The sequence below is a fragment of the Chlorocebus sabaeus genome, chromosome 15 (genome assembly GCF_047675955.1).
Source record: "Chlorocebus sabaeus isolate Y175 chromosome 15, mChlSab1.0.hap1, whole genome shotgun sequence".
Classification (NCBI taxonomy): Eukaryota; Metazoa; Chordata; class Mammalia; order Primates; family Cercopithecidae; genus Chlorocebus; species Chlorocebus sabaeus.
In genome coordinates, this window is record NC_132918.1 from 58,173,886 (window position 1) to 58,298,855 (window position 124,970).

The following is a 124,970-nucleotide window of genomic DNA, read 5'->3' on the forward strand; positions in this document are numbered from 1 at the left end:
GGTGGCGGGCACCTGTAATCCCAGCTACTTGGGAGGCTGAGGCAGGAGAATCGCTTGAACCCAGGAGGTGGAGGTTGTGGTGAGCCGAGACTGCGCCACTGTACTCCAGCCTAGGCAACAGAGTGAGACTCTGTCTCAAAAAAAACAAAATATATATTCTTAACTGGCTATTAGGTTTTTTGTGTTGTTCAGTGTACGTATCCAGGGAGTATTTTTATGAGAAGAAACTAGTAATACTTATTTTCTGTACAACATTTAAGTAGAACCATAACTAACTTCCCATTAACAATGAGACAGGAATTAAAGTTGAGTATGTTGTTTTACTATCATCTAGAGTCTCTGTGGTAAGCAAATTTTGGGACTGCTTTTCCATCTTTCACATTAGAATCATTTAAATTTGATTCTCAGATTTGTAGTGTTTACAAATCTGGACAAATGCTATGAGTTTAGTAATACTAAATTCAATGATGATTAATTTTTCGTAATCTGCTGCCTTATGCAAGTTTTCATGGCCTGCAGACTGTCAAGAGTATTCTAGGATAGCAACATATCTATTACCAGATTATTTTTTTTCTGGTAAAATAATCCAGTCATTTTTAATGAAAGATATTAGACAAAAAAAGTTAGATCAGTTAGGTAAGATTTGGTGCAGTGTAAGACACAGGCAGTGATGCAGTGCCAACTTGAGAGCAGATAAAAGAAGACAGTGAATTCTAGATATGATACTTTATCAAATTGTAAAATTTTATAAAACCTTACTAAATTGATATGCAAGAATTTCCACAGGAAATTTACTTTTGAAAAACTGCATTTCATTTTTTAAAATCAAAACATCTCTCATACTAGAAATGCTATTTTACAGTTGCATAAGCTAAATTTTTAAAAAATGATAAAAGACTCACCAAGGCAACATAAATAAGTCTCAAGGCTAAAAAAACCTATACTCCTGCTTTCCAGACTTTACTATAAACATAAGAATCACAGTATAATCCTAGCATCTCAAAACTAGTGTATTGAACACATTTGGTATTTGAGACTTTCTGAAATCAGTTTTTTGAACTTTATTTTACAAATCAGGGATGCACTTTTAATTTTTTACATTTTCTCCCTAGAGATATAATTTAGATATTCCTATCTTCAACGTAAAAGTCAAAATAGGAAATAAGCATAGAAACAGCCTACTGGCAATGGTTACACCTGCATGGTATTTATGAGTCTCTAAATTATTGGAAATTTATTTCAACCAAGGATATCTTAAGTCTTCATTACTTGGATGTAACTCCAGAGAAAACTAATTTATATCAATTTACAGTTTAGTGGTCATGATCAGGGAAAGTGATACTCTACCACTGACTACAAGTCATTGGAGAGGCAGTTTAGAACTTTTCCTTTATGCCTAATATACAGGACAAACCTTGCCGACATCTCATTACCTCAAGAATCAAATTTAAATGAAGTATCCAGGAGCGGCCTAAAGAATGAGTGTAATCTGGGTGGATTTTAGTCTAAATTTATGCCTGGCTCTTCAGTAAAGTATAGTAACTCCAGATATATGTTCCACAGATGCAATAATTTCTATTCCTGGGTCGGTGCAGAATATAATGTATACTTCCTGAAATCAACTTTGTCTATTCATAAAGATAGCTGCTTTTTATTTGCCTTTGTCTCACTTTGAATATATATAATCCACAGGTTACAGACTTTTCCAATAACTACATTTCAACTTGTATTTCATCAGCAAACATTTGAGAGGATGTTATTTCATAGATTAACTATTTTGAATTCATTGTTGATCAAGTTAGAAGTAGTGGGAAATTTTCTTTTTTTTTTTTTTTTTTTTGAGACGGAGTCTTGCTCTGTCGCCCAGGCTGGAGTGCAGTGGCCGGATCTCAGCTCACTGCAAGCTCCGCCTCCCGGGTTTACGCCATTCTCCTGCCTCAGCCTCCCGAGTAGCTGGGACTACAGGCGCCCGCCATCTCGCCCGGCTAGTTTTTTTTGTATTTTTTAGTAGAGACGGGGTTTCACCGTGTTAGCCAGGATGGTCTCGATCTCCTGACCTCGTGATCCGCCCGTCTCGGCCTCCCAAAGTGCTGGGATTACAGGCTTGAGCCACCGCGCCCGGCCGGAAATTTTCTTATAGAAAGCAATTCCAAACATAATGAGCAGATGCTTGCCAGCTCTAATCAATAAGCTGTATGCCTTGTCCTTCTCCCTGTATCTGAGAATCATGTACTGCTTTATTGTCCATGTCCTCATGCAACAGACACAAGGGATTACTGGAAAGAAAAAGATTACAGGATCAGATTTGTCCTTTCCCCACTCCAAAAGGCCAAAACGTTTCAACAGCTGTGTTTTCAAGTAAGATTTATATCCTACAATATCCTTTGAGGTTTTCTTACTAGAATGAAACATACATTTTAGGAGAGTTAATGATTTCACTAGAGCGGGGAGAAATAGGCAAGTCACAGGATTTTCAAAAAGTATAACAATTCAGGTAAGAATATACATTAATAAATGTTGCCCTAAGTTTTATCAGTTAAATTTTTTTTTTTTTTAATTTCAAGGGAAGAGGCTTTAACATGAGAAATAAAATATATCCCAGTCCATTATCTACATATTCTTCATCTTGGCCATGAGGTCTTCCAAGCTTTCACCGGAATCTTCCACTGTTACCTCAGTGACAGAATCTTCTTGCTATTGACAAATAAGGGAAATACAGTGAAAAGAGAACCATATAGAATTCTTGATGCTTAGGAATATATAATCAGTAAGTTTTGACCGTGCTCAACAGGGTTATAAAGTAAATTTTCTTTAACAACTGTCTTCTAATTTTTAGAAGACAAAGTCTTTTACATTCCCCACCAGTCTTTTGATTTACAAGGCAGTAATTTCAATATTCTTGACAGCTCTAGTTTTTTTAAATGACATTGTAGCTAAAACTACCAATAAACAAAAATGAGATCTTCATTTAATCAAAATCTATTATACTTGGTTCATTAATGAGTGAACAAAATCATTTTATTCTGTTTTAAAAGTCTAAAATAAGCTATAAATATTTGCATATTAACACTGAATACCTCTGTCTCACATCTTAATGCCTATAGCATAAAATATCTTAAAACAGGAAATACTTCACTGGCATTACAAATTAGAATGAAGATGAAGAAAAATATTTTATATGATATTTACATATGGGTAAATCGTATTTTTGAAGTACCTTTTTTGGAATTGTGTATGCCACTGTAATTCCTTCAGGTAAGTCTGGAACTGGACCTGAAGAATTTTTCAGTTCCTCTTCTGAAACCTCAGATACCAGCTCAATACCTGTAAATTTAATCCTGTATCAGTTTTTAAGGAATTTAATAAGCAATAATGATTCAATTGGTATAATCTTATTAGATTGGCTACCATAAAAGGTTTTGTTTTATGCTGCCATTTCAATTTATAAAAGAACACCTACCCCATTCATTATCTTCATGGATTACCTCTTCCTCTTCTTGCATAACCTCTTGTTTAGGCAGTGCTGCTACCTTTTTCTGTAGAAATCAAACAGCATCAAAGTGTTCTTACTCATTCTCAATTCTCTAAAGCATTAATCAAGAATTTTCCTTTATGACTAATATATAGGACATTACAAGCCTTAATCAAGAATTCAGACAGGCTTTTTATCTTACCAAAAGCAAGAAAGAACATTCATTTTTGAAGTATGGTGAATAAATTAACCATTTATCTTGTATTCCAAATCTGTTTAAGTTATTTATATGTCCTATGCAATATGATCCCTCATGCATTCTAACAGAGTGCCATATACCTTATATTCTTCCTGCTGCTTCCTGCAATTTCTGTCATCACACTGGGGATTTGGCTTCATGGACATAGTAGGAAAAAAATCCTGCATTGCATTGTATCCAAGGTAAAAACTAACAGTACCAAAATTTAACAGAAACCTAGAAAAATCAAAGTAGACATAAAGATATTAAAACCATGAAAAATACTAGAACAGTTAAATTTTTTAAAAATAACTTTGAAATAGGTAAATGATACACTTTTTAAATCAGAAAACAGAAATCTGCATCCAGAAAACAGCAATTTTCTCTTATTTACAGTGCCTGGCTCATAGTAGATGCTTCAGTGTTTATTGAATGAAGGAAAGAAAAGATTACTCCATTTCATCAACTGTAGAACACACTATTTTTTTGAACCTCTAATAAAGATTAAATGCTGGCAGCTAAACTATTACATGTCAATAACTTCAAGAAGCATGCTGATTTCAGAGAAGCTAAAATGTGGGAGAAGTGTATTTTTTAAATCCCTAAGATATGGTATTAAAGCTACTTAACTTTTTTTTTAACATTTTTGTATGTAATTTACTATAAAATGCACAATCTTAAATGTATAGCTCAGTAAAATTTTGTATGAGTCTTTCATGGAACCTCACCAGATCAAGATATAGAACATTTTCAGCATCCCATGTGCCTCCAGCTCCCTCCTGTCCTCTTCCCAGTCAAATCTGATACTTTTTACTCTGCTGCCCATACTGGAGTACAGTGGTGAGATCATGGCTTTCTGTAGCCTCACCCTCCCAGGCTCAAGCAATCCCATCTCAGTCTCCCAAGTAGCTGTGATTACAGGCAAGCACCACTACGCTTGGCTAATTTTTGTATTATTTTTGTAAAGATGGGGCTTTGCCATGTTGCCCCAGGCTGGTCTCGAATTCCTGGGCTCAAGCGATCTGCCTGCCTTGGCCTCCCAAATTGTTGGGATTACAGGCGTGAGCCGCTGCACCCAGCCAATCTGATGTCTTTTATTAGGTTGGCGCAAAAGTAATTGCAGTTTTTGTTAAACGTAATGACAAAATCTGCAATTACCTTTGCACTAACCTAATAAAAGTTTTTATACAGAAAAAATCACATAAAAAAGATAAATGACAAAAGAAAAATATTTGCAAATACACATTCTTAATATACAACAAGACAAAAAGAGCAACAACTATTAGCAGACAATTCACAGATGAAGTGTTCAACTTTTTTCACAAATAAAAATAAAAATTAAATGCCTATTTTTCACCCACCAGAATGACAAAGGTTACAGAGTTTGATGATACCCAAAGTTGTCAAAGGTATGGGTCAACCAGGTACTCCTAAACTATGATACAAATGTATAATCTAAACTATAATACAAATGTATAATCCTTTTGCAGGAGAAATTTAGTAAATATTTTGTAAATTCAGAAATTCTACTTTAAAAAATGTGTACTATAGGCCGGGTGCAGTGGCTTATGCCTATAATTCCTAACACTTTGGGAGGCCGATATGGGCAGACTGCTTCAGCCCAGGAGTTCAAGACCAGCCTGGGGAACATAAGGAGACTCTGTTTCTACAAAAAATACATAAAAATTAGCTGGGCGTGGTGGTGGGTGCTTGTAGTCACAGCTACCTGGGAGGCTGAGGTAGGAGGACCACTTGAACCTGGAAGGTGGAGACTGCAATTAGCTGAGATTGTGCCTCTGCGCTCCAGCCTGGGTGACAGAGTGAAACCCTGTTTTTTTTTTTTTTAAAAAAAAAAAATACTATAGAAAACTCTAGGCTGGGCACGGTGGCCTGTAATCCCAACACTTTGGGAGGCTAAGGTGGGCAGATCACTTAAGCTCAGGAGTTCAAGACCAGCCTAAGCAACGTGATGAAACTTTGTCTCTACAAAAAATACAAAAATTAGCCAGGCATTGTGGCATACACCTGTACTTCCAACTACTTGGAAGGCTGAGGTGGGAGGATCACTTGAGGTCGGGAGGTTGAGGCTGCAGTGAGCCATGATTGTGCCACTGCACTCCAGCTTGGGCAACACAGTGAGACCTTGTCTCCAAAAAAAGGAAAAGAAGAGAGATCAATCTAGTATTCAGAGATATATACAAGATGTAGCCTGTAGCACTGTTAATAAAAAAAAAAAAAAGAATTAAGTAGCCTAAATGACCATCAACAGAGGGGCTAGCTAAATAGGACACATCCTTAAGAGAATACTTGGTTAGCCATGATTCTTTGCTTCTTTTTTGTATCATACTATAAAATGTTTTGTTTAGACAGGGCCTAATACTGTCTAAACAGGCTATTTGCTCATATGAAATAGCCCTAGACCATTACTTTGAGAGTTTATATGTATGCTTTTTTCAATTTCTTTGCTAGCAACTGACACTTCTTATTGATTGGTGCCTCCATGTGTCTTGTTGCAGTTTGTTCTTATTATATTGGAGGCTTAGGGTATACAACTAAGCTTATTAAAGTTGTGAAATGAGGGAAAAGAAATGGCCTGAATTAGAGAACACGTAAAGGGGATCTGCTTTTAATGAAGTATGAGTTGATTCATAAACTCTGACATAAATTTTAGCAGCAAAGAAATCTTTTCCCTTCTTTTTAGCTATAGTTTAGATAGTACAGTTGCTGGATGTTTGTTTTTGGATAGCAGAGGTATCCAAAAGCAGATTTTAAGAATCTGTTTTTTTTTTTTTAAGTATTGTTAATGCGTTTTATATTAACACTAATATAAATGTTAACATTTTATGTATATGTAAGTGTAAAATTTACAGTAACATTAATGTTTAATTACATTAACATTAATAATTACTGTTTAGTCACATTTGGGTTATTTTTGGTAAGACTTAAACCAAGATAGTAGAAACAAGTGTGTTTAAGTCTCCATCCACTGGTCAGACTTGGAAAGATTTAAATCATTTGGTTAATGCTTCATAAATAAATATGTCACTACCATTGTATCATTTCATAAAAGCTATTCCAAATGCAGGGAGTAACTGACATTCTATATATTCATGTATGAATATTAATATACATAATATTTAATATAGCAATATATATGAAAAGTAGACATACATATATAAAATAGAATGTACACATATGCATATATAAAACATTTAAAACTACATTTAAAAGTAACTATATACTTAGCTTATAATTTCAATTTCTGAAATGCTTTGTGAAATATATTTATTTTTATTGAAAGCATACAAGACTATTCAGAAAAATTAGCCCTGACTTACTTTAACACGTTTTGTACTAAGATCCCAGCAACCACACCCATAGTGGTAGGAAGACTGGCTGCACAAACACCTTCTCGTTTCAGAGTCTTTTCATCAATATTTGCAGCAACTACAAGTGGTGGAGCACACTACATGAAAAAGAATAAAAGAAAAGACATTTCAAAAAAAAAAGAGGAAAAGTATGAGATGTTCCAAATAGTATTCCATCCAAGTTTGTGTTTTCTTTGAATTGTAATACATTTTCAATGTCCCTAAGAACTCAAGTACCTAACAGTGAAGAATAATCCAAAAAGAGTAATGCATACCGCAAAACAAGCAGATTCTCCAGGAATTATGAGCTGTATATGCCCTGAAACTGCATTTTCACTGACCCCAGATTCCATCCATGTTTGTCCAAGTTCATTACAAGCCTTAGTAGAAATGGGTGAAAACACAAGGAAAAAAAATAAAAGAGCAAGGAGTAATTTACAATACATTCTTTGAACTGAATGGATTACCAAGGTCTTTTAAAATTAATTTTCAGAACAAATGAGGTAAGTTGTAAGATAATGGAATTCCTTGGTAATTACCATACTCTATTTAAGAGTAAAGTGACAGTATTCAAGATGCAATCAGTAAATATTATTAAATTGAATCAAAGTTTACTGGATTTCTTGTCAAATTGATGTGAAATTTCACTTTTCTAAAATAATTTCAAGAACAAAAAAAGGCAAAATATCATCTGAAAAGTTAAAAACAATATTCAAAAGGAAAATAATTATTTTTATTTTTGAGAAACCAGGTTTTTAGGCAATTTATACATATTTATACATTTATAAAATAAAGTAACAAAAGCTAAAACTAACGCTGACCAATAATTATTATAAGATACCAATTTAAGAATTATACATCAGAGGTATTTGCTGTTTCACAGTTTACCAGCAAAAAGAGTAGGATACTGTAACACATGTCACAGCAGCAAGGTTAGACAGGTATCACAGCTATTAGAATAGATTTTAAGAGTAGACTAAGAGAACAGTACAAATAAAACACAGAAAAGGGTTTACATTCAGAACTGTTTTTAGGATGGGGATTATATACAGGAAAACAGCTAAATCCATGAATATATCTTGCACAGCAGGAATACTCACTGTATTTATTGTCATTCGAGCTTCAAAATTGTCCACACAGCTAAGAACTAGATCAACAGGTTTTCCTTCTTCTAACCCACCATTACTAGTCAAAGAAAATAAGTTTGAAAAACATCAGGACACAAAATACACTCTAATACATTATACTTACTTGTTCAGTCCAACATTTATACTTTCATTAAATGTTTGACTATAATTATCACATAACTGTGTAATATTAAAGATATATATATATCAAGTATTGAGTAACATACAAATATAACATCAATGGTACTGTAGTATTACTTATTTTACAAGAACTACAAGGGTGAAGGAAGTATAAAGTATGTTCACAACAGTTCCTTTTTCACTACCGGCTTTCACATTTTTATTCATGCTTCATTACAAATGCAATAAAAGCTAATTGGATGCAATTCACTATTTCAGTGGTGGTCTGACAGTCTCTGAAGAAAACCATTTTCAGACAGAAATACAATCTAGAACACAGAACTTAAAACTGATACTCTCTTCTTATATTGTAACTTACAGGGGTTTTTTGCTTGTTTGCTTTTTAATTGTTTTTGGACAATATATACCTTTAAATGATATTCTAATACATAAAAATTACACAAAAATTACTGTTCTAAAAAAATGGAAAAATATATATCAATCTTCCATTCATTGGATTAATCCATAGATTTTTCTAATAATTTTCTAATACTTGAGCTGGACATTATACAAAATATTCATAAATTAAAATTTTACCTTATTCTATCCATGAAATGTTGAAAGTTTTCCACTGTGGTTATATTATAGTTGTGTACTTCAAAAAGAACATCAGGATTAATGTTCCTAAGAAGGAAAAAGGGAATGATTATAAGCCTGTAATCCTAGCATTTCAAGAGGCTGCGGTGGGAGGATTACTTGAGTCCAGGAGTTCAAGGCTACAGTGAGCTATCATCGCACCCACTCCACCCCAAACTGGGGGACACAGTGAGACTCTGTCTCTAAAAAAAAAAAAATGTTTTTAAAAAGACTACTACTAGTAGCTGTAGTAAGAAAAAGCTGTGAGGAAAAGAATTGAAAGAGCTAAAGGGCATTTAACATACCTTAGAGAAGCGAATTGAAGCTATTCAAAGAAAACCCAAAGTTCTTTTCTATCTCTTTTATCTCACACTTCAAGGACTAGGTTCATTTTTGTCATAAAGATTACAAAACTGTTCCCACCCCAATTAATCTAAGTGTTGGGAATTAAGACTTAACCATGTCCAGTAACTACCTATAGCTCAGCCTCACTTCCTTATTCCAGTTAAGAACAAATTTGGGGCCACAAAGAAAGTTCCTAAAGCAGGGATTGGTGAACTGTGGCCCATGGGCCAAATCTGGCCCACCACCTGTTTTTGTGCAGCCTTCAGGCTAAGAATTTTTTTCCATTTTTAAATGGTTGGGAAAAGAATCAAAAGAACATTTTATAACATATAAAAATTGTATCAGCCAGGCACAGTGACTCATGCCTGCAATCCTAGCACTTTGGGAGGGCTAGGTGGGCAGATGGCTTGAGTCTCAAGAGTTCGAGACCAACCTGGGCAATATGGCAAAACCCCATCTCTGCTAAAACTGCAAAACATTAGCCAGGCATGGTGACACGTGCCTGTAGTCCTAGCTACTCAGGAGGCTGAGATGCGAAGATAGCTTGAGCCTGGGAGGTGAAGGTGCAGTGAGCTGAGATTGTGTTGCTGCACTCCAATCTGGGTGACAGAGTGAGACTCTGTCTCAAAAAAAATTTGTTTTTTAATTAAAAAAATTAAAAATTGTATGAAATTCAAATTTTGGAGTGCAAAAATAGAATTTTATTGGAGCACAGACATGCTTATTCATGTTTATGTTGCCTACAGCTGCTATCACACTACAACTAACAGTTGCAACAGAGAACATCTGGCCCTCAAAGACTAAAATATTTATTATATAACCCTATACATAAAGTTTGCCAACCCCATGTCCAACAGGTAAGAGAATTCTTTGTACAAGTGAAATCTGCATTTTATAGAGAAAAATTAAGATCCATTTATATTAACTCATATCAAATACATAAAGTAAGATTTCACTGAATATGTTTCTTGATTGCTATTCCATTTACCTCAGAGTATGTTCTGCTGCTTGAACTTTACTTAATCCTGCTTGATGAGGTTGGAAGAAAAGTCTATTCATATTGGCTAGTTCCACCTTGTCATAATCAAAGAGTAGCAACTAAAATGAAAACAGTGGTATTCTGATGAAAAACATACCAAAAAACTAAAAATATCAAAGAATAAATTAGAGAGCTTTACATTTAATTAGTTTAACAGTTTGATAATAATATTAGCTAACTTTACAACACTGGGTGCCATATATTAATTCATTGAATGCTCATGTGAGGCATGTAGGTACTATTATCCTTATTTTAAAAATGAGGCAAGTACAACACTTGTCCAAAGGCCACTCATCTAATATGAGGTGAAAATGGCATTCAAACTCAAGCATTCTCAATCCAGCATCTGCACCTCAACCACAATGCTTTGTTGCCTCTCTAAATAATTCACTCAAAAATTAATTCCCTTTCATTCCATTTTTTAAAACTGTGGCAAAATCCTACTTCATTTCCATTTTTTTTGCTAAAAGTCAGGAATCTATTGGATAAATGAAATCTTTAAATAAGATAAAAACAAATGCTGTAACTTAAAATATAGTATAACATGACTCCTTTTGTGTATATGACAAAATATATACCAGTGACATGGCTAAAACATCATTCCAAATAGAATTACAAACCAGTTAATTGTTGTTTCCTGCTATATACTTAAGCCTGTTTCAAAAAGCATTTCACACACACACACACACTAAAATGGCAATTAGATCACATTTCTTATCGATAAGAACAGGCTAGAGACAAGGACTTCCTAAGTCCCTTCTTGATATGAAATTCTGTGACTCTGTAATACAATTCTCAGCATACTAAACAATAAACACAAAAATGGGATTTTCTTCTCAATAAAAAAAACTAAAAAGAAAAAAAATTAACCTAACCCATAACTCCTAGATAGCCCTTAATACCTTGCTAGAAAAGATCTCACTCTCCAAAATTTTCTAATCCTACTTAAGAGTCTCCAAAACATAGTTTATTTAAGCTCATCAATAAATATTTATTAGGTCAGGCTAAGTATTAAATGAGTTTCTGCCTCATAGCTTGTTTATACATAAGTTGCGGGAAACATTAAACTTGGGAACAGAAGGTCTGAGGTGTAACTCTGCCACTAATTAGTTCTGATTGTGGGTAAATCATTTTCACTTTTTAGGCCTGTATCTTCATCTCTAAAATAAAGCAGCGAGTATAGATCTGGTGATCCAAGGCATCCCAGATACTTTAAAGAGATCCCAGAGGCTTTCAGAGATAAGAAATGGACTCTGGGTTTCCTAACATCTTCTACTTTCCTGTTTAACCTCATTAATTCACTTCATATTTATCTGTTTTACAAATTAAAGAAAGACTTCTTGAAACTTACCTGTGTAGATTCTGTTTACAAACACACTGGAATCACTTGGAGAATTTTTTAAAATACAGATGTTTGTGCCTCATCCCCAGAGATTCTTATATGGGGTGCAGTCTGGACACCAGAATTTTTTAAAACTTCCCAGGTGATTCTAACTACAACAATATATAAATACTGTTCTACCTCTTTGCTACTCAAAATGTGGCCTGGTCTAGCTAATGCAGCTAGCATCTAGCTAATGGAGCTAGCATTAGCATCACCTGAAGCTTGTTAGATGCAAGAGCACTTCTCCAACTTTAATATGCAAATGAATCATTTGGGGATCGTGTTACAATACAGATTCTGATTCAGTATGTCTGGGGTAGGTATTGAGAGCTGATACTGATGTTACTACTTCAGGGACCAAACTTAGAGTAGCAAGGATCCAGTGGTTCTCACTAGTGTAATCCTAGGAACATCATCATCAGGATCACCTGGGAGCTTGTTAGCAAGTCAATTATTAAGTCCACCTGATAACTATAGAAATCAACACCACCAGAGTACGATCTGTTAATCTGTGCTTTAATAAGGCTTCCAACTAATTGTGATAACATATTCAAACTTGAGAGCCGCTAATCTCAATAATCTCTATTATCCCTGGTCAATAGAGGTCAGTGATCTCTAATATCCCTGGTCAGGGTAATTAAGTCAGCTATAAGCAATTTTTATCCAGATTTTGTAAATCTTTTGAAAGATATTAAAATTTCAGTGAACATTTTTAGTATTTTGGTGTTATTTCTATATTGATAAGTGAGAGCCAATTTTGAAATCACCTTCTTTTAAGAATTTGGGGTAGATCAACATATTAGAAAGCATTGGTAAACTGGGAGAATGCTTCCTTTACCAGAACAACAAATTAAAGGATACATAATTGTGGAAAGTTTATTTATTCAACCATTATGTATCTAACATCATAGACTTTGGCTTTATAAATCTAAGACTGGTAGACTGAATTCTGGTACAAGAAAGTTACTTCTTTCTACCCATAATCTAAATAAATTTTAGAAAAAAGTAAAAAAGTACCAATTTTTAAAAATTCATCCAGAGCATTCTCTAGTTCAAAATCAAGAGTAGGAAAGGTACATGTTTTCTATTCTGTCTGGTATGTTTAATAAAATAATTGTTAGATGTTTCAGTGTTTCACACACTTTATCAAATTAACAGCCTTCTTTCCTAAGCTTCTATATCTAAAACACTTAAGTCCAAATTGTTTACATATTACTTCAAACAAAAACATTTCTAAACACAATTAGACAATCTTTGTCTAATTAGAAATAATATCACCTTTTATTTGGGTGGGGATATGTCTCAACCCAAATAGAACAATCTAGATTAATACACTGCAAGTCAATAAGCCATTAGTAAAGAAAAAAAAATCCTAATTTGTACCTGATTTACTCCAGGAGTGAGTAGTTCCCTATACAAGAGGCAAAGAGAAATGTTTTTACCTTACCAATGCCACATCTTGTCAGCATTTCAGCAGTCACACTACCTACTCCACCAACACCTACTATTGCTACGGCAAAGGTACGGATTTTCTGTGAAATACAAAATAGTATGTGTTGGTTAATAGCTGTTCATCAAATATGTCACCAGAAGTTATTTTAATTCACTGAATTCATCTTACAAAAACTTGGAAAGGGTTTATCATACCTCATAGTCGCTTACAATTCCCATTCGTTTCAATGCCATCAAGCGGCTTAAAACAAAGAAAAATGTTTTAAAGCTTACAGTCTTTTAGGTAATAGTAATACAAATAGACATACATCACCACAGAAAATAAACACCAAAATATAATCATTACTAATCGTTTCAAAGAGGAGTATGCTTACAGGCTGGTTTTTACCAGATGAAACTAAATTACCCAGGTACCTTAAAAACTCCCAAGTGTAGTCCATGCAACAAGATTGGTTTTTAAAAGCTATGTATTCTGATTTGCAGCCAAGATTGTGACTACTACTTAAATGTTAAGGGTCAAAGTTAAATTTCAACATTTTTCTATGCTTTGGTGGAATACGTAAATATTTAATGTTTTAACACTCAGATCTCCATCATCAGAGTAAATTCATGGCTGGAATTCCATTCTCGTTGCCTCTGCCCACAATGGATGATGTCTACTTTTAGTAAGCACCTACTGTATGCCAAAGACTCTAAGAGGTGCTTTAACTAGTTACTGGTAATCTGCAGTTTAAGTCTATAATTAATTCCCATTCATCTTCACTTTAAGGAGTCAAATAGTTCCACCAGGCTTGTCAGGAAATTCAGCCTCCAGCCCCATTTTCCACTCCCTCACTTTTAACTCCGTTACCATCATATTCCTAAACAACATGCTAACATTGTATTTCTTTTCAGTTACAGTCAATTATCTGAATCAGATTTTGCTCTTAGCATTCATCCCTACTGCACACAGACATTTTCCATCCCACCAACCTCCCAATATTATTATATGGTCATCTTGGTTAGATGTTAACTCTTCACAACCGGGTCATGCAGTATATTAAAACTTACCCTTTCCTTTAACCCCCAACCCTGAAGTTAATAAGTGTGTTTCTCCTGATGCTTAATTTCCTATGTATTTTCACAAAATCAACTCCAACTTTTCACTAGTTGTCTAAAGTTCCTCTGGATACATTCATGTTCATGAGGTATTCTATCAATTTCATCTTCTTAAAGATGTATCTCCTAGAATCTGACATGATGTCTCTAGACTTACTGCACATACAGCTCCCTTCCTAGGCAATTCCTTCATCATTATACTACAAAGTCTCTTAATTTCTTTATTCTGTATTAATCCACTGCTTCCTGTATGCTGTAGCTCACTAGTTCTAAAATGTCTATGGATCAGCAACAGGACCACCTGAGAATTTAACAGAAATGAAATTTCTTAGGCCCTACCCTATAATCACCCTTTGAATCAGAAATCTTGAATATGGAGTCTAACAATTTGCTCTAACAAGCCCTCCAGTAATTCTGATGCACATGACAGTTTAAAAGACTGTCATCAATTATTTTTAAACTTACTCTCTTGCTGTGGTTAGAACATCTTCCAGTAGTTTTGCAAAGGGTACAGCAGAGGTAAATTTTGAGAACTTTCATGTCTGAAAATGTTCCTTATCAAAATTATGTTCTTCATAAAAATGACAAAGCAAAGGGTGTATAATTGTGGGAAGCTACACGTATACTCTTAATCGATAGTTTAACTTGGTAAAGAAGTCTAAAGTTAGAATTGTCTTTCAACATTTTAAGGTATTGCTCCAGTGTCTCCTAGCTTGTAAAATTTCACAGTGTCCCTAAATGTGAATCTGTTCTCATCCCTTGTGCTGAGTTTTTATTGAACCCTTTCAAAATGAAAACTCACATTTTCAGTTCTGGGAAATTTCCTTGAATAATTTGGTTACTTCCTTGTTTGGTTTGTTTCCTGGACTGTCTGGAACTATTATTTGGAAGTTGGACCATTTGGATTTGTCCTTTATCTTCTTTCTCCAATTATCTACCATTTTAGTTTTCTGCTCTATTCTCTGGATGATTTCTTTCGACTTTATTTTCCAACACTTCTATTAAGATTCTCATTTCTATTACCATCTCCATTTGCAAGAATTCTTGATCATCTAACTACTTTGCACCTTGTTCCTGTATCATTTGTACCATATCTTCTCTCATCTCAGGATACTAATGATAATTTAGGGGGATGTGTTTCTCTTACATAGTCTATCCAAGTTGCTATTTTTATTTCTTTCACGTTGGAAGTTTCTCTCATCCTTTGTTCTGTTCATATTTAAGAGTGGGACACAATAAAGGTAACAATATAGGCAATACTGTTTGACTTCACTGGCCTAACTATTTAGTTGAGAAACCCACAATGTCAGTGTCTTTCAGTCTTTCCTCTTGGCTCTATCAGATTCCCTAGAGAATAATCTTTCAAACTCCAACCTGAGTTGGAGTTCCAACCCCGCGATCAGCTGTTGGAAGTGAAGAAGCAAGGCTGGGAGTCTCAGCATTCAGTATGTAAGCATTTAGTTTACATTCAGTCACAACATTCAGCATGTAAACAATCACTTTACCCCTTCCTTCAGGTACAAAGACCTGCCCCAATTATTCTTGGAAATCTTCTATTTTAGTCTTTCTAATGAAGAAATCTCTACTCTCCTCTTCTGGTAGGGAATGAGTGTTTGCCCAGTTACCCACAGTGGAGTAGGGGATCTGGGGCTTTGTTTCTTCAACAGATTTTCAACTGAAAGTTTTGTTTTTTTTTAGCCCTCCCTGAAGTTCTCCAAGTACCTGTGTCTATTCCTGAGCCTTTGGGGATTCCTGCAATAAACTGGGTTGCAAGCTTAAGATTAAACTTCTCTGAATCTATTAAATCAGTTACCTTCACCCATCCCTTCTCTAATTTCCAAACTGTTACTATAATCAAGTACAGGGACGCACCCCTCCCCGTAAGTTATTAATACGAACCCTTTATATTTTCAATGGGAGTTTTCTTTTAAAAAATTCCTTTACTGTCATTTTAGTGAGGTTGGTTAGAAAGTGATGGCAGATCCATCACAGGAATTTGCTATCCTTACCTTGATGCTCCCTTCAATCTTTAAGTAACCTGAAAAGCATGGATGGCAACCCCCTTTTACAAATGAGGGAAACAGTTTGGGTTAATCAACTGCCCAAGATTAGCTAACAGGCAAACAGTATTCTGAGCTGGGTTTCTGGGTCAGGATTTGATACCAGGTTTTCTAATCTCAAAGCCTCTCCAGTTTTTCCACAAGCTTGTAACTATATTCCATAACACATAACTTTATGGTTACTTATGTTGTTTAATATCCCACATCCATATAGTCTCTCAAACTGAAGCAAAAGTCAGGGGTTTTATATTTCTTTTGTATCTCTTGAAGCAGTTAAAATGGTGTTGAACACATACATATCCCTTTCCTATAACCTTCTGTACTTCATCATAATTCAATAACCTGTACTTTATCAATAATAACACGGTACTTTATCATAATTCTTACCACCTGTACTGCAATGCACGTTTACTTTTCTATTTATCTCACACTCATCTGGTAAGCTCTACAGGAAAAAGACCATGTCTACTTTATATTCACAGTGTCTGCGCATAATAAGTACTCAATACAAAGTAAATAATGTTGTCAAGGAGGACTGGAGATGAAAAGGTACTCAGTAAATATTTGCTGTATGAACAATTCAAAAAATTAAAGCTGACTTTTATTAAAATTCCATATACCAGTGAAGAGCTTTGGGCATCAAACTGCCATCTCCTGTATAGCAATTTTAATAAAGTCAATGGTGCAAATCAGATAGGAAATACTAAATATTTAGACTTGAGTTCTGAAAGTCTTGTTTGTCATCATTACAATGTCAAGGGATCATCTCATATTAAAATAATGTCTGAAAGACAACTTAAGTTCATGACCCATATTCCTCTGCTTTTCATTCTGGAGGGAAAATTTCAAAGTCTTCATTTGTAAAATTTTAAAATGTTTAAAAAATGTCAAATAGTTTCCACTTACTCTGATTAGAGATGTCAGTTCATGCTTATTTAATCTCTAAAAATTTTGGACCATTAACCCTTCATATTTGGCAACACAGTTAAAACAGTGCACCCTAAGACTTCTACTGCGGCTTTATATATATCACAAACTAAAACCTGTTTTAAAAATCAAAACTCTTATGCTCTTTAAAGGAAAAAAGCAACAATAAAATCTTCCTTATCTACTTTATACAATTTTTAGCTACACGACTTAATTGTTTTTACTGGGGAGACGGTTCATGAGAATTTTACATTAAGACAAATCTAATGCAAGACAGGCCGTATTATTTACTACCAAGGCCTGAACCTGAGGTGGCTGTCTAAGCCTCAATTTTCTCACCTATATAACGGGGGTAAAATAGTAGCAATGCCATTGGGTTTTGGTGAGAGGAGACAATGCATGTAAAGTGCTTAGCACAGTGAAAGCTCAATAACTGCTTGCTATTAAATGCACCTAGCAATAAAATCTTGTATAAGGTTTACCATGTGCAAGCGCTACTCTAAGACCTTTATACATACTGATTTTTTTCAATCCCCACAACTATGACAGAGATAGATATTACTGTTATCTTCATTGTATAGGTGAGAAGCTGAAGCGGAGAGTTTCACAACTTGCCTAAGGTTAGACAGTTATTAAGAGAGTCGTTAGATTTGAATTGCAATCAGTCTCGCGGTAGAGCCCTTACCCTTAACCATTGCACTACATTCCATCTGCTGAACTGACAAGCTTTATTAGGAAAGAAGAAAAGAGAGGCCTGGGTAGTCTTGGTAATGTCGAATGGTTTGAGATGTTAAGGAGCACCCGAATATCTCAGATTAGAGCTAATCCCGCTCTCCCTCGCCCCGCCCCCATTTAAGATGCATTGATAAGCCTTTATGAACCTCAAAGTTTACCTTGGCAGGTTTTACATCTTCTAAAAGTTCTTACTATCAGTCTTATACACAGCGAGGTGGACTAAAGAGGCAAGGGCGATAGGAAACGACATACGTCCTCAGCAGGCACAGGAGCAGCACCATATGGCTGACTCACTGGACGTTTATTAAAAAGAGAAAGAATATCTTCCTATCAGTACTAAGATGTGGCCTTGCCCATTTGGGAACAGGATTCCCAGACCAAGAAAAGGGTGGAGGGAGTCCGCATGAGCGGGACGTGGGAAGCTCCTCACTTCCGACTTCACGGAGCCTGACCTCGTCTCCCGCGCCTGCCTCCGACCGGCGACGCAGGTTACCTGTAGGGATTCGAATCCACCACCTCTGAGCTCATCTTCTCGATGCGGACCCGTCCGCCCCCTCCTTCGCCGCTCCCCAGGACCCGCCGATTTCTCTCCTGGGCAAGTTCCCGCTCCAGCTCCTGGACTCGCTGCTGCAGCCGCTCCACAGACTCGGCCATGGCTGGGACTCCGGCCGCCAACGCTCCCAGCCCGGGCCTTCGCCGCCGCCTTCGCCCCACGCTGCTCGGCTGGGCCCGCAAAGGGTACTTGGAGAGGCACCTAGCCGCTGCCTTCCTAGCCCAGAGACCTGGGGAAGTGCACCCAGCGCCTCACAGACAGACACGTCTCCTTCACTCCTTCCTCGGAGCCGCTTCCGGTGCGTCGCAGACATCGCTCCCCCTTAGCAAAAACCTGGCTCTTTCGGCTTCCTTCCTCGCTGGGTAGGCTAAACCCGGCCGCAGCAGGACCGGGGTGATAAGTGTCCAGGGCAGCAGGCCTGCGATGCTGCCTTTCTAACCGGGTGTCTAGGAGAAACAGGGTCTTTTTATTCTTGGGCTCGAGGTCCTGACGGGCTTTTTTCTGAACCGGACCCTGCAGGTCTTCCGCCTGCTGATGCATTAAATTTGGGGATGGAAGAGGCTTCTGCCTTGTTCCTTTCGCGCAACGATGACCGTGGCTTTGCTTTCTTTAAAATTGAGGCCTCCAACTCTGACGCTGACTGGAGAACTGAAATCCGAACACACATTGGGCTCTTCTGGCACTTGGCTAGAGCTAAAACCTCCAGATACAGTGGGCAAGCGTTGCTCAGCAACGGCGCGTAGGGTGTACGCGGTTGGCTGGAACCAGACCCCGCCCCGGCCTCGGCCTGTGCTCTGGGGGCGTTTCCCAATCCTGAAGGACTTCTGCGCTCAGGACCTGTGGCTTCCGCTTTGCTGTGGCCTGCGGGGACGATCATGAAGCTAGGTGCTACTGGCGAGCCCAATGTGGCCGAAATGCTGCCCCAGCACAAGTTCGACAGCAAGTCCCTGGAGGCTTACCTAAACCAGCACTTGCCTGGCTTTGGGGCCGAACGTGAGGCTACGCTGACCATTGCCCAGTACAGGTATCGACGCCAGCCTTTGCCTCCAGCGGAAACAAATTTGTGCATTGCGTTTTCCTTCCTTTGGCCCTGGGTGGTTTCCGAAGTTTCTCCCACCCCGACTGCTTTTCTCCCAGTCGGTGGACGCACCCTGCAGGCATGAGCTGCTATTGCCGGCCTCCCGAATTCGATGCTGGGGTCTTCCCAATTGGAGGGCGGTAATGGAAGCGCAATAACGTTCACCATTCCACTGTCCAAAGGAATCTTTGTTAAAGGATGGATTTATGTCCCTCAAGGATTCACCAAGGCAATTAAGGCTAGAAATTCTGAGAAATAGATGCATTCTTTTGTAATACAACCATTAGATCTTTTTCTGAGAAGCTGGTGTAATTCCGTTTGATTGGCCGTATTCCGGAAGGCTGAGTTAATGACACCAGATGGAGGATCCGAATTCGAGTACTAGCTTTTCCACTTAGGAGGTCACAGCACCACTTTGGGCCTCAGGTTTTTTGAAGTGAGGTAATGCAACTGGGTGAGAGGATCCTGAGAATACCGTTCCCCACCGGGAATCTGGCTTTAGTCTGATGTTTTACAATAGATGATACATTCTTAAAACTTTATTCTAAAAATAACATTGTTACTAATACAGGGCTATAGAAAGAGTCCTATCATTCAGAAAACTGGATCTGTCACTTGCTGTCTGGGAGTTTAAATATGTTACATAAACACTCTTGAGAACCGGTTTCCTAAGTTGTAATACCTATTTTAATTAGTCTTATTAATGAAATGAAGTAATATAGGTGAAAGGGCGTAAAAATTGCAACAACACAGTATGCTAGTGGTATTTTATCACTGGCATTTATATTCTTTGACTACTGATTTTGGTGAAAATGAAAATAGTAATAAATGAGATTGATCAGGGAATATTTTAGGGTGTAGAATCAAAAGGTCCCATGTCCCAGTAGATATTGGAGGATGAAGGTAAAAGTGGAATAAAGAATAGCTGAGATTTCTGTGCCAGAAGCCTTGTGTTGTAACAAACTAAAACAGATCAAAGTTCAAATTTCAATTCCTGTGGAGTTTGGACAAGTTGCCCTTTGAGCATCTAGTCCTGCTTTGGCAAACAGGAGATAGTAACGTCCATATTGTAGGGGTGTTGAAGAGGTACATAACTGAAAGAGACTTAATTCTGAACCAAGCTGAATGTTAAACCATAATCGTGTTTAAAAAATGAAATTAGTTTCGTATAAAAATTGCTTCCAGAAATGTTGTATAAGCTTGGTTTGACAAATATATACAGAACTCTGGATCCCACAGAAAACACGCATTCATGTCTAGGACACGTGAAAAAGTTTATAAAAATTGAAAACACATAGGCCATGAAGGAAGTCTCAAAAATTCAAAAGAATCAATCTATATTTTGAAAATATGTGTTTTGGCCAGGTGCAGTGGCTCACACCTGTAATCCTAGCACTTTGGGAGGCTGAGGCACGTGAATCACTTGCGGTCAGGAGTTCAAGACCAGCCTGGCCAACACGGTGAAACCCCCATCTCTATTAAAGATACAAAAATTAGCCGGGCGTGGTGGCATGTGCCTGTAGTCCCAGCTACTTGGGAGGCTGAGAGAGGAGAATCGCTTGAATCAGGAGAGGGAGGTTGCAGTGAGCTGAGATTGCACCACCACACTCCAGCCTGGGTGGCACAGTGAGACTCAAAAAAAAAAAAAGAAAGAAAGAAAATGTGTTTTTTTAAATGCCAAAAGTTTAACAAAAGACAGCTAACAAATACATGTTTATAAATTAATTGATTCATGGATTAAAGAGCCAATAATCTACACAGACAGTAGAAAACTGTCAAAGTTCAGTGTACAGAAATCAACTACATTTCTCTACTTTAGCAACAGTTAAAATGTAATTTTCAAAAACTTATAAGAGTATCAAAAAGATAAATTACCTAAATAAAAGATGTGCAATACCTTTGTAGAGAAATGATAAAACTTTTATTAGGACCTTAAAAAGAATTTTAAAAAATGAGAGATGTCATGTTGTTGAATAGGAATGTACAGTATTGCAAACTTTTTTCTTCCAATCGATCTATTGATTCAAAACAATGACAATCAAAATCCTAATTTTTTTCTCTAATTTGAAAAAGTGCTCCTAAATTTTATATGTAAGAGCAAAGGGCTAAGGATAGAAGAAACATTTTTAAAGAACTACAAGGTGGGAAATTTGAATTAAGATGATATGATATTAGCACAGAGATAGACAAACCAATGAAATAGAATAGAGAGTTGACAGAAAGACCCACATATTTATAGAAGTTTGATATGTGACAGTGTTGGCACTGAGAGTCAGTGGGGGGGAAAGAAGAACTTTTCAAGAAGTTATACTGGAATAATTGTTATCTGTATTAAGAAATAGAAATTAGACTCTTTATCTCACACAGTTCCAGGTAGATAAAAGAATTGAATGTTAAAGGCAAAACTATAAATGTTTAGAAGATGTGTAAGTTATTTTTATGACTTAGAGAAGAAAATTTTTTAAAGACAAAAGCAGAAACCACAAAGGAAATGATAAATGTTCATTAAAAGACTTCTTAAAGTGAAAAGACAAAAGAAAATATTTTCAGTGCATATAATGGTTAAAATATTCAGAATATAACTGTAATAGCTCACCAGAAAAATAGGTGAAAACTTGAAGGTGCTCAACTTCATTATACTATAGTAATAAGGGAAATGCAAATTAAGAAAAAAAACAACACAATGAGAAACCGTTTCATACCACCAGATTGACTTCTTTTAAAAAATTTGACAATAGGCCGGGCACAGTGGCTCATGCCTATAATCCCAGCACTTTGGGAGGCCGAGGTGGGTGGATCACCTGAGGTCAGGAGTTCGAGATCAGCCTGGCCAACATGGTAAAACCCCATCTCTACTAAAAATATGAAATTAGCTAGATGTGGTGATGGGCACCTGTAATCCCAGCTACTCGAGAGGCTGAGGGAGGAGAATTGCTTGAACCCGGGAGGCAGAAGCTTTAGTGAGCTGAGATTGCGCCACTACCCTCCAGCCTGGGTGAGACAGAGGCAGACTCCATCTCAAAAAAAAAAAAAACTAACAATATCAAGCATTGGTCAGAAGATGGGGCAACAGGGACTCATATGGGGTGTGAATTAGTATAGCTACTATTGAAAAGCAACTTGATATGATCTTGTAAAAAATGAAGTTGGGAAGATACACATGCCATATGAACTAGCAGTTCTACTCATAGATGTATACTCCTGAGACTTTTCCTATACTAGAGTATAAGGGGACAATCTACAAAGATGTTCATTGTACTGTTTGTAATAGCAAAAATCCAGGAAACAACACGTCTATAGATAGAGAATGGATGAATAAATTGCAGTGTATTCACATAATGGAGTACCATACAATAGTGAAAATGATTCAGCTACAGCTATACATAACACAGAATAAAAAACATGAAGAAATGAACAGTATATTGTGTACAGAGATAAACTTCAAGGGAATGATAAATATAAAATTCAAAACAGTAGTTATTCAAGGGGAGGGACATACAGGGTTTCAAAGACAGTAATTTTCTCTGGGTAGTGAAAGTGGTGTTTGTGGCATTACTATTCCTCATGCCTTACCAATTTTGTAAATACTCTTTTTATCCGCAAGATTTACTTTTAAAATTTGCAAAAATTAAATCCTATTGGAAATATAAAATATTTAGAACTAATCAATAATGAAAGCATTATATGGCTTGATACAACAAAACTTGTGATTTGCAGCTGAGTGCCTAATATGTATCTGGCACTGTCTCAACCACTGAGGATATAACAATAATCTTGCCTCCCTGAAACTTCCATTGTATTTGTAGAAGACAGACAGGAAAATCAACTTCTGAACTGTACAATGTAGAAGTTGATATGTAACATGGAGGAAAAAAGAATAGGGAATATTTGGGTGTGGGGCAGGAAGGCTTCCTTGAGCACATGGCATTCAGCAAAGACTTGAAGAGGGATGAAAATGTGAGCCATGTAAATATCCAGGAAAAGTGGTTCCAGACAGAGGGGACTGCTAATGCAAAGGCCCTGAAAGGGGTGTGTGCCTAGTGTGTTGAGGAAACACAGCCCAAATGCCTGAAGTAGTGTAAGCAAGGGCAACAGGGACCCTGTCAGGCAATGTAGAGACTTCGGCTTTTACTTTGAATTGAGGTGGGGAGAGACTTAAAACAGGCTGGAGCAGAGGAGGGAAGTAATCTGCCTTTAAAAAAAAAAAAAAAAAAACAGAATCTCTGCTTCTTGTGTAGAGAGTTGACTGAAGGGGCCAAGGGCAGAAGCAAGGACACCAATGTATTACAGTGTTCCAGCAGGGAGACATTAGTGGCATGGATCAGAGTGGTAGTGTAGAATAGGTGAGAAGTGGTCATAGTGTAAGTATACAGTCACATGCTGCATAATGACGTTTTGGTCAATGATGGACTGCATGTATGGCAGTGGTCCCATTAGATTATAATACTGCGTTTTTACTGTACCTTTTCTATGTTTAAATATGTTTAGATACACAAATGCTTATCATTGTGTTACAACTAATTGCCTGTAGTATTCAGTACAGTCACATGCTGCACAGGTTATAACCTAGGAGCAGCAGGCTGTACCATAGAGCTCAGGTATGTCCTGTCGGGTTCGAATCAGCCTACTTATGCTAACTCCAACCAGCCGAGAAGTTTCACAGTGAATCAGTACCAATTAAAGGCATAAGAATTCACGGTTTATTGTGTGGCTTCCACACAACAATCATGTAACTCTATCCAACACACATAGGCAGTAATAGAGAGGGGAAACAGTAAGCAGCTTGGGAGACCAGCACTCTGACTGAGAAAACCAGGTTTGGTTTTCCTCAGAATGCCCACTGACCCGGGTGGTGGGTAGCTGCTCTTTTCCCAGAGGGCTTACCACAGCTAGAGGAAAGGAGGCCTCAGAGTTCTCATGGGCAGAGATTCTGCAGGCATCTCAGCCATGTTTTTGGCTTCTCTGAGGCTTTTACAGCTCCCCACAGAAGTGTCCATGGCCATTATCTTCAGCTAACTTTTAGCTTCACTTTCTTGTCAGGTGTCGGGGTTCCTGGCCACAGCAGATGCTATCTTATCACCTCAGTCCATATGCTTACTACTCTGAGGGGTCAGTGATTTCACTGTAAGCTGAGTCACCTGTCATAAGTGACTCAATTTTGAGACGTTTAGGATCACAAAACATAATTATGTATCAGTGCATAGTAGGCTATACCATCTAGGTTTGTGTAAGTGCACTCTAGGATGTTTATACGTGACAAAAATCACTTAACATATTTTCCAGAACATATCCCTGTCATTAAGCAATGCATAACTGTATTGTGAAGGATTTACTAACTGATTAGATGTGGGCTAGGAAAGGAAGAGATGAAGATTATTTCATTTCTTCCTTGGTAACAAAGTATAGGGTTATTATGAACTGAAATATAGATGACTATAGGAAAACAGATTTGGGGGGAATTTGAGGAACTCAGTTTTGGAGTCTTGAGTTTCAAGGTGCCTTTTGGACATCCAAGTAGATATGTATAGTAAGCAGTTGGTTATATCTTGAGGTTGGGGCAGCGATCTGGAAGACATATAAATTTGGGAGTCATCGACAAAAAGAAGATATTTAAAGACATGAGATCGAAGGTCTTAGAAAATAGTTCACATAGAGAGGAGGTTTGGAGACTGAGTCCAAGGTACCCCAATATTAAGAAGTTGGCAGATTCTGTAATCCCAGCACTTTGGGAGGCCGAGACGGGTGGATCACGAGGTCAGGAGATCAAGACCATCCTGGCTAACACGGTGAAACCCCGTCTCTACTAAAAAATACAAAAAACTGGCCGGGCGAGGTGGCGGGCGCCTGTAGTCCCAGCTACTCGGGAGGCTGAGGCAGGAGAATGGCGTGAACCCGGGAGGTGGAGCTTGCAGTGAGCTGAGATCCAGCCACTGCACTCCCGCCTGGGCGACAAAGCGAGACTCCATCTCAAAAAAAAACAAAAAAAAAAAAAACAAAAAAACAAAACAAAACAAAAAAACAAAAAAAAGAAGTTGGCAGATTAAGAGAAACCTACAAAGGAGTCTGAGAAGAAGTGGCCAAAGAGGTGGGGAAAAACCATGGTTTGTATTTGTGATCTTGAGAAAGTAGTATTAATGGAAAGAAGGGAATGAAAGCTTGATTGAAATGGGTTTAAGAAGATAGGAGGACTTGTAAACTCTTGAGGAGTTTTTCTACAAAAGGAAATAGAAATGTTTTAAGTAGAGGGGGAAGTGAGGTCAAGACAAATATGATGTTATTTTAAAAATATATTTTTAAAAAATAACATCATATTTGTATGCTGATGACAATAATCTAGAAGAGAAAATTTTGTGTAGGAGAGAGGCCTGGAAAGAAATCCTTAAGAAGGCAGGAATCTAATATGCAAGAGAAGGGGCTGCCCTTAGAAATGTGCACATCCTTCTGCAGACTCTGGAGGGAAGACAGAATATATGGGTACAGATTATTGTATGCAGTAGATACAGTAGTATAAGCTTGTGGAAGTTCTCATCTGATTGCTCCCATTTGCTCGTTGAAATAGGAAACTAGGTAATTAATTAGCTGAGAATGAAGATAGAGAAGAAAGTGTTTGAGGTTTGAGGAGAGAGAATTATGAAACAGCCATCCAAGAGAATGGGAGAATGAATGAGCTAAGGAAATATGATTGCCAGATGCGGTTCATTTTGAGGTTTGCTGAGGTCATGAATTTGAAGCAAGAATAGATATTTCAGTAGATATTATTAATGCTTTGTCCAGATCCTCTTGGATCCCTTCTTAGTGTTGCTGTACATGTCTTGCCTTTGTTGGTTTTTGCTTCCAATGAACATGGCTCTTTTTTTCGCAAACTGCCCTCAGGCTGCTGGAGCACACTTTGGTCTTACTGTTGTAGTACCTGAGATGGACCTTAGCCACTAGTGATTCAGAAGTATGAAATCTTCATTATCCTTGCTTCAGAGACATGTTTTGAACTTCGACACGGCAGAGTTCTCCCATTATCTTTACCCCCACCCACACACTGGTGAGATCAGGCTGAAGCTACCCTCTAAGGGACTTTGTCTTAGACCGCACCCTCGCTTGTCTTTCTCCCCTTTCTTGACCTGCTTCCCCACATTTCTTATTAGTTCCCCAAACATTTCCTTAATAAGTCACTTGTATATAATTTTTTTTCTCATGATCTGTTTATTGGGAACCTAACCTAAAACAGTAATTATGACTGTATGTGTCTTTCTTCAGCTATGGCCAGTTATATCAGTGTAAGCCAAAAAAAAAAAAAAAAAAAAAGGATTTAACATGGATGGAAGTTTTGCCAAGCAAACACCATGAAGTGAGGAAAGGGCAAGTGAAGTGTACTGAAGGTGTATTCAAGGTAGTGGTTATATAATTTACTATCAAATTTAACCTAGTTAAGAAAGAATGTATTAGTCTGTTCTTATGTTGCTAATAAAGACATACCCAAGCCTGGATAATTTATAAAGGAAAGAGGTTTAATGGACTCACAGTTTTACATGACTGGGGAGTCCTTGCAATCATGGCAGAAGACGAAGAGCAAAGGGATGTCTTACGTGGAGTCAGGCAAGAGAGAGTGTGTGCAGGGGAACTCTCCTTTATAAAACCATCAGATTTCATGAGACTTATTCACCATCATGAGAACAGCACAGGAAAGACCCACCCCCATCACCCCCATTATTCAATTACGTCCTTCCAGGTCTCTCCCATGACACATGGGAATTGGGAATTATGGGAGCTACAATTCAAGATAAGATTTGGGTGGGGACACAACCAAACCATATCATTCCACCCCGACCCCTCCCAAACCTCATGTCCTCGTATTTTAAAATGAATCATGCCTTCTGACAGTCCCCCAAAGTCTTATTTCAGCATTAACTCAAAAGTCCACAGTCCAAAGTCTCATCTGAGACAAGGCAAGACCCTTCTGCCTATGAGCCTGTAAAATCAAAAGCAAGTTAGTTACTTCCTAGATACAATGGGGGTACAGGCATTAGGTAAATACACCTGTTCCAAATCAGAGAAATTGTCTGAAACAAAAGGGGCTACAGGCCCGATGCAAGTCCAAAATCCAATGGGACAGTCTTAAAGTTCCAAAATGCTATCTCTTGACTCCATGTTCACATCCAGGTCACAGTGATGCAAGAGGTGGGCTCCCACAGTCTTGGGCAAAGGACATGGTCAGGGGATATGAGGTGAATGGCAGTATGATCAGTGGACGGTAGGTCTAGGATTGAAGGATTGTTGCAATTGAGGTACTAGCAGGAGTGAGTGGAAAGGCAGGAGGTCAGAGGTAGAAATGTTTAGAAACTAGGATTATTCAGTGCTTTTATTGTTGATATTGCTAAAATGTAGGGTGTAACTCAGAATTACTGGCTGAGATAGTGTCAAGGAAAATATCACTGGTGGAGAAAAATTCAAGGAATTTATTGGCCTAAATGTTAAAAGGGACATCTGTGTAGATTTTGAAATCAGGAATGAAGACAGGAGTAGTGTGAATTAGAGTAGTAGTGAATATGCCAAAGTCCTTAAGAAATGAGGGGAAATGATCTGAGAGTTAGTAGGTGACTGCAAGAAAAAGGGGTAGAGGGTGGCAGAGTCTCATGGCCTGAGATTCAAAGCTGAGGGAAGAATTTACACAGGAGGGAGAGCAAGGAGTCTGGAAGTGGCAGTGAGTTTCAGGAAGGATGTAGACTCCATCCAGGCTTACTAGAAGACTGATGTGGGAAAAACATCTACCACTTAAGAAGCCTACAAAGGAAACAGGATTCTCATGGAATATTCAGGTTTTAGTTAGAGCAAGGAGGTGAAGGGTCTATTCAGAGAAGATATTGAAGCTGTATGGAATTGTGAAAGACTGTGAGTTCCAGGGGCACAGTGGAAGGATATCAGGTGTTGAGGGGGTGGAGAAGATGTGGGAGAAAATAGGGAATGTGCAGAGTCTTATGGGAATCAAAATTCAGTAAACAAGTATAAACGGGAATTGGGGACTTCTGGTATTGATGATATAAAGAGGGGTAAAGAGCACAGTGAAACCAGTTCTGGTGGTCTCAAGGCAGCAGTGCTGTCAGTGATAGGAAATGGGAAGTGGTAGGTATGTATTGGGGCTGGGGAGGGACAGTCTTACACTAAGTTAAGTAGTCTGGACTCACTGTTTTTCTTTCTTTTTTTTTTAATGATGCCAATTTTAAAAACCTTTGTCCTCTATCATGAATTCTATTTATCATGTGGATAAAGTGCAACTGTATGTCCTTACCCTGTATATATTCAGGTATTCAGAAATGTCTAATAATATATGAAATAGCAGCTCAAGTATGATTTAAAAAAAAAAAAAAAAACTGTCACTAGACTGACTTCCTACAAATCAGAGTCCTTCAGATTTCATGACTGTGTGTTCATGTTCAAACTTCATGTTGAGTTTTGGTTGGCTTAGTCTGTTTCTGTAGTCATGGTTCCAGAAGACGCACCTCTAGAGGATGGGTAACCACTTCTAGGGAAGTCCCTAGCAAAGCACCTAGCATGGTGCTAGCTCTGGTACACTGCGATAATGGAAGTGTTTGGACACTCTCCAGCTCTTTTGGCTGATGTTAAATTCTTCCTTCTCAGTAATGAGATTCTTCACCCGTCATTGATGACTCCATTGCACTTGTCAGGAGTCTTCTGTTTGACTTTATCTTTGATTCTGCTTTGCCATCTCTCATTTTTTCACTGTGGCCTATTGAATACATAGGATCTGAGCAACTTCTTAAGAGAAACTCTGTTTCTTGTTTTCCAGCTTTGTACTTTTATGCCTCTTGGACCATATACTCAGTGTTTCCATGGGCAAACACTGGGTCATTTGTCTTTTAATCTTCTTTTTTCCTGATCTCTTATCAACAGCAAACACATTTGAGATGCTGTTGGCATCAATATAAAAAGTTTTTAAAATTTGTGGAAATCCAAAGGGTTCAGGAGGAATGCTTGTGAGTTCAAATTTGCCGGGATGGTTGTTATCCTTCATCATTGCTCACTCAATTTCGTAAACCTTAATGAGCAAACCAAAATGGTTGTCAGAGTAGATAGTTGGTGAAGGTCTGAGTCTGCTTAGTGGTTTTATTAAATGCGCTTGATCAGAATAGTCATAATTCCACCAGTCATGATTTCCACCAAAGGAAAAGGAGTAAAATTAAAAAGCAGCAAATCCTGAATATTTTCAAATCTCTGCACAAGGGATTAGATGGCTTCTTAGATATCCACAAACATAACAGATTCCCTTATCAGGGCCTGTGCTTTTCTTTTTTCATTCCTTTCTATTAAAAAAAATTCCTATAGGAATTTCTGAGTTTCTAAAGCTTAGAGATGCAGGTAGATGCACCCTCTAGGAGGATGCCATGAGTCTGAGACTTGTTAACCGTGACATAAATAAAGGGTTAAAAAACCTTCCTCCTGCTCTGTGGATAAATTTATCTAATTTTCTAGCTCTGTAGTTCTGAAAACTTGGTAAAGGTGGCATATCAGATGTGTTTCCAGGCAGCATTCCTTATGGTAAAAATAACATCTAATTAGTAAACTGCATCTGAACTGGAAAGTCTATAAATGAACTTTTAAGTATCTGGTGGAAAGGCATAGCTTTGGGCTTTCCTAAGTGTAGAGGATTATTTCAACTAGTCATATCTTTTGCTAGGGCCCTGGAAGCTGGTGCCAAAAGACTGCTACTACAGATAATGGCTTCTGTAGGGCATGAGGCTTTACTATGATCTAAATGTTTGTGTCCCTCAGAAATTCATATGTTGAAATCCTTACTCCCAAGGTAATGATATTAAGAAGTGGGGGGTCTTTGGGAGATGATTAGATCATGAGTACAGTGGCCTCAAGAATGGGATTAGTGTTATAAAAGAGACCCCAAAGAACTGCCTTGCTCCTATCACCATGTGAGGAAAGAGCAAGAACGTGCCGTCTATAAGAAAGCAGGTCCTCACCAGACACTGAATCTGCTGGCGCCTTGATTTTTGACTTCCCAGGCTCCAAAAATGTGAGAAATAAATTTCTGTTGTTTATAAGCTACCCAGTCTATGGTATTTCATAATAGCAGCCTGAATAGACTAGCAGCCTAAATAGACTAAGACTTCTAAATCAAGGTGGTACCCATACTCACCCATTTCCTGATCTCATTCCCTCTTACCTGAGCTGTCACCGAGGGGGAATGGGGGCATGGAGTAAACCCTGGACTGCTGCAAGGAGTCTGCTGAAGAAACTCATCTGATGACGCCATGACATCATGGCGTTTATGCTCCTAAGGGAACCAATGCTATGGCTGGCTTAGTAGGGTCTCGTGAGATTGTCTGTTTAAAGTCTTCTCTAACCAAGTAAGTGTCCATGGCTGCACACTTACATGCAAAGATTTTCTATTTGTTAATGGAGGTTGGACACATCAAAAGTACCATCTCTTAGGTTATAGATCAATGCATTTCTCTCAGCACCAAATATCTTGTCCAAGAGCTAATCAATAGTTATGACTATTGGCTCAATGGTGGTTCTTATATTGAGACCATCAGTGATTGCAGGCTATTTGGAGGCCTGATGCTTGGAGTGGTTAAATTTAGCGAGTACTGTATTGACAGTGTTGACAATGATCCTCCAATGCAAATGGGCTTCTGCAATTTTTTTTGTCTTTGTTATAACCATTTTAGATACTTCCTCAAAAGAGAAACTTTTGTTTTTGTTTGTTTTTGAGAAATTCATATAACATAACATTTAAAAATTTAACCGTTTTAAAGTGTATAAGTCAGTTGTTTTCCATATATTCACAATGTTGTACAATCATCACCACTATCTAGTTCTAGAACATTTCCATCACCCCCAAAGAAACCTCACACTTCCCAATTTTTTCCTCCCCCTATCCCTTGCTGCTACTAATCTACTTTCTGTCACTGTGGATTTGCCTATTCTGGACATTTCATAGACATAGAATCACATAATATGTAGTCTTTTGTGACTAGCTTCTTTCACTCAACATAATATTTTCAAGATTCATCCATGTTTATTCCAAACGAATAAAATGAATTAGCATTTTATTCCTTTGTATTGCCAAACAATAGTCCATTGTATAGATATACCACATTTTGTTTATCCTTTTGTCTGCAGATGGACATTTGAGCTGTTTCTAATTTTTGGCTGTTGTGAATTGTACTGCTGTGAACATTCATGTACAAGTTTTTGTGTTAATTTTATGTGTTCAGTTCTCTTGGATATATTTGTAGAAGCAGACTTGCTGGGTCACTCTATCTTCAACAAGAAACTTTTAGTTTTTTCTTTGTATTTCATTTGGGTCATTTACTAACATGAAAGACCAGTGCTTTATATAAGACTAGAGAACTGCCTCATCAAAAATGCATCCAATCAGATGTTTGGCATTTTAAAAAAAAAAATGTGTTTGTAATATTTGCTGTGGCTGGGCGCGCTGGCTCATGCCTGTAATCCCAGCACTTTGGGAAGCCGAGGCGGGTGGTTCACGAGGTCAGGAGATCGAGACCATCCTGGCTAACACGGTGAAACCCCGTCTCTACTAAAAAATACAAAAAACTAGCTGGGCGAGGTGGCGGGCGCCTGTAGTTCCAGCTAATGTAGTCCCAGCTACTACAGAGGCTGAGGCAGGAGAATGGTGTGAACCCGGGAGGCGGAGCTTACAGTGAGCTGAGATCCGGCCACTGCACTCCAGCCTGGGCGACAGAGCGAGACTCCGTCTCAACAACAACAAAAAACTTAGGTTTTGCAGTCAAGAAGTGGGGTCCTCTCTTCTACCTGTGTGAGTCACAGATTCTCCAGCTGCCAGTATGTTGCCATCTGCTTTAATCTAGAAATTCATGTTGTGAGCTGCTGATAACATCCCTCTTGATTTTCCAGCGTTGAGACAAATTTATTTTCATTTGTTTCTTCTGACGTTTCAGTAGGATTTGGGGATGAAGGAAAACATATCTTCGTAATTGACCTTTTTTTTTTTTTTTTTTTTTTACTTTTATCTAGAGCAGGACAGTCCAATCCAACCTTTTATCTCCAGAAGGGCTTTCAAACATATGTGCTCAGGAAAAAACCACCAGGTTCACTTCTTCCTAAAGCACATAAGGTATAGTATACAAATGTAATGATAAATTCTTTGGTGACAAATAAATGCTTTTAATACACACAAAGCTAATTTACTTTTAAAAGGCATCTTATGATTGCCAAATAATATAAAATGTATTTTATTTCTAATGAAAATTTCCCTTGAATTATATCTTTTTTTGTTTTAAAAAATGATTTGAGGTTGAAATGTAAGTCTATCTTTAGGCTATTAATCTTGAACAACACCCAGTTCTTTTGTGTATTTGGTTTTCCTCTACACTGTTGGCTAGAAGTAAAATCAACCAATGAATATTTTCATTGCTACTCATCTATAGGTGTTTTGTTTTGTTATATATTTATTATGTGTAATAGTACCTACTCAGAATTATTTTAATATATTTGCTATGACAACCCTCTAATCTTTTGGTGATAAAAAGAAAGATTTGAATAAGTATTTTATAGTACTTTCTAAATATTAGACAGTGAGAATTATAAAAGATTTTTGTTAAAAACTAGCTTTTTCTGCCTTCAGAAAACAGGTACTATCTGTGGATTTTCAGAGAACAAGAGGGGACAGAAATCAAAGCACTGGAGAACATTAAAAGCACTGTGCATATTTAGGATATGACTGTAATCATGTACAGCAGGTGCTTCCCAGGCCCAGCTCACTGGGGAAGAACAATTGTGGGGTAGGTTTAATACCACAGTAATAGAAAATGTAGATTCTATGGGACTTTCTTGGTCCCATATCATATTCCCAGAAACATGAAGTAAGTTGGATGCTTAAGGTAAAAAAAGTTGGGTAACTTTTATTAAATATCAATATAGTATGGCTGAAGGATAATCCCCACGCATGCCCCAATAAACAGCTTTATTTGTCTCTTTCCTTGATGGCATCCCACCTGAACACATCAGAACAGGGCATAATGCTCTCAGCCCTAGTACAGCTCCCAAGGATCTGGAGTACTCTGTTTCAACTCCCTTCAGTTTTCTCAACTCTGCATTGAAAAAAGCAATGCCCCTGCTCTGTGATCCACTTTTTGCTTCTCTAACCCTTTTGCCCTTTCCCCTTTACCTCCTCCCCCTCGTTTCCCAACACCTGAGTGGTTAACACTTCTTTCCACAGCCCTTGGTACCACTGGCTGCTCTCACCTTGGACATGGGTTTCATTATTTTCCTGTTCCATTTATTGCCGCAGCTCCTGCTTTACTTCCTGATGTCAAAACGAGCTGCATACTTTCCCCTCCTTAGAATGATCAGTCACCGTTGCCTGAGTCTGGGGCCAGGTGACTACATGTAGATGAGCCATCGTTACTTGGCTTGCATCAACAGCTCTGCCCTTGGGTCCTGAGTGGTAGCCTGTGCATCTGTCCTAATTAAGGAAGCCATTTTTTCCCCACTATCTTATTTGGGCTCCAGTTTGCTTTTAGCTGCCTACTTTCCTGGTAGTTATCTTGAGCTCCACAGCAGTCATGAGTGCCAGGAAAGATCCCCACACCCCTGCCCTGGAAACACATGCCTCCCTTGCTCTCCAGAAAGGGCAAGTACTTGTCCTTCCACCACCACTCACCTCTCACCCCCAGCTCTTTGTAGCTGACTGTGGCAGAGTGCTAGAATAGAGACTTACTTGAGCTTCCTTGGAAGACATGAAAGAGTGAGCAGCCAGCCAGGGAACTGCTGAGGAAAAAGGGATGTTTTATGATAAAATATGTGAAATATTGTGAACAGTAACTATTGCCTTCACATTATCAGAGCCAGGGTTAAGTCTCGTGCAGGTGCTCATCTTCTTATTCTAATTAAATTACATTTTTTAGTAGTGGTCTAATTTATAAGCATAATGCTTACACCAAGACTACTATTAGGGAAGTTATTACTATTATCCTCTGGAGTATTTGTTGATACTGTTTTACATTGTTTTCTAGCCTTAAGGTTAGCTGATGAGTAGTTATTACATTTAATTATAATTAAATCAGTTTCTCTGATTTTTAATGATTTATCATCCTATTTAGATTGATAGAGAATTTAAAGTCCAGAAAGCCTTGTTTTCAGCTGGATTCCCTGTTCCCAAGCCTATACTGTACTGCAGTGATACTTCTGTCATTGGAACAGAATTTTACATAATGGAACATGTGCAGGTAAATTAACACTTAATCTTATTTTGTTGTTGCTTTTACTTTTAATTATGAAGTTAATAAGATGTTTTATTATGATACTTAATAAATGATATAGTTTGTTATTTAACATTTTAGGTAATTAGATTGCTTTGCAAAAACTTACAATTTTGTTCAAATTGAGCACTTACAAAGGGAGGGATGGAATAGACAAAAAACAAATTTAGTAATTAAGGGGTATTGACTTATTCTTAAATTTTCCTCTAGGTGTCAGTAAAGAGCTATCTGTAATGGCAATAACCAAATTGTCCATAAGGTAGCAAGGAAAACAAGACTCCACATAGGTCAAGCCATTAAGAACAATAAATTCAAAATGTTTTAAATTTTTTCTGTAAAATAATTGAGAGTAGTTTTGATGTTTACATTTATCTCGGCATATCCTTTTATTTTCCCTTTGGCATGTATACTCTAATGTTAAATATGTTTCACAAATGAATGTTTTTCTAGTATATTCTACAAAGTATTGATTGCACACATTTAAATAATCTGTTGTAATCACTTCCATAGGGTCGAATCTTTCGTGATTTAACAGTTCCTGGAGTTAGCCCAGCAGAACGTTCAGCCATATATGTGGCCATGGTAGAAACATTGGCTCAGTTACATTCCTTGAATATACAGTCATTGCAGCTGGAAGGATATGGTGTAGGTGCTGGGTACTGCAAAAGACAGGTAATGCATCCACATTAATAGCTATTTTTTCAAGTTCTTATAAATAATATACCTTGTTAGTCAACAAAAAAACTTATTATTGTATACTTTTCTGAAACTTGGCTATGACTTTTAACATTGTCCTTCAGAATGACTAGTTTTTAGTATAAAATTATCTTATGTTTTTATATTAGGTTTTGTTCCACAAAATCTTCTGTTTTAGACTCTTCACTTAATTTTCCAATACTTTTAACTATACAATTTTTTCTTATTATTATTTTATTTATATATTTATTTTTGAGACGGAGTCTTGCTCTGTTGGCCAGGTTGGAGTGCAGTGGTACAATCTCTGCTCACTGCAAGCTCCGCCTCCCGGGTTCACGCCATTCTCCTGCCTCAGCCTCCCGAGTAGCTGGGACTACAGGCGCCCGCCACCACGCCCTGCTAACTTTTTGTATTTTTAGTAGACGTGGGGTTTCACCGTGTTAGCCAGGATGGTCTCGATCTCCTGACCTCGTGATCCGCCCGCCTCAGCCTCCCAAAGTGCTGGGATTACAGGCATGAACCACCGTGCCCGGCCTACAGTTTTATCTTTCTAAGTTGGACTGGCAGACATTTATTAAGCTTGACTGTGTGTTTAATACCTGCTGAGTATTGTGTTAAATATCAAGAAAAATATACAATAGGTTCTTCCCCATAGGAACTTGTGGTCATTTTTGAGAGACCTGTACATGCATGTCATACATGAAACCTGCAAATGGTGTAAAAGAGTGTAAAATCTAGTAGTAAATTGTTTAATACTCATCATAAGAGCCATTCAAAGGGTGGAAGTTGAGTTGCCCTTGCTTATATAGAGAAAGCTTCCTGGGAGAGATATCTTATAATGAGTATTTAAGGAAAGATAAAATTTAGAGTGATGGGGATCATTTTAAATTAAAGAAAAGCAATACTAGATATATATGGGGCTGCTTTCCTTTATAAGCATATCATTTTGTGGGGGTTAAGGAAAGAGAAAAGGGAACTAAAGTTTAGAGAGTACTCACTATATGCTAGGTCCTACATGGCAGAGTGAGTTGTCGACCTCTCTTTTTTGATCTTTACAACAACCGTAAGATATAGGTATTACTACTCCCATTTTGCAGATGAAGAAAGGGAGGCTTGCATCAATCAAGTAATATACAAGTAAGTGGCTTAGATATAATTTAAACCCAGGTCGATATGACTGGATAAGACCAAGTAAAGATCTTTGCTCTATTGCACTAAATTGCGCAAAGATGCCTTGGGAAATAGAGATTAAAAAAACAAATAAACAAGATGGTCCCACTTGTTGGAGGACTTTATGAGTAAGTTGATTTGTTTGTATTCAATTCTAAGAACAATAGAAGATCTTTACACTAATCATACCTGTAATATATTTAGAAAATTCTATGGATAATAAGAAAGAGTATTAAAATGAAAAGTAGACTGGGTGCGGTGGCTGAAGCTTGTAATCCCAGGACTTTGGGAGGCCAAGGCAGGCAGATCATGAAGTCGGGAGTTCGAGACCAGCCTGACCAACATGGAGAAACCCCGTCTCTACTAAAAATACAAGAATTAGCCAGGCATGGTGGCGTGCACCTGTAATCCCAGCTACTCAGGAGGCTGAGGCAGGAGAATTGCTTGAACTTGGGAGGTGGAGTCACTGCACTCCAGCCTAGGCAACAGAGTAAGACTCTGTCTCAAAAAAAAAGTAAATGTCATCTTTTTTTCTTCTAGTCCCCATATTCCCTTTTTCAGGGGTTACTTATTTCTTGTGACCCTTTCCAGAAATTATCTATGTCTATATATTTGTGTTTGTGTGTGTGTGTGTGAAAGAGGGAGAGAGAGTGGGTATGTGTGCACATGTGTTTGTGTGTGTTTGTATGCATTCTTTCTTTTTTCTTCTACAAAGTAGTTGTTGAATAAAGACTAGAACCCATATCTCTTGATCCCTAGGCCAGTATTTTTCTCCTGATAAAAAGCTAGGTAAGTAAAATGGAACTATATGGAAAAGAGACTTAAATGTTTAAGGTTTAGGCTGATTTGAGTGTTTTAGGCTGACATGAGTATCACCAGTATGGGTCTTAAGTATTTAGGAGTAAAACAGCATTTGAATTTTGTTTTAATTTTAGAATTGCTAGATCCTACGTTCCACTTTCAGCTTTACCATTTTTCTTATTTATATGTATTTAGGTATCAACCTGGACAAAGCAATATCAAGCTGCAGCTCATCAGGACATCGCTGCCATGCAACAGTTATCGGACTGGCTAATGAAGAACTTGCCGGATAATGACAATGAAGAGAATTTGATTCATGGAGATTTCAGACTAGATAACATAGTTTTCCACCCTAAAGAGGTACAGTTAACTATGTTTACAATTAATTGAGTAGGTCTGTTTTGTGACACAATACTAAGTAAATGCTCCCCCAGAGCACTGAAGAAGCCCAACCGACTCCCTGTTCCCCTACAGCTCAAGACTGTCGTCACCACTCAAAATTTTTAGAAAGCAGTCCTGCAGATTTTCCAGCGTAAGTTAGCTGCCTACCTTTAAGACTGGTTCTAATCCCAAGTGGTATTTGGTTTACTGCTTAAAAGGATTTGGGAATTTTACATGCATGACGCTGTTTTCTTCAAAGAAGTTTTTCGTCTACTAGTTACAATATTTAGCTTATCCATGTTCTTGCTTTTTTTTTCTGGTTCATTTCTACTTCTTTGGGGTTTTTAGCCCTATCTCATGAAGAATTTATTATCTGTTTATTATAAACTCTGAGAACAGAGAATTCCAAAAGCTTCTTGAGGCTTCAAAAGAATTCCATGAGATTAATATAACCTTGCTCTGTGTAAATGTGCACACTGTACTCTTCATAAAGAGTATAAACAAATGAAAGCTGTACTCCTCCACTGAGCACCTGCAATGAGGCCTAGGATCACAGTATAGTGGGAAAGAGGAAACCTCTTCAGTTTTCCTCTGATTAACTGTATGTCTTTGGGCATGCCATTTGGCACTTAGTATTCCTACATGCATGAGAAAGATTTGCAGTTCCCTGAATCCTGCTTCTGAGAGGAGGATTTTCTGGGTTCATTAGTTTTCTTAGAATGCTAAGATGTTTTAGGGCAGGAAGAGCTGCTCTAAATTCGTGTGCTAAACTTCCAGGTTTTGTGTTCCTTTCCTATTGGAAAAGGATAGCGGAAAATACCATTGTAAATTGCATTGTTGTCATAACTCAAAGTAGTGTATATCAATTGAAAATCCAAAAATAGTGTAAACACATGTGAGCATGTTTACCTGCAGGAGAAAAAATTTTTCATAGAAAGTCCCAGCCTGACCAACACGGAGAAACCCCATCTCTACTAAAAATACAAAATTAGCTGTGTGTGGTGGCGCACACCTGTAATCCCAGCTACTTGGGAGGCTAAGGCAGGAGAATTGCTTTAACCAGGAGTCGGAGGTTGCAGTGAGCCAGGATCACACCATTGCACTCCAGCCTGGGCAACAAGAGTGAAACTCTTGTCTCAAAGAAAAAAAAGAAAAGTCAATTTAGATACTAAAATTATAGTGTGTAATTATGTATATTTGTGCATACATGTGCAACCTGTTGCTACTGGCACTGATGAATTCTGAATTCTAACCTTGTTAATTATCTACCCTTAGATTAGAAAAATTAAATATGCTAATTTATAATCTAGAAAATTATAAAAGCATATGCCTTAAAACATACCAGGATCTGGCCTGTATTTGATCTGTGTCATTTAATATTTCAGTTGAGTCTATATAATATTGAGTCTCTATAGTAGATAACAGAACCCACTAGACTTGGAGTTCCTTTAAAACAATGACTATGTCTTATTCATCTTTATATTGCAGGTGCTTATATGATTCTGAATGAATCTATGTTGAAGGGATTAATTTTAATTATTCACTAAGCAACTATTTCCATCTCATAAATTTGTGCTTAACTTTCATTCCCTAGCAGTGTGAACTTAAAGCAAGTTATTTAATCTCTCTCTGTATCTCTGTTTTTAACTTTTTGTTTTGAAATAATTAGAGTTCCACAAAAAGTTGTAAAAGTATTATAGTACAGAGAAGTCCTGTGTATCCATCATCCAAATTCTGCAAAATGGATATTATACAACTATGGTACATTATCAAACCCAGGAAACTGACATTTTGTGCCTTTTAAAATTGAAAAAAAAAATTTCTGAGTTGCTGGGCAGCTAAAATGAAACAGTCAATATGAGCAACTGGTTGGTACCTGGCACCTCAATGATGCTCAATTTATTTCAGGTACCCTCACTTTTCCATTTTTTCCCCTTCATTTTTCTCTCTGACTTTTTTAAGACTACTTGTCAAGCTTCTTCAGAAAAATATCAGGGTATAAGTAAATCTTTCATAATATGTACTGAAACCTAAACAGTGATGGTAGGGGATGGAATTAGAGGAGACATCGTTGTACATTTCTGTAATGTTTAGGATTTGATGTTTTTTGGTTTTCATTTTTAAAACAACAGCATGTTGTGTTTTTGTCATCAGAAAACACAACAATTAAGAAAGAAGACAAAGCAGTTTTAAATGACAAACCTTCCAGGAATGTGTGGGGTAAGCCAGTAAAGGAAACTACAGGATATGGCAAAACGAAATTATTTTCCGTTACTTATTTATAAAGTATTTAAAGCATGTTTGAGCAAGTGTTTCAGTAGCACAACATGCTCACTGCAGTATTGAAAAGAAATCCAGTTTTCCTGGAAAATGTTGATTTTCCAAATATAAATTTTACCGGTAGAGAAATGTTTAGGATCTTGGAGTTTAATGTAAAATCTGCATATTGTCATTTCAACTTGAAAAATATAATTAGGAACATCCATTGGAGCTTGTCAACTTCAGTGATCTAGAAATTGAAACCTGTTATCTTTGACCTCACCCTCTTTACCTTCTGTTCGTTTATTTCTCTGTATCTTCCCTGAGACACTGTAAATTTGATTGCTGTTAATTTAGAATCCATAAGCCCTTCATGACTTCACTTGACTTCTTATCCTACATAAGGCACATGATCATAATCAGTCATCTCAAAAACTACCCTCTTTAGTATCGATTTCATTAATAATTTTTTGACTATAGATGTATGCAAGTAATGTAAGAATTATAAAGTGTCCTGACCTTAGGTTACTTATTATTCTAGAATCTTCCCATCCTGACTTTATATCATCATTATTATTATTATTTTACTTTTTTGTAATAATCCTACAGGGGATGTTCATCACTCCTTGACTTTAACCAATTTCTAGCCCTGAACTTGAATCCTCATATTTTTACTGCAGAATAAAGTGAAATAAGGGTAATTGGGTCTGAGACATTTTTATGCCACATTATTTTATCTAGGCTGTAACTTCACCTCTTAGTAAAACCTGTGACATTTAAAAAATGGCTTTTCTAAATCTTTTCCCTTCTTCTCAAACTCTCACATTTCTTGTCTCATCTCAGCTCCCACTCCCAGCATGTGGTCTTGTCTTCTACTTGACTCATCTTTGTCCTTTCAGTCATTTTCCAGCATAGCCTGCTTTCTAGGAATTACATCATGCCCCTCAAAAGTTCTCTTTATATTGTTGAAGACGTTTTAGTCCGCTACACAATATCACCTGTATGCAGATTGATGGGTGATATTTTTCTTTAGCCTCATTGCCAAGAAAAGTTGTCCCTCTTGAGCAGCTGGTTTGTTTTTGACCTGCATTCGCTGTAAAGATTGTGAGTGACCATGCTTCACACTTTATTTTACCCGCTAAAAATTCAAAGCAAATCTTACTACCCACACTAACAACTCTGCATCTCCTATCACATTCAATTATGTGTAATAACCTTACTCCTAGCTTCATCTTTTTATAACAAATTCTGTTATTTTCTTCCCTGCCTTCTTCATCTACTGTTTGTTCTGTTGGATTGTATGTATTTTTTGTTTGTTTTGAATACCAATACACATACATATTAATAAAATTCAATGGCATAAAAAGTATACACAAAATGAACCTCTCTATAAAAAAGATAATTTAAAAAACTAAAAGCTTTGTGTTGTGCTGAGGTTTCAGAAAAACTGTCAAAAATCATTTTACTAATAAGTTCCTTAGTAGCAGTAAGACGATTTAGTAAATGTCCAAATCAACCACTAAAAGTTATGTTGAGCTTTTAATAACTCTCAACACAAACAGGCATCTACAGGATTCTAATAAGTTATTGGTAATTAATTTGCACTAATGTATGCAATTTGATGAGCCATCAGCTTTTCTCACTGGCTTTTGCTTTATAGCTTTGTGTTTTTACCCCAAAAATGGTTCAGATATTCTGAAACATAACTCCAGAGAAGTTTCCCAATTTGTATTAAAAAAGAAAAGTAATCATTTATCGCATAAGTGCCTCATCCTTTCTTTGGATGTTAGAAGCATAGATAACAAATAGAATGATGTGGCCGGGCGCGGTGGCTCAAGCCTGTAATCCCAGCACTCTGGGAGGCCGAGGCGGGCGGATCACGAGGTCAGGAGATCGAGACCATCCTGGCTAACACGGTGAAACCCCGTCTCTACTAAAAAAATACAAAAAACTAGCCGGGCGAGGTGGCGGGCGCCTGTAGTCCCAGCTATTCGGGAGGCTGAGGCAGGAGAATGGCGTAAACCCGGGAGGCGGAGCTTGCAGTGAGCTGAGATCCGGCCACTGCACTCTAGCCCGGGCGACAGAGCGAGACTCCGTCTCAAAAAAAAAAAAAAAAAAAAAAAAAAAAAAAAAAAACAAACAAACAAATAGAATGATGTAAGAGAAAAATGCATCCATCCTCTTCAGTAGTTTCACAAACCTAACTAGTATAGTGATTTATAATACTTATAATATTACAAATTTATAGTATAATATAACCACAGTAAAAGCTCTTACAGAGTCATAGAGAAGGGAGTAATCAATTTTTTTCCACCGTAACAATGGCCAAGTTTTGATTGCCTGGCTATATATGTGAGGCTCTGTACATATTCATCAAATAAATACATATTGGCCATCTGTTGTGTGCCAGGTACTTTGCTAGAAACTGGTAAATGAACTATACGTGCTACCTGCCCATTTAATCTTCAAACTAACCCTGTGTAAGAGGTGTATATTATGGCTGAGAAAATTGAGGATTAGAGAGGTTAACTAACTTGTCCAGAGTTATACAGCCAGCAAATGGTAGGGCTAGAGTTTGAATACAGGCCTGTCTGATTCCAAAGCCCACATTTCCACACAAAGCTCCAATAATGTGTGTAAGTTTGCCAGAGGAGCAACGGAATGCAAGCACACACGGTTATATGGAGGCATGAAACCCAGTAACTCATATTACCTAAATGGGGTCTGCAGTTTTATGTAGCTTGGATAACCTGCCTAGAGTATTGCTGCAGCTGCCTCACTGGCCCCCCTATAGTATATTGAAATCATAGTAGCCAGAGTGACCCTCTTAAAATACAGATCATGTCACATCACTCCTGTATACAGAACCCCGCAGTGAAGGTTCCCCTCTCTGGACCTCATCCCTCCTGCCTTAATCCCTTAAAGTAACCACAGCCATAGCTCTCAGTTTGGTGCAATATCCTTTCAACTTTATTCATTTATAATCTTTCTCTTTAAGCAAAAATTGGATCATACGCTATGTACTATTCTGCAAATTGATTTTTTTGGCCATATGTACAGCCATATGAACATAAGAAATGAACGATAGAGTGTCCTGTATTCTTAACATCAAGATGTATATTCCCTTTGGGAGGCTAAGGCGGGTGGATCATGAGGTCAGGAAATCGAGACCATCCTGGCGAACACGGTGAAACCCCGTCTCTACTAAAAATACAAAAAAATTAGCCGGGCGTGGTGACAAGCACCTGTAGTCCCAGCTACTGGGGAAGCTGAGGCAGGAGAATTGTGTGAACCCAGGAGGTGGAGCTTGCAGTGAGCGGAGATCATGCCACTGCACTCCAGCTTGGGCTACAGAGTGAGACTCTGTCTCAAAAAAAAGAAGATAAATATTCCCTTGATACATACTATTACAAGGTTGAATGAGGAAAACTTTCTGTTTTATTGGCTCCACGTTACATGATTGTTTTATGTTGCTGTGTAATGGTGGATTTTATATTTATAAAACTAACAGTATCTTTTATAACAATTATGCTTTGTATCTACAACATGAAATAACTTTTAAAAGTACTATGGGTGGAGTAGTACATTTGTTATGTAGTTAGATTAATTACTAAAGCAAATGTTTAATCATGCATAACATGGATTATTAAAATATAAGTAATTCACTATAATTCCTTTTTATCACAGTTACTTTCAGTTGAGAAGTTTTAACTGCTTTTGCATCTGCTCATTAGCAGAGATATTAAGGCTATGTAAAGTAAAATGAGAAGGATTGATGGCCAGCGATGGAACCAGAGGACTTAGCTCTATATAATCAAGGCTAATTGGCTATTTTATAAATGAGATATGCCACTGTGGGTAAATACCTGAAATTGACTTTTGATGGAAAACATGATTTTGAATGTATTCGATGTTATTTCTTTATTATGCTTGTTTTAAGTTTCAATATGTTAAAGACCTCTTTATTTTTAATTACAGTGTCGAGTTATAGCGGTGCTGGATTGGGAGCTTTCAACCATTGGTCATCCTTTGTCAGACTTAGCTCATCTTTCCCTCTTCTACTTTTGGCCAAGGACAGTTCCAATGATAAATCAAGGTTCTCGTATTCAAGAAAACTCAGGTATGAGAACATAATGTTGTCTAAATTGCTATTAATATAAAATTGTCTTTATTACTTTCATAATTAAAATATAAAATCCTGCAATTTTAGATAGTAGTTTGTGTTTCTTAAACATGTTTCTATTTTATTATTATTATTATTACTTTTAGATGCAAGGTCTTGCTCTGTCACCCGGGCTGGAGTACAGTGCCACAATCATAGCTCACTGAAACCTTGAACTCCTGGGCTCAAGTGATTCTCCCCCTTCAGCCTTCTAAGTAGCTAGGACTACAGGCACGTGCTACCATGCCCAGCTAATTTTTCAATTTTTTGTAGAGACGGTGTCTCACTGTGTTACACGGGCTAGTTTTAAGCTCTTGCTCTCAAGTGATCCTCCCACCTTGGCCCCTGCAAAGTGCTGAGATTAGAGGCATGAGCCATCGTGACTGGCCTATTTCATTTTCTTCGTTAAATTTTCTGAACTTAGCATGCCACTTTTAGTAATTTATGACCAAATGTAATCCTTTGTATATGATAATCTTTTGGAAGTCAAGGTTTAGAACATGTTTTGTTGTATGGGCTAATGGTTATTACATTCTATTTTACATATCTGTCTCTCATAACATTGTGAAATATTCACCATGACATTTTAATTAAAGTTTATATTACATGCCATTTTTATAGGGATACCATCAATGGAAGAACTGATTTCAATATATTGCCGCTGCAGGGGAATTAATTCTATTCTTCCTAACTGGAATTTCTTTCTTGCCCTTTCATTTTTTAAGATGGCTGGAATAGCACAGGTAATTAATTGTTTTAAACATGTGTTTTGCCATTATTTACCAATGTACTGTTGACAATGTTTTCCAGTCTTCCGGGTTTTATATTCTTTATCCTTAGATCATTTTGTTTGTCATACTGACAGGTATCAGACGTGGGTAAAATATAAATCCAGAATTTACAGAATAGGAATTTGGCAAGGAAAAAATTTGAGTAGCAAAATGTATTATCAGTTTTTTGTATAATAAACTTACAAGATGGAAGGAGGAAGAAAGACTGATATAATGATAAAAAGAGAAAAGCAGGTAAGGGTTAGTCATTTCCTGAATATCCAGTGTGAGAAAAAGCTAAGATCTTTTGGTGATCTCTGCCTCAGACTATGAAACTATTTATTAGTTAGGGTTGATGATGAGGGAAGAATTATCTTTGTACTTCTCAGAGGCCAGCACACTATCTAGTGTGTAGTAGCCTCTTAAAATGTTTTTGAGTAAGTAGATGAGTAAGATTGTTTTATTTTCATAGTCATATTTGTGTGATTAATTTTAAAACATAATACAGCATAAATTTAGTGTTTTTTTTCTAATTATATTGTGATCTAAACAGATGCCTTCTTTGTACTAATCCAGTTTTCAGGCACTTTGAATCTTGGAGGTTTAAGAAATTGAGATGCTTCATCAATAGCAAGGGGCTAGGGTTTAGAAGAAAAACAGGTGAATAAGTTTAAAAGCAAAAAAGAATGAGAAAAGAATGATTAAGGAAAATTATAATTGACTTTCTGTCCTCAGAGTTCATACTATCCACGAACAATTGAAATAGTTGTGTTACATCTCGTCTTGTACCCTGAGTTAATCATGTTGAAAGAATGGGTTTCTCAAAATGGGTATGTCTCTGTATTTGACAGTTTCCACAAATAAGATACCAAATAGGCTTTAAATTTGAAATGGCTTTTCATTTCAAATAAAAGTTTGACATGGATTATGATTGACATTAAAATGTACAACATAGGCCAGGTGCAGTGGCTTATGCCTGTAATCCCATCACTTTGGGAGTCCGGGACCAGTGGATCACCTGAGGTCAGGAGTTCTAGACCAGCCTGGCCAACGTGGTGAAACTCCATAGCTACTAAAAATAAAAAATTAGCCAGGTGTGGTGGCATGTGCCTGTAGTCCCAGCTACTCAGGAGGCTGAGGCAGGGGATTCGCTTGAACCTGGGAGGTGGAGATTGCAGTGAGCCGAGATCACGCCACTGCACTCTAGCCTGGGTGACAGAGTGAGACTCTGTCTCAAAAAAAATTGTACAACATAAACTATGTATATTGTACATGTAGTAGCTTTCAAGATGATCATAAACATTCTAATCTCATTGGAAATATAAAATTGAATATGATAGAAGAACTATTACATTGTTTTATTGTATAAAGGAATCATATAAAGAAGACACAGTGATGTTTGTTTTTAGGGGAGAGGAAAGACTTTATTATGTTGATAGTACAGAAATGGAGAATTATCAAAGAAACACTGATTAGCATTCAACTAACACTGTTCAAAAGAGACAGTTTTACCTAAATTAGGGGCCCAAAAATGAGATAAAATGTTCTTAGAGATCATCTCATTGTCTTCCCTTTGGTTTTATAGTTTCTTTAATCTTATTTTTATTTCTTTAGATTTTCCCCCATTATGAAGGAGGGTAGTGATCTTTAGAGGTGAAATAACTTGCAGACTTGGTATCTTTGGTAACTGCTGAGATCATTTTCAAGTTTGATTTGATTATAGATTAGAATTATGTTAGGATGAGAGTGCGTTAACTGGATGATATGAGTATGACTCTTTAGAAGGGTATAATTACTCCTGCATGTACATTGATATCATTGATAGTCTGTTTTACATCTTCATACCGTGTGAGTATAATGTCCCACATAACTGAGAAACTGGAAAGATTGATTGGATAGTTGAAGGACGGTTTCCAATGAATTTTAATTGTTCTACGTTTATTTGTAGGGGATATATAGCAGATATCTTCTGGGAAATAATTCATCTGAGGATAGCTTTTTATTTGCCAATGTTGTGCAACCTCTGGCAGAAACTGGACTACAACTCTCCAAACGGTAAGGAAAACAGATTCCTTGGCTAACTGAAATTAGAGCCTTTATTGGGTATGTGAAGGTTATAAACTTTAGGGGAGTAGGGATTATTTTTATTGCATACTGCTGCCAATCACGATAGTTTTTTTTTGGTAAATCTCTTCTATGCCTAAAAACAAATGGACCTAAAACATAAAGAAAATCTCCATATTTAAGTTTAAAAGTATTTTTGTGCCACTTGAATGTGTAAACTTTTAAGGATGTAGATAAAACTCTCAAGTGTTTCTTTCTAATATTTAAGTCACTTACATATACCTAATTTTAAAAATGCATTATATAAGATGATTTATTAATTTAGAAATATTGTTCTGTTCCACTGTTACATTTCATTAAGTTTTATTCAGACATTTCATAAGCATCTTTGAAACCCATCATCATGTCTTCATCAGCAGGAGCACTTTTTCAAGCATTGAACACACTTTGCCAGTTACATTCCCATTGCTTACCAAATGCAAGTGTGATGCTGTCCCAGAAATTCTGCTTAAGCCACAAGTACCCATGGCATAATGTTAGGGCAATTGCTTTTTCCAATTTATCTTATAGATGGGTATTTGTTCTCTCTACACCATAACAATTGATTCTGTTGTGCTTCATAATGACCTTTACAGGTCTTCTTTGTTTTATTTTAATTTATGTTTAAGTTCCGGGATAAATGTGCAGAGCCTGCAGGTTTGTTACATAGGTATGTATGTGCCATGGTGGTTTGTTCAACTCCCACTTATGAGTGAGAGAGAGCATGCAGTGTTTGGTTTTCTATTCTACAGATCTAATATTCAGCAGCTATATTTGTGAGGCATATATTAATACTAAGAATAATGATTATTTGTGTTCAACTTCTTTTTCTTTTGGAGATTCTGACAGGTGACTTCAATAATGATTCAAAACTAATGAAGCGGGATTTTTTGCTCTTTAGTTGAGCTAAAATCCAGGTTCTCGTCTCACAGGAAAAAATAGGCACACAGACACATTGAAGGGTGAGGAGGGCCGATTTATTAAGCAGAAAGAAAGCTCTCAGCAAAGAAAGAGATGGTCCTGCCAACAGGCTCCCACCTCACAGATTGAATGCCAGGCTCCCACACGCTAGCTGAAGAGGCCAGGCTCCTCCCCGTACATAAGGCTCGAATTCCCGGTGGCTCCACCCCATTCCCCCAGTGTGCAGGTGTGCCCCCAGTCCGTTGTGGGCACGTCCAGACAAGACCCTGTGCCTCCTGCATCTATCACTAACATTGCTTGAGGTGATGCCAGGCCTGTATGTTTTCCCCAAATAGTGCTTTAAGCATTAAAGTTAAATGTTTAAAATATAAGAGATTCTACATTCAGTCCACAATATGAAAGACTTTTTTAAAATACAAAATACAGCTCCTCCTTCTGGGGGATATTTTTTGGGTAGCTGAGGAAACTTCACGTTATATTAGAAACATGTAATGATGATCTTTGGACATCTTTGTAACCTTTTTTCCTTTTTTCTTTTGGCAAAGAACTTTCAGTACTGTACTGCCACAGACTGATACTACTGGACAGTTGTTTGTACAGACTCGGAAAGGTCAGGAAGTTCTTACTAAGGTGAAGCATTTCATGAAACAACACATTCTTCCAGCTGAAAAGGTGGGTATTATATAAACAGAATGTATTTGTGCTAAAGGACTATCGATGAATACTTCTGTGATTTCTGCTTGTAGGAGAATCATGGTGTCATTTTCTTCAGTCAGTCCTTACCTGGATTCTTCTTCTCACGTTAGCATTGAGCCACGATAGCACCCAGGGAATGCACAGATAAGTCTGTGGCTTTATAATTAAGCCAAAGAGAATTAGTAGTTTTAAAATTGGGAGCCTAAATATATTAGAGTAAAACACTACTTTGGGGGCCTTGTCCTAAGGCATTATCTTTTTTTTTTTTTTTGTAAATATGGACTCCTTTGAGAATTTAATGAGAAGTGTTGACTATACAAGATGGACACACCTAGAGAATTTTACATATCATATCACAGATACTACCACCCCTCTTCCCTATAAGCTACTATTTTAAGGCATTAAGTTTCAATAAGTTCACTGAGAGTAGAGAGGCAACATGGAACATCCATTCATTCAGTTACCAAATAATTATTGGGTACTTGATGATGGCTTAGGCACCTGGAGAGCTACCGAATGTAAATAAATAATAAGACATACAGGGCTTATGCTCATGTGAAGCTTAGATTTTAGCAGGAAAGGAAGACACTAAGAGATGATAAATGTTGTGAAGAAAAGATAAAAAAGCTTTTACAAAAATATGTAAGAGAGGTGGGGCAGGGTGTGTGTATGTGGGTAGAACACTGGTGTAGACATGCAAATGGCTTTATTCTAGTCTATTCCTGTCACAAGTTAGGTGGCCTTGTCTTAGGTGGTCTTTAGTGGCCTCAGTATTTTCCTCTACAATGTGAGTAGGTATGACTAAATATACAATACATTCTCATTTTAATCATCTATGATTCTGAGAGATCTGCAACTAGCCTGGCAAAATCAAATAGGGAACTGAAAGAGACCAAAATCCTTTCAACAGAAATGTTCAGAGCTAATATGTGTTTGTAGGACAGTTTGTGCTATTGCTTGAATTATATAAATATTATATTTTTAGTAAATATCTGGCTTGAGATTAACTTTGTCTCAGAATAGGGTATAATTTCTTTTAAAAATACTACTTAAAGTGAGGAAATTCTAAAATAGTTACCTCTCACATGTGTTTAGTGACTAAAGTATCATCTTGAATATTTTCTGATCTAGTTAGTATTTGTTCAATTCTGATTTTTAAAACTGTGAGCTTTTGAGTATTGAAAAGGGAATGCAACACTTTTAGGTTAAGATAGCAGTGGGAATTCAACATTGTCTTCCCCTCCCTCAAATAAAATCCAATTTAATAAATAATAAAGTTTGTTTATAAAATGGAATAAATTGGTATACGCTTGAAAATAGAAGAGGGACATATCAGAGGAATTAAGGTTTTGAAAAGAGAATGGAAATTAGATTTGGAAAGCAGGATGGATTAACCTCTAGAATAATGAAACAACGGAAGCCATATCTCAAAAGATTTTGAAAGAAGGCTGTAGCACAAGTGGCAACCATTTTCCCACAATGGAGCCCCATGTGATTGGCTTATATAGACAGCAAAAATAAGAAAGGAAAAAAAATCAAGATGATTTGATTTAAAAATTACCTGCACATGGACGACTGCTTGGGTTGGTCTCTTACAACCTGTTATAGCAGTAGTGTTTGCCCCCAGACAGAAGGCTGCAACAGCTCTCCAAAAAATGCAGATGGGCCAGTATGCTGGCTCAAGCCTGTAATCACAGCACTGTGGGAGGCCGAGGCTGGTGGATGGCTTGAACCCAGGAGTTTGAGACCAGCCTGGGCAACAAGGTGTAAACCCAATCTCCACTAAAAATACAAAAATTAGCCCGATGTGGTGCACACCTCTAGTCCCAGCTACTTGGGAGGATCGCTTGAACCTGGGAGGCAGAGGTTGCAGGGAGCCAAGATTGTGCCACTGCACTACAGCCTGGGCAACACAGTGAGACCCTGTCTCAACAGCAACAAAAAAGCAAATGATCTGTTTCAAAGAAACCAGGGCTTCAACATGAGATTTAGTGCCCTAGAGGAGGGTCCTCCAGGCTTTGGCTTTTTTTTTTTTCCAATGTAGTCTCGCTCTGTTGCCTAGGCTGGAGTGCAGTGGCACCATCTCGGCCCACTGCAACCTCTGCCTCCTGGGTTCAAGCGATTCTTCTGCCTCAGCCTCCCAAGTAACTGGGACTACAGGCACCTGCCACCACGCCTGGCTAATTTTTGTATTTTTAGTAGGGATGGAGTTTCACCATATTGGCCAGGCTGGTCTCGAACTCCTGACCTCATGATCTGCCCACGTCGGCCTCCCAAAGTGCTGGGATTACAGGCATGAGCCACCGCACCAGGCCTTTTATTTATTTATTTATTTATTTATTTATTTATTTTATTTTATTTTATTTTTTAAATTTTTATTTTTATTTTTATTTTTCAAGAGACAAGGTCTTGCTGTGTCTCCAAACTGGAGTGTATGATGTGATCCTAGCTCACTGCAGCCTCAAACTCCAGGGTTCAAGCGAACCACCCAACTCAGCCTCCTGAGTAGCTGGGATTACAGGAATATGCCACCATACTGGGCTAATTTTTACATTTTTTTGTAGAGACCAGGTCTCACTCTGTTGCCCAGAACTGCTGGCTGCAAGCAGTCCTCCCGCCTTAGCCTCCCAGAGCACTGGGATTACAGGTGTGAGCCACCGCACCTGGCCAACTTTTCTTTTTTTGGGGGGTGGGGGAGGGTGGTAGGGATTGGGCAGAAATCTCAGGTTGTCTATCCTCCCTGGTTACTGCCTGATTCCGACCTACTTTCTCTAAAATGAAGCCTATCTGATAGCATGCTAGTACTTGGAACCAGCCCATCATTCAGAGGAGAGGCCAGAATTGGCAGAGGAAGCCAGGCAGGCTTGTTCTTTCGTTGGTAAATGTGAATAAGCATATAAGAGAAACTGCAGCACAGAAGAGGTATCTCAGGTTAGGTTGTGATAGTCTGCTGAACTTTGTATCATGCAGCTATTGAAATATGTACAAAAAATTTGCAATAAAAGGAAGTGCTTTAAGATAAATAAAAGGCCGGGCGCGGTGGCTCAAGCCTGTAATCCCAGCACTTTGGGAGGCCGAGACGGGCGGATCACGAGGTCAGGAGATCGAGACCATCCTGGCTAACACGGTGAAACCCCGTCTCTACTAAAAAAATACAAAAAACTAGCCGGGCGTGGTGGCGGCGCCTGTAGTCCCAGCTACTCGGGAGGCTGAGGCAGGAGAATGGCGTAAACCCGGGAGGCGGAGCTTGCAGTGAGCTGAGATCCGGCCACTGCACTCCAGCCTGGGCGACAGAGCCAGACTCCGTCTCAAAAAAAAAAAAAAAAAAAAAAAAAAAAGATAAATAAAAAAGCAGCCTGTGGCTTTAAAGGGAAGATTGCCAATGTTTTGTGTGACCAGAAAAGCCACAATCTTTGAAGATCCTTTAAATCTGAGACATAGCCATATCTGATAATGTGAGCTTTTTCTTCTTTTAAAAAAATCGTACTGTACCAACATCTGTAAAAATGTTTTATTCTGTAGAATGATTGTGAACAATACAAATCTCTGTGTAACATATTAGAGGATGTTATTTGGAGATTATATTTGGAGAAAAGTAAATAGCTTTTTCAAAATGAAAGAGGGAAAAATCTATATAAGATTCTATCCAACATTATTATAACTAAGTTTACGGAAACCAAAACTGTCATTTCTAGAAAATAGGTTGTATCATATAATACAATACTTTAACAGCACTTGTCTTTAACTACTGAGATTCTTGATGAGTTTTTCTTTATATTTTTAGGTACTTTCAAATTTTCTATAATGAGAAAACATAAGCTTCATTTAAACTTTTCTAATGACCTTTTGAAACCCCTTGAATATTGTAAAGTGAGAACATAACCCATATCTATGAAAATATTAAAAGCCAATTCTTCCAACTGGAAAATATTAAAAGCCAGTTTAAACCAATTTAAAGTGGATAAGACATCCTAAAAATGGCATGTAAAACAGGAACTAGCAACATAACACACTGAGAACACACTTTTAACATTCATGGTAACATTAATCATACTTTTCTACTGAGTCTAATGTACTAAGGATGAACTGTTGCTTCTTTCTAGTAGACTTCAGTTTAAAATGAAAAACATTTTGCAAAATTATTTGTAGGCTTAGATTTAAGATGCTGAACCAACCAACATACTCAAAATTAGTATCTCTGTCAGTGAATGAGGACGCAGAATGCTATAGGTGATATTTTGGGAAGATTGACCAGGCACTAAGCCTAGTTTCTGCTTTTGGCTATTAACTATAAATTACTTTTCTTACTTTAAGAACCAAAGAAGGGTTCTTTGTAGTGAGGAATTTTATTTAATTTTGAATCCTACCATGCCACAAATAAACTTTGCAAATATCTAAATGGATAAAATTTAGAACTCAAAGTATTAAATAATACAAATTTTAAAATAATTATATAAACACTGGCATAATTTAATTTCTTCAAACTGTGATCAGAGATGAGAAAAGGTGGTCAGAGATTAGAAAATGAGGAATGCATTACATATTTCTTATCAAACACAGTAGCACTGAATATTTCCAAGGCAGTATAAGGGATGGAAATAATAAACAACCCCAAACAGGAAATCTTCCAATTTAACTGACTTCCTGACAGAAATGACAAGGGCTATTCATCCTGGTACCTTTGAAAGAGCAGACCTTTGCCTTCTTGAGGTTTTCACTAAATACAGCAATACTGTAGACTAGCCATGCTTCAATGAAAGCAACATTTTAGTACATTGTTATACGAGTGTAAATTGATAAGAATGATTTGGAAAATAATTGGATAATATGGATTAAGAGTTTTGACAATGTTTGTAAGTAATACCACTAGCCTAAGTGTAGAAACATACAGAGATACTATAATAGCAAAATATTGGAAAATGGGATTATACTCCAATATTTTTGTTCTATATTGATTATTTTAGTTGTATAAATTAGAGATTGTTATTGTTTTATCTGGCTTTTTCTTTTTTTTTTTTTTGAGACAGAGTCTCATTCTGTCACCCAGGCTGGAGTGAGGTGGGGCGATCTCAGGTTACTGCAACCTCTGCTTCCTAGGTTCAAGTGTTCAAGTGATTCTTCTGCCTCAGCCTCCTGAGTAGCTGGGACTATAGCCATGTGCCACCACACTCAACTAATTTTTGTATATTTTGGTAGAGATGGGTTTGATTATGTTGGCAGCCTTGAATTTCTGGCCAGTCTTGAATTTGTGGCCCACCTTGGCCTCCCCAAATGCTGGGATTATAGTTTAAAATTTTAAGTTTACCTACCTATTTATCATTTTATTTACTATTCCTTCTTGCAACTCAGATGTTTCTTCTAGGTCAAGTTCCTTTAGTGTGAATGTGCTACTAAACCTTTCATTTATTTTCCTTTTCTTTTTTTTTTTTTGTTTTGTTCTGTTTTGTTTTCCTTTTTTCTTGCTGGGGAGAGGTGTCAATGACTTTACTTATTGTTAATACCTTTATTTTGCCCTAGTTCTATAAAGATAGTTTTATTGCATGTAGAATTTTACAGTGACAGTTATTTTCTCTCAGCAATTGAAGCTATTATCCCAGTGATTTCTGGCTTCATTTGTTGCTTTGAGAAGTCAGCTGTCAATCTTAACTGTTGTTTAATTATCAGTAATCTTTCTTTTTTCCCCCTCTTCTTTCTCTTTTTTCAGATTATGAGACTGATACACTGCCTACTGCGCTAAGGAGGCAACTTCCTCTTTCTCTTTTTAAGAACTTTTCTTTCTCTTTAATGTTCTGTAATTTTACTATGCTCTGGCCTCATTGGCTTTCCAAATTTGAGGATTGCTGTCGTATCAGTTCCGAAAACTTTTAAGAGTAATTTTTCCAAATATTGCATCTCTTCATTCTTTGTGTCTGGGACTCCAGTTAGACTTATGTTAGAACTTCTCTTTGAATTCGTTATATTCCTTTACCACTCATATTTGCCTTCTTTTGAGTTTCTGTGCATCATTCTGAGAAATTTCTTCAGATCTTTCTTCCAATTTATGATTTGTTTTTTCAGCTGTTATCTAATCTACTTTTCAACATCCGCAGAATAACTGTTTTCAAATTTTGGAGTGTGTGAGAATTGCTTAAGCTAGTAAAGGACACAGAAGTGCAGGTTCATTGAAGTAGGACACAGCTTAGGCCCCCATATTTTTACCAAGTTCCCCAGGAGATTCCTAGAGCCACCAAAATTTGGGAATCACTGCCATAGAGTTTTTAAGTTTCATTTCTATGGTTTTCCTTTCTTTAGGTTTTATTCAATTCTTTTTCAAATGTGCCTGGTCACTTTTGATAGTCTTTTGTTATGCTTTTAATTTCTTCCTTTATTCTTGAAATATGTTAAACACAAATAGTTTATGTCCTGTGACTGATCATTACTCTATTTATAGTCTTTGGGAAGTGCAATTCTGTCTGGGTGAATGATTGTTTTTGCTAACTCTTACTAATGGTGGCTTATTTCCTTGAGTGATAAGTACCTTTTTTATTTTGAACTCATGTTCTGGAATTTTATCTGTAAAAGTTATTTAAGGCTTTGTTTAAAGCTCTTTCCTACAGATAGGATTTGTTTTCACATCTGCCACGTGTTAGCAGGCACCGTCACCAGAAACACTGCAAACTTAAATGTTGGCTTGCAGTTTTAGAGCCCCATAAGTCTTAGAGCCCCAAGTCCCAAACTTGGGTGAAGATAGGCTTCAGTTAGAAGTGTTTATGTTGTCTATTCCAGCCAGAATTAAGACCTATATAAAGGCCTATATTCCCGTGGTCTACCTCTGAGGGGTGGGTTTTCTGTTTATTTTTGCTTTTTAAATTTTCTTCCACTTAGGTTTTACCCATCAAGCAGCCTAGCTTTGGTGGAGGGAAGAGCTGATCTTTGATCCTCCCTCTTGCCATGTTTGGGGCATTTGACTATGTCTGACTCCTGCCTATGTGGCCCATTAAAACCTAGGGCCTACCTAGGCTAACATAGATCAGCCTATATGCCTTGGGCAAACTTGGCTGCAATGTGTGCTCACACTTGAAGAGCAGGCTTTTTTGTTTCTGGCCTCCAAGGAATTTTCTTATTTTCCTGCCAGCACGGCTATGTATTAATAAATGTATTTTAAAACTATTTTTAATATTTTACCCAACGTTTTTAGTTGAGGGGTTTCTATGACTGTCTAGTTTGCCATATTGTTAGAAATGAAACACTCAAATCTTGGTATAAGATTTTAGTAGCCTACTATCTAATACTGTGGCAGCATGATTTTGTGATCAGTAAACCTTTAGAATGTTTTATGCTTCTGTGTCTGGTTTAATAATAGCTGAAAAAGCATCTTTGCCTAAAAATGTTTATTTTAGATATTAGCAGTTTATGACGTTGTTTACTTTGTATTAACTTTAGCTAATGAAATCTTTTTCTTTTATTACTTTAAGGAGGTAATTGAGTTCTATGTTCAAAATGAAAATTCAGTGGACAAGTGGGGAAGACCTTTAGTGATTGATAAACTCAAGGTAAGAAAATCTTTAACGCTGGAAAATTCATATGCAAGTGTTTTTTGAGACCCTAGACCTTAGTTTTGTTGTTGCTATTGTTATATATGTAGAGGAAAATTATATCAATACAACCTTTAAAAAAAGCAAGTTAATAGAGTCTATAACATACAAATTAGGCTAGGTAGTGTTCTATATATGGTAGTAATGAAAACAACCTCTTACAACTGTTCAAAGGAAAAAATATGATTAAAACTATTCATTATTAGCCATCATTGAATTGAGACTGAAGTCAAGGCAGGTCATTTGTCCCACATAGAATTAATCTAAATTTCATGTTTTTCAAGTCGTAACATCAATTCATGTAAGAAATTAAAATGCACAAAGTAGTATATTTGACATATTATACTCAAATGTGGGATATTGTAATAGTTCTGATTCAATAAGAAGTTCTCAAGTAGCCAACTTAATTTTTCAGCCAAATCCAAGGAAGCTTTGAGGAAAAGACATTTTATTAGTGGTTAAACTGTTGATTTATAATGAATTAGTAAGAACTTGGTTTTGCTCACTGGAGAATACAGTAAAATAAATAACTCTGTAAGTGTTTTTAAATTTCAAAGGTCATAAATACCAATATTTAAAAAAGAAATAAACTACTGTGAGTCCTGGTAAATTACAGTCACTCTGGCATGTTCATCATCTTGACAGGAAATGGCCAAAGCCGAGGGTCTCTGGAACTTGTTTTTGCCGGCTGTCAGCGGTCTCAGCAACGTGGACTATGCCTTGATTGCTGAAGAAACAGGAAAATGCTTTTTTGCTCCAGATATCTTTAACTGCCAAGCACCAGGTTACTACATTAATTGAAAACAGAATTTTTTTCTAATATTTTGATCAGTGTTTAAAATTTCTATCTAAGAATGTGTTTTTATACAAAGTTATTGACTTATGAATTTGGCTATAATTTTATTTTTCAGTTACTTTGATTTAAATGTAAGAAATGGATTTGAAATCTTCATTGGACTATTCTTTTGTTAAATATCATTACAATTAAGAGTATTGGTGAAAAAAATTAGCCACCAAAGGGATTGGTCATGTAAGGATCTCAGTTTCCTGATTGGGAATTGGATATTTCTATTACTAGTTGGAATGGATAGAGAGTTTCAGATCTTTTGGTTAGCCTCACTGTTCATTCACCAAATGAATAAACCATTCATTTACCAATTATTTACTGATTACCTACTATGTCCCAAGCAGTGTTCTATGTTCTTGCAATGATATATCAATGAATAAAATACACAAAGATGCCTTCCTTCAAGAATCTAGTTGACATACAAAGAGACAAAAATAAATAATAATTATAATAAGTAAACTTCAAACTTATGTAATAAGTTTGAAAATGAAAAGTGCTTTGGGGAAAAAACCAGCAGAATAGGGGAGCTCTGAAATTTGAAGTACAGGGAATATGGGTTATATTTTTAAATAGAATGGTCAGGATAGGCCTCATGGAGAAAATGACATTTGATAACTTGTATAAGGTGATTGCTTGAGTTAGCCATGCTGCTATATGGGGAAAGAGTTTTTATAGCAGAGGGAACAGAAAAGGCAAGAGTGTGATTAATGTATTCCAGTAATAACCAGAGAGGCCAGTGTGGCCAGGAAAATAATAGGAAGAGATCAGAGAGGTAAGGGCCTCATATTTTGAGCTTTTGGGCAAATAAGAGGGGCTTATACCTTCATTGAAAGGATGAGCCAATGTGAATTTTGAGCAGATTAGTGATAAGTTGTAACTTCAGTTTTGAAAGGATCACCTTGACTGCTATGTTGAGAATTGATCGAAGGAGGATTAGAGGGAAGCAGAGAGCCCATGGCAATAATCCCGATGAGAGATAATGGTGGTTTAGACTGGGGTGATAGTAGTGCAGTGGGTGATAAGTAGCAGGATTCTAAATATATTTTAAAGGCAGAGCCATGAGGATATCCTGATTGGATATGGGGTATTAATGGAAGAGTCAAGGTTGCTTCCAAGGATTTTGAGGTGAACATCAAATTGAAAAGATGCAGAAAGGAGGCCAATTTTTAAAAAAGTAAAATGAAAGGAGTAAACCTGAAATGTAGTCTGTAGGAGGTATCTTAAAACCTGGATTTGCAGAAGAACCACCTAAGGAACTTTTGAAAAATCTAGATTCCCAGCCTCCATCCTTAGAGATTCTGATTCAGTATATCTAGGGTAAACCCTGGGAATATATTTTTTTTCAAATTACTCTGATTATCCTAATGCTACCAGTCAAGGACTAGCACTTGATTTGTGGTAGGATGATTATGGTACAATATCCAATGGCAGGCCCATCCCTGTACAAGATATGCCTCAGTATTGCCTTTTGTGTTTATACATGGCCCTGGTGCTAAAGTTCTACCAAAAACAAGTTAATGTAGGTCGCCAGAAAGAGGTATATAAGGCAATACTGGACTTCTGAGACAAAATGCAGTCTGGATTTTCCACACTGGACTTTGTCTCATTTCTTTGGCATCGTTAAAATAGTTTGTAGAGTTCTGATAATGGTTGAACTTGTCCCTGAAATGATTTTCTCTTTTCCAAACACTGATTTATCAAATTACTGCTGTACTACATTGTATTCTGATAATAAGCTACTGTAAAAGTAAAGTCTATTCACAGAGCTTCTAAAGATTTCGTCTCAACTGTGTAAGGCTATTACATCATTCTACATAGGTAGCATGATTTTGTGGAAAGGGAACTGAATGCTAATTTTTGATTGCTACTCATAGAAATATATTTTATATTTTATATTGTGATCCAATTTGTAGAATATATAGGTGTATGTATATATTCAGAATGGATGGATAAATGGATGGATGAATGAATGGATGAATGGATAGATGTATATTATTGAAACAGAAGTTTCACAAAACAAGAGTTTCTCTTACTACATGCAAGTGCATTTGGATATTTTCCACTGAGTCTAATCTAATGCATTATATTTTGTTCTATTTCGCTTTTTAGAGAATGCTAGCTATATTCCATTAAGTCGATTTCATAGTGCACTAATGGATCATAATATGAAAAATAATGCTACCAAAGACTTCTTTTGCAGATGGAGCTCTGCTACTGTTTTATCATTTGACCTGTGAACTCACTTTTCACTAGATGGTCATGGATTTTTCTCTAGCATTAAAATTTCATGAGTCCATCAGTTGTACTGCCTTTATGAGATAACTAAATTGCTGAAATTTTAAAATTGGATAGAGATTTGATTTGACTAAGAAATGATGAGCAAGTCTCCTAAGCAAACAAGTTGTGTAAAACTATAAATAGAAAACTAGGCATTTTCTCTTTGTGGTGGAGATACCATGATGGCCTTAAGCATTGTGTTTTGGGTCATTTCCAAAGCAGATGAAGAAGGCAGTATAATTGATGTTGAGTAAATACTTCGAGAGGTTTCTTAAGTATAAAAGATGAATTTCTACTTAAGTCACCCAGATCATTTCCCAAATAGTTATAAAACATATGGGAAACATATATAGTCTTCCAGTTTGCCCTTTTTTCCCCCTTCAATAAGTTATACAATATTGTGTATTGGAATGTTGAAAATAGCAACTTTAATTCTAAAGCTATTACTAGAAAATTTGGGGGCCTTTGGGCTGATATTTGTTTACATACTTTAAGTTCTGGGATACATGTGCAGAACGTGCAGGTTTGTTACATAGGTATACATGTGCCATGGGGGTTTGCTGTCATCTACATTAGGTGTTTCTCTTAATGCTATCTCTCCCCTAGCCCCTTACCTTGTGACAGGCGCTGATATGTGATGTTCCCCTCCCTGTGTCCATGTGTTCTCATTGTTCAACTCCCACTTATGAGTGAGAACATGCAGTGTGTGGTTTTCTGTTCCTGTATTAGTTTGCTGAAAATGATGGTTTCCAGCTTCATCCATGTCCCTGCAAAGGACAGGAACTCATCCCTTTTTTATGGCTGCATAGTATTCCATGGTGTGTATGTGCCACATTTTCTTTATCCAGTTTATCATTGATGGGCATTTAGGTTGGTTCCAAGTCTTTGCTATTGTAAATAGTGCTGCAATAAACATACATGTGCATGTGTGTTTATGGTAGAATGATTTATAATCCTTTGGGTATATATCCAGTAATGGGATCCCTGGGTCAAATGGTTCTAGATCTTTGAGGAATCGCCACACTGTCTTCCATAATGGTTGAACTAATTTACACTCCCACCAACAGTGTAAAAGCTTTCCTATTTCTCCACATCCTCTCCAGCATCTATTGTTCCCTAACTTTTTAATGATCACCATTCTAACTGGTGTGAGATGGTATCTCATTGTGGTTTTGATTTGCATTTCTCTAATGACCAGTGATGATTAGCTTTTTTTCATATGTTTGTTGGCCACATAAATGTCTGCTTTCGAGAAGTGTCTGTTCATATCCTTTGCCCACTTTTTGATGGGGTTTTTTGTTTTTTTCTTGTAAATTTGTCTAAGTTCTTTGTAGATTCTGGATATTAGCTCTTTGTCAGATGGATGGATTGCAAAAATTTTCTCCCATTCTGCAGGTGGCCTTTTCACTCTGGTGATAGTTTCTTTTGCTGTGCAGAAGCTCTTTCATTTAATTAGATCCCATTTGTCTATTCTGGCTTTTGTTGCCATTGCTTTTGGTATTTTAGTCATGAAGTCTTTGCCCATGCCTATGTACTGAATGGTATTGCCTAGGTTTTCTTCTAGGGTTTTTGTCGTTTTAGGTCTTACATTTAAGTTTTTAATCCATCTTTAGTTATTTTTTGTATAAGGTGTAAGGAAGGGATCCAGTTTCTGCTTTCTGCATGTGGCTAGCCAGTTTTCCCAACACCATTTATTAAATAGGAAATCCTTCCCACATTGCTTGTTTTTGTCAGGTTTGTCAAAGATCAGATGGTTGTAGACGTGTGGTGTTATTTCTGAGGCCTCTGTTCTGTTCCATTGGTCTATATATCTATTTTGGTAACAGGACCATGCTGTTTTTGTTACTGTAGCCTTGTTGTATAGTTTGAAGTCAGGTAACATGATGCCTCCAGCTTTGTTCTTTTTGCTTAGGATTGTCTTGACTATATGGGCTCTTTTTTGGTTCCATATGAAATTTAAAGTAGTTTTTCTTCTAATTCTGTGAAGAAAGTCAATGGTAGCTTGATGGGGATAGCATTCAATCTATAAATTACTTTGGGCAATGTGGCCATTTTCATGATATTGATTCTTCCTATCCATGAGCATGGAATGTTTTTCCATTTGGTTGTGTCCTCTCGTATTTCCTTGAGCAGTGGTTTGCAGTTCTCCTTGAAGGTGTCCTTCACATCCCTTATAAGTTGGATTCTTAGGTATTTTATTCTCTTTCTAACAATTGTGAATGGGAGTTCACTCAAGATTTGGCTCTCTGTTTGTCTATTATTGGTATATAGGAATGCTTGTGATTTTTGCACATTGATTTTTTATCCTGAGACTTCGATGAAGTTGCTTATCAGCTTAAGGAGATTTTGGGCTGAGACGATGGGGTTTTTCTTTTTTCTTTCTTCCTTTTTTTTTTTTTTTTTTTTTTTTTTTTGAGACGAGTCTCGCTCTTCTTGCCCAAGCTGGAGTGTAGTGGCGCAATCTTGGCTCACTGCAACCTCCACCTCCCAGGTTCAAGCAATTCTCCTGCCTCAGCCTCCTGAGTAGCTGGGATCACAGGCGCCTCCCACCATGCCCAGCTAATTTTTGTACTTTTAGTAGAGACATGGTTTTGCCACGTTGACCAGGCTGGTCTCAAGCTCCTGACCTCAGGTGATCCATCCGCCTTGAGCTCCCAAAGTGCTGGGATTACAGGTGTGATCCACTGCGCCTGGCCGATGGTGGAGTTTTCTAGATATACAATCATGTCATCTGCAAAGAGGGACAATTTTACTTCCTCTCTTCGTATTCAAATACTCTTTCTTTCTTTCTCTTGCCTGATTGCCCTGGCCAGAACTTCCAATACTATGTTGAATAGGAATGGTGAGATAGGGCACCCTTGTCTTGTGCCAGTTTTCAAAGGGAATGCTTCCAGCTTTTGCCAATTCAATATGATATTGGCTGTGGGTTTGTCATAAATAGCTCTTATTATTTTGAGATACATTCTATCAATACCTAGTTTATTGAGAGTTTTTTGCATGAAGGGGTGTTGAATTTTATCAAAGGCCTTTTCTGCATCTATTGAGACAATCATGTGGTTTTTGTCATTGGTTCTGTTTATGTGATGGATTACATTGATTGATTTGCATATGTTGAACCAGCCTTGGATCCCAGGGATGAAGCCAACTTGATTGTGGTGTATAAGCTTTTAGATGTGCTGCTGGATTCGGTTTGCCAGTATTTTATTGAGGATTTTTGCATCGATGTTCATCAGGGATATTGGCCTGAAATTTTCTTTTTTTGTTGTGTCTCTGCCAGGTTTTGGTATCAGGATGATACTGGCCTCATAAAATGAGTTAAGGAGGAGTCCTTCTTTTTGTATTGTTTGGAATAGTTTCAGAAGTAATGGTACCAGCTCTTCTTTGTTCCTCTGGTAGAATTCAACTGTGAATCCATCTGGTCCTGGGCTTTTTTTTTTTTTGAGACGGAATCTCGCTGTGTCGCCCAGGCTGGAGTGCAGTGGTCGGATCTCAGCTCACTGCAAGCTCGGCCTCCCGGGTTTACACCATTCTCCTGCCTCAGCCTCCCAAGTAGCTGGGACTACAGGCACTCCCCACCTAGCCCGGCTAGTTTTTTGTATTTTTTAGTAGAGACGGGGTTTCACCGGGTTAGCCAGGATGGTCTTGATCTCCTGACCTCGTGATCTGCCCGTCTAGGCCTCCCAAAGTGCTGGGATTACAGGCTTGAGCTACCGCGCCTGGCCGTCCTGGGGTTTTTTTTGGTTGGTAGGCTATTAATTACTGCCTCAATTTCAGACCTTGTTATTGGTCTATTCAGGGATTTGACTTCTTTTTGGTTTAATCTTGGGAAGGTATATGTGTCCAGGAGTTTATTTCTTCTAGATTTTCTAGTTTATTTGCATAGAGGTATTTATAGTGTTCTCTGATGGTAGTTTGTGTTTCTGTGGGATCAGTGGTGATATCCTCTTTATTATTTTTTATTGGGTGTATTTGATTCTTCTCTTCTTTATTAGTCTGGCTAGTGGTCTATTTAGTTAATCTTTTCAAAAAATCAGCTCCCGGATTCATTTGTTTTTGAAGGTTTTTTCTTGTCTCTATCTTCTTCAGTTCTGCTCTGATCTTAGTTATTTCTTGTCTTCTGCTAGCTTTTGAATTTGTGTGACTTGCTTCTCTAGTTATTTTAATTGTGATGTTAGCATGTCAATTTTAAATCTTTCCCGCTTTCTCCTGTGGGCATTTAGTGCTAAAAATTTCCTTCTAAATACTGCTTTAGCTGTGTCCCAGAGATTCTGGTACATTGTGTCTTTGTTCTTATCGGTTTCAAATAACTTATTTATTTCTGCCTTAATTTCATTATTTACCCAGTAGTCATTCAGGAGCAGGTTGTTCAGTTACCATATAGATGTGCGGTTTTAAGTGAGTTTCTTAATCCTGAGTTCTAATTTGATTGCACTGTGGTCTGAGAGACTTTTTTTTTTATTTCAATTCTTTTGCATTTTCTGAGGAGTGTTTTACTTCCAATTATGTGGTCAATTTTAGAATAAGTGCAATGTGGTGCTGAGAAGGATGTATATTCTCTCAATTTGGGGTGGTGAGTTCTGTAGGTGACTATTAGGTTAGCTTGGTCCAGAGCTGAGTTCAAGTCCTGAATATCCTTGTTAATTTTCTGTCTCGTTGATCTGTCTATTATTGACAGTGGAGTGTTAAAGTCTCCCACTATTATTGTGTGGCAGTCTAAGTCTCTTTGTAGTCTCTAAGAACTTGCTTTATGAATCTGGGTGCTCCTGTTTTGGGTTCATATATATTTAGGATAGTTAGCTCTTCTTGCATTGATCCCTTTATCATTATGTAATGCCCTTCTTTGTCTTTTTTTTTTTTTTTTATCTTTACTGGTTTAAAGTCTGTTTTATTAGAAACTAGGATTGCAACCCCTGCTTTTTTTGTTTGTTTTTGTTTTACTTTCCATTTTCTTGGTAAATCTTCCTCCATCCCTTTATTTTGAGCCTATGTGTGTCTGTGCATGTGAGATGGGGCTCCTGAATACAGCACACCAATGGGTCTTGACTGTTTATCCAATTTTCCAGTTTGTGTCTTTTAATTGGGGCATTTAACCCATTTACATTTAAGGTTAATATTGTTATATGTGAATTTGATCCTGTCATTATGAAGCTAGCTGGTTATTTTGCTTGTTAGTTGATGCAGTTTCTTTATAGTGTCGATGGTCTTTACAATTTGGTATGTTTTTTAAGTGGCTAGTACCCGTTTTTGCTTTGCATATTTAGTGCTTCCTTCAGGAGCTGTTGTAAGACAGGCCTGGTGGTGACAAAATCTCTCCCAGCATGTGCTTGTCTGTAAAGGATTTTATTTTTCCTTCTCTTATGAAGCTTAGTTTGGCTGGGTATGAAATTTTGAGTTGAAAATTTCTTTCCTTTAAGAATGTTGAATATTGGCCCCCACTCTCTTCTGGCTTATAGGGTTTCTGCAGAGAGATCTACTGTTAGTCTGATGGGCTTCCTTTTGTGGGTAACCTGACCTTTCTCTCTGGCTGCCCCTCACATTTTTTCTTTCATGTCAACTTTGGTGAATCTGACCTTGGTGTCTTGGGGTTGCTCTTCTTGAGGAATATCTTTGTGGTGTTCTCTTGTATTTCGTGAATTTGAATGTTGGCCTGTCTTGCTAGGTTGGGGAAGTTCTCCTGGATAATATCCTGAAGAGTGTTTTCCAACTTGGTTCCATTCTCCCCATCACTTTTAGGTACACCAGTCAAACCTAGGTTTGGTCTTTTCACATCATCCCATATTTCTTGGAGGCTTTGTTCATTCCTTTTCATTCTTTTTTCTCTAATCTTGTCTTCATGCTTTATTTCATTAAGTTGATCTTCAGTCTCTAATATCCTTTCTTTCGCTTGATTGATTCAGCTGTTGATACTTGTGTATACTTCACGAATACAGTGTATACAGTTCTCGCACTGTTTTTCAGCTCCATCAGGTCATTTATGGTCTTCTCTAAACTGGTTATTCTAGTTAGCCAGTCGTCTAACCTTTTGTCAAGGTTCTTAGGTTCCTTGCATTGGGTTAGAACATGCTCCTTTAACTCAGAGGAGTTTGTTATTACCCACCTTCTGAAGCCTACTTCTGTCAATTCGTCAAACTCATTCTCCGTCCAGTTTTGTTCCCTTGCTGGCAAGGGGTTGTGATCCTTTGGAGGAGAAGAGACCTTCTGGTTTTTGGAATTTTCAGCCTTTTTGCACTGGTTTTTCCTCATCTTCGTGGATTTATCTACCTTTGATCTTTGCTGTTGGTGACCTTCAGATGGAGTTTTTGTGTAGGCATCCTTTTTGTTGTTCGTGCTATTCCTTTCTGTTTGTTAGTTTTCCTTCTGAGTCAGGCCACTCTGCTGCAGGTCTGCTGGAGTTTGCTGGAGGTTCACTCCCAACACCATTTGCCTGGATATCACCAGTGGAGGCTGCAAAACAGCAAAGATTGCTTTCTGTTCTTTCCTCTGGAAGCTTCGTCCCTGAGGGGCACCCACCACATACCAGCCGGAGCTCTCCTGTATGAAGTGTATGTCGACCCCTGTTGGGAGGTGTCTCCCCATCAGGAGGCACGGGAGTCAGGGACCCACTTGAGGAGGCAGTCTGTCCCTTAGCAGAGCTCAAGCACTGTGCTGGGAGATCCGCTGCTCTCTTCAGTGCCAGCAGGCAGGAACGTTGAAGTCTGCTGAAACTGTGCCCGCAGCCACCCCTTCTTCCCCCCAGGTCCTCTGTCCCCAGGAAATAGGAGTTTCACATATAAGCCCCTGACTGGGGCTACTGCCTTTCTTTTAGAGATGGCCTGCCCATAAAGGAGGAATCTAGAGAGCTGGTCTGATATCTTTTAATGGGGAATGATTTTTCTTTCTGGTGTAGTTTATCCACGTTTTTTGTTGTTGTTGTTGTTTTTGTTTTTTTTGTGTGTGTGTGTGTTTTTTTTCCCAATCCGTAAGTGATAACTTTGTAAGCTTTTCGGAAGAAACTGATAATTTTTGGAAATTCTGAATTGAATATTTACCTTATTTGTACTATAACACGTAACAGTGAGTTTAAAACAGCCAAAGAAAACAAACAATGAGCTTCATGAATTATAACTCAGGACTTATTTTCTCCCTCAGTCAAAAAGAATGTTCAGCTGTGTTAATCTAGAAGGAATTTTGTTAATGCTGATATAATGTTGGCTCTGTTAGGAGTCCCTGAACAGAGTGCAGACGTCTTGAGAGATTTAACTTACACAACTCAATTTTCATAAGCATTTCAGTAACTATCCTTAAAGTCGTTGTAAATGTTGATATGAAAATTGTTTTCTCAAAATCTTCTGAATAATCAACACTCAAGGAAAAGATTTTAGACAGTATTTTAAGAAATTTGACAGGAATGGAAAATCAGAGGAAGCCATCTAGAAAATTTTACTCCATGGCAGCCATGAAGAATTCTTTGTTAGCCAAGGGCAATACTACAGTGCATCATGTACTATAAACAATACCCTCCAAGGGTCAGAGAGGGTCTTTGAAGTTCTCTACTGCCATTTTCTTTCCAGGGCAGGGATTCTGTCTTTATCATCCTTGAGAATTATCAAGTATTTTCTAGGTAGTATGGGGTACATAAAAGTAAGAGCAATGTTAGAGGTAAATAGAAATAATTGTTATGTGAGTTCAGAGGAAGGAGGTATTACTGACTGGGTAATCAGAGATTTTTTGCAGAGGAGGTGGCTCATAAGCAGGAGTTTACTTGTAAAGGACAGGGAGAATTTCACTTGAGAAAAAGCCTGACCCAAGCAAATATGTGGAAATTAGAAAGCATAGGGTGTGTTTGAAGAACAGCAGCTAGAATTAAGGGCTGGAGTCTCAGTAGGACATGCAATGTTAATTGTACTCTGGGAGCATTGCAATCACTTCTAGCAGGACATATTTGCAATACAGCAGGCAAGGTTTAGGCCAGTAAATTGTTTCCTTCAGTTCTAATTGAGTTAGACATTCTTCATTGGGATGAACTGATGAAGAGTCCGTGATTCAGAAAAAGTTGAATAAATATGTACCAAATGCCATGTACTTGTAAATATTTATGACATGCTGTCAGTGTAAATTATACTTACTATATGTTTCAAAACATTTTTGTTAGCAAACATTTGCTTTAAAAAGATGCATTTCTGTACTCTCTATATAAAGTTGTGGATTTCATATTGATAGATTTTCAAATGCAAAACAAATACTCCTTCTTATGTATAGACACAGGGAACATGGAAGTTCTGCACCTGTATGGAAGTGAGGAACAGAAGAAACAGTGGCTTGAGCCTCTTCTTCAAGGGAATATTACCTCATGCTTCTGTATGACAGGTAAATGCCAATCACCATTCTCTCCTTTGTAGTCAGTCATCCTGGAGTTATTATGGATGAGCTGCAGAAATATAGGATGTGGTTCTGTGTTTCAGTCAAATTTGCTGTTGGCCAAAAATATGAGTATGTTTATTTTGAGCCCGTTATTAAATTTTGGCATTTTCAAATGTTCAGAAAAATATTATCCTCTCCTTTGTTAGAATATCAGATGGTGTTCTCTAGTAGCCTGCTACAGCATTAGCAGCAGAGTAAACTTAGTTTCACAATCTTTTGATGTCATTACTAAAATTGCTATCTATGAGTATTTAGGATCTTCTTTGCTGTTATGTATGAAATATCTATTTTTGTGATAATTTTGTATTGATACTTATAAAATATTCAACTCTTCCATAAACTCAGAAAAATAGAAATTTCACCAGTACTGGACATATGGCTCAAATTATAATCCTGTGGGAAAATAAAGGAACATATTAATAAAAACAGATTTAATATCATTTGTACATAGGAAGCATTAAGAATGCTTCAGTAGAAAAAAAATCATTGTTTTGTGATTTAGTTTAGAATTAAACCAAATTTTGCTTGGCCATGATTTTTAAGTGCTTTCAATAATGGCCAGATTTTATTGTTTTGTATAACATTGTATACATTTATACAGTACTCCTCTTTTATCTGAAGGGGATACATTCTAAGACCCCCAGTGGGTGTCTGAAAACTGGGGATAGTCCTGAACCTTATTTAGACTATGATTTTTCTTATACATATGTACCTATGATACAGTTTAATCTATAAATTAGGCATAGTAAGACAATAATAACTAATAATAAAATAGAACAATTATAACAATACTCAGAATGGTACACTATTTAAAAATTATGAATTGTTTACTTCTGGAATTTTTCATTTAATATTTTTGGAATGCAGCTGGCCTCTCATAACTGAAACCTCAGCAAAGCTACAGATAACAGGGGACTGCTATAATAGCATAACTGATCTCCATTTAAATCAGTAATAGGCATTTATTGAATACCTACAGTATGATGTATTGTCTACAAAGCACTAGGTGGGGGTTACAAAATAAGTAGAATACACAACCCTCTTTCTAAAAAAAAAAGAGTCTTAAGTTTTAGAAACAGAACACATGGAATATCTGAAGGACTTGTTTAAAGGGGTGTCGTATTAACAAGTGCAGATGGCTATGATTGAGAGCTAGACAGTTCTGAAGTGCCATGCAGTAAAGCGGTTGTCTAAGGGTGTCCCATGGAGGACTTTCTGAAGACCTTAAGTGTTGAACAGGCTTTAAAGAATGCAAAGTATGTAAATCAGTAAAAGCATTCATGATGGAATTTGCAAGGCACCTTAGAAATTGCTTAAGACGGTAAACTATATGGGAGGAATCTGTCTTGCCCATCAATATTTAGTACATTATCTCCATTGTGAGAAGTAGAAAACAATACGTTTACTACATTTGCTGATTGGAGAAAGGAGTGGGTTATATCCCAAGTCATATATCAATGAGGAAGCCAAAAATACAATTCAAATTACTGATCCCCAATGTTCAATATACTTCATTCATTCACTCATTCTCCCAGTGCACATTTATTGAATACCTACTGTGTGTAGGTTATGGGAAAAGCTGGGTGGCATGGGGAATGATAGGACGTTGAAAAAGATAAAGATGCCTTTGTTTTTAAAGTTTCCATATCCTTATCTAAGCCTACTGATGATATCTGCCTATCTGTAAATTCAGCTCTTGTTTATTTATAGAACCTGATGTAGCTTCAAGTGATGCCACAAATATTGAATGCAGCATCCAACGAGATGAAGATAGCTATGTAATTAATGGCAAGAAATGGTGGAGCAGTGGTGAGTGTTCAGCCTAATTTTTTCATCTAACTGACTGATCCTTTGTGCCAGATGCTATGCTAGAATAATTCTATGATACATAGTGATCAGTTTCATGATCATAATTCTTTAAATTCTTCATGTGTAGGCCAGGCACGGTGTGTCACACCTGTAATCCCAGCACTTTGGGAGGCTGAGGTGGGTGGATCACCTAAGGCCAGGAGTTCGAGACCAACCTGGCCAACATGGTGAACCCCTGTCTCCACTAAAAATACAAAAATTAGCCAGGTGTGGTGGCAGGCATCTGTAATCCCAGCTACTCGGGAGGGGAGGCTGAGGCAGGAGTCTCGCTTGACCCTGGGTGGTGGAAGTTGATGTGTGCTGAGATGGCACCACTGCACTTCACCCTGGGCAACAAGAGCAAAACACTGTCTCAAAAAAATGAAAAATTAATTAATTCTGCATGTGAAAGCATTTTCAAACTTAGAAATAGTGGTTGAAAGAAAAAGTAATTTTAAAGTAACATATGCTGGTTAGGTGATGTTTAAGAGCAGAAAATGTCATTTTTTGTAGTTTTAGAGATAAAATTCGTTAGTGCCTACTATTTTTGACCAATGTAATTGCTAGCAAAATTTAATTTAGTAGGAGCATATCACATGGATTATAATAATTTACAGCAAATATTTTTTTTTAAAGATAACTTATGCATGTTATTAATATAATTTATTGTGGTATATATTTTTATTACTCAAAATAAAGTGTTTAAATGGAAATAGGACATTTTATGCATGGGATAATATACTTTTTGATCAATCGGCAGTGATAGACTCATATAAATGGATGAGTTCTTTAGGAAGTTAAGAAATTGGAACCCAGATGAAAATGATAATCTGAGGATTACACCTAGACTATACATGATAAATCTAACATTTGTCATGATAATCAGTTAGTACAAAGAAAGTTGACATCATAGAAGCAAATTGTCTTTAGGAACTTACCAGGAATGTTTTGAAAAGAATCAGAAAAGCTTATTATGGTTTTTTTTTTTGATTGCTTTTTTGGAGGAGGTGGGTTTTATAAAATTACTTACAAACTAAAAAAAAAAAAAAAAAAACAGGAAAAAAGATAGAGTTCTGCTGCATACTTATTCAAGTACTAAAATTATGCAGGGAAATTGTTCTTGTATTAAAACTCAGATAATTAAAAATATTTATGAATGCCTTTTAACATGAACTTCTTTAATAATCTGTTTTAGATAGCCTAACTTATAGCATAGTAGGTTTGTTTTTTTAACTTTTATTTTGAAATTATTATAAATTCACAGGAAGTTACAAAGATGGTACAGAGTGGCCCTTCACCCAGTTTCCCTCAATGGTTTCATCTTACATAATTATACTATAATGTCAAAACCAGGAAATTGAAATTGGTACAATGTGTATATACAGTTCTGTGTCATTTTATCACTTGTGTAGATTTGTATAACCACCACTGCAACCAAGACACAAAATTATCACCTCAAAGCTCTTCTTCTTTATAGCAGAGTGTTCTTATTCACTTATGCCTGTTACTATTATTTTCCTTTGTTCATTTTAATTATTATGTTTTGTACATTTATTATCTTGTTTCCTCTTCTTGGCTTTTATTTCTCCCCTTCCCCCAACCCATTCTTTATTGTAAGTTGCGACCACAGCATTTGAGATTTGAGTTTCAGAATAATGCAAATGTTTTATTTGAGGAGGAAACATCATTCATATGTATCCAAGCAAAAGGCAGAGCAGTTTTATCTTTAAATGCTAAAAGTACTGGTTGGCTCTGTAGGACCCTCAGAATCAAAACGAAACTCCTCCACACTTTGTCTCTGTCTTCTCCAGGACCCATATTTCTTGGCCACTTTCATAATGTAGTTTTTGAAAGATGCTCCCATAAAAACATAAAGGATTGGGTTGAGGCAGCTGTGAAAGAGTGCGATGCTTTCTGTGATTTGGATGGCAATGTCCATGCGTTTGCTCATGTTGCAGTTGGTGATCAGGGAGTAGATGATGTCTATGGCTCGGCAGAACTTGACAATGTTATAAGGCAGCTGAGTGACAATGAAAACTAGAACCACTGTGAGCAGAACTTTTAGGGGTCGAGATATTTTAATGTTTGGCATCTTCATGAGTGTCCTTGCAGTGATAAAGTAGCACACCCCCATAATAAGAAAGGGTACTACAAATCCAATGCAGATTTCTAGCATTTGAATCGATGCTTTCATTGATGTTCCTAGGTAGTGGGGAAAAATGGGAATGCACCTAGCATTGTCATTTACTGTATAAAAAACCAGCTGGGGTATGCTCAGCAAGATGGCAGCCATCCAGACACAGAAACAGATGACCCAGCATGGTTTTCCCACTGCTGATTGGCTGGGGCCTTTAGTTACTGCCACATATCTGTCTATGCTGATACAAGCCAGAAACTGCATTCCAGAGACAAAGTTTAGTGTATACAAGGCTGAAGTTATTTTGCACATTATTTTCCCTAAAACCCACCCATGAACTGCATTAACAGCCCAAAAAGGCAGAGTGAATAGAAGGAGTAAATCTGCCACAGCCAAATTCAGGATGTACACATCTGTTTTGGTTCTCTGTTTTTTGTAATAGGCATAAATTGCCACTACCGTGGAATTGCCTGCAAGTCCAATGACAAAAGCTAATGTGAGGAATACAGGGAGGAAAACTTTTGCAAATTCTCTGACGTCTTCTTTGATACAGATCAATTCATATTGACTGTAGTCATAAGTGCCATTCGTTTCATTTTCCTCATAATAATAATCTGTTGACTGGTTCTGTTCCAAAGCCATGACTCCAATCTAGATGCCAAAGAGAATACAGGATAGATATTTGTCTAAATATGCTTAAAAGGAAACAGTTTTTTATCAAGCTGTTTTGTTCTTTCCCTAGAGTATAGCCTATTGCTGTAACATATGTGAGCCTAAATCTAGCACTCTTTGAAATGCTTTAATGGGAGCCACATTGGAATATGACCCTAAGATTAGTTATTCAAACTTTGCTTGTACAATTCTGTGTGAAAGAACTGGGGTTTGCACAGGGCAATAAACATAATGCCCTGGAGAATTTTCTTAATCATTAAATCCTAAATAAAAGTGAAGACTTTTATGTAAAAATGATTTTTAAAATATGAAAATTTAATTAGATTTTAACTAAGAAGAATAGTGTTATAATCTTTACATACATAATTTTGTGAATCTTAAAAGTATATCTACAACAAATTGAATAAAAATGAAAATAGTAAATTACTTGGTTTATTTAATTAAATTTTTGATTTTGATGTTATTTATAAATTTAATTTAAATAAGTTAAATAAATTCTCTCAGCATTTGTACTAAATTTCACTAGTTGCCTTTTATAAAACAAGATCTCCTTTAGCCATCTTCCCTCCAAAACTGGTCACTACTTGCTTATTGTGTACTGTTTTTAAGTAGCACCACTATCCTCTAGTCATCTAAGCTACAAGCCTGCTTCATTCTTGTCTTCTCTCTTAGTTTCATCCCTGATTCCCTATCAGTTCCTAAGTTCTGATTCTGCCTTCCAAATAGGTCTTGAATCTGTCTTAATCTGCATTCTTCCACACATTTGCACAATTTAGCTATTATGTTTCTCACCTAGCCTACTGCAATATCCTTCTTTTTTAATATTTAAGTTTTAATTTTTTTTTTTCCTTTTGAGATGGAGTCTCGTTCTGTTGCCCAGGCTGGAGTGCAGTGGCGCAGTCTCAGCTACTGCAACCTCCGCCTCCCGGGTTCATGCGATTCTCCTGCTCTCGAGTAGCTGGGATTATAGGCACACACCACCATGCCTGGCTAATTTTTTCTATTTTTAGTAGAGATGGGGTTTCACTATGTTGGCCAGACTGGTCTTGAACTCCTGAGCTCGTGATCCACCTGCCTCGGCCTCCCAAAGTGCTGGGATTACAGGTGTGAGCCACCGAGCCTGGCCTATTTTTAAATTTTAGTCCATTGATTGATTGATTGTTATAAGACTGTTTAACTTTTGTATTTTTGATGGAGATGGGGTTTTACCAGGTTGCAAAGGCTGGTCTCAAACTCCTGGGCTCAGCAATCTACCTGCCTTGGCCTCGCAAAGTGTTGGGGTAACAGACATGAGCCACCGCACCTGACCAAGCAGTATCTTTCTAACTGATACCCTGTTGTTACTCCTCCTCAATACCTCCTTGTCAAAAACGTTTTTCCTATTTCCACCGGAGTATTTGATCTCTGAATTGCCAGTCTGCCTCTCCTCTGTTTTGTTCCTCATCGGGAAGACACATCTCTTCACCTGAAAGCCACAATCCAAGCTCCTAAGCATAACACCCAAGGCTCCCTTCACAATGCAGTGCCATCCCTGGCTCCTGCCACCTCTCCCTACTCTGTGTCCTACTCAGCAGTGGGCTGGCACCCACCATGCAGCAGCATCTGTCTACATCATTGCTCATTCTGTTCCTTTATCTACCATACGATTTCCTGCCCTTCCCTGGAAGGGCCAATTCCTACTCAATTAACGCGGATGCCACCTCCCCAGAAGACTTTCCTGATGTATTAGCAATTTTTACATACCCCTCAGAGAACTGATCCATTCTATGGAAAGGATGCATTTCCCATACTACCTTGTTCCTCTAGGTTTTAAGTTCCTCAAAGCATGACCTGTTTGATTTGTGTTTGTAAACAGAATCTTGTTAATGTGCCTGGCACAAAGTAGCTTCTCAGTAAATATTTATCAAATTAAAGGTTTTGCCAACAGATATAAAGCTGTTACTCTAGAATGGATAGATAGTATGCCAGCAATCTTCTATGTCAACACTGTTATTGCACTGTGTTGGCTACTAGCACCCCATAGTATTAAGATAAGCTTGCACAGAATTCATAAGTTTTGGAATGTATGGAATGTATAAAATAATGACTTTCAGTGTTTTTACTATAGTGCTGAATTTTGTTTTCCTTTTTCTTTAGACTTTCTATCTTCCTTGGGTTGTTTTTGTCCTTTTAAGTATCTCAAATATTCTTATAGAATCAATAATGAAAATATTATTTCTAAAACAGTGGGCCAACTTATAGTACATTTTCAAAAGAACATTCTTATGTTTGCTAACTTTTTTTTTTGAATGAATATAGCAAAGAAAAGAAGGCTGTGAAGAAAGATACCACATAGCAGAATTGCTTTCATTATGTAAAAACCAGGTGCCAACTTTTTTAAATGACTCTTTTTATCATTAAGGTTAGTTAAAAAGTTCCAATTTGGAAGACTACTCTGGTCTTCATGTTCTTATGCATTAATTATTAACACAATATGAACCTTGTTCTTCCTTTCTCTTTCATAATAAAATCTTGAGCCTGATGATAAGGAATAACATGGCCAAGTATTATAATATATTAAGGAAGGGAATTTTTAAGTAAGAATTAATCTTACTAAAAATGTGAGTAAAAAAGAGTAGAAATGGAATTATTTGTAGAAGTGATCCTTCTGGCAGATATATAGACACACTTTTAAGTGTCTTTGTAATTACTATTAGAACAAAAGAAAATCAGTACTTGTAAAAGAAAGTGGAAAAAAGTGGTATAACAAAACCTATTTTATCCTTAACAAAATTTTACCAACAAGTAATGGTATTTAAAATCATATTTTCTTCTTGCCATATTAAGATTTTCATTTAAGTTTAAAGTGTACAGCTGTTTTCAAGTAACTTTTTTTTTGTTTTACAAGTAAGCATTTAAACTTTTATGCATCAAGACTCCCTCTATATAAGTAAATATATAAGGTCTTTGGGCTTAAAAAACATATTCAAGTCAGAATGAGAAAAGAAATAAAGTACCAACCTGTTGCAGTCGACAGAGAGGAGCAGTCTTGAGTACAGAGTGTAAAATCAAATGACCTAACTCCAGCTACTTTTGTTTTCACTTTACACCCCGCCTTTATCTCGTATCCAAGAAGGCTTTCCTGAAATTTAACCTTGTGAGCACTTGATCTTTTATTTCCTGTAAAACCATCTGTGAAGTTACATTCAACTTCTTAAGTGGTTTAGGTTACAAATTTGAAAAACATCCATCTTTTTTCAAAAACTACAGACCTTTCCAATTTCCACTTAGTTAAAGGGGACAAGAAAGTGCCTGCAGCTGAGCTACTGACTGCTGAAGCAGAAGGAGAATCCACCTGAGGGCATCTAGGCAGTGCTTGTAGGTAGCATCTAGAGAAATACTCTCTAAAGTTATTTTGCCTAAGAAAGAAAGCAAATATGATTTTAACCAAGGAAAATATCTTTTTGAAGACTAAACTATCAAAGATTAAATTATAAGTAATCATTAGGTATTTGCAATAGAATTTAACATTTTTATGCCACATCATTTAATATTTAACTATTAGACTCTTCCTGGCTTCACTGTACTTCCTCTATCCTTGTCCCAGACTATTTTCCCATGGCTTTAAACTCTCTTGCTTTCTTGTTACCTTTTTTCCCAAAGCTAGAATACGAACCTTCAAAATCCTTCAGTCTGGGAGACTGTTTATTTTTTCCACATTTCCACACACATAAGTTAGAGAAAGAAGAGAAATTTATGCCAATTTGGCCCTCATCGTCTATTTGAACTTGGCTGTCCTCAAATTTGCATGGCAGTTATCTATTTTTTCATGCAAGGCCAGGCTCAGTCTCCACCTGCAGAAATTATTTTAGACCCATGCCATTTTTTCTTTTCTTTTTTTTTTTTTTTAAAAAAAAAAAACTTTTAAGTTCAGGGGTACACATGCAGGTTTGTTATACAGGTAAGCATGTATCATGGGAGTTTGTTGTGCAGATTATTTTATCACCCAGGTGTTAAGGCTAGTACCCCTTAGTTATTTTTCCTGATCCTCTTTCTCCTACCACCCTCTACTCTTTGATAGGCCCCGGTGTGTTCTTCTCCATGTGTCCATGTGTTCTCATCATTTAGCTCCCACTTATAAGTGAGAATATGCAGTATTTGGCTTTCTGTCCCTGTGTTAGTTTGCTAAGGATAATGGCCTCCAGCTCCATCCACGTGCCTGCAAAGGACATAATCTCATTTTTTATGGCTGCATAGTATTCCATGCTGTATATGTACCGCGTTTTCTTTGTCTAGTCTATCACTGATGGGTGTTTAGGTTGATTCCATGTCTTTGCTATTGTGCATGGTGCTGCAATGAACATAGGCATGCATGTGTCTTTATAAGAGAATAATTTATATTCCTTTGGGTATATACCCAGTAATGGAATTGTTGGCTCGAATGATATTTCTGTCTTTAGGTCTTTGAGGAATTGCCACACTGTTTCTACAATGATTGAACTAATTTACGCTCCTACCAACAGTTTATAAGTGCTCCTTTTTCTTCACAAACTCACCAGCATCTGTAATTTTTTGAGTTTTTAATAATAGCCATTCCGACTGGTGTGAGATGGTATCTCATTGTGATTTTGATTTGCATTTTTCTCATGATCAGTGATGTTTAGCTTTTTTTCATATGATTGTTGGTGGTATGTATGTCTTCTTTTGAGAAGTGTCTGTTCACAATCCTTTGCCCACTTTTTAATAGGGTTGTTTTTTAAATGTAAATTTAAATTTCTTATAGATGCTGGGTATTAGACCTTTATGAGATGCATAGTTTGCAAAGATTTTCTCCCATTCTGTAGGTTGTCTGTTTACTCTGTCGATAGTTTCTTTTGCAGTGCAAAAGCTCTTCAGTTTAATTAGGTTCCATTTGCCAATTTTTGCTTGTATTGCAGTTCTCATAGTAGCCTACAAGATCCTACAGGGTCTGCCTCCGTCCCTCATTGTCTCTCTGACCTCATTTCACACTACTCACCCCTTTGCCTACTTGTTCTGCCATGCCCAGCTTCTTGGTGTTTGAGAGCATACCAGTCACAGTCTTATTAGGGCTTTTGTGCTGGCTCTTCTGTCTACCTGGAATGTGCTGTGTCTTAGTAATTGCAAACTCACTTCCTCTTCTCTTTCAAGTCTTTTCCTAATCACCACCAACTCACTGAGGCAATTCTTGACTACTCTACTTAAAATACCCCTCACCCACCTGGACTCCCAGTCCACCAGACCCATAGCACTTATCATGTTCTAATGCACCATATCATATAACTATGATTGCTGTAAATTGTCTTTCACCCTGTATTAGAATATAAGCTTCATCAGGACAGGGACTTTTGTTTGCTTTGTTCATTGATATATCCCAAGTACCAAGAATAGTATCTGGCACATAATGACTACTCAAAAATGTTTTGAATTAATAAAAAAATTCTACCGTCCGCTTTGATTATTATCTAACAACTGGTCTGTAACTGCAGCCTCCATAATTATCAGTTGATAATCTCTTTGGTCTTTCTATGTAATACACAATACTGACTTGTAGGCATTTGCAAGTACTTTTACTCCTGCCTAGTGCACTCTTCCCACCCTATTTTAGATCCCTAACTCCTATTTACAATTCAGATTTAGTTCTGACCTTAACATTAATCCAGGAAGCCTTCCATAATTCTTTCAGATTAGATCAGATATACCTACTCTTCTATAGTCTTTTCACTGTATTGTTGGTACTTATTTAAATTTTCTTCCATAGCTGTCTTATACCCTGCTGTATCCTCAACATTTGGCTTGGTACCTTACTCATGGTACCAGCTTAATGAATAATAATTAAATTCATGAATCAATCAACTGATGTTTAAGTAACTCATCCTCCACAGCCATATAAGTTTAGCAGTGGAATTGGAATTCTGAATTCAGATCTTCAGTCTATTTTATCATCTTATCTCTTATATCTCTTTGCTATTTTACGATGCCATCTATTATAGAATCTTGATACTCTTTTATAGATTCAAAAGTATCTATCCCTTTCCTTTATTTACCCCACCCCCAACAATCATAAGCTTTCTTGTAAATGGGATTCCTTTATTGCAAATCGGTTGTAATGCTATAATCTTTACATCTTTTGAATTTACACATTGTTTTTACTAACTGAGACACGTACAAAGCCCTTGAGGCATAGGGGATCTCAGGATTGACCAGCTTCTTCTGGTAGCGTGTGTATGAATGCTGTGTATAAATCATGGTGTATGAATCATGGTGAAACTAGCTGACTGGCTGGCCTTTTCCTGTATTTTCCCTTTACTCCTGATAGGACTAGGAGAGACAGTGGTAATAGGGAGATTTGACAAAATATGCAAAATAAATCATGTAGCTTGGAGGGTAGGCAGAAGCATCACTAACCTTAGGCAACTTTTCAAAGTACTTACTTGATGCTTGTGTAACTCTCTTCTACTTCTCGTATTCCTAAGAACTGATGATGATTCCATTTTGCTGCTTACCATAAATTGGCTCCTACTCTTAACCTCCCTAACATAGCAGTGTCCCTTGTTCTTGAAGAATCTCTCTCCCCCCACCCATTTCTCATCCCTTTTCTTGTACTGTCGTTTTGCTATGTTACACAGGCTGGTCTCCAACTCCTAGACTCAAACAATCCGCCCATCCCGGCCTCCAAAAGTGCTGGGATGAATCTGTAATTTTGATGAGTATTGCCAAATTGTACTCCACAGGGATGGTATTACTTTGTTCTCTATCAATAATATATAGAAGTGTCTGTTTTTCTAAAATATTGTCAGTAGAATGTGTTGTTTCACTACCACTCTGCTTTCTAAATGACTTGTAACAACTTCAGCACCCCTTACCTACCCTTGCCAGGCATGTGTGAAATACTGGATAACAAACTGCTTTTGAATGTTTCATTATTGCTCTACTCCACATTTATTTGATTAGTGGTAAAGTTAAGCAATTTTAAAAATCTCTTTTATTATTCTTATTTCCTCTTTTTGCAATTGTGTTCTTTGCCCATCTGTATACTGATTTTCAGTATACAATATGATTTCTTTATAATTTAGGGAGCTAAATATTGCATACATTTTGTCATAAATGTTGAAATATTTTCCCCCCAATTTTTTTTGCTTTTTAATTTTATTTTCTAATGTACAACAGTTTTATATGGACAAACCAGTTGATCTTTATCTTTTGATTTTGATTCATTTATCATTTTTAAGTTTTAAAATCCTTTCTCACCCAGCGATTTGATAAATATTATATTATTTTTCTTCTAGTTTTTTATGTCTTGATTTTTTTTTTTTTTTTTTTTTTTTTTTTTTTTTTTTTTTTTTGAGGCGGAGTGTAGCTCTGTCGCCCAGGCTGGAGTGCAGTGGCTGGATCTCAGCTCACTGCAAGCTCCGCCTCCCGGGTTCATGCCATTCTCCGGCCTCAGCCTCCCGAGTAGCTGGGACTACAGGCGCCCGCCACCTCGCCCGGCTAGTTTTTTGTATTTTTTAGTAGAGACGGGGTTTCACCGTGTTAACCAGGATGGTCTCGATCTCTTGACCTCGTGATCCGCCCGTCTCGGCCTCCCAAAGTGCTGGGATTACAGGCTTGAGCCACCGCGCCCGGCCATGTCTTGATTTTTTTAAATTTTAAACTCTGATCTATTTGGGATTTATTTTGATCTAACCATATTCTATAGTAACAACATAATAGCAGCAGCCTGTAACATTATTACTTAATTCTTATTATTTAGATGTAAACCTAGCGATGGATTCAGTGAATTTTGAAGATTTCCCTGTTAAAGATACACACTCTAAGAGAACACATGGGATTTTTTTTTCTTTAACTGTGGGATTGTACAATAAACATCTTTTTTCTTATAAGGGAAATTTTATTGCAAAATAATACTTACTCCAATTTGAATTGTCAGTATTAAAGCTAAAACCAAATTAAGTTCAATTGTTCCACCTCAGAAATTCAATGTTGGTAGAAGAAACGGCCTTGAGAATTTGTGGATAGCTATCTGTGCTTCATGGTATGTAATTGTTTACATCACTTTCTTAATTGTTACAAACCACACTTTACTCAAAGGTCATGTTTTTTTATCCACCTATCATATCTCCTTTTGTTTGAAAATGATTTTGTGGATAAAAGCCTAAGAAATTAAAAATCACCAACTAACATCAGGGAGATGTAATTTTCAGCCTGACTTAATCCTGGCACTTGAACAGCCTTGAAATACCACAGTGTCTGGATTAAAAACAAAATTACTTTATCTGGGCCATCCGTTTTCATTCATGAAGGCCTGTGACACAGCATATGTGTTTAAATGTTCTCTAGTCTATTCAGATTTCCTCTAATATATTTTATTTATGACATTGGGTATCCTGTTCATTAACTAAAATGACACAAACAAGCAAAACTCTCTATAAAAGAAGGTTGTTTCAACTGCTGCACTTGCCAAATTCTGCTTATAGCTAAGGGGAGATGATATCTTTGAGAAGGGTTTTTCTCATTTTTCTGAAACATCATTGTTAAATACAAATATTTCAAATTCTACAAACTATGCATTCACCCTTACTTCCTCTACTTAATGATCACAAAAGACATCCAACTTAAAAATTGTATTTTTTAGAATATTAATTGTTCTCGGCCGGGCGCGGTGGCTCAATCCTGTAATCCCAGCACTTTGGGAGGCCGAGATGGGCGGATCACGAGGTCAGGAGATCGAGACCATCCTGGCTAACAGTGAAACCCCGTCTCTACTAAAAAAAATACAAAAAACTAGCCAGGCGAGGTGGCGGGTGCCTGTAGTCCCAGCTACTCGGGAGGCTGAGGCAGGAGAATGGCGTAAACCCGGGAGGCAGAGCTTGCAGTGAGCTGAGATCTGGCCACTGCACTCCAGCCTGGGCGACAGAGCGAGATTCCTTCTCAAAAAAAAAAAAAAAAAAAAAAAAAAAAAGAATATTAATTGTTCTCCATATAACATTGAGGAAGACAGAATCAAATAATTATTTGCCTTGCTTCTTGAGTTTCTTCAATATTTACATGGTATCTGAAATCTATTGGGCATTTATGTAAGGCTGTGGCAACATTTTTGTTTGTTTGCTTTGTTTTGAGACAAGGTCTCACTCTGTTGCCCAGGCTAGAATGCAGGGGCATGATCACGGTTCACTGCAACCTTGACTTCCCAAGGCTCAAGCAATCCTCCCACCTCAACATCCCAAGTAGCTGGGACTACAGGCATGCTGCACCATGCTTGGCTAATTTTTAAATTTTTTTATATAGACGAGGTCTCGCTAGGTTGCCTGGGCTGGTTTCAAACACTTGGGCTCAAGGGATCCTCCTGCTTCAGCTTCCCTTTTGGGATTACAGATATGAGTCATCATGCCCGGCCAGCATTTTTAAATGATAGAAAGAATGAGGTAAGAAGTAATATTGGGAAGTATTAGATAAAAAATTACATATTCAGAATATTAGAAAAAGAGGGCTTTAGACCAGGGTTCAAAGGAAATAGAAGATTTTACTTTAGCTCACTGATGCTGGATATCTAGCATCAGTGAAACCTTGAAAGATTTACCCAAGTGTTCTTGAATGCTAGAATGGAAAGTAGAGAAAGAAAAATATCTCTGAAAATGGGCGCATAGACCAATGGAACAGAACAGAGAGCCCAGAAATAAGGCTGCTCACCTATGACCATCTGATCTTCGACAGGGCTGACAAAAACAAGCAATGGGGAAAAGACTCCCTATTCTATAGATGGTGCTGGGATAACTAGCTAGCCATATGCAGAAGATTGAAGCTGGACTCCTACCTTACAACACAGACAAAAGTTAATTCAAAATGAATTAGAGACTTAAATGTAAAACCCAAAACTATTAAAAACCCTGGAAGATGTGTTGGGGTCTGCGTGTTTCCTAAACAAAGGAATGAACACACAAGACAACACAAGACAAGACAAACATGGCGGCCGCCTCGAATGGCACGCTCTGCTTTATTTTATACAGTTGTTTGTGGAATGTTGCCAAGTCACAAGACACATTGTTGTTTTTCTGACCGTTCCCTGACTTTCTGGATTTTCAAGATGTTTACACATAAACAAGCCCCCAGGGTCTGCTGTTTGCAGCTGGCTCCTTTGTCCTCCCTGTTTACAGGGAAGGAACGCCCTGCTTCATTTGCAAGGGGAACACCCTGCTTCGTTTGCAAGAGCAGGACTTATCCGGAACATCTCGTTTGTGAGCACGTAGTCCTCTACAAAGACGACTTAGGCAATACTGTCCTAGACATAGGGATGGGCAAAGAGTTCATGACAAAGACACCAAAGGCAATCACAGCAAAAGCAAAAATTGACAAGTAAGATCTAATTAAACTTAAGAACTTCTGCACAGCAGAAGAAACTATCAGCAGAGTGAGCAGACAACCTACAGAATGGAAGAAAATATTTGCAAACTATGTATCTGACAAAGGTCTAATATCCAGCATCTATAAGGAAGTTGAACAAATTTACAAGAGAAAAACAATCCCATTAAAAAGTGGGCAAACGACATGAACAGAAATTTTTCAAAGGAAGATATGTATGCAGCCAACAAAATATGAAGGAAAGCTCAATATCACTGATCATTCGAGAAATGCAAATCAAAATCACAATGAGATACCATCTCACACCAATCAGGATGGCTATTAATAAAAAGTCAAAAAATAACAGATGCTGATGAGATTGTAGAAAAAAAGGAACATTTAATACACTGTTGGTGGGAGTGTAAATTAGTTCAACCATTGTGGAAAGCAGTATGGAGATTGCCCAGAGAGCTAAATATAGAACTACTGGCTGGGCACGGTGGCTCCTGCCTGTAATCCCAACACTTTCGGAGGCTGAGGTGGGAGAATCATTTGAGGCCAGGAGTTCGAGACCAGCCTGGCCAACATGGCAAAACCCCAAAATACAAAAATTAGCCAAGCATGGTGGCACATGCCTGTAATCCCAGCTACTCAGGAGGCCAAGGCACGAGAATCACTTGAACCTGGGAGCAGGGAGATTGCAGTGAGCTGAGATCGCGCCACTGTACTCCAGCTTTGGCAACACAGTGAGACGGTCTCAAAAAATCCGAAAACAAAAAGAAAAAACCAGAACTACCATTCAACCCAGCAATCCCATTGCTGGGTATATACCCAAAGGAATAGAAATAATTCTACCATAAAGACACATGCATGCGAATGTTCATTGCAGCACTATTCACAATAGCAAAGACATGGAATCAACCTAAATGCCCATCGATGACAGATTGGATAAAGAAAATGTGGTAATATACACCATGGAATACTATGCAGTCATTAAAAAGAATGAGATCATATATTTTGCAGGAACATGGATGGAGCTGGAGGCTATTATCCTTAGCAAACTAACACAAGAACAGAAAGCCAATTACCACATGTTCTCACTTATAAGTGGGAGCTAAATGACGAGAACTTATGAACACAAAGAAGGAAACAACAGACACAGCGGTCTACTTGAGCATGGAGGGTGGTAGGAGGGAAAGGAGCAGGAAAGATAACTATTGAGTACTGGGTTTAATACCTGGGTGGTGAAATAATCCGTGCAACTAACCCTAGTGACACAAGTTCACCTATGTAACAAACCTTCACATTTACCCCTGGACCTAAAATACAAGTTTGGGGTTTTTTTAAGAAAATATTTCTAATGAAAATGAACCTCAAATCATGTTATGTCCTAATCTGATTTTCAGAAGTATGCCTACCAAGGAGTATGCCCACACAATGCTTATGTGAGACAAGTAGCTTTGATCCTTCAGCCTGTAGGCGTCTAGAGAGGCACTGGCCAAGGCTTCCTACAACTAAAACCTCAAAGATAGCCCCAAGTAGAAAAATATCCAGTTGAAAAATTAGAAGCGAACACTCTGTAAATGATTCTTCCTCTTTAATTTCTAACTAAGAATCAAAGCATGATTGCATATTATTTCATAGCCAGGGATAAAAGATTCCCCCAACTGAGCATTTCCGGATAAGTCACTCAGGTAACATCCACAATGAAAGGTAAGTATTGTCATCTGCCATTAAATCATCTGCCATTAAATCATTAAATCTTTAATGATTAAAGAAGGTTTGTTAATGTTCTTTGGGTTGGTCCTCAGATTAGTGCAATTTTGTCATAGTCCATTCAGGCCACTGTTATACAACACCAATAATTAGGTAACTTCTAAACAACAGAGATGTATTTCTCATAGTTTAGAGGCTGAAAAGTCCGAGAACAAGGCACCAGTAGAGTTGGTGCCTGGTGAGGGCCTGCATTCTGGTTCATAGATGGCACCTTCTTGTTCTGTCCTCATATAGTGAAAAAGGTGACTAAACTCAGTCAGGCATCTTTGATAAAGACACTAATTCCATTTTAATCACTTAATCGCCTCCTTTGGGACCTCGTCACCGGCAGCTTGGGAGCTAGGATTCCAACACATGACTTCTAGGGAGGGACACATACATTCAGACCATAACAGTTTCTTTACCTGTTAACATCTATAAAAATCAAAAGGACATGTTCTTGTAAATATAAACAATGGTAAACAATTTGAAAATTTAGATGTTTGGATAAATTAGGAAAGCCAAATAGAGTTACTGTGAAGAATATGACATTTGAGATTTTTAAAACTTAACTTTGAAATATGTGAATGGGGGATCTTTTCTCATTAGTACAAATGAGGATGGTCCTTTCTGAACTGATTAAAACATAGGTTCCATTAAATTTGAAGGAATCTAAATTATAAGCAACAGTTTTAAAGGCATTGCATTTCGATCTTAACTATACTTTACATATGTTATTTATAGTATGGAATAATGGAGGAGATTAGAATTTTAAGCTCTTGGTTTTATTAGTTTTGAAATTTTAGAGCTTCTGAGATTTCTAATTCTGCTTATGTGATCATTTTGAAGTGAGCATTGCATTTCTCAAATTTCAGCTGATAAAACTAATGTATTTGTCATGAATAAAAATGTATATTTGTATTCAAATATTAATGAATGTATAAGAAATTGTAACACTGGGTAAGTGAAGACCTGGTTTTTGGCAAAGTTTAAAGGTAAGAACTCTGGAGGAGTTCTATTGCCAGTCTGGTGGAGTAAGTACTTAAGATTAACCTTCCCACAGATAACAACTAAAAAGCTACAAAATACATACATGCATGCATGCACGCATACATACATACATACCTGCCTGCCTGAAATTCTCAGGGGAGTGAACAAAAGCCGATTTTGTAGGGGAGTCAAATTTTGGAAAGTGAGATGGGCATAGGGTGAGTTTTTCATTTTTAGACTTTAACCTGAGGAAAAATTGTGGAACAGGAAAGCTAAAGCTTCTTTGGAAAACTCAGATCTCTGTGTCCTGAGAAACCAGAGGAGAGTGTCTAGGGCAGCCATCACTGCTGGGAAATGAGGTGGGTATTCCTAGAAAGGAAAACGCCAGAAAAGGGGAGCTCCAGCTTTCATGTGGAAACTTTGCTTGGGTATCTGGCTAACTCCTGAATGAAAGTAATGCACAGGGCAACCTCAAAGCACCTTGCAGCTAAATAGTAAGCACTATGCTGAAATTTGATTTCCACCTGAATTGTGATAGACTCTGCAGTTTTACTCTGCCTGAGTTAATTGCCTGTCACAACAAAACCATCAACATTCTGTAGAGGAATATGACAGAATCCAGAGTTTCAAAACAAACAAAAAAAATCACAATGTCCAGAATACAATCTAAAATTGCTCAACCAATGAAGAATAAGGAAAACATGACCCATATTCAAGGGGAAAGGCCAACACCCAAATGATTCAGATGTTGGAATCATCAGACAAGGACTTAAGGCAGCTATTATAAATGTGCTTATTGAGGTCAAGAAAAATAAAACGATAAGAAATATCAGAAGAGAAATAGAAAACATAGAAAATAACCAAGTAGAAATATCAGAACTTAAAGGTAAAATATGTGAAAAGAAATTCACGTACTGGGCTTAATAACATAATGGAGATAACAGAGGAAATAATTAATGAACTTGAAGATAGACAATAGAAATTATCCAATATGAAGAAAATATATAAAGAAGTGTACAATCCTAGGGACCATTTAGTTCTAAAATATGTGTAGAGTTCAAGAAGAGGCAAGAGGGAGAGATTTGCGTTTGAAAGAAGAATAAACTCTAAAAATTCTAAAACTGCTAATTATTTTTGATTGATGTAAAATAAATGTGTTTAACCTGAATTAAGGGTCTTCGTCGTCTCATGTCAGTGCATATACTAGAGTTTTTTTTGTTTTTTGTTTTTTTTTGAGATGGAGTTTCACTTTTGTTGCCCAGGCTGGAGTACAGTGGTGTGATCTCAGCTCACTGCAGCCTCTGCCTCCCAGGTTCAGGCAATTCTCCTGCCTCAGCCTGCCAAGTAGCTGGTATTACAGGCACCTGCCACCACGCCTGGCTAATTTTTTGTATTTTTAGTAGAGATGGGGTTTTGCCATGTTGGCCAGGCTGGTCTCGAAATCCTGGCCTCAGGTGATCCTCCCACCTCGGCTACCCAAAGCGTTGGGATTACAAGCGTGATCCACCGCGCCCAGTCTATTACAGACTTTTTGATGCATGATAAAGTGTTCTACTTGAAAAACATTACATTGTTTAACTTGTATTTATGAAAATGCCTGTATTTTTCTTTTAGTGAAAAATTAATTTATTTTCAGTATGATAATTTCTTATTTTATTTAATAAGATTATGGAGCAAATGCCCAGAAGGGTAGAGAAAATGGTTTTTCTATCTCAGATGTGGGGGAAAAATGGGACAGAGAATTTTGCCCAACATATTTGTTATCTGATTGCAGTGGGACATCTCTTGGTCAATTTAATGCATGTTTTTAAAAAAATTCCTGTTCCAGTTAAGAGTCCTCTCCCTTCCTTTTTAGTCATAGATAAAATCATTTATATGTATATATGATTGTATGTTCTTAGAATTGTGAGACTGTGACTGTGGAGAAAGCAGGCTTATGATTCAAGTTCTAAGTCGGTTTAAGGTGTCTCCTTATTCTGCCACCAGCCTGGAGATGAACAGAGTCACCCATTTTAGGCACACTGCCTTCCTCTCCTTCCCTCCCTTTCTCAGATAATATCTATTTTAGGTGGTTTTTTAAAAATCAGTTTTAGCATTTTATCAGGCAGAGTGTGCATGTAGGATTTCTGGAGTTATGTATTACACAAAAGTGGGGAAATGACTCCTACACAGCCCTCAGATTAGATATTCAGATTAAAAGGAAATTCGGAAAGAAAAATAAAACATTGTAGTTCACTCAGCAAGCCTCTCACTGTCCTACTTGGGGATCCATAGATTTGTTTGCAAGATGGATTTTTTCTTTAATGTTTTTAAAGTCATTATTATTATCCAGTTAGAAGTAGTAACAAAGGAAAAAATATCTAAGAGCATTGTTTCCTGTCTCCACATCCCAACATCATGCCCTAGAGAAAACTTTTTTATTTTTTTTAACAGTTTCTGTTTTTAGTTCTCTGGTTTCCATTATAATTGCAGATAAAATATTTTTTCTCTTTCTTAATTTATTCATTTTAGACAGTATCCATTGACTCCCCAATTTGAATAATGACAATTTCGCTCATTTGTCTCATAACTCTCTCTGCTCTTTCTTAATGTATATCTCTTATTACTTTTTTTTTTTTTTTTTTTTTGAGATGGTGTCTTGCCCTATCGCCCGAACTGGAGTGCAGTGGCCCGATCTCAGCTCACTGCAAGCTCCGCCTCCTCGGTTCAGCCATTCTCCTGCCTCAGCCTCCCGAGTAGCTGGGACTACAGGCGCCCGCCACCTCGCCCAGCTAGTTTTTTGTATTTTTTAGTAGAGACGGGGTTTCACTGCGTTAGTCAGGATGGTCTCGATCTCCTGACCTTGTGATCCACCTGTCTTGGCCTCCCAAAGTGCTGGGATTACAGGCTTGAGCCACCGCGCCTGGCCTGTTTTTTTTTTTTTATTTATTTTTTAAACCTCAAATAATTGTGAAAGTTCTCTGCATCCTCATTTCACAGATTCTATTCAAACTCTACTTTAATATAAGAATATGTATACTCTTAACCCTTTCTACACTGTTTATCCCTCCCTTTCTTGTTGTAACTTGTATCAGCTATAGCTTATACTTTCACATTGTCAGGATTAGTAATATTTATGTTCTGTCTTGCAACCACAATTGTAGTTGACTACAGGATGACTATAAACTTTGAAAACCAATACATAGCACTTAGCTTAGAGGACCATGTAAATATTGTTTGATACTGGCCTAAGTAGTGTGTTAGATTTTGTGTCCTTCTGTAACTGATGCAATATAAAATCACCTGGGCCATTCTAAGGAATGTTTCTAGAATTAAGGTCAATTAGAATGCTTTTCTTATATACTATATATTAAATTCATGTCACATTATTTTATATTTGGACCCACAGTTGTGCATTTCAACATTATTTTCCTGGAGTTTCTAATTGCCGTATCTCTTTATTTGCATTATTTGCTTTTATATCTCCTTCCCCTTACGTACACACACATCTCTAGATTGCACCTTTACTTCTATTGACTTTCTTTTCTGGAGACCTCTCTCTTAAAAGACTTCAGTGTTTATTTTCCAATCTGACTGATTACCCTTTAGGCATACTTTGATGCAATTATCCTAAGATTTTCAGATAATATTTCCCGGGATCCAGTATCTTTTGGATTCTAGGACTTCTTTTTCTTGATTTTTTCCCTTATTTTGCTTGAGTATATTCTTAATTTTTTTGAGAAAAATAGTTAAATTCTCTGAGACCTTACATATCTGAATATGTATTTATTCTGCCATTACATAAATTGATAGTTTGGACAAGTATAGAATTCTAAGTTGAACTATTCATTTTCATCTGGCATCCCTTGTGGCTGTTGAGAAGTCTGATGCCAGACTAATCCTCATTCCTTTTAGTTGGCTTGTTTTATTCTCTCTGAAACCTTTTAAGATTTCCCCTTCATCGTTGATGTTTTGAAATGTTACAAGCATTTAATAGATTCTTCTTGATAGTCAATGGCTTTTTCAGTCTGAATATGTTTTTCTTCCTTTCTAGAAAATTTTCTTCTACACATTTCTTCAATAAATTATTCCCTTTGTTCTTCTCTGTTTTCCCTTTATTTGACTCCTTTTACTCTGATGTTAGACTTCATGTTTTGGCTCTAAGAGTCTCTTACATTTTTGGCCATTCTCTTTAATATTGCAGGCTCTTTTTACATATTACAGATTCTTTGTTTTCTATTCACACTTAAGAGAAAAGAAAGAGTAGCTTGGTGAGGTTTTATCTGTTATTAACTTCTCCCCATCTTCTCCCCATAATATTTTGAAATAAATCTCAGACATCACATAATTTCCTTCGCAAATATTTTATTATATATCTCTGTATGGGCTTTTAAAAAAATATAACCACAATACCATTAGCACACCTAAAATTACTTAATATCATTACCTAACCAGTAACTATTCACATTTCTAATTGCTTAATAATTACCATTAATACTTTTTATTTTGTTTGATTGAATTAGGATCTAAGTAAGGTCTAAGAATTGCTGTTGGTTGATAGGCCTTTTAAGTCTCTCTCTTTTGTTCTTACAAGCTACTGCTCTCTCTTTTTTCTTTTTATTGCAATTTAATTGTTGAAGAAATTGGATTAGTTGTCTTATAAATTTCCCACAGTCTGAATTTCACTGATTATATCCCTGCAGTGTCCTTTAATATTTTCCACGGAGTTTATCCTTTTAACTCCTGGAATTTTATAATATTATTCAACTATTTGACATAATTCCTAACATTTCTCATTAAATCTTTATATGATTTCAAGTCTCCTTAAAACTCTTTTTATAATAAATGAGAAAAAAGAATCCGATCATTTGTTTGAGACTTTGTACAGATGTGTTTAACTTAATCTGATCCAGTTCTGTGTGGCCTTGTAACTGAAAATCTAGTTAAATGGTAGTTTCCCCAAGGGACTAGATGCTTAGACTTACTAGTAAACATGAAAAGTATTTTTTGCAAAAAGACCCTTGTAGGCAATTGCCACAGACCCCTGAACTGTGATAAAATAAAATTTTGCATTAAAATGAAAAAATATTTTTTAAATTTGACCCTTAAGAAATTAATAAATGAGAACCAGGCTTATTGGAAGTAGGATCACAGCCTCATATATGTTGACATATAAAATATTATATTAGCCATACAAAATTTCTCAGCCTTTTTAGCATGCTGATGTCAGAAATGGTGTAAATGGGAGAGATGTCAACTCTTTCATGCTGCTTTCACTTCTGGTTATTTTTGTGTAGCAGCTTTCATGGATGGAGTCCATTCTTGTCCTTGCCTAATCATTTTTCTTGGATGATATGTAGCATTACAAAAGAATTATTATCTTAATGAATCAAGAATGTCCTCCCTATTTGTTTTCTGCCATAGGTAAAGTGGGAAGGATTAGAACCTTCAAGGTGAAATGTCAAACTAGAAATTTCCTTTTATAATCTGCTTGTGTTCACCTTGGTTTTAGGAGCCGGGAATCCCAAGTGCAAAATCGCAATTGTTTTGGGAAGAACTCAAAATACTTCTGTCTCCAGGTAATTAAACAATTCTAATTCTGATTGAGAAACTTGTGTATGAATGAGTCAATCTTTCCTCCTATCTATGTAATTTACTTAAAATTCACTGGACTCACAAATCATAATATAAAATATGAGAGTAAATGTCATATATTTGTATTTCACAAGTATTTTCTAACAGGTGTATTTGGAAAACATTTTAGGGAGTATTGCTGAACATTCTTCACTGTGGAATTTTCAGTATTAGAAAGTGTTGCTAAATTATCAAAGCTGTTTGGATTAAATTATCAGACCTAAATTTTTTCAGACCTGTGTAATGAAGTGATTAAATGTTTAGCTCAAAGGCAATAATCTTGAAATGTTTAATTATGTAAGTTTCCAGTTACCACTGTTGAGCAGTGAGAAGCCTCAAACAACTCATTTATTTTCAAATCATTGTTTTGGTTCCAGATCACAGCCCGCATCAGACTATGGTGGCATATGTCTTTTACACAGTTCCCATTCCAGTCATCACTGCTTGCATGATTACATGAAAACATCAAAAAGACAGTTGTGACTCTGCTTATTATCGGTTTTGTTTTTCTTCTTTGCAAACTTTTTCTAACATGATTTTTCTTTTGACTAGACACAAACAGCACAGCATGATTCTTGTTCCCATGAACACACCTGGAGTAGAAATAATAAGGCCTTTGTCAGTTTTTGGCTACATAGGTAGGTATTCAATAAATATGACCATGCATTAGCAAGCAGGAAAGCTAGAATATGCAGTAACATTGAAGGCAATAGTATTTTAATGCATGAGATAGATTCTTAGATATTCCTTTGTCTCTGACAACTGTCTTAATAAAATTGCTGGTGGAGTTCAGAGTAGAGCCAATAAAAAGAAATAGTATAGCATTCTACCTCATTTTGTTTACTTTTTGGGAAAGGGCAGATTGTATTTAAGGAAGAGCAACTCTACCAGTCTTCTCTCTGTCATTCATAAAAATGGATTAATGCACAGATAATCCACAATAAAATTATTTTTGTCTCCAATTTTAGCCCTCTTAATCAACTTACAAGAACTGTTAAAAAGCAATTAGTTTTTGACTTGAGTGCAAAACTCTTCCTTCCTCTGCCCTTGGGTGGGATTTCTAAGAAGCAAATATCCATTTGTTTCCTGCCATCTACCATGGCACGTGTTCATTGTGTCCAATAAATATTTGCTAAGATCACTCTCTTAGCAAGTATTTGCTTAGCCACCACGCCCAGCTAATTTTTGTATTTTTAGTAGAGATGGGGTTTCACCGTGTTGGCCGGGCTGGTCTCGAATTCCTGACCTTAGGTAATCCACCCTCCTCAGCCTCCCAAAGTGCTGGGATTACAGGCATGAGCCACTGGGCCCGGCCCCTGGCTTTCTTTTTATCATTGAATATGACTAATGAATATGTTCAAGCAGCAGATATAAGACTTGTAGTTTTATAGAATCACTTATCAGTAAGATGCAGCTGTAGGGTGTACCACAGGGTAAGCATAGGTGGCAAGATGGGATGAGCAAGCTTGCTGGAGAAAATTGCATGTAGGAAATTGTTGGGTTGCCGAGAAACAGCCTCAAAGATACCAAAAATGCATTTATAATATAGTTGAACTGCACATAGTTTCCATTGCAGAGGCTACATTTGAATATTCAGTATGAAAATTTTACTAGCACCTCTCCAACTCCCTGTGTCCAAGGCCAAAAGAAACAGTAAGGAGAAGGCTGATTATTGTCTCTTCTAACAGGAAAAGGGAGTAGCATTAACATGAGATTATCTCTAGAACTTGGCAGGGAAAAGAGGTAATGCAAAGATAAAATGTGAACGTGTTCCTGGCCTCAGTGATTCAAATGCCAGTGTTTTCAAGAGACGAACACACAGTGGAACAAGTGTAGACTGGGAGTAAACCTGTCCATTTTCTGTATCATCACTAATGCCAAGCCTGCTCTTTCCCCTCAAGCAGATCCTTCTCATCTTTAGGCGCTGGTTTCCACAATGATAAAATTAGAAACTTGGATTACATTACTCATTTTTAATTTTTGAAACATTGAAACTTTTTTCCATGCAAATATTTTGGAACCCCATATGTAAAATATTTCAAAGAAGCAGCAATAATAAAACAAACAAAATACTCTGGCTCTAGCTATGGAGCCTAGTCTTCCTTTTTCCTAGCTCTCTGCAATTGTACTTCAGAGAATGAATTAGAAAACGTTTGGATGAAAGAGTTTCTCTTCTTGAACAATTGATGAGTTTTGTGGGCTGCTGGGTCCTGGGGGTTCAGGGCTGAGGCTTACTTTGGAATGTTCATGCCATATGGATCTTTGAAATCCTATTTTCTTCAAGTAATTATATTTCAGCAGATTAAGTATATGTGACACTTCTCTAGTCAACTCCTTTTGCTCTTTAAAATTTTATTTTCTATTTTATAGATAATTTTCATGGAGGACATTTTGAGATCCATTTTAATCAAGTGCGAGTTCCCGCCACAAATCTAATACTAGGTGAGTTGAATTTGGAAATGATTCTTCAGTATTGTATATTAATATTTTCAGCTCTAAATCTGGAAAAGATAAGTCTTTCCACATTTAGACCTGGAGTCTATCTTGATTTAGATATTAGGTTGGTGCAAAAGTAATTGCAGTTCAAAAACCACAATAACTTTTGCACCAAGGTAATTGCGGTTTTTGGCAAAAGCCATAATTACTTTTGCACCAACCTAATACTTTCCCTTCTTGTTTACTCCATTTGTCAAGGGAAAGTTTTCTATTTGGTGGATTTTCTTACATGGAATGGTGAGGTTTTATTTAAGTGCTGGATGTGGTTTTGTATATCACGTCAATTGAAAAGATAACTTAACATGAAAATTATACAATTCAGAGCAACACACTTTCTCCTAGAACATGATCTGTAGGCCTCTATTTGTTTTAAGGAAACCTCAGTACTTTATGAATTCAAGTCTTAGATATAAGTTAGAAGCATAAATAACTTCAAACACTGTATGCCATCCTCTTGCTTATTAGTATCCTATATCCCTTTCAAAGAACATCTAGAATACTACCTCTTTCAGGAATGTTTTTGTGTTCATCCCATCCATTCACCAAGCCCCTGATACCTGCCAGGCCCTAAGGTTGTAATGATGAACAGAAAATCTCTTCCTCCTTTGCCTTTCTTTGTTTCTCTCTATATCCCTTACCCTTGCCCGCTCTTCTGGATTCTAAACTCCTAGTATAGGGACTATGTGTTATTCCAAATTTGTATCTATTGCAGCACTAATAAAATAGCTTATGCATAGTATATACTTAAGAGACAGTTCTTAAATTTGAAATGTTTAATGGTGGTGGTTTCAAAAACATAGAAATCAAAATTCCCATGAATTCATAGTGAACCTTATTATAGAACTGACTTTTTTTCACCAGAAAGCCATTTTTATTAAGGGCAGCTCATCACTTTCCCAGGATTTGTATAAATAACAAAAGGAATGGGCTAGGCCATTTTCACATTCCCGCTTTATTTCCCCTTTCTTCCCAGGTGAAGGTAGGGGATTTGAAATTTCCCAAGGCCGCCTTGGACCTGGCAGAATCCACCACTGTATGAGAACAGTAGGTTTGGCGGAACGTGCTTTGCAGATCATGTGTGAGCGAGCAACACAAAGGGTAGCCTTCAAGAAGAAGTTGTATGCACATGTAAGGATGATTACTTATTTGAATTTATTGTAGCCTGGTGCACTACACTAACATTGAACAAAAACATTACTTGCGACGGAGAGACTTTCTCTACATGAACCGCGTGATCCTTTTCAATAAGGCGTATTTATGTCTGTATTTAAATATAGTCTGATGAGAGGTATTTATCTTTGTGAAAAATTAAGTAGTTCTTAAAATGCTTCAACACCTCTGCACACAAGAGTGTAGACAGTTCCTTCAACTTTCTCAGATTCTTGTTCTCTAGAGAACCTGAACATTAGAGCTCCCTGTGGACATGAAGGAGCTGTCATAAGGAAGAAGGATTTGCATTGTCCTTTGGTTTCCTAGAAGGAATTAGGACGCGTAAGTGTAAAGATGTAGGAAAACAGCCCAAAACTCAGGGAAAGGAGAAACATGCTAATAAACATAAAAGTGGAATCAGCTTCTTCAGGAGGACTTGAGTTCTGCCACTGGAGAAACACAAGTAGAAATGGAACCAACATTTTGTGAGATATTCATGATTTTTTGAATTTTCATCTATAAATTATATACTACTGAGTCTGTTGTTACAAATCACTGTAAACATAGTTACATGTGGGCCATATAATAAAAATTAGGAAATATGGCCAGGTGCAGTGGCTCACACCTGTAATCCCAGCACTTTGGGAAGCCAAGGTGGGTGGATTGTCTGAGCTCAGGAGTTTGAGACCAGCCTGGGCAACATGGTAAAACCCTGTCTCTACTAAAATTTAAAAAAAAAAAAAAAAATTACCCGGGCATGGTGGCATGCGCCTGTAGTCCCAGCTACTTGGGAGGCTGAGGCAAGAGTATTGCTTGAACCCAGGAGATGGAGGTTGCAGTGAGCCAAGATCATGCCACTGCACTGCAGCCTGGTGACAGAGTGAGACTCTGTCTCCAGAAAAAGAAAAAAAAATTAGGAAATATGTATTGAGAGGAATTAGAAGGTATTATTTCAGACTTCCTTGAAAAGTCTTTTACAGAGAAGTAGGATATCCAAATCATCTCCCTTCTAAGTTTTAAGAAGGCTAGAAGAACTATTATTAAATGTTCACTCTTTATTTTTGCTAATATGTTAGTGTTAGGTCAAATCTGTGGTGATGGAATTGTATTTGTGTTTGCTGCACATGTATATTTTAGTACGTCAGTCTCCTTGTACATTTTTGGCTATCCTATAAAATTTGCAGTATATTTTTTTACCTTAAATGTTTATAATCTATGTTTGCTTTTTGTAAAGTATTATTCAGCATGTATATGATTTATTTGTATAGGTTTTTGACTGAAAAACTACAGCCTGCTTTATGACCCTACACCTGGGAATAATTTGTCGGGAGCCCTTTTAGTATACAGCAAAGGCAAGGGTTCAGCTGTTGGGTGGGCACTGTGGAAGGAGGTGAGAAAGTTTGACCTTCTGGGGCCATGGATATAGCCCCTGATGCTGTTGAAAAAGGATGAAGATGTGCTGAGGGCACCAACCATTACTTCTTACCCTTTTGTCAAGCTTGCGTGCAAACCCTGGAGCAGGGTGAAGGGAGGTCACAGTAAAGTCGACAGACAAGCATCTCGAATGCACAAAAGCACTCTGTGCAAGTGCTGCTTTCATGAGTGGTGTTTTAAAACTGCACTAGTAAAAATTTTCCCTTCCACCTTTTAAAGTTAATGCTTCACGCAGAGCAAGCCTGGCTTTTTAACAAATATGACTGTCTTCACTGGAAACTTCTCACATCTGGCACAAATAACGTGATCTGGCAGAAGCAAAAAGATGTGTGAGCATGTCATAAGCAAACATCTGGGCCAGCTTTTTTATTTTAATTTGTGAAAGGAACATTTCATTTCTTTGAATTTGAAGACTCCTTCCAGCTGCCTTCTAATTTACTCCAGGCTGTAACAAAAAATTCTCCATCCCATTTCTGTCTCAGGAAATATATTTGGCATTTCCCTGGAGCACCTAGTTTCTACCCATTTAATGCTTTTCAGCAAATCTAGGGTCTATAGAAACCCTGCTGAGAATACCTCCTTTATTCTAAAGCTGAGAAGTAAATGTCTTTTAAGTCTGCTCATGAAGTTATAAAAGTTATAACTACCCTGTTTTACAGCCATCAAAAAATATTTATTCACCACTAGCAACTTGTTTGAAATTAATTCAGAGCCATGTTTCAACCTCTAGGGTAGTGCCATCCAAAAGAAATATACTGTGAACCTTAAATGTAATTTTAAATGTTCTAATAGCAACATTTTTAAAAAGTAAAAAGAAAAAGATGGAATTAATTTTAATAATATATTTTATTTAACCCAATATGTCAAAAATACTATTTCAACATGAAATCAATATAAAAATTATTAATGAGATACTTTATATTTTAACATTTGTTCTTCTGTATGGGTGCATATTTTATACTTATAGTACATCTCAGTTCAGACTAGGTATATTTCAAATGCTCATTAGCCACATATGGGTAGTGGCTATCATGTTGAACATCACTGCTTTAGGGAAACTCTAATCAAATATCCTCTGTTGAAGGGCAAACATGACCAGCATAAAAATGGCTAAGGTGTGCATGTTCTCACTCATCAGTGGAGAGTTGAACAATAAGAACACATGGACATGGGGAGGGGAACAACACACACGGGGGCCAGTTGGAGGGTCGGGGCAAGGAGAGGGAGAGCATTAGGACAAATAGCTAATGCATGCAGGGCTTACAACCTAGATGGCGTGTTGGTAAATGTAGCAAACCACCATGGCACCTGCATACCTATGTAACCTACACGTTTTGCACTTGTATCCCGGAACTTAAAATAATAAAAAAGAAGAAAAGAAATGACAATAAAAGGATAATTAAATGTGAAAAAAATGGCTAAGGTGTAAGGAAGGGGCCCAGTTTCAATCTCCTGCATATGGCTAGCCAATTATCCTAGCACCGTTTTTTGAATAAGGGCGTCCTTTCTCTGTTGCTTGTTCTTGTCACCTTTGTCAATGATCAGATGGTTGTAGGTATGTGGCCCCATTTCTGGGCTCTCTGTTGTTACATTGGTCTATGTACCTGTTTTTGTAACAGTACCATGCTGTTTTGGTTACTGTAGCCTTGTAGTATAGTTTGAAGTCAAGTAGCATGATGGCTCCCACTTTGTTCTTTTTGTTTAGGATTGCCTTGGCTATTTGGGCTCTTTCTTGGTTCCATATAAATTTTAAAATAGTTTTTCCTACTTCTGTGAAGAATGTCATTGGTAACTTGATAGGAATAGCAGTGAATCCATAAATTGCCCCAGGCAGTATGGTCATTTTAATGATATTGATTCTTCGTATCCATGAGCATGGAATGTTTTTCCATTTGTTTATGTCATCTCTGATTTCTTTGGGCACTGTTTCATAGTTCTCCTTGTAGAGATTTTTTACCTCCCTGGTTAGCTCTATTCCTAGGTATTTTATTCTTTTTGTGGCAATTGTGAATGGGATTGCATTCCCAATTTGGCTCTTGGGGAGTGCTAGTGATTTTTGTTTGTTGATTTTGTATCCTGAGACTTCACTGAAGTTGTTTATCAGCTTAAGAAGCTTTTGGGCTGAGACTGTGGGGTTTTCTAGATGTAGAATCATGTGTTCTGCAAACAGGGATAGTTTGACTTTCTGTCTTCCTATTTTGCTGCACTTTATTTATTTCTCTTGCCTGATTGGTCTGGCCAGGACTTCCAATACTGTATTGAATAGGAGTGGTGAGAGAGGGCATCCTTGTCTTGTACCAGTTTTTAAGGCGAATACTTCCAGTGTTTGCCCATTCAGTATGATGTTTGCTGTGGTTTTGTCATAGATGACTCTTATTATTTTGAGGTATGTTCCTCAAATACCTAGTTTATTGAGAGTTTTTAATAGAGAAGTTTAGCATTTTATCGAAAGTCTTTGAATTTTATCGAAAGTCTTTTCTGCATGTATTGAGATGATCATGTGGTTTTGTCTTTAGTTCTATGTGATGAATCAGATTTATTGATTTGCATATGTTGAACCAACCTTGCATCCCAAGGATAAAGCCTACTTGTTCATGGTGGATAAGTCTTTTGATGTGTTACTGGATTCTGTTTTCCAGTATTTTGTTGAGGATCAAAGACTTAAATGTAAAACCCAAAACTATAAAAACCCTGGAAGACAACCTAGGCAATGCCATTCTCGACATAGGAATGGGCAAAGATTTCATGATGAAGACGCCAAAAGCCATTTAAAAAAAAGCAAAAATTGATAAATGCAATCTAATTAAACTAACGAGCTTCTGCACAGCAAAAGAAACTATCAACAGAGTAAATAGACAACCTACAGAACTGGAGAAAATTTAGCAAACTATTTGCATCTGACAAAAGTCTAACATCTAAAATGTATAAGGGACTTAAACAAATTTTTTAAAAAAGCATTAAGAAGTAGGCCAAAGACATGAACAGACACTTCAAAAGAAGACAGACGTGTGGCCAACAAGCATATGAAAAAAAAGCTAAAAATCACTGATCATTAGAGAAATGCAAATCAAAACCACAATGAGATACTATCTAACACTAGTCAGAATGGCTGTTATTAAAAAGTCAAAAAATAACAGATGCTAGTGAGGTTGTGGAGAAAAAGGAAGGCTTATACACTCTTGGTAGGAGTTCAACCATTGTGAAAAACAGTGTGAGGATTCCTCAGAGAACTTAAAACAGAAATACCATTTGACCCAGCAATCCCATTACTGGATATATACATGAAGGTATATAAGTCGTTCCATGTTCTACTATAAAGACACATGCATGCATATGTTCAGTACAGCATTATTCATAATAGTGAAGACATGGAATAAATCTAAATGCCCATCAATGATAGACTGGATAAAGAAAATGTGGTATATAAATACCATGGAACATTATGCAGCCATAAAAAGAATAAGTTGATTTCTTTTGTGGGAACATGGATAGAGCTGGAGGTCATTATCCTTAGCAAACTAACGCAGGAACAGAAAACTAAATACCACATTTTGTCACTTGTAAGTGGGAGCTAAATGAGAACACATGGGCACATAAAGGGAAATAACAGACATGGTGGCCTACCAGAGGATGGAAGGTGGGAGGAGGGAAAGGGTCGGGAAAAATAATTAATGGGTACTAGGATTAATACCTGAGTGATGAAATAATCTGTACAATAAACCCCCGTGACATGAGTTTATCTATATAACAAACTTGCACGTGTATCCCTGAATTTAAAAGTTAGAAATAAATAAAAAATAAAAAATATATGATTACCATCAGAAAAAAATAAAATAAAATATAAATATAATCTGGAAAACACAGGTATGGAAGGTTAATATGGCTTGAATCAAAGCACCGTAATTGTCTGCTGGTTTAATTCATCTTAATGAACGTTTTTTCTTCAGTGTAAACACCAATTCTGTATTTAGAATTGGAAACCAATTCTGTGTTTAGCTTAACAATAACCCGCGACACTCAGACCAACTCAGTTCTGTGTTTAGAACTGGAAACCAAAAAACTCATTAGAGCTCGCCGGATGCATTTTGTGTGCTCCCTGGGTTTCACTGAGGAATTCTGAATGTTTGGTTGCCTGTGGGACTTACGGTGAGGCTTGATTTTAATGTTTTTCCACTTACTCCCTGCTTCTCTTATAAGTTCTGACAAATTGGGAAAACTCAGAGAATGTTTTCTAAGCTAAACAAGAAGCAAGTACCATTTTTAAATTCAACTTTTCATTTTGAGGTAATTACAGTTTCACATACAGGTATAAGAACATATAGATCTCTTGAATCCTTTGCCCAGTTTCCCCAATGGTAACATCTTGCAAAACTAGAATACAGTATCAGGACCAAGATGTTGTCATGAATGTAGTCAGAATACAGAGCATTCCATTCACTACAAGGATCCTTCATGTTGCCCTTTTATAGCCACATTTAGTTTGCTTCCACCCCAGCCTTCTCATTAACTCCTGGCAACCACTAATCTGTTCTTCATTTTACAATTTTGTCATTCCAAGAATGGAATCATACAGTATGAAAACATTTGACACTGGCTGTTTTCACTCAACATAATTTCTCGGAGATTTATCTAGGTTGTGTTTATCAGTAGTTGGTTCATTTTTATTGTTCAGTAGTATTCCTTAGTCTGGATATACTACAGTTTGTTTAACTGTTTATCTGTTGAGGGACATCTGGGTTGTTTCCAGGTCTGGGCTATTGCAAATAAAGTTGCTGTAAACATTTGTGTAGGCTTTTGTGTAAATATAAGTTTTCGTTTCTCAGAGATAAATGCCCACGAGTGCAATTACTGTGTCATGTGGTAGTTGCATGTTTAGTTTTTTTGGAAACTACTAAACCTTTCTATTTTTTATTGTCACCAACTGAGTATGAGTGATTCAGTTTCTCCACATCCCCTCCAGCATATGGTGGTGTTACTACTTTTTAATTTTAGCCATTCTGATGGGTTTGTGGTTTTAAAACCATGCATTGTAGCTTTAATCTCAGTTGCCCTGTTGGTGAATCATGTTGAGCATCTTTTCATGTACTTATTTGCCATCTTATGTCCTCTTTGGTTCATGTCCTGTGTCCATATCCTAGATCACTTTTTTTACTATTGAATTTTGAGAGTTCTTTATAGATTCTAGATACTATCCTGTCAGATATGTGGTTTGTAAATATTTTCTCCTACTCTGTATCTTGTCTTTTCATCCTCTTAACCAGGTCGTTCACAGAACAAAAGTGTTTAATTTTAATGAACTCTGTCAGTTTTTCCTTTTATGGGTAATGCTTTTGGTGTCAAGTCTAATAACTCTGTCTAATCCTGTATTCTGAAGATTTTCTCCTATAATGTGTCTCTGAAAGTTTCACATTTTACATTTGTGTCTGCTTACATTTAGAGTTAATTTTTGTATGAAACTTAGGTCAAGGTTCGTTTTTTTTGTTTTGTTTTGTTTTGTTTTGCCTATGGATGTCTAATTGCTTCAGCAACATTTTTTTAAAGGCTCTCTTTCCTCCATTGAACTGTTATCGTACTTTTCTCAAAAATCAGTCAGACATTATTTGTGTGGGTTTATATGTGAGTTGTCTCTTCTGTCCTAATTAGCTATGCGTCAGTCTCTCTGCCAGCACCACACAGTCTTGATTACTGTGGTTACATAATTAATCTTCAAATAAGCTAGACTGATTCCTCTCAGGTTAGACTTCTCTTTCAAAATGTTTCAGCTCTTCTGGTTCCTTTGCCTTTGCATATGATTTAAAAATAATCTTGTCTATATCTGCAAACATTGAGAAAAATTGATATCTTTACTATGTAGAGTTTTCTATTCTGTGAACCTGGTATATCTCTCTGTTTATTTAGCTTTTCCTTGGTTTCTTTCATCATCTACACACATCATCTCATCTGTGTGTAGTTTTCAGCCTACAAGTCCTGTACATAAGTATTTCAGTTTTGAGCAATTATAATAAGTATCGTGTTTTTAACTTCAGGGTCTATTACTAGTATATAGAAGTTTAGTTTTTTGTTTTGTTTTGTTTTTGAGCTGAAGTTTCACTGTTGTTGCCCAGGCTGGAGTGCAATGGCATGATCTCGGCTCACTGCAGCCTCTGCCTCCCAGGTTCAAGCGATTCTCTGGCCTCAGCCTCCCAAGTAGCTAGGATTCAGGTGCCTGCCACCACACCTGGCTAATTTTTTTGTATTTTTAGTAGAGACAGGGTTTCACCATGTTGTATGTTTATCTTATACCCTGTGGCCTCGCTGAACTCACTTATTAGTTCTAGGAGTTTTTTGTAGATTGCTTGGGATTGTACATAGATAATCATGTCATCTGTAAATAAGGAATAGTTTTCTTTATTCTTTTCTGATATACATGCTCTTTGTCTCCTTCCTTTGTCTTACTGCACTGGCTAGAACTTCTAATACTATGTTGAATAAGAGAGGTGAGAACTGACATTCTTACCTTGTTCTCTGTCTTAGGGGAATATTAGGTATAATGTTAGCTATAGCATTTTTGTAGATGTCCTGTTGTGGATACCACCACGCCTGGCCCTATATCATTATATTTGATATATATTTCTTCTAAATGACATATAGTTGGGTCATATTTTTAATCCACTTTATCAATCTTTGTCTTTATAATAACTGATATGTTAGGGCTTAAATCGGATATTTTATTTTTGTTTTCTATTTGTTCTTTCTGGTTATTGCTTTTCTGTTTTCCTTTTCCTGCATTCCTGTGGGTTAATTTAACATTTTTAGAACTTCATTTTGATTTATTTATAATATTTCTCGAGTGTATCTTTTTGTATACTTCTTTTGGTGGTTGCTCTAGGTATTACATATACATGTTTATTTATCTATCTAGTTACCTTTCTCTCGAGATCTTATTAAAGTCTATTGGTGTCATCATTTTACCAGTTTGAGTCAAGTATAGACATTTTACCTTCCTTTAAGTTCCTTTTACTCTCCCATTTATAATACAATTGCCTTGGGCCTGGTGCAGTAGTTCATGCCTGTAATCCCACACTTTGGAAGGCTACAGCGGGTGGATCACATGAGGTCAGGAGTTCGAGACCAGCCTGGCCAACATGGCGAAACCCCGTCTCTACTAAAAACGCAAAACTTAGCCGGGCGTGGTGGCGTGTGCCTGTAACCCCAGCTATTCGGGAGGCTGAAGCATAAGAATTGCTTGAACCCAGGAAGCCGAGGTTGCAGTGAGCTGAGATCACCCCACTGCACTCCAGCCTGGTAGATAGAGTGAGACTCTGTCTCTAAATAAATAAACAATATAATTGTCTTAATTATTTTCTCTAAATACATTTAGAATAACATCAGGGTTATAATTTTTGCCTCCACCATCAAATATATTTTAGAAAATTTTAGAGAAGAAAGCAAACGAATTTTATTAGCCATATTTTTGCTTATTGTATTCTTTCTTCTTTCCTGATTTTCCAAGGTTTCTTCTTTTATCTTTTCCTTTCCATTTAGAGAACTTCCTTTAACCTTTCTTTTAGAGTCTAAAAGTGACAAAGTCTGTTTTGCTTCATCTAAGAATGTCGTATTTCTTCTTTCTTCCTGAAAGATATCCCCACTGGATATAAGTTTCTTTTCTTTTAGCACTAGAAAAATATTGTGCTACTTCCTTCTGACATATATATTTCCCTGCTATAGATAAGATGTCATTTTTCTCTGGTGCTTTCGAGATGTTTTTATCTCTATTTTTCGAGAAATTTAATTATGATATGTGTTGGTATGGATTTCTGGGATTTATGCTGCTTGGGATTCACCCCAGTTTCTTGAATCTTCAGGTTTAGGTCTCTTGCCAAATTTGGGATGTTTTCAGCCATTATTTCTTCAAGTACTTTTTCAGCCTTACTCTTTCTCTTCTTCCTGGAATCTGGTGATGTGAATGGTAGATCTTTTGTTATAATTCCACATGTTCTTATGATGCTGTTCTTCTTTTTTTTCTTTTCCAGTTTGTTTTCTCTCTGTGGTTTAGGGTGGGCTGTTTCTGTTATCCTATCTTCCAGTTCACTGATTTTTTTCCTCTGTCCCCTCTATTCTGCTGTGGAACCCATCCACTGAGCTTTTTATTTGACCTGTTATGTTTTTTATTTATAAAATACCCATTTGGTTCTTCTTTACATCTTCTCTTTCTTTGCTGAGGCTTTCAATTTTTTTAATTGCTTCAGTTGTGTTTGTAACTGCCCACTGAAGCATTTTTATCATGGCTGCTTTAAAATTTTGTCAGAAATTCTAACATTTCTGTTATCTGGGTGTGTTAGTCCATTTTATAGTGCTATAAAGGAATACCTGAGACTGGGTAATTTATAAAGAAAAGAGGCTTTGTTTGGCCCATGGTTCTGCAGGCTGTACAAGTCTAGTGCCAATATCTATTTCTGGGCAGGCCTCAGGAAGCTTACAATCATGGTGGAAGGTAAAGAGGGAGCCAGCACATCACGTGACAAGAGAGGGAACAAGAGAGATAAGGGAGGACATCCCAGACTCTCTTAAACAATCATATCTTATGTGAACTCATTACTGAAGAGAAGGCATCAAACCATTTATGAGGGATATTCCCCCATGACCCTCCCACTTGTTCCACCTTCATGTTTCAATATGCAATTTGGAGGAGAGAAGCATCCAAACTATATCACTGTGTCTCTTGATTTTTTAAAAATTCATTTTGAATTGTTCCAGGTTTTTGGTATCATGGGTGATTTTTAAAATTGTAACCTGAACAGTTTTATATTGTGAGACTCTGGACCTTTTTAAAGCTTCTATTTTAATTGGCTTTCTTTGACACCATTCTGTCAGAGAAAGGAGTGGCATCACCTCATTACTGCTAGGCAAGAGAGAGAAGTCCAGGTTCCCCTCCCAGCTTCCATCAGTACCTGAAGAGGATGATGCCCTCATACTGCCAGGCGGGATGAAAGTCCAGGCATCCCATTTGGACTGCACTAACACTTCATAAGATGGGTCGGGGGGACTTATGACTGGCCAGTGGGGAGGAAAGCCTCAGGCTTTTACTTGGCACTGTCTGATACCTTCCTGGCAGGGGTGTTGGGGTGCCTCATTACAGTGCTTACCAGGGAGGAAGCCTGTGCTCCCCATCCTGTCTTTGCTGGTGTGAGGAGGGGTGGGGGCCAATGTTTTTTCTGTGGTATTTGGCTGCAGTAAAGTGGTTATTCTCTAAAAGATTTTTGTCTTGCTAGGCTGCCCCTTTGCTGATCCTTTGGTTAGAGAGATTATGCTTTTGTTGGGGTGCTTTATGTTTTTGTTTTGTTTCGGTCTGTGCTCGCTGACATTTCCAGGTTACTAGATTCTTCAGCTGCTGGGAAGAATCTCAGCAGCTGAGATAGATGAGGCAAAAAGAAAACCTAGGAAACACACCACTAGGTTATTATTTTGGACCTGAAGACTACTTCTTCTCTACCTTTCAGAGTCTTCTTAAGTTTGTTTTATAGATAATGCCCAGGCTTATTAGTTGTACTTAACAGAAGGAATAGGGAAAAATATATTGATTCCATCCTTGTTAGAAGCAGAGGATATCAGACATACTGATTTTCTTAGTCTGTGTAGGCTGTGTGTAAGCCACAATGCAGAGCTCTCTGGGAAAACATGGATTGGAGAATGGGGTCTGGAGCCAAGGCGGAAGCAGAGTCTCCTCCATTCCAGATCTAGGACTTGGGACCCACATGCTCTAGTATGTGTACAAAACACATAGAGTTAACAATTTAGATGAAGTAGAACAATTCCTCAAACCCCACAAACTATCAAAACTCACTGAAGATGAAATAGACAACCTGAATAGTTCTACAACTATTGTTATAAGTTGAATTCAACGTTAAAAAGCTCCTGAAAAAAAGAAATCTTCAGGCCCAGATGGTATTACTGGTAAATTCTACTAAACAGTTAGAGAAGAAATAACACCAGTTTTACATACCTCTTCCAGAAATAGAGAAGGAGGAAACCCTCGTCAACTCATTTTATGAGGCCGGAATTATCCTAATCCAAAACCAGACAAGAACAAATCATAGACCAATATAGATGCAAAAACCACCAGCAAAGTATTACCAAATAAAGTCTAGCAGTATGTAAAAATAATCATACAGCATAGTCAAGTAGGGTTTATCCCACAAATGCAAGCCTGATTCATGTCTATAACTTGATAATTTAAAATAAATTATTATAATCTGCCAAACTAACAGTGAAAACTGCATAAACATTAAAAAATCACATCATCATATCAATTGATGCTTTGGCATTTGACAAAATTCAGCATCTGTTTATGATAGGAATTCCCAGCAAACTGGGAATACAAAGGAATTTACTCAACTTTATAGAGAGTATTTTTAAAAATCTAACATCATACTTAATGATAAAAGACTAAATGCTTTTCCCCCAAAACTGGGAATGAGGCAAGAATGTTCACCCTCACTATTCCAATTTATGATCATAGAAGAATTCCTAGCCAGTGCAGTAAAACAAGAGAAAAAAAGAGCATATAGTTGGGGGAAAAAGAAGTAAAACTGGGCCTGCTTGTAGATGACAATGTGAGTGTATGCAAAATCCTAAGGAACACATCAAACAAAATGAAACAGCTCTCCCAGAACTAATAAGTGAGTTTAGCAAAGTTACAGGATACAAGGTCAATACATAACAATTTTAGTTTTATATACAAGCAATGAACAACGGGGAACTGGAAGTTTTAAAATACCATTTACAATCTTTTTTTTTTTTTTTTTTTAAGTACTACTCTATCAAAACACTACAATATCCAAAAGACTTAACAGATGAAAGATATTAACCATCCTCAAACTGATCTGCAGACTTAAGGCAGTTCCAATCACAATCCCAAAAGGATGTTTTTATAAAGACAGGCTGATCCCAAAATTTATATGGAAATACAAAAAAAACTAAAGTAGCCAAAAGAATTTGAAAAAGAAGAAAGCTCGATGAATCACACTACCCAATCTTAAGACTTACTCTAAGCTACAGTAATCAGTAAGCAAAAGACATGTAGATCTTTGGAGCATAAGAGAGAGTCCAGAAGTAAATTCATAGAAATATAGGCCAATTGATTTTTTACATAGGTGCAAAGGCAGTTCAATGGAGAAAGTTACATCTTTACAGTAAATAGTGTTGCAGCAATTGGACATACATAGGTAGAAGAGTGACCCTTGATCTAAACCATACACTTCACACAAAATTTTAACTCTAAATGGATCATAGATCCAAATGTAAAAGGTAAAACTGTAAACTTTTAGAAGAAAACATAGTGGAAAAATCATTTTCTGGGATTAGGTAAAATGTTCCTAAACATGCACCAAAAGCAAGACCCATAAAAGAAAGAATTGACAAATTGCTCATATGGCAAATGACTAGTGTCCTGGATATATAAAGGACTCTCTAAATCAAATAGTAAGAAAACAACCCAATTAAAAAATGGACAAAAGACTTTAACAGACATGTCACCAAAGAGGTATAGAAATGGCAAATCAGTACATTGAAGGGGATCAACAGCAGTAGCCATTACAGAAATGCAAATTAAAACCGTGATATCTCTGCACACTGTTAAAATGACTAAAATAAAATATGATACTAAGTGCTGATAGTTTGTGGAGCAACTGGGACTCTCATACACTGCTAGTAGGAATGCAAAATGTACAACCACTCTAGAAAATTGTCAGTTTCTTAATAAATATTTACCACTGACCCAACAATTCTACTCCTGCTATCTGCTTTAAAAAATGAAAACATGTCCACACAAAAACCCATATACAAATGCACAGAAGCTCTATGAATAATCTCGCAATGGCTCACGCCTGTGATCCCAGCACTTGGGGAGGTCGAGGCAGGCAGATCACAACGTCAGGAGTTCGAGACCAGCCTGGCCAATATGGTGAAACCCTACCTCTCCTAAAAATACAAAAATTAGCCAGGCATGGTGACGGGTGCCTGTAGTCCCAGCTACTCAGAGGCTGAGGCAGGAGAATCGCTTGAATCCAGGAGGCGGAGATTGCAATGATCCAAGATCGTGCCACTGCACTCCAACCTGGGTGACAGAGCCAGAGTCTGTCTCAAAGAATAAATAAATGAAATTTAAAAATTGGCAACAACTGAAATGTCCTTCAACAGGCAAACAGATAAACAAACTGGTACATACTTACAATGGAATACTACTCAGATACTACTCAGCAATAAAAAGGAATGAACAGTCAATACACAGAACAGTTTAGATGAAGCTCTAAGGCATTAAACTGAATGAAAGAAGTTAGTCTCAAAACAACACATGCTATGTGATTCTATTTACATGACATTCTGGAAAAGGCAAAACTATAGTGATGGAGAACCTATTAGTGGTTGCCAGAGGTTAGGAGTGGGAGAAGACTGTGACTAAAAAGGGGCAGCACCAGGGAGTTCTGTGGGAGATGGAACTATTCTGTGTTCTTGACTGTGGTTATTCCAATCTATACATGTATTATCATTCAACTGTCCACCAAATGAAAGGTCATTTTAAATAAATAAATAACAATAACAGCACAGCAGATTGCTGCTGAACTGTCCCCACACTGAAATTGTCTTGAGAATTTTCTAGTTTACCTATAAGCAGCTTCACTACCGTACATTTAGCCAGGTTTCCATGACAGCAGGCAATTCGCGTTCAGGAGGGTCTTTGAGTGGTTTGGCAGTAAGGCAGTTGCTTAGTTCAGCCATCTTTACCTTAGACGTTAAGATATCCAAAATAAATGATTTTTCTGGGAAAATAAAATGTCTTTCTGAAATATTTCAATTTTAACTGTAGCATTCCACAAGTATGTGGTTAGGCTGGTGTGTATCAAATGAATTAACTCTTCCATTTAAAAATACTTAGAGTAAAGCTTGTGAACAATCTCTGGCCTAGAGAGTGTTTTTGCCAAACTATAAGACTGTTACAGCTTAGCTCCTCCTTCATTTTGCTGCCTTTTGCTCCCCTATAGGAGGTTGTGGCTCACCGGATTGCTGAAAGCCGCATTACCATTGAGAAGATCCGCTTGTTGACTCTGAAAGCCGCTCACAGCATGGACACTCTGGGCAGTGCTGGCGCTAAGAAGGAGGTGAGGCTACCTTCTCCCTCCGACCACCAACTGCTGAGCCTTCTCCAGTTCTCTCCACCTGTTGGACATTTCGGTTTTCATGGCATCTCGATGGCACTCAGAATATTGGAAGCCCCCATGTGATTGTGGGTTATAAATTGTAAATGCCTGTCACTTGCTAGTCTCCTAGCAAGTGCTTTAGGGAATGATTTTCGGGAGGGAGAATATCTTCAGCATTCTTAAGATACAGCAACAAAGAGTGGGGGAAATCATAAGTTTTACACAACCCTGGAACTGCACCCACTCTGCCACTTTCTGCTAGCCTTGTGATCACAGGCAAAGTACTTAACCTTTCTGCCTAAGGCCTAGGGTTCTTGTGAAGAGTAACCAAGATAATATACATAGAATGTGCAGCAGCCACCCACAGTGGCTCTCACCTGTAATCCCAGCTACTTGGGAGGTGGAAGTGGGAAAATTGTTTCAGGCCAGGGATTTGAGACCAGCCTGGGCAACATAGTGAGACCCTGTCTCTTAAAAAAAAAGAAAAAAAAATAGCCAACATGGTAACTTGTGCCTGTAGTCCCAGGGAGGCTGAGGCAGGAGGATAGCTTGAGCCCAGGATTCTGAGGCATGAGTAGTGAGCTATGATCATGCCTGTGAATAGCCACTCCACTCTATTCTGTGTGACAGAGTGAGAGCCTGTCTCAAATAACAAAACAAAAAAATGCACAGTATGATACTGCTACATGGTAAATGTTTCATGGAAGAGACCTCCCATCGTCTGCTTTCTTATGTTTCTGGCTTATATGAAATAAAGACATAATCATTTAATTCTAAAAGCCCATGAAAGTGCTAAAAGAAAACTGATTAGTGGCACAAAGGCCCTTGGACTATTTTTATGATCCCTAAGGTAATGAGTGTGATTTATCAGCTGCCTGAAATCCTTTTGGAAACAAGGCAAGTTAGAAATAAATGGATAAAATGTGATTTGGAAGAGGTGTCTCTTTCCAGAGGGTCTGTATTGACTGAAATACAGCCATTAACTGCATTGCAGCAGGATCTCTTTGTTGGCTTTTGTTAAAGATCCTGTTTGAGTGCTGACTTGGGTGTGGGAAAGTTCCCTTGTTTCATTTCCCAGTTTTGCCACATGGTGTATTAAGAAAAAAGCATTCTTTTCATATCTTGCTTATGTAGATTGCAATGATCAAAGTGGCTGCCCCACGGGCTGTCTGCAAAATCGTTGACTGGGCCATCCAGGTGTGCGGAGGTGCTGGTGTTTCCCAGGACTACCCTCTGGCCAACATGTGAGTAGATGTCATTTAAGAATCGTCTACATTTGATAGGCATGGAGGTAAAAAATCTATAGATGCCTTGACATGAATTGTTTACATTTAGTTTCAGTGTAATTGAAGGCTAAATGAAGTGATATACATACTTTAATATAGAGCTCAACACCAAGAAATAGTTGCTCTTATTATTACAAGAATCGTTTCATTCAATTATGTTAATTTTTACACTGAGGTGACCCACCGAGGATTCCTGGGCCATAGACACAGCATGGGGTTTCGCTGAATTTATAGCGGTACATGTCAGTGACTATCTAATATCTAGATCCTGATTACTGGGGGGCAGGAACATTCTCCATTCCCCATCTGTCTATCTCCACACATAATTACAGCGTCTCCTTCTCTATCACACTGGAGATAGAGTCTCATCCTTCATCAATTTTTACCCTTAAGAAAGAACTAAATATACAGTATCATATCATTCACTGCCTGTTCTAAGTTCTAGTAACATCTAGTAAACGATAGGAAACCAGGAATGAGATTAACTCCACTGTACTTTGCCATTTAACTTTCCGAAGTTGGGAACTTTAAGATGGCATTGCAGAAGCCCTTTAGCTTATTTTCCTAGTACTCTTTTTCTTACCGTGACCTTGGTGGGATTTAAGAACTAATATAGTCTTGTTTTACAATCAGAGTGACTGACGTCAAAGTATCATGTTCCTCTTCCATAACTCCCTGTGATCCCTGGTTCTTTTGCTTTTTCAGGTATGCTGTAACCCGAAGTTTGCGTTTAGCAGATGGACCTGACGAAGTTCACCTTTCAGCAATCGCGACAATGGAGCTGCAGGACCAAGCCAAAAAGCTGACAGCCAAGATGTAAAGAGAGTGGCACTGCCACATCCCACTGACAGAAACTCTCCTTCATACAAACTTCATTGGCTCCAACATTTGAATCTCATATTTTTGCAGCAGTTTGAGCACAGGGTTAATTATTCACTTGTGGTAAAGATTATAGCATCTATTTTGATCAGTGGGTTTTATAATTTCAAGGGTCACACAGGGTTGAGTTCAATAAGAAATGCTGTAGCTGTTGTCATTCCATCTAGTGCCTTCTTGAGGCCAGGAGTTTGGGAGCAGCCTGGGCAACACAGTGAGACCCCCATCTCTACAAAAGAATTTTTAAATGAGCCAAGTGTGGTGGCACATGCTTGTAGTCCTAGCTACTTGAGAGGCTGAGGCAGGAAGATTGCTTGAGTCTAGCAGTTTGAGGTTACAGGAGCTGTGATCATGACATGGCCTCCAGCTTGGGTGACCGAGTGAGACTCTTTCTAAAAATAAAAACAAATAAAAAATAAATGTCTTCTTCGGGTGGGGTGGAGGTGGGGAGCAAGAATTTGGCCTGGGCTCGTGTGTTGTGGGCCTCTTTAACATTGCCACTTTGCCTTAACCTCACTGTACCTCACTTTACTTTGCATGCATTGGTGTTAATATTTTAATCTTAGAAGACCCTGACCCACTGAGGGTTTGTTGTGAGAGTCCCTGAAGCCATGTAGAAGCACCTTGAAATCTGTGAAACCACAATAAAGTACTTTATAAAAGGTATCCTTATTTGAAGTGGACAGATCTTACAACTCGAACTATTTAGCCTTATGATTAATTTTAAAAGTTGTGATTTAGAAGGCAGGATTGTTTTTGAACATTAGGAATTAAAGGCTATGTCTGGTCCTTCCAGTTTTGTAATGTGTTTCTCTGTCTGAGGAAAGCTGGCTGGATTGGTTGCTGATTTGTTTTAGTTAATCTATTGTCATGTATCTGGCCCTCCCTAAGGCAAGTCACTCCATGTGATCTGTACTTACCTCTCCCCCTTCCCTGAATTTAGTCAGATAAAATTATGTTAAAAAGAGCACCAAGGATTGTTTTGAAAAGGAAAAAAGTCTCCAAAGGATAAAATGAAAAGATCAATATCAGGATCAGGGCCCCAGTCCTGGTGGGAGAATGGACTAAAGGTAAACTCCTCAGCACTGTGACCATTTCTAGGGCTATGTCTGTCACTGGGAGTCACTAGGCAGCCGTTCATCTGGGACAGTCTGCCAGGTTTGCCATGTGTTTGAAACCACATGGTTTTAAAGCAAGAAACTGCCCTTTCTAATAATGAGATGGCAGGGAGGGAGCAGGGATGAGAGAGCTCGCCAGTCAGGGCTCTACCGTGAAGACCCCTCCAAGATTGCCAAGTGGTCAGCGACAGAGCCTCGACGAGGGGCCTTGAGACTGCCGGACAGGGAAGACACCATGAGGCGCCACACGAAGAGGTCATGGTCTTTCTCCAGCAAACATTTAGGATGCTCAGGGTGGGGGTAGCTGTGATTGTCCGGGGGAGGGGCTAGTTAAAGGACTCTGGTAATTGACCTTGTTACTCTAAGAACATGCAACAGAAAGTTGAGCGGATTATGGAGGACTGATTTCCTCATCAGCCTGTGGTTATTGGTAAGAGCTTCTTCAGGGTGGGTCCTCATCACCCCAGCTGTTTCCATACAACTGTGGCTCACTTAGGTGTCATGGGCATGCCCACATTTTGTCCAAGAGAATTAAAGTAGGTGAAAAGCAATTTAGACACTTTAATGGATACATTGGGCAGGGCTTGCCCAAAACTGCTTTTCTCCTTGATCTTAAATGAAGCTACAACAGTGCCGGGGAAGTTCAGAAGGCAGGCATTTTTTACTTAGGCTTTCTAAGGGCTTTAAATTCGTCAAGTTCTTAAATAAAGGATATAAAGTGCAATGTATTTATGAAAATGTCTGCTATGAAAAATGTCTTATTTCAGTCAAGCCAGGCAGCCCCGCTTGGCTCCTCCCTTTCCCTTTCACTAGATGGTCCCTCTCCAAGAAGCAGAGGAAAGGGGCGGGTGTGTGTCTGTCACATATCTTTCTCCACTATTTCTTTTGCCTGGATCACGCCAGTAGTCTCTTAACCGGAGTTCTAATCTATTCTCACAGCAGCCTGTGAGAAGGATGACCTTCTCAAATGCTGCAGTGGCTTCCATCTCACCTAGAATAAATGCAGAGTCCTTGCTTTGGCTGACAAGGTTCCATCTGATCTCATCCTCTGACACCTCTCTGATCTCATCGCCCTGGCTCACTTGCTCCAGCACAGCCTTCTGGCCGCCTTTCCAACATGCGAGCACAGCCAGGCCTCTGGGCCGTGGTTCGGACTGTTTTCTTGGCCTGAAAGGATCTACGCTGAGGTTTTCCAGATGTCTAAGTCAAAAGGCACATTATTAAAATGTCCTTTCTTGACCATTGCTTGAAACTAGCACCATGGCTCGGCGCGGTGGCTCACGCTTGTAATCCCACACTTTGGGAGGCCGAGGCGGGCAGATCACCTGAGGTTAGGAGTTTGAGATCAGACTGGCCAACATGGTGAAACACCGTCTCTACTAAAAATACAAAAATTAGCTGGGCATGGTGGTGGGTGCCTATAATCCTAACTGCTCAGGAGGTGAGGCAGGAGAACCGCTTGAACCCAGGAGGTGGAGGTTGCAGTGAGCCAAGATTGTACCACTGCACTTCAGCATGGGTGACAGAGCAAGACTCCATCTCAAAAAAAAAAAAAAAAAAGAAAAAGAGAAATTAGCACCACATGCGTTGATATTCTCCACCTGCTTATCTGGCTTTGTTTTTCCACAGCACTTACCACCTGACATATTTCATGTTTATTTGTGGTCTTCTCACTCAAGTGCAAGGCCCGTTTTTCCCCTCCTCTATTCACTTCTCTCACTTTTTTGTGTGTGTACTGGTGTCTCCTTGGTCCCTAGAACCATGCCTTACATCCAGTAACCACTCAAAAAGAGTGTGAATGAATGAATGAGTTTCCATGGATGCTCTCTGGTTTGCAGCACAGCAAGCGGTGAATGAGCAAAGCATTCATGTATAGGTCTGCCAACAGAACAGAGCCAGAGCCTGAGCCCCAGCCAGTCAACACAGAGGCTGGGCAACAGACCCAGAAGGGGTTATGGGTAGCTGGAGAAAACCTAAGCCTGGGAAAGGACATCAGTGTCCTGGCAGTGGGGGCGCACAGTAGTTTGGACAAGTCAGTTGATGGAATAGGTGTTTAATGAGTATTTAACAATTCAGGGAAATATGCATTTCGTTTTTTTCTCATTATATCTAATCTAATCTAATCAACTGGAGGGCTGTGATCAGCTCTAGGTACACAGGGCAGTCAGGATGCCTAAAAGAAACAAAACCACTTCTGGTGATTGTTGGAATTTTCCAATTTTCCAAATAAGCAGGATTCTAGGAAGTGCCCTCCCTTAATTCAAGACAGACAAAGAGCATTTCGGATTTATGATCCTGCCATGATATTTTTCTTTTCAGCACCTCTTTCTCATTGTGATTATGAGTTTGTTGTGAAGAAAACTCATGTGCATTCTAGTGTGAGAGTGTGGTTACCATAAGCTCTGTGAAACAAGGGCTTCTTTCTGCCTTACCTTCACCCCCAAATTATGTGACGAAGTAAAGCATAACAATTTATCCTGGATAGGCGCATCACTCTTAGGACGCCCTAAATAAGTACAGGTCAAATGGAGAGCAGTTGCATGGACAGGATCTCCAGAAGGTATTTTCCCCAGTCTTCCTTCGTCTGACGGCTAATCACCTCGATGAGGAGCCTTTTGTTTCATTTTTTAAGTGAGTGCAGACACCCCCTCCCTCCACCACCTCTCTGACTTCAGTTTCTACTGCTCTGTTTTCTTACTCTCTCCATGCCAGACACATTGGCCTTCTGCTGTTCCTCCAGTATCCCAGATATATTCCTACTTCAGGGTGTTTGCCCTTGCCTTTCTGTTTGCCTAGAAAACTCTCCCCCCACTGCATGTCCTCAAGGCTTCCTCCCTTCCTGCAAATGTAACCTTCTAGGGATTCCTCTGTAACCACCCCATCTAAGTTTCTATACCCTCCCAACACACACACACACACACACACACACACACACACAGTTTTTCCCTGCTTTGGTTTTCTTCTTAGAACTTTTCATCGTATGACATACTATGTATTTTTCTCTTTTCTTTTGCATATTACCTCTTCCTCTCCCCCTACTAGAAAGTATGTTTTAGCAGAGAAGGGTTCTTGTCTGTTTTGCTCACTGCAAAACATCCCTAGAAGCTGGAGCGATGCCTGGAGCATTCACAATACGTCCTCAATAAACATTGGTTGAATGCGTGAATGTATGCCAGCTGCAGAAGTGCGGGGAACGCAGGATGCTTGATTCACTCTGTGAGAAGTGTAGTAGCATAGGCTCATGTTCCCTCACTTGCCATGCAGACATTTAAAACTTAGGGCCAGGCGCAGTGGCTCATGCCTGTAATCCCAGCACTTTGGGAGGCCAAAGCAGGCAGATCACCTGAGGTCAGGAGTTTGAGACCAGCCTGGCCAACGTGGCAAAATCCCCGTCTCTACTAAAAATACAAAAATTAGCCGAGTGTAGTGGTGGGCACCTGTAGTCTCAGCTACTCAGGAGATTGAGGCAGGAGAATCACTTGAACCCAGGAGGCGGAGGCTGCAGTGAGCCGAGATTGCGCCACTGCACTCTAGCCTGGGCAACAGAGCTAGACTCCATCTCAAAAAAAAACAACTTAAAGCAGTGATTCTTACCCTGGCTGAACATCAGAATCACCTGAGCAGCTTGCTATAGCTACAGCTGCCTCAGCCCCAGCCCTGGTGACTATTACTTTAGTAATAACAAGGTTCACCTGGGATTCTAGTGAATCGATGGTCAGGGGAGAGTCTCACTTCCTGACAAATCTTGATTAAGTCAGCATTCTTGGCTGCAAACCCTACAAAAAGACTGGCTAATGTGAGCAAAAAAATCTGCTGCATGAGTATGGGAAGGGAAGACTACGGAAGTCTGGAAGATCCCGCCAAGACACAGGCAGAGAAGGAAGCAGGTCTTTGCAGCTGGGACCAGAGCAGCCTGACCTGGAGGATGGGAGAGACACCCCTGCATTGGTGACCTCCATCTGACCTTGTCCACCAGATCTCTCTGCCCTTGCCTTGCTTTGGCTCTGAGGCGCTCATGGTTGACCAAGCTCAGGCTACAGGCCTGCCCTCTGGGCTGTCCAGGAAGACGAGAGTTCTTCCAGTGCTACCAATAGAAATATAAGGTAAGCCAGATATGTAATTTAAAATTTTACACTGCCACATTTTTTAAAAAATGAAATTAATTTTAATATATTTAACCTAATATATCCAAATATTATTTCAACATGTAATCAATATAAAAAATTATCAGTAAGCTATTTTACACTTTTGCCCCAAAATCCCAATATATTTTATATTTATAGCACATCTCAACTTGGAAGCTAAATTTTCAGTGGAAATACTTGATCTGGAAAAAGTTAACTGTATATAAGTAAGCTTCATAAAATTTATAGTTAAAAAAGTAGGTTCACATGCCCAACTTGTTCTAAACATACTTAACAGTTTTCAAATACCTGAACTCAGTTTTTAAATTTAAATAATTCATTTAAAGCTAAGTAAAAAATTGAGGGCCAGGTGCAGTGGCTTACGCCTATAATCCCAGCACTTTGGGAGGCCAAGGTGGGCGAATCACCTAAGCCTAGGAATTTGAGACCAGCCTGGGCAACATGGCCAAACCCCATCTCTACAAAAAATAGAAAAATAAGCCGGGCATGGTTCCACACGCCTGTAGTCCCAGCTACTCGGGAGGCTGTGGTGAGAAGATCACCTGAGCCCAGGCGGTAGAGGTTGCATGAGCTGAGATAGTGCCACTGCACTTAGCCTGGGCGACAGGGCCAGACCTTTTCTCAAAATAAATAATTTTTAAAAAATTCAATCACATTAGCCCGATTTCAGTGCTCAGTAGTCATGTGGCTACTGTATTGGGCCACTCAGCTCTAGCCCCTTGGTCCTCATGGTTTCAGAGGTCTCCCTCTCACCAAACTCACACTCAGTGGGGAGAAACAGACTTGGGACATTATTAGAAATAGAGATGGATGCGGAGCAGCCCCAAACAATTGTCCACTGTGGTAATTAAGGGAGCATAGTATGAACCCCAAATATCTGAGACCGGTCTCAGTCAATTTAGAAAGTTGTTTTTGTTGTTGTCGTTTGTTCGTTTGTTTTTTTGCCAAGGTTAAGGACGTGCCTGTGACACAGCCTCGGGAGGTCCTGATGGCATGTGCCCAAGGTGGTTGGGGCACAGTTTGGTTTTATACGTTTTAGGGGGACATGAGACATCAATCAATATATGTAAGATGTACATTGGTTCAGTCTGGAAAGGCGGGACAACTTGAAGTGGGGAGGGGACTTCCAGGTTATAAATAGATAAGAAACAAACGGTTGCATTCTTTTGAGTTTCTGGTTAGCCTTTCCAAAGTAAGCCATCAGATATGCACTTATCTCAAAAAGCAGAGGGATGACTTGGAATTCTGTCTGTCCTTTTTCCACCAGGAATTTTCCTGTGGACACATTGTGAGGGAGGTATATAGCTTTTTTATCTTAGTAGCTATCTTTTTAAGGAATAGAATGGGAAGCAGATTTGCCCTAAGCAAAAGTCTCAGCTGGACTTTTCCATTTGGTTTAGTGATTTGGGGGTCCCGGAATTTATTTGCCATTCACAATAGTGATTTTATATATCTTGTTTGGTGAAGGAAAAAGTTGACTCTAGTCCATCTCCTGTATTTAAGGAAAGAAAAAAACCTAGCATGAAAAGGAATTGCTAAGTGTTTCTAGTTTGCCAACAATCCTGTGATATTGTAATCCCAGCGACTCGGGAGGCTGAGGCAGGAGAATCATTTGAACCCAGGGGGCGGAGGTTGCAGTGAGCCGAGATCATGCCACTGCACTCCAGCCTGGCAACAGAGCGAGACTCCATCCAAAAATAAATAAATAAATAAAAATAAAGATCATCTGAGGGAAAATTGTTATTTCTGCAAGGTGGTTAGGTTTTCTGACTGCCAAAAAAGGCTGGTTCCAATACATAGCAATACATAGGAATTGAAGTGTATGTGAACTCCAATCTCTTAAGATTACATAGTTGATTTATGAGCCAAAGACTCTTCCCCGCTCAGTGGGATTCAGAATGATCTTCTTATGAGAAATGGAAAAAACATTTTTTATACAATTCAAAACTGGACTGGGCATGATGGCTCACAGCTGTAATCCCAGCACTTCAGGAGGCTGACACGGGCAGATCGCTTGAGCCCAAGAGTTCAAGCCCAGCCTGTGCAACATGGGGAAACCCTGTAGCTGCTAAAAACATAAACAATTAGCCAGGCATGGTGACACATGCCTTAGTCCCACCTACTCAGGAGGCTGTGGTGGGAGGATCACCTGAGCCTTGGAAGTCGAGGCTGCAGTGAGCCACATGGGATCACATCACTGCACTCCAGCCTGGGTGATAAGAGTGAGAACCTGTCTCCAAAAAAAAGAAAAAATTCAAAATGGTAATCATTCTTTCCTAAGCTGCCCTCTGGAAAATTGTTCAGAATACAGTTGTTGGCTTCAGGGGAAATGGTCCTGAAAGGGCTTACCTGCTGCATTTCATTCAGTTTAGACCATCATAATTCCTATCTCTGTCCACAAAATGCCAAACAAACTTTCGATTATTAAGGAATTCAGCCATGATGTAAGGCTGGAGGGATGGCCTGCTCATCAGATGTGGATGGCCCCTGTGTGGAAGAATAACCTCCCCTTCTTGAGAGGAGCAAATGAGCTCCTTTCACAGCCTGCTCTCATGTGTGGTCATGGCTGCTGGTTCTCAGGCTGATCAATACAGATCTGTTGACCTTAGCAGTCTACCTCCTCCACTGGTTGAGGTCAGATTCTAAATTCTAAATCCACTTGAAACCGTTCTGCAAGAGGTCTTCTTCCAGCCCTCTAAGACAGCTGGACTAATTTAATCTTAAAGGAATAAATAATTTAACAGGCAAATCCATAATATGTTGTAATCTTCACATGCTAAGGGAATTTTCTTTATTCTATTTTTAACCTTTCTTTTGCTGGCAAAGTTTGAGACAAACAAAAAAAATCTAGAAGAAAAGAAATGAGGAAGAAACAGCCACTCACAGTGTAATATTTTCCCAGATGTGGAGCACATAGGCTGAGGGGCTTAAAATCCTTCCTTCCTGTTCAGTGGTGTCTTTGCTCTCGATACACTTCAGAGTGTATCAAATCAAAAGGATTTCTTGTTCATATCTAGTTGAAGCAGTACAACACTAGATCAATTGGACTTGAAAGAAACCAGATTAATTTTAGAGGAGACAGAGGACACGTGCAATTCTGAACAATTCAAGGAGTCCTTACGGATGCCTGTGGAGGATGCACATGTGATAAGGCCCCCGGTGTCCTTGTCCTAAGGAGGTAGATAGTTCATTCAACTGGCAATTTACTTAATCTAATAACCCCACCCTTTCCTACTAGACAGGGCAGGATTTTTGTCAACCACACGACTTAGAAAATAAGCTGGTTTTTACATAGAAAACAAAAGGGAAACATTTGCAAATTCTGTTTTATTTAAGAGCCACTGCCACTGAGGACAGTGTGCAAGATGAGTCTGAAGCAACTTCAACGAAAGAACCTTGAAGCAAGAAGTAGGAAAAGACAATAGGTGGCATTTCTCTTTATTTGGGAACTCTGGTCCCAGCCCCAAATGGCTGAGAATCTGGCCTTCTGGAGGCCTTTAATACAGGAGATGGACTAGAGTCAACTTTGAAATATTTTGAGGTCAGGGAAGACTGGCCTGGAACTGAGATTACTCATTGTAATTTTGGAAACCAGCCCACACAGCACAGACTCAGACACAACCTGTGGTTGTCTTACTGTCAATTGGTAAATGTTATTGTTTCCTGTTATGGAGAGATGATGCCAGACAAAGAAGGGGCCAGATCACAAAGGGCCTCACAGTCCAAGATGAGGCATTAGACTTGGTCCTAAGAGCAGTGGAGTCACTGATGGGCAGTAGAAATACTACTCCGTGAAGAAGGGGTTGGATTCAGCCTGTATCAGAAGCAGGAAGACCAGTCAGGATCCTGTTGCTTTGACCCATGGAAGACATGTTAGAGGCCCACACGACAGTAGGTGTACTGGACATAGATTGTTAGAGATATTGAAGATGTCGAAGTAACAGAACACAATAAATTAGAAGTAGTGTGGTAAGAGAGATGTGAGAGTCAAGTACAACGCTCATAGCACTGGCATGGCAATAGTGCAGAATTTTTCTCAGCCCCTTCTTTAAACTTGTGACAAGGGCGAAAGTTTACTCCACCCGCCACGCTCAACCCTTTGCAGGAGGGAGCATGTGAGTGAGCAAGTGCGGGACCTGACTGGCCACTCCGGGCACGGACCCAGGAACAAGCTCTGGGTGGGGCCCACAGCCAGACTAGGTGCAAGTGAGCGAGTGCAGGTCCCAGCTGGCCACTCCAAACACCAGCGGGAGAAAGCTCCGTGCAGCGGTGCCTGGGTTGTAGGGGGCTGCCTGCGACCTCGAGGCCCCGGAGTGGGTGTTACAATGCTCCTTTAGTGCTGCTGTCCATGAACGGCTGTGTATTAAGAGCTCAGTTGGCCCCTTGCCTCCTTGCATGGGGTGGCTGCCCTCTACCGGCAAGGGCAAAGTTGACTGTACTCCATCTCCTGTATTAAAGACAAAGTAAAATACAACCCAAACCTAGCATGAAAAGGAATTGCTAAGTGCTTCTAGTTTACCAAAGATCCTGTAATATAGATATTACTAAAGATCATTTGAAGGAAAATTGGTATTTCTGCAAGGTGGTTAGGTTTTCTGACTGCCAAAAAAGTTGACTCCAATACATAGCAATACATAGGAATTGAAGTGTATGTGAATTCAAATCTCTTAAGATTACATAGTTGATTTATGAGCCAAAGACTTGTCCCAACTCAGTGGGATTCAGAATGAACTTGTCATAGGAAATGGAGAAAACATTTTTTATAAAATTCAAAACTTGGTTGGGTGCAGTGGCTCACACCTGTAATCCCAGCACTTTAGGAGGCTGAGGCAGGCAGATCGCTTGAGCCCAGGAGTTCAAGACCAGCCTGGGCAACATGGTGAAACCCTGTGTCTACTAAAAATATAAAAAATTAGCCAGGTGTGGTGGCACATGCCTGTAGTCCCAACTACTCGGGAGGCTGCAGTGGGAGGATCATCTGAGCCTGGGAAGTCAAGGCTGCAGTGAGCTGTGATCACATCACTGCACTCCAGCCTAGGTGACAGGAGTGAGATCCTGTCTCAAAAAATAAAATAAAAATAAAAATGGTAATCATTATTCTTTTCCAAGCTACCCTCTGGAAAATTGTTCATAATGTTTTTGGCTTCAGGGGAAATGGTCCTGGAAAGGCTTACTTGCTGCATTTCATTCAGTTGAGACCATTGTAACTCCCATCTCTGTCCACAAAAAGGCCAAACGAACTTTCTACTGTTAAGGAACTCAGCCACGATGTAAGTCTGGAGGGATGGCCTGCTCATCAGATGTGGATGGTCCCTGTGTGGAAAAGTAAGCTCCCCTTCTCCAGAGAAGCAAATGAGCTCCTTTCACAGCCTGCTTTCACGTGTGGTCATGGCTGCTGGTTCTCAGGTTGATCAACATAGACCCGTTGACCTTGGCAGTCTACTTCCTCCACTGGTGTGACAGCCTTTATGTGGGTCCCTGCAGTTTGGTGGGTCCCAAGCTCTTGTCCAGTGTCCAAGAAGAATGAATTTGCATGAATACTTGAAGGATGGTGAAGGCAGAGGATTTTATTAAGAGATGGAAATGGCTCTCAGCAAAGAAGGGGAGCTGAAGAGGGGATTGGATGGGCAGGCAGTCTTCCCCTCAAGTCCAGCATCTCTTCCCCAAAGTCTGACCAGCTCTTCCCTGAAGTCAGGCTGTCTCTGATATCAAGCAGCCTCACTGAAGTGAAGCCATCTCACTAAAATCAAGCCACCTCTCTCTCCTCTACCAACTGAGTCTGGGGTCTTTGTAGGCACAGGATGGGGGTGAGGGCCATAGGTAATTTTGGAAAAGGAAACATTCAATTGGAAAAAAAAATTATTTCTGAATTTTTTAAGCCATTGAATGTTGCCTTTTTTTCCAGTTATATTTACCACAAAAGCTGCTAATCTTTGTTTTGGTTTTACTGATTTTTAATTTCTCCTTTTTTTATAGTTTAGTTTTTATTTTTAATCAAAGGTATACATTTCAGAGTTCAACCATCAAATTACTGTCCAAAGCTAGTTATGAAAACCATCAGTGGTTCTTCCTGTCACCATCCCAACATGCTAATTTCTCATTCCCATAAACAACTACTTAAAAACATTTAGTATAGCTGGGTGCCTATAGTCCTGTCAGAGGCATCCCAACCAGAGTGACTCATCTTGAAAAAAGGCTGGATACAGCAAGAGCTGCTGCATTACATTCCAAGGAATTTAGGCACTCTCGATCACAAGATGTTTATGGTTGAGGAAACAAGTTAGTGGAAAAAGCCATTCTTATTTTAAAAAATAGGTTTTCCTCTAAAGATAATAGTACACTCGTAAATTCTTGCCAACATCAGAAGTTACACAAGAGCCTGTCACAAGCCTTTATAATAAACTGTGCTGTAGGCCTAATATCCTATATAAGCAAGCATTCTTGTTTAAATCCATTTATACCTAGTGTTCTATTATTGGAAGGCTAAGCATGCAAGAGTTATTTGTATCCTACTGCTCTCAAGGTCATCGCCAATGTCTGATTGCAAAAATTCAAAAAATTGCAACCTGAGGCATAAATGGGTTAAGGTAGGGGCATTCTTCCTCTTGCTTTCTGAGGACACCCTACTCTGTAATGGAGTAGTTTCTAAGAAACTATTTTAAGTTTACTATGTGACTGGCCCTGAACCCTTTCCCATGCAAGATCTAAGAACCCACTCTTGGGCCCTGGGACAAAACCCCTTTTCTGTTAACAGTCCCAGCTACTCAGGAGGCTGAGGTGGAAGAATTGCTTGAGCCCAGTCTGCATAACATAATGACACCCCACCTCAAAATAAAATAAATAAACAAAACAATTTAAACTAACTGATAAGCATGGAGATCTACTTCCATGTCTTGAAATAATACAGTTATAATACTCTCACCTCTCAATGGTTTATTTTACTTAAACCTTCGGTTAGAGGCAGAATATAGTGAACACCTATATATCCTTATCTAGATTCACACTTGCTGTCTCCTTCTGTTTCTGAACTGAGAGTTAGCTGCAGATATTATGTCACCTAACAATATTGACACGAGAATTTGACCTTGATAAAACATTACTGTCATATGTAGTCTAGTCATCTGTTGATTTCTCAGTTTAGAAGATGAGAATTCAACTGTTTATCTTCTCTCCCCACTAAAAGTATTTATTTTCTCACATATACTCCGTCTTTTTTCATCCTCCTAATATAATCACATTGATACTATAGTTATGTAAGTACCAGTCAGAACCTTACCTTACCATGTCATGTGTGAAGCTGTCCCCACAAGGTTGACAAGAATTGCATGCTGGGTTCTGAGCAGAAATATAATTAAGCATTAATTAGGCTGCACTTTTGCCTACTTCCTTGTTGCTGATGGTCTCCTAGCTCCTAGCACGAGATCCATTTGCATGCATATTGTTCCTATAGACAGGATCTCACGTTAGAATAATAAAGCTTTTAAGAATTGCTTAAGATGTTTTTAAGGTTTTGAATTCCAGTGAAACAGCCAACAGTTTGCAGCTCACTTAGAGAGCTACCCATTCAGACTAGAGCAGGCCAGAGGCTCTGGGAACAAATTCCTCAAGAAGGTGAAATTGATAGGCAACATACGTATTTTAACACATTGAGAGAAAGGTGACTGATGTACCGGAGAGAAGAGTTTGGAAGAGTTGGGAAGCAAAATAATCATAGTAGTGTAAACCAAAGAGTATCTGGGACAAGTCTCAATCAATTTAGGAAGCTTATTTTGTCAAGACTAAGGACACCCCTGTGACACAGCCTCAGGAGGTCATGATGCCATGTGCCCAAGGCGGTTGGGGCACAGTTTTGTTTTATACATTTTAGGGAGACATGAGACATCAATCAATATATGTAAGACGTATACTGGTTCAGTCCAGAAAGGCTGGACAACTCAAAGTGGGGAGGGAGGGGGATTCAAGTCATAGGTAAAGGACAAA

General features: G+C 37.9%; 3 protein-coding genes across 5 annotated transcripts; 1 reads left to right on the forward strand and 2 right to left on the reverse strand.

Moving 5' to 3' along the window:
• Positions 1 to 2,347: 2,347 nt before the first annotated feature.
• On the reverse strand, positions 2,348 to 18,840 carry UBA5 (ubiquitin like modifier activating enzyme 5). 3 transcript variants are annotated; one of them, XM_008009112.3, is made up of 12 exons: positions 18,495 to 18,840; positions 13,377 to 13,422; positions 13,172 to 13,261; positions 10,295 to 10,404; positions 8,923 to 9,009; positions 8,179 to 8,263; positions 7,354 to 7,458; positions 7,049 to 7,176; positions 3,812 to 3,947; positions 3,461 to 3,536; positions 3,218 to 3,324; positions 2,348 to 2,694 (listed from the first exon to the last, which is right to left on the reverse strand). In XM_008009112.3, the coding sequence occupies exons 1-12, from the start codon at positions 18,653 to 18,655 to the stop codon at positions 2,611 to 2,613; spliced, it is 1,215 nt and encodes a 404-aa protein (XP_008007303.1). In that variant the 5' UTR covers positions 18,656 to 18,840; the 3' UTR covers positions 2,348 to 2,610. The 3 variants fall into 3 exon arrangements, with proteins under 3 accessions (XP_008007303.1, XP_008007304.1, XP_037858811.1); XM_008009113.3 differs by lacking the exons at positions 13,172 to 13,261; positions 13,377 to 13,422 and adding an exon at positions 13,113 to 13,140 and having other exon boundaries at positions 18,495 to 18,833; XM_038002883.2 differs by lacking the exon at positions 13,377 to 13,422 and having other exon boundaries at positions 18,495 to 18,580.
• A 421-nt stretch (positions 18,841 to 19,261) lies between these two features.
• ACAD11 (acyl-CoA dehydrogenase family member 11) lies at positions 19,262 to 112,399 on the forward strand. Its single transcript, XM_038002880.2, has 20 exons — positions 19,262 to 19,578; positions 32,659 to 32,758; positions 34,746 to 34,871; positions 35,415 to 35,576; positions 37,767 to 37,931; positions 44,190 to 44,331; positions 44,995 to 45,116; positions 47,092 to 47,198; positions 48,713 to 48,839; positions 56,318 to 56,395; positions 57,083 to 57,221; positions 67,800 to 67,907; positions 69,672 to 69,770; positions 91,190 to 91,256; positions 91,864 to 91,949; positions 93,682 to 93,753; positions 94,781 to 94,935; positions 109,410 to 109,526; positions 110,700 to 110,809; positions 111,557 to 112,399. The coding sequence occupies exons 1-20, from the start codon at positions 19,430 to 19,432 to the stop codon at positions 111,669 to 111,671; spliced, it is 2,346 nt and encodes a 781-aa protein (XP_037858808.2). The 5' UTR covers positions 19,262 to 19,429; the 3' UTR covers positions 111,672 to 112,399.
• ACKR4 (atypical chemokine receptor 4) lies at positions 71,463 to 75,826 on the reverse strand. The gene is made up of 2 exons (XM_008009110.3): positions 75,619 to 75,826; positions 71,463 to 72,597 (listed from the first exon to the last, which is right to left on the reverse strand). Exon 2 carries the CDS (start codon positions 72,586 to 72,588, stop codon positions 71,536 to 71,538), a length of 1,053 nt encoding a protein of 350 aa, XP_008007301.1. The 5' UTR covers positions 72,589 to 72,597; positions 75,619 to 75,826; the 3' UTR covers positions 71,463 to 71,535.
• Positions 112,400 to 124,970: the final 12,571 nt, after the last annotated feature.

Excerpts from the sequence above, each read along its gene's own strand:
- UBA5 (XM_008009112.3), bottom strand. The coding sequence starts at position 18,655 with ATGGCCGAGTCTGTGGAGCGGCTGCAGCAGCGAGTCCAGGAGCTGGAG. Across the intron at positions 13,262-13,376 it reads GAATTGTAAGCGACTATGAG|AAAATCCGTACCTTTGCCGT; the intron begins GTATGATAAACC and ends TGTATTTCACAG. Across the intron at positions 2,695-3,217 it reads CATACACAATTCCAAAAAAG|CAAGAAGATTCTGTCACTGA; the intron begins GTACTTCAAAAA and ends ATTTGTCAATAG.
- ACAD11 (XM_038002880.2), top strand. The coding sequence starts at position 19,430 with ATGAAGCTAGGTGCTACTGGCGAGCCCAATGTGGCCGAAATGCTGCCC. Across the intron at positions 34,872-35,414 it reads ACATAATGGAACATGTGCAG|GGTCGAATCTTTCGTGATTT; the intron begins GTAAATTAACAC and ends TCACTTCCATAG. Across the intron at positions 35,577-37,766 it reads CTGGGTACTGCAAAAGACAG|GTATCAACCTGGACAAAGCA; the intron begins GTAATGCATCCA and ends ATATGTATTTAG.
- ACKR4 (XM_008009110.3), bottom strand. The coding sequence starts at position 72,588 with ATGGCTTTGGAACAGAACCAGTCAACAGATTATTATTATGAGGAAAAT.